The 134,054-nt window shown below is 46.1% G+C and overlaps 2 protein-coding genes across 16 annotated transcripts; one reads left to right on the forward strand and one right to left on the reverse strand.

Annotated features, from left to right (window-relative positions):
- The first annotated feature begins 1,486 nt into the window (after positions 1-1,486).
- Positions 1,487-101,326, forward strand: TNRC6C (trinucleotide repeat containing adaptor 6C). 14 transcript variants are annotated; one of them, XM_068209381.1, is made up of 24 exons: positions 1,491-2,719; positions 21,773-21,872; positions 22,725-22,746; positions 45,576-45,908; positions 64,091-66,676; positions 73,630-73,839; positions 75,024-75,190; positions 75,840-75,944; positions 76,388-76,468; positions 77,074-77,143; positions 77,339-77,484; positions 82,720-82,893; positions 84,093-84,239; positions 84,669-84,791; positions 86,115-86,198; positions 86,534-86,765; positions 88,645-88,812; positions 89,867-90,058; positions 90,505-90,648; positions 93,354-93,470; positions 95,716-95,910; positions 97,201-97,271; positions 97,985-98,124; positions 99,368-101,326. In XM_068209381.1, exons 2-24 carry the CDS (start codon positions 21,810-21,812, stop codon positions 99,726-99,728), a joined length of 5,931 nt encoding a protein of 1,976 aa, XP_068065482.1. In that variant the 5' UTR covers positions 1,491-2,719; positions 21,773-21,809; the 3' UTR covers positions 99,729-101,326. The 14 variants fall into 14 exon arrangements, with proteins under 14 accessions (XP_068065491.1, XP_068065493.1, XP_068065482.1 ...); XM_068209386.1 differs by having other exon boundaries at positions 82,744-82,893; XM_068209382.1 differs by having other exon boundaries at positions 73,633-73,839.
- Positions 101,327-113,767: 12,441 nt separating this feature from the next.
- LOC137485320 (GTP-binding protein Rhes-like) lies at positions 113,768-115,012 on the reverse strand. Of its 2 annotated transcripts, XM_068209792.1 has the most exons (2): positions 114,023-115,012; positions 113,768-113,989 (listed from the first exon to the last, which is right to left on the reverse strand). In XM_068209792.1, exons 1-2 carry the CDS (start codon positions 114,640-114,642, stop codon positions 113,863-113,865), a joined length of 747 nt encoding a protein of 248 aa, XP_068065893.1. In that variant the 5' UTR covers positions 114,643-115,012; the 3' UTR covers positions 113,768-113,862. The 2 variants fall into 2 exon arrangements, with proteins under 2 accessions (XP_068065893.1, XP_068065894.1); XM_068209793.1 differs by lacking the exon at positions 113,768-113,989 and having other exon boundaries at positions 114,013-115,009.
- Between the last annotated feature and the right edge of the window lie 19,042 nt (positions 115,013-134,054).

The following is a 134,054-nucleotide window of genomic DNA, read 5'->3' on the forward strand; positions in this document are numbered from 1 at the left end:
TTGTTGTGGGGGACAAGTCAGCCGCTGCCACTCTGAAATGTGACATTTCCATCTCCCTCCCCGACGTGCACGGCTCCCCGGGCTTGCTCAGCCACGGGCGCATTTAAAGCACCGGGATTATTTTTAGAGGCGCCTGGGTAGGACGGGGACCCCCTCCGATGGCCAAGAGCCCTCCATGGGTAGCCCGGGAGTGTAACCCAGGTGTGTCCCTGCAGGTGTGTGCTCACGGCTGGCAGAAAGAGGGGGTGCTCTCGGCAGCTCGGGGCGCAGCAGGAATGTGTTTAACCTCCCTTTCCAGTCCTGGACCAGTCCCCGCAGACCCCCCACCCACGGGGATGTGTGAGAGGGTTGAAGGCACCGACCCCCATTAGCACGGGTTGGGGGGAGCTCCCTGCACCCCTCTATACCCCTTTGGGGGGGTACAGCTCTCTTGCCACCGCCGTCCCCAGCAGCTGTGAGGAGGGGGTGGATGCACCTAACGCCGTTTGCCGGTGTGTGGGTGTGAGTGCACCGACACCCATTTGCACGGGGGTGGGGGTGAAGCCCCTCTGTACCTCTTGGTGGGGGGGCACAGCTCTCCCGTCCCCCGCACCCCTCCGCGAGGGTGTGCGGCGGAGGGCTGAACGCTGCGACGCCCATAGGCACGGCAGGGTGCGGGCGTGCATGTGCAGCCCTTTTGCAGCCCTGCCGGGGGGACACACGCAGCCCCTCGACACCCTTTTGGGGGGACACTTTTCTCTCGTCCTCTCTCCCCCCACCCACGGTGGGGGGGGGGGGGGGGGGCGGTGCGAGGAAGGGGTGAATTGCCGTTCGCCGCCGTTGGCACAGGAGGGCTGTGTGTGTGTGTGTGGGTGTGGGTGTGAAAGCACTGACACCCACTTGCCCGGGTGGGGGTGTCCCCCCCTGTACCCCTTTGATTTGGAGGGGGGGGGGGGGGCACAGCGCTCTGCCCCCTCCCCCCGCGGGGCGCGGGCTCGGCGCGCGGCGGTGGCGGGAGGGCGCGCGCCTCGGCGTGGGGGGGGGGCGGGGGGGTGGGAGGGAAGGGGGCGTGGCCCGCGGGGGCGCGCGCGCGGCCTCGCCGCTGTTTGGCCGCGGCCGCCGCGCGCTCATTTGCATATCGGCGGGGGCTTCCCTCCCCCTCCCCTCCCCTCCCCTCCCCGCCCGTCACGTGGCCGGGGGGCGGGGGCAGCGCGGCACTTCCTGTTCGCGGCCGGCGCGGGAGGGGGCGCGCGCGCGGAGCCGCCCCGCGGTCTCGCGCTGCCTGGCGGGGCTCTGTCAGTCAGCGACAAAATGGCCGCGGCGGCGGCAGCGGCGGCAGCGGCTCCTCGGCTCCCCAGGGCGGCAGCGGCGGCGCGGAGGAGCGGGGGACCGGCCCGGCAGCACTGAGCCCGGCACCGCCTGCCCTGCGAGCGGACGCGGCGAGAGCGAGCGGGAGAGACGGCGAGCGGCGCTGCGTCCCCCCCCCCATCCCCCTTCCCCCTCTGCACCCCGGCGGACCGAGCGACCGACCGACCCTGCCCGAGGCGCTGCTGCGGCTCCCCGGGGACGCGCCGCCGCCTCGGCTGCCCCGCTCCCCGCCGCCCACGCGGGTCCCTGCCGGATCCCTGCGGAGGACACGGAGAGAGCCGCGGGATCGCCCCGCTCCCGCCTGCCCGCGGATCCCGCTGCGAGCCAGGCACACACAGACTGTCGGGTTTCCCCGCTCCCTCCTCCCTCCGTGAAAGACTTTGCTGGATCCTCCTCCCCGGATCCCCTCCCCGCGCTCGCTCCTTCCTGCGGGAGCGGCCGCTGGAGCCTCCTCCCGCCCCGGATCGCCCGCGGGGTCCCTGCGGAGCCGCGGACCCTCCTCCCCTGGCAGAGACGCCGCTGGATCCTCCGCCCCCCCGGAGCTCCCGGCGGGATCCTCCTCCTGCCCGCAGCCCCATGTGAGACTCCGCGTCCCCCCCGTGCCTCCGCCGTGGTGGTTTAGGTTTTTTTCCACCCCCCTCCTCCTTTTATTTTGAAGGGGGGATCCATCTTAAAACTCTCTTCTGGATCCCAGTTTCTCTTTTTTGATTTGCACTTTTTGAAAAACCCCTCAGATGCTCCTCCATGTGGACTGAGAACCCATCAAGACACACACACCAGAACTCATCCCGATCAACTCCAAATCCTGGCTTTCCGTGGGTTTTGCTGCAACACATGAAAGCAAACTTGTATTTAAGACACACTCGTGCAGAAATTTAGCTGGGGACTTGAACGTGTATTTTGTCTTGGTTTCTTGGTCTTGGTTATTTTTTGTTGTTTTTTTAATTTTGCTTCACTGGAAATCAAAAGCTTGTTTTGGAATTGGACCTGCTTTTGCTGCACTTCTCCTCTGGGCTGGATAACACTGAAGCTCGTTGCTTTTCTACTTGGATAGTGTTTTCCTGTTGATCTGTTGGGTTTTTTTTTCATCTCCTGTGTGGCAGACTTTTTTTTTTTTTTCCCTGAGGGGGGTAAACAAACGACGACGACAACAACAAAAAACTTGATTTTTTTGGCCGTGTGAGATTTTTTTCGTATTCATATTCGTGAAATTACGGGTACATTTACAAAAAATTAAAAAAAAAAAGCATTAAAAATAAGAAAGGAACACGTCAGAAAGACCCCTACACGGTAGACAAAATACTCACTTGTTTCCTTACAGCAAGACTGAATCGAAAGCTGCCAAAGAGCCCCATAAAGAAAAGACTAAAAGGTAAGAATGGGGTAAGAGCAGCTCTTAATCCGGGCACGGTGGAAGTTAGCAGGGGAAGAGACCTGCGGAGCCGGTGCATTCCTCCTTTTTCACAACTCTAAACTAGATCATGATTATTTTTAAACTGCTTGTTAGTCAGCGAAGCAAGAAACACCCTCAAACATTTCAAAATCTTTTATTTTTATACGATTTTTAAAAAATGTGAACAACCTCCGGATTTTTTTTTTTTAAGGTAGAATTAATTCGGGATTTTTTTCTCTGTCCGGAATCGCTGTTTCGCCACGAACAGCGAGCAGAAAGTGCCGTTTGTGAGCGTTCAGACATGACACGAAGGCAGCTTCTGCTGCAAGGCATGACCGTGTGCTCTTGCTTTAAAACTTACACGTGTGAAAATTATCGCAGAGCGCCTTGGAAATGATCCCAGGGCTGGGAAATTGTGGGCATGGCCAGCAGTGCTGCCCTGTGGGCGAGCACATGAGCTCCAGCTTTGTCCTTCATGGCTGCTTTCTCTTAAAAGTTAAAAGATCTAGCTTTGGGTTATATTTTTGGGATTGTGAGGATCCGCAGTAATTTTCTCCTGAGTATTCACAGAGAGATCTTCGTCTCAACCTGGAATGTCCAGGGGGAGAGAGAATATTAAACAGAGTTTATTCCTTTAACTGCGACGCAGAAGGGGAGGAAAATGGGGAGGGTTCAGTTGTTAACCTGAGAAATCTTGAAACACTGGAAGTTTATTAATTGTTCGAGGCTTCTTTGTTTGTATCACAAGTTTGTGTCAAAGGTTAATCTTCTTAATATGTAATTAGTTGAAGGTTCAATTATGGGATTTATTGAACTCAATTGGGTTTCCCCCCCTCTTTTCCCATTGAAAATAATACTGCAGGTCTTTGTGACTAGTTTATTTTCTGCTACAACTCGAGTGTATCTGCGAGAAGAGATTTATTCAATTATTCTAACAGCCAGTTTAAATTTAGAAATAATCTTTGGGACGTCATACCCGTGTCTGTTGCATATTTTTCCCTCTCGTTTGCATATGTATGTATCTGGCGAATTATGCTAATTTATGTACAGAAATTTGCTGTGGACATTAGGCCGGTTAAGGTAATTAAAATTCCAATAAATCCCGCTGTTAGTGGGCTGGCCGGTGGTGCAGAGCTTTAAATCAGGTGGGTGTCGGTGGTGCTGGGGACCTGCGGACAATGCCAGAGCGGAGGAGCAGGAGAACATCTGCACTGCTGCTGGATGCGCTGGGAGAGCCCGGCATGGCTTCCGAATCTTCCCAATCCTGCCCTCCTTCCCGGCGCTGGGTGGGTGGTTTTTTTTGTTTTTTTTTTTTTTTGGACTCCCCGACGACTAAGTATTTAAATTGAGTTTCCTCTCGGATATTACATTTTAAAAAAAAAATAATAATTTCGAGGAGGTAGCGGGAAGGTACACACGGGTTCTCACTGCTTCCCCTGGTGTTTTCCAAGGAAATAGGAGGTGACTTGCAGTGGGTGCAACCTGTGCTTAGCATATCACGGAGTTTCCTTCCCGCAGCCGCGGTTCCTGGGGTTCAGGAATCCCTGGGATGTCTGGCTGCCTGCTCCTGTGTGTTATTTGTGAGCTCAAAATGGTGTGCTGAGCAGCAGCCCCCGGATGCGCTGGCGTCCCTGCTGTGGCTTCTGGAACTCTTTCCAGAACGTGAAAACATCAGTGTCAGCCCTGGATACCCCAGTGAGGAAGCTGCTCCAGCTCTGGAGGCTCGGGCTGCTCTGGGGAGCACTGTGGTGCTTTTTGGCTGGGATTGCAGAAGCCCGGCTGGTAGATAACCTAACCTGGCTGCTCCCGAGCCTGGGACTCACAGTCTATGAAAAATAATAAAAAAAAAAAGCTGTAGTAAATCAGATTAATTTGAACTTTTTTTAGGGAAAATGAGTGTTTAAGGGCAGCGGCAGTAGTGTAATAATGCCTTGTGTGGCTTTGTCCTTATCTTCAAAGGGGAACGGATCATTTCTGCCTGGCAGTGGTCTGCCTGGCTTCCTGAGATGAGGAAGGTTCATTACAGTCCAGCCCCCGGAGAACAGGTGCTGCCGTAGGGAAAACTGCCGCAGCCAGGGCTTGCTCCAGGGCGAGAGGGATGGCTATTAGTCAGGGCTGTATTTTAGGCACTACTTTGTACTTTTGTCCAAAGGTTTCGTTTGTAGCAATGAAAGAAACAAGACAGACAAACCTTTTTGTTGAGAGCTCATCTGGATTGCAGCAGGATGTACTTAACACACATTAATGTTCCTTTTCTATGTGTGGATTCCCATATTGACAGATTTAATTCTGGCATCCATCAGACTAAGAACTGTTGTGTTACACACGGGTGCTTTGTGTGTGCTGTACATCAGCTTTGCAGCACATGGATTATTTTGGAGCTGTCAGTGGTGCAGGGTGTCAGTCCCAGTGCCTGGGAATGTCTTTATGGGCAGCCCTGGGCTGTGCCATTTCCCCGCTGGCCACAGCAGAGTGGACTTTGCTCTGGGACGCTGCCCTTGGGCTAAAAACCATCTGGGGACTTGGGGGTTCACCCTCAGCCGTGGCATCTTGGCTTCCTCCAAAATCTGACTCTGACCCCCTGTGAGTGGATGGGTTTGCCCATTGCAAAGCCTGCTGCACCTTGCCGAGATCAATGAAAACCCCACCTCCACCTTAATTTCTGGTTTCTTCTCCAGGATTTGTCTTTTCTGATAAGATAACACACTCTGCTGTGATAAGTTGAGATCTTTCACTGATGTTTGAGGGAAGAAAGGTAATTCTGTACTCTTTTTGCTTGAAAGAGGTTTTTAAGACTTTGAAAATAATGAGATGGAATTTCCTTAAAATGAGAAAAACATAATTGGCCATAAGACTGCTTTTAATCTGAAGAGTCTTTTTTGAAGTTCTCAAATCTCCCATGTTCCATACCTTGCCAAGTATGGACTAACGATAAAACAAGATTAAGTGAAAGGTTTTGTCAAGCAGGGGGTTATAATTTCCTTGTGTAGTGGAGCAAACTGTTGCTGAGTGGCAGTCTTATAAGAGAGCATAGCTTTAAATTAATCTAGAAATAAAACCGCTTATTTTTCAGCTTTTCATTCACTTCATTCAGAAAGGCCAGGAATTTTATTGACAGAGTTACTGCCTGCTGTTCACTCAAAATGACCTAGACCTCTGCAGCCCCTCAGATGCTCCATGCCATGGAGACTCCTTTTCTCTTTCGTGTTACATTTATTAAAAGCCCAATGGCAGCGTTTACTTTCAGTTTTAGCTGTGAAGACTTAACCAAGAGCGGGGGATGTGGGAACGGGTAATATGTTAACTTAGCAGCTGGCCTCGCCGAGATAAACATGCGCTTTTCCAAATGCTGTCATCTGGCCCCTTTCCAAAACAAGCTGAAGGAGGAGGTCAGGGGTGGAGCCATCCCCTGCTTCAGTAAAAAGAGGCTTTCATTTGGGAAGAATTGCCAGATCCTATTGACTAAAAGAACTGCAGATTTAAAATAAAATGACCAAACCTTTCCTGAGTAAACCAAATGGTTTCTCTTGATGACTTAAATTTAAGTGTGCTTTGTTTGCTGCTTCTCTTAGAAGGTTCAGCAGTTTCAATGCAGAGTGCATATTTCTGCTTTTTTAAAAAAATCAGTGTGTTATATAAGCCTTTGAACATGACAACTGATAAAAAATGTATCATCTTTGTAACAGTAGAGACCTGCAACACAAAAGTGCTGTTGTTTTAATTGTTTAAAATTCAGATTACAAGATAATGGTAATACCATTAGAAGGTTTCCCCCTGGCCTAGAAGCTGCAGGTAGGAGTGTGTCGATCCCTCAGTATTAAAGATGAATGATAAGGAAACCTCTTAAATGCCTGTGACGCTGCAGTCTAGCCAATTTATGATCAGCTGATGCCTTCTAGTGATAATGGCTTGAGGTTTTCAGCTGTATTAAGAAGATATCAGCCAGGGCAAATAGTGTTTAGAAGAGAAGTATACTTTATGGAATGGGGAGATGATCTAGAAGTGACAGTAAATTGCATTACTAAATGATCTATGTGCTCTGTGCCTTCTCTTCCCTGGCAAATGCTGTTGGTAAAATGAAGGATGGTTATTCTTAATGTATGAAAGCAGAGGAATCAAAGTATTATTTGATCTCCCTTTAGGAATCTGTGCTAGTTAGGAAAATTGTCAACCGAAAGCATGGCTAAGTTGTACATCTTAAGTGCCAGAAGGAGATGTACTTAGGCTTATTTCATCATTACTTAATCATGGTTAACTTCACTGTGGATTCCCAAATACAGTTACAACTGTGTTTTCCAAAACTTCATATTTGTGCTCCTTCCTACCTTGTCACTAATACGTTTTAAAATCTCCCGCCCAAGATACAAATGTTTGGATTTGATCATAAACAAACTGCCTGCTCTGGCAGAGAACAGTCACTGTGCTCTTTGAGGTCATGCCAAAGATGCTGGAAAATGCATCTTTAGCATTTAGCCCTTCTCTAAAATATGCATCTGATTCTTTTGTCTATTTTCTTTTTTTTTTTTTTTTTGAAGAGAGTAGCATGTCTCTCTCTTTCTCCCAGTAAAAATGCTTCTGTCACTGAAGGCAGCTGTAAAATAACTGGCTGTTCTTGCATCCCAAGGTTCAGGGTACCAGGCGAATCCGAGTGAGTTTTGGTCTCTACCCCGGGTGTGAAGCAGCGCTGTAATTTTTCAGCACCGAGGTCTCGAACGTAGTTGTAATTCAAGTTCATAAAATATGAGAAGCCCTGACGGTGCTGAGGTCTGGTTTCTGGAGCTCTTCCCCGTGGGTTTGCAGCCAAGGATGGCTGAGAGCGAGAACAGTTATCTGTGCTGCAGCAGTGATGGTTTATGGCTGGGTGCCCAGATTGTCTGGCTTTGCACACAGCTTTATAGTTTGCCTTTGAGGGCTGTGGAGGAGGTGGAAGTCATTTGTAATAAACAGCTATCTGCAGCCTGCTTTTTCTGGGGTTTGAAATGTACAGCCATTTAAAAAATTGCAAACTAGATGTACATTTACTTAGATTTCAGTCTGGAACTTCTATGTTTTAGGAACTTGGTGATGAGAAATGATAACAATTGCTTATTGCTTTGTATTGAAAATACCTAATATTTATCCCTTGGATGTTTGGGCTGTTTTTTAAGCTCTGCATTGCTAGACAATGAGATTTTTCAGGTTTTTTATATGAGAGAAAAATTGACTTGTCAAATTGGTTGGTGTCCTTTGTGGTAATTAAGCCCCAGAGAAAAATATGTTTATATATCTCAAAATAGTTGTCATGCAGCTACCAGCTATAGGCTCATTTAGGAAAAATAACAGCCACCCCCCTTCCACCGCGAGGAAAACAACCACCCTGGGCTATGTTTAGTTACTGCCCATGGGTGTTTTCAGAGGGAGATCCATTCTTCCCTCTACTTCTCTTCTCCAGCTTCTTGTTCCTGGGGTCTGTGCATGTTTTCCCATGCTGATTTTCTGAAGGGATGGTGCCTTTGTTATGGTCTTGCCCAAGAGGAGTCTCTTAGAATGGCATTACCTGATTTTTCTTAGATGTGCTGTTTTCCTTCCTATTCCTTTCTTCCCTTCCTGTGTTCTGTATGCACAAAGTTTACAGTTTTGTCTCTCATCCTGCATTTCCAAAGCTTCCTGATGGGAAGTGGGAGAGCTGTTTGTTTTGGTGGAGGGATAGGGAGTGCTTATCCATGGCTTGAACACTTTCTGGGAGGGATCGATTGTTAGTCCAGGCTGACTTCTGCCAAGTCTATTTTAAGCTGAACCAGATATCTGTGTTGTGTCAGTCTGATTTCAGTCCTGCTCAAGCCTGCGATTCTCAGGTCTTTTAGTTCTTCAGAATTCCAAAGTGTTTTCATGGCTGTCATTCATTGGTGCTGACAATGGAGATCCTTGTTTTTAAACAGTAGCTGGTTATTGGTAAACAAAAGAGCATCAGCCCAGTGCTTTAACACAAACCATTCTGGAAAAAAGGAGCAGTTCAGGGAGAATGCCAAGGAAAAAAAAAAAATCGGCTGTACAGATGCATAAAGTGCTGACTGCCATTTTCCTGTGTTCCTACAAGGTCATTAATAGATCATACAAGGTGGTCTTGCTGGTGTTTGTAATGTTTTTGCTCCAACTCAGTGTATGTTCACAGTAGTCCTGAGGGTGATCCTGCACATGAAATATGAAGCAAAAATCTTTATTAGCACTGCAGGCATAACCTAATGGGGCGTGTGTGTAAATCAAGCAAGTCTCTTTTCACGAGTGTGTTACCAAAGGCAGGGCAGGATTCCTCACTCTCCCTCTGCTAACATCATTCTGTCCATCTGCAGGTCACAACTTTCCTCTTCCCCCAGTGTTTTTAGTTGCACTTACCAAGTGCACAGACTTACTTAACAGAGGAGAATTGCTTCCAGTGTTTGTGTTGTCTGAATTTTTACCACATTGTCAGCTTTGAAATGGGTGCTGCCTTGAAATTCTTTCTCTTACAAAAGATGCTCCATCTCTGCAAATGTAATCATCCTTATCTCCTTGTGCTGGAATGCTGTTAAGTGCCCAGTACTCATTCCTGTTTTGTGATGCAGAAAAAATTGCTTTTAGTTAAAAATAACCTGTTGGCGTAGTGTGCTGTTCACATATTCCTGCCTATGAAATTATTTGGTTTCTCTTTGCTGATGTAAACTATAATGAAGTGTATGTTTATCTTGAATCTCTCAAAAATAAATTAGTATGGGAGATGGAGCATCCTCTGATAAGGAGGGAGGAGAGCCTAGTGGTAGCAAACTAAATGCAATTTAATGTTTTCTAGTGTGATCATGATAAAATATATGTCTGATCCAGGTGTGGAGCTAAATTTGGTGTCTCAGTAATAGAACTGCTGCTGTTAAGGAGCAGAGTCTCTGTATAAATAGCACTGTTTTAGGTGAAAGATTTATTATCTGGGACTTGCTGGAGCTCGGTGAATATGTAATTTTTACTATTTCTATTCTTCTAATCAATCTCATAGAATTCAACTCCTTCACTTGAAAAAAGAATGGTCCGAGTAAGTCTCATTACACCAACAGTGCATCAGAGATGTCAGTCTTTATACTCTGCTACCACATTTACATGTAATAATTGAATGAAGCAATGGTTGGCTTAGTGGATGGATGTTTATATAATGGTTTGCCTAAAAAAAAGACCCTCACCTTTAATTTCTTCTTACATTTGTGAGAATGAAATGTACTTCACAAATTCCTAGGTGAAATACTGCAGTGATGACAAAACTCATTGCTTTTGAAGCCAACAACCCAGACTGATAGATACAATCTTTTTTATCTGGGTGATATTGCAACACAGATAGTCCAACTGCACTGAAATTGTGCTTCCATCCTGCCCCATCCCCAATTCCTCAGTCAGCATCCAGACAAGCAAGAGCTGCTCTTTCTGGAATTCTGTCTGCATCTACTGATCAGATAACTTGGAGACGTATTGGATATATTTCTGAGAATATTTGCTCCCCTGGGCATTTCATGCACTAAATGAAGGCATAAAATAGTTATTACTAAGATCATAATTGACCATAAATTGATTTCCAAAGTGGTATTTACTGCAACTAGTTTTCCTGTCCTGGAAGATCATTTATGGCTATTTCCTTTCCCCATCTCTCCCCCACCCTGTCTCCTCCCCCATGGAGCTGCTATTCATTTGCTAAGTTGAAAAATGGATGATGGCCCATTCTGATGCTGGGTCTGATATTCTAATTTATGCTTTTACTATGGAATGTGAAGAGAGAAACAGAGAAGTTTATTTCCATTAACTTCATCAAGTTTTAAGGAATGCCCTTTCAGCACTGCAGAGCTAATCTTTTAAACTCTGGTAGGTTTGTGGAAGGAAAGGTGGGTGGATTATGCTGTTTCCTTAATTTTGGATGATAGGATAAACCTTTAACTGAATCCAGTTTCCAGCCTGAAGATAGGTACAGAGTCATTGTTTTTTATTTTACTCAAATTATGCTGCCATCTTAATTTCCAAAACAGTCTTGCAGCTGAAGATGCAGTGGAACAAAAACTTAAAAGCGTCCAAATGTATTAAAAGCTTCAAAAAGTATTTTCTTTACGTTAAATGACATGATTATGGTGAACAGTGTGTTTTGATTTTTGTAGTGAAATATTAGGAGTGTATAAAGTGCACAAACCAAGTAGATTTTCTTCATTTGTGTTTAAACTTTCAGAAATTTGCAGTGCACAACTTTTAGTACAGTTTATTAGTCTATAGTGTGTTTTGTCTTCCTTGACTGGGATCAAATTTGGTGTTAACCTCCTGCCGAGAATTCCAGGACCCCTGACATTTTATTGTGACTCTTGATTAGCTCACCAGGGTTCCTGCTAAGAATTCTTCTTTCATTCATTTGATAAATTGAATTCCCTATTCACAGTGCCTTTAAATAGAATGGTATTTGGAGAACTTGAAGACAACAGCTTGAATGTTCAATGAGCTCACTCAGCAAATTTAAAAATGCAGAAGAAGGAATTTATGGGTTTGTGTATTCTGACATCTTCTAAAAGAATAAACATCTTACAAAAATTTAGATCTGTCATCATATTTGCTTTAAGTGTATTTCCCATTTGGTTTCTAAGACAAGGAGTTCTTTTGACATCTCTTTTCCCTTTTTCATCTTGTTTTGCCTTGTTGTGTCGGCAGCTGTGCATTCAGCTTACCTGTCCACGTGGGAGCAGGTATGGTGAGGTGACACAGCACAGAGGGACTTCAGTTCCCAAGGCAGTGTGGAGAGAAGAGAGCACCTCATCCTTCCCACCCTGGGCTCTACAGCATGAGGAACAGTGTCTTTATTTTTTCCTGATGGTAGATCTCGAGACAGCCCTGCCCTGTGAGGCTGCTGTCCTTTGACTCCCCCACCCAGGTCTCTCCATGAGCTCCCTGCAGTGGGGGCTGCGGCCGTGTCCTGCATCTCACACCACTTGTGCCTCCAAGGTGGCACCTGGAGAGCTCGGTGCTGGGGTAGCTGAGGCCCACCCCCTGTCTTCCTCGAGATTGGCTTCTACAGCTTCTGCCTCACATGAGGAAATTATTTTAGTATCACAGGAAAGCCCAAGTTGGAGGGGACATTAGGTCATCTCAGATGGGCAGATGAGTGTTCAGGTCGGGTGCCACACGTGTGTGTCAGGTCCCTGGTGCTCCTCACTGTCCTGCTGGTGTTATTCTTGGACATGCCTGCTACAGTCTCCCTGCCTGTGGCTAGGAATGAGGGCGGTGTGTGTGCATTTTTCCACTGTGCCTGTGGCACCTCTGCCTAAGGGGAGGTGTTGCTCACCTTCCTGGGCCTGTCTAATCACCCTGGAACCACTCATGAACGTGGACACCAACAATGGACCTGTGTGCCTGTGGCTGCTGTAAGCTGGGGGTCTTTTGCTGAAGATATTAGCACCACCTTATTCCCAGAATAAGCAAAAGGGCAGCACCATAAACTCTGTCTTCAGGGAAAATTCTGTTTCCTTTTTTTTTGGTGCTGTAGGTTGTGTTGTCCGGCCCCACTTGTGTGAGAGCACCAACCTGGTCTTCATCTCTGGCAGTAAATAAGTGCACTGTGCTTTCACTTGCTGCTGACAAAGTGATTGGGCTCAGAAATAATTGAGTACTGGCACCTAACTGTGATGGAAGGGGAAAGGAGGATTAGGTGTGTTGGAAATCCCTACAGGCAAAACGGTGCATCGTTGTAGTTACACAAACTTGCTTTCCAGTTTTTATCAACAGGGGATCATAAAGGCTTGGCTGTGCTAGCCAGAGGGCTCTGAAGGTTTGCTGCACAGTGCTGCCAGCTGTGGCCTGTCCCTCCTGACCCCGTTGTCCCTTCAGGATGACAGGTGACTGACTAGCTCCACCAGCCTCCGTCCCTGGGGTGGCAAAGCATCCTGTGGAGCTGCTGCTCCTGTTCCTATTTCCTGGCCTCCTACGTTGCAGTATCCCTGCGCAGCTGCCCCAGGAAGCAGTGCTCCTCTAAAGTGTTCTTGGAGTTCAGCTGAATAGAGCCAGCAGCTTGTCTGTGGGCTGCTTCTGCTCCTGGGTCAGCTAAAGGGAGACACTTGGCTAGTGAGGGGGACTGGCACAGGGCTCTCATCTTCTGAAGTCTTTACAGAAATCAAAATAGCCAGCAGTATCTGGAGAGGCAAACATGCTGTGCTCTTGCTGAGCTGCTGGATTCCAAAGCTGTTTTCCTTTGTGCATTATGTCCCAGGAAGATTGGGGACGAGCTGTGGAGCAGATGCCAGATCAACTGCTGGTAATTATCATCAGGCCTGGGAGGGAGGCAGTGCTGGGAATGTAAATCTGGTTATCTGCACCCTTCACAGTGTGTAGCATAATTTTTCCATCAGTCCATGTTTGATGGGGGAGGAGAGTTGTTTTTCATAGCATGTTTCTTGCTGTTTGTAGCCTGCTTTGAGTGATGAATTCATTGCAAGTTTTTTTTTTTTGGGGGGTGTGGGGCTTTTTTACTTTTGGTCCTTGCATAGCCTGAGTGGTGCCCATGGTGGAGCACCTGGGGTGTTGTCAGCAGATTGAGGGAGCAAATTCTGGTTTGGTTCATGCCTGAAATGCATAAATGACTGAGGTTTGGTGTACAGTTCTAGCCCATGCCCAGATTTACCTACTAACTCCTTAAGCTGCCCCATATTGGAGCTTGTATGTACACTAATAACCCTGCACTGTGGAGAGCAGCACCTCCACGGGAGAGGGGATGAACCTGTGTGGTGGCATCCCTGTGGGATTATCTACATGCATCTCTTCATTTGGATTGGCACTTCCATGATTGATCAGGTGATTGTCCCCACTTGCTGTGCTTTGATTGGCGTCATGTGTCTTGGAGTGCATTTATCAGATTCCTTTTAAATAAAATGTCACTGGATGATGAGTTCCAAGGGTGCAGTTAATGCTTTCCTGCTGCATGGGAGCAGACTGGGGCCAGGCTCCACCTGAAGCAGGGGTGGTGTGAGTAGGAAATCCTCTGCAGTGACAGTTTTGCTCTGCAGATCCACTCTGGTGTGCACTACTTAGTAATGAAGGGGTAACACACATCTGCAGTGTTCCTAGTTTTACTCCAGTGTTCTCATCAGTACCCATCCCTCTCAGCTAACACACCAGGAGAAACTGGAGTGGCTAACAAAACCAAAAGGAAGTCTCTAGATGAAAAATAAACAACTCCAAGCCCTGCAAACATTTACTGGGACTTGGCAGTGCTGAGATATGTGCTCTTCAGACTTCTGGTTTATCAGTCATAGTTCATCTGCATCTTTAGTTTATAAAACTTACTCTTCTCTGGAATTTCTCCCTTCTTCCAGTCACTGGTAATAACCAGTAGAAGCTAAAACAAGGCCAGGTTGGTGTGCTTTTGAAAAATATCTTGAATTGAATTATAGTAACTACCTCTTCTGCTTTATTTTTGTTCTAATCTAATCTGCTTGAGTGGTTATTTACCTTATGTGTACACAAAGGAGGGTCACAGTAAGTTAACACTGGGTGAGCTGGAAACTTCCAGTGGGAGCCCAGCTCCTGCAGCACACACCAGCTGGAATTCTCCTTTTCTCTCTTTGGGGTCCTGCCAGGATTTTATTGCTCTTCAGCCAATATTCCAAAGTGGCAGCTTTGAAACACCGTGTGCTACTGCTGGAAACGCAGCCTTGAGACAGAGCATGGAACACAGGAACTCTTTTTGATCCAGGAATTTCTATTTTATGCTTTGTAGGAGCAGGATTATCAATTTAATCTCTTGGACAGCCTAAAATCTGCCTCTAGTTTCACCAATTTTAATTAAATGTGTTGCTTTTCACACCATGTTTTCAGCTAATGCTGTGATGTTCTTGGTTGGTTTTGAATGGCAGCTAGACTGCTCCTGCAGAGACTCCAGATTTGGTGGAATTTCTAAGTGGCCTGCAAGAATCTGGCTGCTGCCCCTGTTCAGGAGATCAGTTTTGTCTTAGACATTTCAAGATAAGTTCTCTAGAAACTGGAGGTATCAAAGTCCCAGCTCACATCTGTTAGAATGGATGATATCTTGATGTTTCAGAGGAAGGAATGTCCTGTCAAGGCAAATCATCTATTAATGAGGCTTAATTGCAGGACAGGGACATAACTGGACAGTGAGAAACCCCAAAACATGGGATCAAGAAATCATAAATTGAGGTCAAACAAAAACTCTCATTGAATTTCATTTATGACTCCCCACAGGAACAAATTTTGTGCCCAGACTTGCAAATTACAGGGTGTAGTTTCAAGCTGTGTGCTCACAACTGAACATGGAACTCCTCCATAGACTTATCTTGTCCACAGTGGTGTGACTGGGGGCTTTTCCCCCACTAATTCCCTGGAAAGGAGATTGTAGGATTTCACTTTGTAAATGGGTAGAGGCCTCCACTTCTCTGTCTAATTGTTTTTGTATCTAGGACTTGGTGTGGCTTTATATCAACGTTGCTTCATAAAAAATAAATATTTTCTTTTTATGTTTTTCCTCTTTTCTTCTCCAAATGCATATTTATAAAGAGTTGGTATACATTTTAATGTTGGGAGTTTTTGAAATGTTTCAGTGTGGAAGATTTTTCTTTACCTAATCCAAATCTTCTTTGGTGCAATTTAAATTCAGTGCTACTTAACCACAGCTAAAGGAGACAGATTTTACTCCATGCTTCTCTACCTCTGTCTTTAACACCTTTTTGAATAACAGGGTTGCTATCTCTTCAGATTAAGTGAAGTTTTTTCCAGGAACCTGTGCTTTTTTGATTTCCTTGGTGCTGTTTTCTGGGCTCTCTCCAGCTGACCTGTGTCTCTCTTGCTGTAGATGGTCCCAAACTGGACACAGCACATCAGCCAAAGAACTTTTGACCATCTGTGACACTGTTTGCCTTTGGAGTGAAATCACTGGAGCACCTGCATTTTGTCTCCCCAAAATTGATGTTCTGCCACTTGTTCCCTATGCTGTATTTATATAGGATTTTTCCTGCCAAACATGGTACCCTGTGCTTTTTCTCACTGATTCTCTGCCTTTTTTCTGCATTTTGAGTTCATCAGGATGCTCTGAATATTGTCCCTCCTTATTTTTTTCCAGCCCCATGACTTGATATATTCTGGAAACTAAGTAAGTAACATTTTTCCAGCAGCCAGGTGGTTAATAAAAGTTTTACTGCTGGACATGTGGCACACTGCAACAGAAATTCATCGGGTGGGAGGGGTTTTGTGGATTTTTATTGTAATTTTGTTATATACCTTAAAATTATTAAATAATAGTTCTTAAAACTATTAAATAATAAGGCAATCATATTCTTACTAACAAAAATTTCCATGTGGATTGAAAAGTCAGTTATGTGCTTTGGTTGCTTTTCTTTCATCTTTTCCAAAAATACATGGGACTATGCTGTAGGGAAAAAAAATCAGGCTTTTTTTTCCTTCCACAAATCCATGTTAGCTCTTGCTGATGTTTTTCTCTCTTCCTTTGTAAGTTATATGCACAGTCTTTGCCATCTGCTGCTCTTCCAGAGTGCCATCCATCCACCTGCTCGTGCTTTAAGGTAACCTGCAATGACTTAGACACGGTAAAATGACAGCAGGCCCAGCCAGTGGGAGAACATCCCATTTCTCTCAGGAATTTATAAGCTGTTCTTGCCTTTGCTGGCCTGATTTCCTCTTTGGAATGGTAGCAAAATGTTTAGCACCATCTCCTTTTCTTCCCTGCCATTTCATGTGAGTTTTTCTGAGAAGCCAGATCATCTCAGATTTTGGGCAAAGGGACTTTTAAGCACATCTTGAGGGTCTTGCCTGGAGCTGTATTCAGCAGCTCTTTGGGAAGGAAGCCAGAATGGACCATTGCAGGGGTGGAGGTGGGGCAGGAGCAGCCTGGCTGTGGGTGCTTTGCTGCCCCTGGCACCAGCTTGGCCAGAGCCCCGTGAAATCCCGGGGAGAAATCCCTGGGAGAAAGAAGTGTCGTCATCTGCGGCGGTTGTTGGCCATCTGTTCCCTGCTGACCTCTTTAGGGAGGGCTGAAGCAGGAAGAAAAGTACTGTCACTTCAGCCCTCCCAGGGTCATCTGTCACTGCTCCCCCTTGCCACCAAGAATCAAAACTAATATTTCCTCTTGCATATTAAAGAAGCACTTAAAGGTTGATTTGTTGTTGCATTTTACACGCACAGTGCTCATATTTTTCTGGCTTTTCTCAGTTTGTCCCCGTGTGTTTGCACTGGTTTTTTTCTTATTTCCTTCTTATTTATTTGACCTAGTTTTGCATGCTGCTTTCTTTTTTGAGGTGATTGGAGAGCTTGTAATTAGGGACCAGCTTGACTCTTTTTGATTAATGACTGAGCCTGGATATCAAGGGAACAAAGCTGGCACTTTAACAGTCACACCAGCTCCTTCCCTTCACCCATATTTACTCTGGAAAGGTCACAGAGCTGGACCGTGTAAAGACAAAGCAGGAAACAAAATTAGCAATAGGCAAATACAGAATTTTAGTTTATCTGTTCCAGCACTTGTGAAATCAAGGATTGCAGATGCTCTGGTGACCTCTTCTTGCTTGGTGTAGGATTCCTGCTGTACCTGTGGGTATCTGCATGGTTGTTTAGATTCCTGGTGATTTCCCAGAAACAGCACCTGCCTCTTCATATGGGTCTGTATTTCAGGTGTCCTAAAGGAAACAAAGCCTGCCTTTCCAGAGTTTGATGCTCTAATTTTGATGTTCATTTTTGATCCCATTTCATCACCACCCTTCAAGCTCTTTTTTGCCTTCAAGATTTCAGCCACTTCTTTCTTACAATCAGATCTTGAAGAATTTCCTAAGTAGTCATTTTCTTCCTTTCTGTTTGAAACTGTATGATACCAGATTTGGAGAACTTGTCTTTGAGAGCTCATGTCTGTGCTGTCCAAACCCTCTGTTACCTGTTATCAGCTGTAACAATGCATGGATCTATTAAGTCCTTCCATAAAACCTGCACAGCCTGCATTTGAATGAGTACTTTCCAGTTCCTTACAATTCTAGTTATAAGATTTTCTTTTTTTCTGTTTTTTTTTCCCTCCCATCATCACTGTTAGGAAAAATGCCTGTGCAGGAATGCACGATGGCCTCTTGTATGGTGAGGGAAGTCAAAACCAGAGCAGTGCTTGAGCAGCTGTGTACAAGTTGTAGGATTTCTGTTAGTAAGAGCAACTTCCACAACTGTCAAGGGAGTTTATTCCAGCATAAAGTAGGATTTAAGGTGCAAGAGGTATCTTGGAATTAAAGTCTGGTTGTTAAACCAGACAAAGGAGTCTGTAGGCAAAGATTAGGAATGCTGTGCTGAAAAGGCAGTTTTCCTACATTATTAAATAAACCTTCAGTGTTTTCCTACATTATTAAATAAACCTTCAGTATCTTGCTTATACAACAAAATTAATGAGGTTGTTGAGGTTAGGAGCAGTGTGACATAGAATGACAAGAGAGACAGGTCTGTGTTTAGCCCTCAATTACTGCAGGAACTTCTGAACTCTAAAACACTGTATGGGCAATAATACAAATAGACTCTACCTGAAGGTTGTTGAAGAACACTATTCCCAAAAGGAATATTGCAAAATGCATCCAGAATGTCCCCTCAGTGCTGATCCACAATACCAGCTGTGGCTTAAGCTGTGGAAGCAATCCCACTAGAAAATTCAAGTTCCTACGTAGCTTAAAAAATAAATCAGCCTAGATTTGTTAATTTTTTAAAAGGGATTAATAAACCTTTCAGCAGCAGGCACTGACAGGCCAGAGCCACAGTGCTGGAGTTGTTGTGGCCATGACCTGCAGCTCCTCTTGCTTTCCTGTTCTGAGAGAGCTCTCAAGCACATGCACTTTAAAGATAACCTCGGGTTAGGCTTGGATTTCATAAGTGATTTGCAATCTGTGAAAACACCACTTCATTCTGTAGTAAAACTCCTTGCTCATAAAAATCCCTCCCCATTCAGATCCCAATGTAAGAACAAGGCAAACTCCTACAGGGATATTCTGAGACACTCCTGCTTTTGAACATGAGCTTTGTATTCATAAATGTTTTAGCCTGTTTCCTGCAATAAAGATTAAATTGTCGCTCAGGAAGTAAAGCTGCAACATGTGCCTTTGACAACGTAATCAAACTTTATATAGCCATGTTTTTATTGTTTTCCTTTTGTTTTGCTCTTAGATGACTAATTTCAGCCTAAAAGTAACAGCAAGAGTTGCCATCTGAGAGGCTGCTTGGAGCTTTATTTCTATTTTAAGCATATTTAAAGCACATGTATTCAGAAGTGTCATTATGTAAATCAGTTTTGAAAATGGAGCTCCATTAAAAATTACAGTATCATTTTCTGAGTTAATCCAAGGCTATTTTAATCTCAGAGATGAAAAAATAACCCCACAACCAAACCTCAGGTTTTTGCGAGTAGTGGCACTTCTACCTCTGATATTGTAATTGTTGTGCTAATATGTTTATAAAGTATGTTGTATTCATAGTGGAGTAAAATGTTTGCTCTTCTTGGATTTGGAAAATCCACTGACCTGAAATTTGGAATATTTGGAAATTCCACTGCGTTGCCTGGAAACAAAAATTGATAGTGGAGTCCAGTGTAAGGAACAATTTTGGCAGTGGTGAAAGTTGATTCCCAGGGCTGGACACTTTAAAGGCTTGGCTGGACCAAGAAAGGTTGGACCAGATGATTCTTAAGATCCCTTTCAATCTGGGATTTTAGGAAAAGAACTTGATCTTATATTACCCAACTTCCTAACAAGGAAGTTGGGTAATATATACTTTTATAGCTTAAAGAAAACTCTGCATGTTAGGCAAAGTGGTGGTGGTGGTTTGTTTTTGTGTGTGGTTTTTTGTTTTTAAATACTGCCCTGAATATTGAAGGGGATTTAAATGTAACTGTGGTGTTCTGGAATTGCTGTCATGGCGTGGGGTTTCTTAAGTACTAACAAGAGGAAACCAAAAAATTTCTCATTTTACGTGGACTTGTTTCATTCACCTGCTTTCAAAAACCAGAAAAAGCTGAACTTCCTCTGGCAATAGTCTGAGAGCTTGGGGGAGTTCACTGGAACAGGGCCTTTGTAGAGTCTGCTGTGACTTGGGTAGGGAGCACTGCAAATGAAGGGACTGGATGTTGTTTCTTTGTAGTTTCTGAGGTCCTGGGGACTTCTGTTCTCCACTGAGCTAACAGGGATAAAGGCAAACCTATCGCAGTTTCAACTCAGTTTCTTTTGGCAACCTAAGTCATCACTTTTTGCAAAGTCCTACAAGAAGCCTTTCAAAAGTACAATTCCAAGCACCTTTGTCTTAAGTGCGATTTAACATTTTTTTTAGTGCAATGCAAATCCCCACCTGCAGTTCCTAAGGGCAGGTGTTTCCCAAACCTCAGTTTACAGTACAGGGTTTAAAAGGTGGCCCTTTGGAACTGGCTTAAGCTGAGCAGGTGGTAAATTTTTGGCCGTGACAGAAGGTGAATCAGTATTTAAAAAACAGATACTTCATGCCATTTCAGCTGTCTGGACCTCCAGTGGAGCACCAAGAGCTCCCAGATGTGCCCAACCTCTGGCTGCTATTCCAGACCCTGTGTCTTGCCATATCTCTTACTTCTGTAAATAGTCTGAGTGCTGTAAAGTGCCTTAAAAAGGCACTAGCACCTAAGTTTAGAGCTGTGAATTGCATTCTGTAGTGTTTATAGTTTGGGGTGACACAAGGGAAGGGAATCTGCTTTTCATTTAGTCTGGAGTTCCACACAGGATCTGTGTAAGCATTAAAGCATCTGCAGTGGCCAGGATCAGTATTTTCAGGCAAGTGAAAAAGCCAAATCCCAGAGTGCCCTTCAGCACCAAAATATCAGAAGGCTACAATGTTCCCTTTTTTATAACAAAGGGAAACTATGTAGGAAAATGCAAACGTGTTAAGAGGCAAAATGTTTCATGGGGAATGTTTGAAGACACAATGTGCAAAATCTGAAGAGTGGATGGTTTCTCCTTTAGGTAAAGAGCAGTCTGACAGACTGTGACCAAAAATAAAGAGTTTTGTAACTAAAAAAACTCTTTTTTAAACAACAACAAAGATCCAAACAAAGAAAAGGGAGGGGGGCTGCAGGCTTTGACAAGTTAAATGTAAAGCAATAGTAAATTAGGCTAAAAGTGGTCTTGAGGAGTAATTGGAAGACATTGAATCTAATAATAGTGATGGTAATGGCTTCAGCCCATCAGAAACAGCCTTCTCAGAAGATCTGTAAGGCTGATAAATGATCAGGACCTGAAGAGCTGTCAAGGAAGATAAAGCAGTTATAGAGAAGTAAATGAATTATTTGCATTGGTATTTATTGAAAAGGATGTTAGGGAGGGCCATTGCTATAGCCATTTATTTCAGTGATGGACACAGGAAGCAGAGAAAAGAAGGTTTCAGATAGGTTTTCTTCTTGATTTGGAACGATTGAGGTTAATTTTTAATCAAGATGATACTGGAACAGTCTTGTTTTGCATTAATGCAAATTCTTCAGCTAGAATTTATAGGATGAGCACAAAATATGATTATTGGAATTCATCTGGGCCTTAGTTTACAACTCTTGAGAACAAAGTTGATGCGTATGGAAAATTAATGCAGCATGTGTTTGATCAAAAAGAGAAAAATAGTTGCAAAGTAATGTACTTGCTGATGATCTTCAAGGTATATTGTGAATCACAGCTGCTGAAAGCCAGCAGAACTTGCATTAATTACTTGGGTTTGTTCCTTTTTTTGCCAGTTTCAAACTTTCTTTCCCTAGAATATGCTAATATTAAGCAACACTTATGAGTGATTGTGGAAAGAGGTTCCAAATAAAATCTATCCTTTCTGAATTCTCACTGCCTGCTATTTTATTTGTTGTGAGTTTTTTGGAACAGCTCTTTTTTAGTGCTTTTATTACAGCATTAGAAGCAGCCTTTTTTAGACACCAGATGTAGAAAGTTAGCAATGCAAATATGGGTTATTCACCTTTCTAGAGAAACTTCATCTTACTGAAAAGCTCTTCCTAACCTTTGTTTTTATCAGGGAGAAAGAACAAGAAACACAAGAAGAGGAACATTTGATGGAAGAAAAGAAAAAGAAAAAGCAGGAAGAAAAGAAAAAGAAGGAAGGTGCTCAGAAAAAGGTTTGTTCGTGTTCCTGTTGTAACTGATCCCTTCCCTTTTAAATGTGAGTGTGGGTACTGATGCTGCAGCTTCACTGCTGGGAGTGAGCCTGGCACTGGACCATTGCCACTGGCTTGGGGAGAGGCTGTGCTCACAGAATCCTTGCCCAAGCAGCTGTGCCAGGGCTCTGGCACTGCCCGTGCCCACCATGCCCTGCTGGGAAGGGGCTGCTCCCACGCCTGGCTCCCATGGCCACTCCTCAGCCAGAAGTGCCTGGATCCGTCCCAGAAGCTGCTGGAGGCACTCTGGGATCCCAGGCTCATTTCCACTGCTGGGCATTCTCCTCCCTCATTTTCTGGATTGCACAGTTAGTTTTAATTTGAAATAAGAATTGGTCGCTGTCTTTTGTGGTATAAAAATCAGGCATCAGGAAAAAAAAGCATAGATTCCAAACAGATTAAAAAAATAAACAGGTCTTCTGAGAAAGCTGGTAGCGTGGGTGGATTCAAAGGGATGCTGGACAAAGTCATAGAAGTTATTTCTGCTGGGTGCTGAAGGGGTCACACACATAGTGGGGTCCAGAAAGCCTCTGCCCCTCAGGAGAGGGAAGGCTGGGTGGGTGGATGGGCTGCTGCCCTCTCTTGTCATTCTTTACACTTCCTCTTTGGCATCTGCTTCTGGCTTCAGGCAGACAGAGGTTGCCATTCCCACATTCCTCTCACGTGGAGTTAAACTAACATTATCTAGTCCTTAAATGAAACCAATGCCTGATCTGTGTTAGCAGCTTCTGCAAAAAGTTGGCCCTATAATTATTAGGGATAATTTGCAGTATTGACAAGTAGTTGATTTGTTTTGTTCTTCTCTTCTTTCAGGCTGCTGAACAAAAAACCAAAGGTAAATTCATGTTCATTCTTTGTGAAATGTTTGCTATGTTTATGAGCTTGTTTAAAAAATGTGCTTGTACTTTTTTTATTGTGTCTGTTTAATGAGGGGAGTATATCTTACTAGGATTGTTATGTTCCTAAAGTTTTGTTGGGATTCTCAGTATAAGCTTTGGCTTATCTTGCTGGGTATTCTGTGGCAGCCTTTTGACAAGAATATATGGATTAATTTTCTGTGAACCATAACACAGCATGTGTCATCTCTTTTGTCAAGACAGACGCAGTTTTCCATTTAGTTGTTAGTAGTTATTTATCTGTTTCAAAGACAAGTAATTGCCCCTTTCCCCTTGCACAATTCAACTCAATTCAATGTGTAAACTCAATTCATGGAGCTTAGGAGAAACTATTTCCCCCGCTGCCACCACTGCCTGTTTTTCTTTCTGTGTGGGTTTTCTGCCTGGGAAGTGAGTGGAGCTGCTTTGCAGCAGGGTCAGGAAGCAGCAGAGGTAAGGAATGCCTTCCCCTTCGAGGGCAGTGGGCTGCCAGCTTCCCTGGGAGAAAAATTAATGAAGCTGTAGCTTTCAGAAAGGTGAGGAAGAGAGGCAAGGTATTGTCTTTCTTCTGCAACTGATGGCTTACAGATCTTTTTGTATCTCACTTCTGAGCCAGCTCAAATGCATTGTCATTTATTGGTGGGTAATTAGGTGACAGACAGGCAAGTGGAGCTTCCCAGAGTCCCCAAGAATCAGAATTAGAGAAGAGCCAAGCCTAATATAAGGGCTGGACTAAACAACTTATGTTTCAAACACTTCTTATGATTTATACAGCAGAAATTAAATATTACTTCAGTAATATGCATTCAGGAAAATGAAGTAATAACTGCATGATGAAGATTCTGTAACAGTAATTTTTTGAAACTCTGTCCTTTTCTTTCTGAGTTTTTCCTGTGTAGAAAGGGAGAGGTCAGAAAGTTTTAGTTTGAATTCTGTAGCATCTGCACTGTGACATCTCATGTAGTTTCTAACACTGGATTTTACTTTCAGGAGAAGGGAGCAGAGGTATGTGAGTCCCACCAAAACTTATTTACATGAAACACTTTGGAATTAAGATACATAAGAACAATTTCTATCTAAATGGAATATTTCTGTTTTCACAGTATTGCTTGTTTTGTTCTCTGTATCTGCTCATTTCTGTGTGAAAAGGTTCCACTGTTCTATAATGGATTATAATGACTTTTTAATATCACAATTCAGCAGCAGATGTTTTTGCTGTCAGGGTAACCAAATTCATTTTCACGTGGTAATGCAGTGGCTCTTCATTTCTGTTACGAGTGAGACACAGAGCCTTCTGCTTTCCCTCTGTGGGATGTTACTATTTCTGTCTGTGTTGTGACAGCTTTGCTTTTAATTGCTTGAAACTGCCACGTTTAAGTTTCTAGTTAATAACTTCAGTTTTTCAGGTATGCTTGTGAGTTTGTTTCTTTAAAATTTAGGGACTGCATTTCCCCATCTGTTGAATTTTTTTTGTTAATTGTCAATATATTTAAGCATCTTCTATTGGATCAGGAAGAAGACAGCAGTGGATAAGGATAGTTATGTTAGAGATTAAGCACCTTTGGCATTTATTGTTTCGTCTGTCAGAAGCAGTGGTGCAGCTTTTTGTGGTTCAGCATCGTTGGAAGGGGGGACCTGTCCTGCAGAGAGCCCAAACCTCCTGTTCATGCTCAGGACAAGGGTCAGGGCTTGTTTACAGTCCTGTAAGTGACCCTTCTTTGAATTTCCTTTGTCTGGCAAATGCTCATTGCTTTTCAGGTTGCTCTGTAGAAATGTTTTGTTTCCACTTTATAGTGCAGTTCCTTACATTTATCTTTAGGAGGGATGCGCATGAGCTTATGAGAGGTAGCAGGAATTTCTTAAAATACAGAAAATATTAGTACAAAATTAATGAAAGGAAAAATCTGAACTTTTCCCCTACGATATTCAGAGTTGACTGTAAACTTTATTGCAGTGCTGCACCAAGTGCTTTATTTGGATACATTTTCAAGGATAAGTGACACATGCTACTAGAACTAAAAAGCAACAGGGATTATCATTGAATTTAGTCAATTTATTTCCTATCTGGGACACAGGAATTAAATTAGTTGTGATGACAAGATGGCACAGTAAAACTGAGTGAATGGACTGCAGCATGCCAGTGGGCAGGAAGTATTAGGCTGGACTGAAACTGGACATTCTGCAAAGTATAGATTTTGGTAGGTGAGATCTTTATAAATATGCCTTAGTGGAGCTCTTTGTGGTAACTTTAAAAAAAATTGCTTAATTTTATGTGTGTGCCACTGAGTTCTGCAAATGGGTTGCCATGGCAGTGAGAGGTGCTTGCGCTAGTTGGGTCCTAGTGGAGAAAAAGAAATCAAACAAGTGCAGGTGGGATCTGGAAGGGTTTTTCAGTTTGTTTCTCAGCTGAGTGGGGCAGGGTGTTTGTACACCCCTTTGCTTTCAGCAGTGTTTGTGGAGGAGAAGGCACTTTGCTGGAGTGGGTAGCAAGGGCCAGGTGGTGAGGCTTGAGAGGGAGGGAGGGGTTGCCTTCTGGGTTGGCTTCTTCTGTGCTAGAAACCTGTGACCAAGGTCTAATTCTTTTTGATTAACAGTTCGTTTTTCATGGGTTTGTCTGTCACAGAGGTGTGCAGTTGCTGTGCTGGCCAGTAATGAGCTGGTGTGTTCTGTAGGTGTAGCTCTGAGCTGCTCTGGGCTGCTGCGGGTTCAGTCGCTGGTGAGGCCTGGGACAGAGAAAGGAAGTGAGAGGAAGGAGGTTTCCTGTGGGGGTGTGTTTGTGGTGTGTTCTCAGTTCGGTCTTGCTCTGAGGCCTCAGCCCCAGCTGAATGTTTCCATTTGTGATGTGGAGCACAAACCCTTCCAAAGTAAACACGTATTTCCACCCTTAGGGGAAAGGTATGTGGCTGCAGCTGGAGTCCAGGGCTAGGAATGCTCGCTCACACAGCTCTTGCATCCACTGAAACAAATTATTTTCTCTTTTTTAACAATGATCCAACCCTTTAAATCTTCTCTACATAACAGCTCCTTCAGTTTCTATTTTTTCCCCTGCAATGTTGTTTGCCTGAGTATTTTTATGAGGCTGGATCTTTTATAAATACCCTGTTGGCAACAATTCTAGGGAATGTGAAAGGAAGAAAGATTGGAGAGCTGATAAAGACCTGAAATGTTTCTCAATTACTTGAAAACAAATGAAAGTAGTCTTCCTGTTCAGCTGGAGAGAAGCACTGCAGAATTAGATGAGGTGGGAAATGAGCAGGTTTTTATTGCACATTGAAGTTGTTGTTCTTTTATGGTAATTTTTTTTGAGAGCAGCACTATTGAGCACAGGCTATTAGTGTTTATTTTACATGTATAAACTCTTGCCAGTTTATTTGCACTTGATCAAGAAACTTTGTGTAAAAGGGCTTTTGTAATGAAAACATTCAGCTGTGATTGTGAGCTGTGTTCTGTATGGTAAAGGGTCACTAGTATGGGAATGGCTGTTATTTAATAACTACAGGGGCTTTAAGGGAGCTGTGCTTGTCATAAATACTATCAGGGTGGGTTTTGCTGCCTGCTTCTCTTCTGGCCATCCTCCAGCAGGTTTAGTCAGCACAGGTGATCAGTTCCTTTCCTGCTTCACTCCCACCCCTGCTGAATGTATTTGTCTAAAGCTGATATAAAATAGCTTAAGTGGTTTGTTACTCAAACATCCACCCTGATAATTGAAAGGCAAAGTATCCATCCAACCCTCCAGCATTATATGCAATAAAGGTAAGTGCTAAATCTGCCAACAGAAGTAAAAACAGTTAAGTCTATATACTGCAGTTAGTCTAACATAGAAAGTATTTTGGTAAATATTTTGATTAGAAATGTTAGCTGGAAAATATTTTTATCCCTTTACTGTAAAGCAGAGCTGGTCAATCTGTGCCTCTTGGACCTCCATGATCCTTGTAGGTCTGTCTGGCATGTTCCTGGCAAGGGACCAGGAAGGGAGAGGTGGGCTTTCCAAGGGGAAAATGGGAATTTCAGCTCAGTACTGGGGAATGGTGAAGCAGGATTGCAGAAACTGGAGTGGCTGCAATGATCCTGGGATTCAGCAGCCTGTCCAGCACTGCCTGTCCTCTGTCCCAGTGGTGCAGTGGCTCCTGAGCTGAGCATCATTCCCTTCCATCTGTGGTCTGGTGAGGAGCTGTCCCCTCCCCCAGGCTGTCTGGGCTGTGTGCCTTGGGACTCCTCAGTGTGTGATGATTTTAATATGCAGCTCGCAGAGTCAGGGAGGTTGTCTGCAGACTGGGAGATTATTCTGCCAACGTTTATGCTTTCATACATTTTATTTTGGGGGACTGAACAGAAAACATTTAACAGTGCGCTGGGTAAACCACTGTGGTGTCACAAATGTTGGCATACTTCCTTCAGGTTATCTGTTATCCCACAGGCAGAGCTGTATATTTTACCTGGAGGAACATGGTTTGCTCTTTTAGAAAAGGGAGTTAAAAGGAAAAAAAGAATGGATGAAAATATCTGAGATCCCATCCCCTGAGCTGGCATTTCTGTTGAGATGACAGAAGTTGCAGCATCCCTGTTTCCAAAGCTGGGTTATTTTCATTTCCAAATCAGCCATGCAGATTATTGCATATTTTTAAATTGATTCTTTACTTACCCTGCCCAATTGGACTGTTAGAATGTTCTTTGCCTGTGCTCATGTGTGTGTGTAACCTCCATTCTGCTCATACAGAAATAAAGTTTGTGTATATTGATAATGTGCTCCTTCTGGCTGTGGTAGATGTTACTGATGTTTAGTGGTAGTTCCATAGGGAAAAAAGGGAAAATTAAACTTTTTAGAGAATCTCATCAGGATTTTAAATAGAATTATGACAGCATGTGACACAATCAGTCTTTTTTAAAAAGAAGTCTTGAGTTTTTCTGGTTCGTGTCATATTATTGTAGGAACCAGCAGAGGCTTTTCCATAAGATTAGAAAATGTGCTGCAGCCTACAAATCAGGTATGATTTACAACAGATTTACAACCTCTGACTCATTTGAGTATTTATAGCTTGTGCTTGAATATCTGCCTCTGTCATCTTGTTAGTTAAGTGCTGTGTTTGTACTGAACTGCTGCACATTGTAGTGACAAAATGTGCCATAAATCATCATTGCAGAAGGAGGGGGAGCCCTGCAATAAGTTCTTCAATTAGATCTTAATATGCAGTCACTTGATAACTTAATGATAACCTGTGGCCATACGTTAGGGCTTTGTAACACAAAAATGTTTTCTTTTTGATAAACGTTATCATGGGGGTGTTCTGCTACTATAAGTATCTTTAAACAAACATTAATTTGTTCATAAAACCCACTGAGATATCACTTCTCTGATAGAGGAGTAATTACCATTTTACAGCCTGCACAGAATAGAGGATGGAGGTAATTTGTGAGTCCAGCACTGGGTGAAGAGGAGTAGAAAATGCAAAAAGATCGAAGGGGACAGGAGGAGCAATTTGCATAGTCAAGGAGACAAAGCAAGAAGGATGAGCTGGGAGAATTGCAGTTAAAATGCTAAAGAAAAAACTTTGGTTTCCTACCTGCTTTTCTTTCAACTGGAGTGACTGTGACAGGCAGTAGTTCGGTGGTATTTAATAAGCTTTTTGCTCTCACACATGCAAGAAATATAAATTATGAGTGTCTTCAGCATTGCCATTGTGAAGTGAAGGAGAAAATGGAAACAGTAAATGTATGAATAATCTTTGCTAAACTTTATTTGGGTTTGTAGCTATTTCTCTGTGTGTCTTGCTGGTTTGCAAGTCAAAGGTGCCCAAGGAGAGATTTGCATTGGGAATTTTTGCAGGAGAGAGGGTTTGTCAGGGCTGGGCAGCCTGAGCCCTGCAGCAAGCACTGGCACTTCTGAAGGTTTAAATCTTCTGTAGCTCCTGGGAAGCTAGAGATTCCCCAGCTTTCAAAGAAATGCTCTTTTCAGACAACAACACACCAAAGCAATTTGTACAGGTTTTTGGGAAAAAAACATTTATCTCTTAAAGAAAAACAAGCAAACATATAACTCTGGGGTTATTTGAAAATAAAAGAGGTAACCATGAAATATATTCTTCCTAATTTACACCAAGCTTGAGCTGGATTTTCAGGACAGCTGCCCCCTCAGAGGGGCTTTGATGTCCTTGCCTGGAGTTGCACCTCCAGTCCTGGTGATGCCTAGGGAGGCTACCTGGAACAGAGGCTGGACAGAGTTAAAGGAATGAAACAGGGATTTATTAAAAGGCCTTCAGAGGATACACCTGGGGCAGTGCAAGAGCTCAGCCATGGCTCTACCCAAGATGGATAGCGTGTCATGAGTTTTCACACTTTTATAAGTTTTGGTCCATTTCCATGTTGGGGTTAATTAATTGTCCAGTTGCAGCTTCAGGTAATGAAGTCCCATCCTCCCAGACTGCTCTTTTCCCTTTGCTGTTGTTTATACTTTTTGGGCCTGAAACAGCCCAAAAGCTCCAACGGAGCTCCTTCTCCAGCTGGAAAATGATTGTTTTGTCTGACTAAACTATGAGGAGGACTTGCTAACACTTTATGTGAAGTTCAGAGTCACACACTAAGGCAGTACAGAATCTGAAAAATGTGAGAGCTGAAACCTAAAGCATCACTGATCAGTGCTTGCCTTGTGAGTTTGCAGATTCCTCATCTGGGAATGGAAAAGCAGGTAAGGGCTCAAGTAGATCATCCTAGTGCTCCTCAGACAGTTTTTATTCTCCTTAGAGATTGTCTGTTGTAGTTTGCTGTTATGCAAATTTAGGCACGTGCTCATAATATAAATACAGGCAGAATATTGCTTTTTCTAGTTCCTCAGTTAGGAATTATATGGGCTTATAAGGTTGAAGATGGTAAGAGCCTGACCTGCAAGTAGTTAGTTCTAGAATTAGATAAAAATGGGAGTTCTCCAGCACTAGACACATTTTGTTAAAAGCACTTTCCAAATCCTCTAGGTTGTAAGGGTTGATAACCCTGCTTGAAGGCAGCAGGACAACCTTTGCATCATCAGATTTCTCTTCACATGGTCCTTTGTCAGATGCATTTCTAGCCTAGGACATGATCTCTCCAAGAATACCCTTTGAAGAGAGAGCAAGCATAGACTGGGTAACACCAGCTAGGCTTTTCTAGTCTAGACTAATTGTCAGGGTGGCCCTTGGTGGGAAGTGCTCTCAGGTAAATCCCAGTTTGCTTTCCCAGCAGCAAAACTGCCAATACAGTTGTGGACAACTGGGTATTTTAACAGATAAATTCTAACCCAGCTGCACAGTGATTATGGTGTTGGTTATGATCAAACTGCACGCTGGGTTATGGGTATTTGTCTGCCCACAGTGCGTGCTTTGCTCCCTGCTGCTGTTCCCCAGTGCAGTGTGTGGAGCATGTGGGCTGTGAAATAGTCAAACTGCTGCTCTTTTGGCATTGCAGCAGCTCAGGCATTGGCAAATGCTCTATTCTTCTGTCAGTCTGCCTGTAAAATAACTGTTTTCCAATTATAAATAGAATGTTGTCTGATATTTGCCCTCCATCAGAGCATATATGCCCCAGTATTTCCTTTGTAAGATGCCACTTTTGTATCTACTGATAGCAACAAGCACCCATCCCACATCTCCTCCCCACCCTGCAGAGTCTGAGATTTGTTTCCTTGGAAGTGATTTTATAGCAAAAATACAAGCACACTGTTCATCAGCCTGCTTCTTTCTCCCATTACTTTCTGAACTGTAGTCTGTTCTTCACTTTTATTCTTCTTTTAGAGAAACGTGTCCACGAAGTCAGGTTTTTTTCTGTCTTGAGGCCTGGCTCACACGTGTTTTCATGGAGAAGGCAGCTAACAGTTCCCCATGAAAAAATGACCTATCAGCTTTGATTTATCTGCAGCATGCCGACCACTTTCCATTATTAGATTATCATCTTGCTACCTGGTGGAGGCTTGTAAGGCATATAAATATAATGTTGATAAGATCTGCAAACTGTGAGCTGGAGGAGAGGTTCATCAGGAAATGCATTAGCTCTCTTTGGTAATGATTGTTTTGAGATACATGCTGGGTTTCTAAGGTTACCTGATCCCTTCCTTGGGAAGGATGAAGTCCACTTTGAACTGTAACGCTAGTAGGTGCTCCTGGAATAGTCACTGTACAAATGCTGCAGAGGGTTATCTTGGGAAAAGGAAGGGAATGAAAACTTGTTTTTGATTCTTTTACACTGTGTGTGAAGCGTTTGGCCTGAGGGACCTTTGTGTTCTCTTGCTGACTATCTGCTGTTGACATTCCTCTACTCTGAGAACCCTTGGCTTCCTGTGTTTTGCTAGATTATTTCAGTGTTTCTCCTGAGTTGTTAAAGGTGGTAGCCCATACTTTACAAATCCCACAGGACTGTTTAAAATGTCTGTTTAACCAGCTGACACTCTGGTAAGTGCTCCAAAGCTTCTGCTCAGGTGTGCATGGTGCACCTGATCCTTCAGGTTCTTCCTGAACTGGTTCAGGCACTGCAGTGTGCGTATGCATCCGGAGAGGAGGTGATTTTCCCTGCAGGCATCCTGCCCCTGTGGGGTGGCAGCAGTGGCTCATGCTCAGCTCTCTCGTGGGACCTGTCTTGAACAGCAGCACCGAATCCTGCCCTGGGCGTGGCAGCCACTGTTATTGTCACTTGCCCAATGGGAGCAGCTGAACTTGGTGTGACTCAGGCTCCTGGTGGCCTCTTCCCATGTTAACAGAGGTTGTTCTCTGTTTTAGCATAGTCTCCTGAAGACCTGTCCTCCTGTTACCAGGATACTCTTTAACATTTCTGGCATAATTTCTGATTTCGCTACTGTTCCTGTCTTTTTTTCATAAGCCAGACCTTTTCACCTTTAAGAGGCCAGACAGGCTCTCATGAACTTCTCTTTTGAAGCACATGAGTTACTAATTGAGAGAATTGATGATTCTTCAATTCTGTTAAAAATTCAAATGCCACCTTGAGGTCTTACTATCACAGCACTAGATGTATCCCTTTAGATGAGCAAAAAGGAATGGTCTTAACCCTCTCCCCTCTCTCACACAGGCCTAACAGATGTTCTTGAAAGATGTTTTGATTGTTCTTTGAAAGGCACCTTCATATTCAGTCTGTCTTTCTTATAACATAAGCCCCTCTTTGCTGGCTGCTTGGCCCAGGAGAGCTGATCATCCCCTCCACTGCAGAGGCCTTTTTGTGTCTCCTTTTTTTACTTAACAGCCCATCCAGTTTTCCCTGGTGCTACAGTTTTCAGGCTGTTTTTCAAACCATAATAATTTATGTTTTTCTTCTTTGAAAGTCCTTCCAGTTAGTGGAGAATTATTTTTTTAAAATGCAGTATCTGTATGTCGTGGTTTAACCCCAGGCAGGAGCTGGGGCTCACTCCCCCCTGGCAGGATGCGGAGAGAATTGGAGAAGTAAAAGTGAGAAAACTCGTGGGTTGAGATGAAAACAGTTTAATAAGTGAAGCAAAAGTCACGCACACAGGCAAAGCAGAAGAGGGAGTTGATTCCCCACTTCCCATGGCAGGCAGGTGTTCAGCCATCCCTGACAGCAGGGCTGCATCAGAGGGAGCGGTGCCTGGGGCAGACAAACACCACCACTCCAAGCACCCCCATCTTCCTCCTTCTCCCCCAGCTTTATGTGGTGCCCATGGCACCATCTGGTGTGGAATATTCCCTTGGCTCAGCTGGGGTCAGCTGTCCTGGCTGTGTCCCCTCCCAGCTCCTGGTGTCCCCCCAGCCTCCTGGCTGGCAGCGTGGGGTGAGGAGCAGAGCAGAGTGGCTCTCTGTGAGCACCACTCAGCAGTAATGAAAACACCCTAGGTTATCAGCACAGATCCAAACCACAGCCCCACACCAGCTACTGTAAGAAAATCAACTCTGTCCCAGCCAAAACCAGCACACTGTCATTGGAGAGTTATTAAGAAGCCCTTGAGTCAGTGTGTGGACAGTAACTTGCTGTTTACAAGTAAAACTGATTTTTCTGTGCCTTTCAGGCTCACCTCATTGCATAGCTCTGTCATCCAGGCTGTCCAGGGCAGTGCTAATTCTTCTCTTTAACTTTTCTGTCCCTAAACTCAGCTTGCTATGAAAAACTGCCAAGTTTCAGATACCTTATTCCATAAAGACCTCGATTTGATATTGTGCAGTTTCTTTTTCACTCCCCATTTCTCCTGTTTAATCACTACCCATTTTCCCCCTGCAGGTAGTTCCCTGGAGTGTACATTTAAATATATTCCTTGCTTTAATTTCCCCGAAGTTTCCGCTGCAGTTGTTTAGGCTTGACTGACAAACCATGAGAACCCTTCCTGCAGGTGCTGGGAGTGTCAGGCTGTCCTGTCCTGCACTGGCAGTTCTTTCCTGCTGTACATGGGAGCACCTAGCATTTCTTTTCTCAACAGGAGAAAGTCTTCAGAGTGGAACAGGGAGAAAATAATGTGTTCAGTGCCACGTTTCTGACATAGGCTGCATCATAATTCATGTCTTGCTACAGCTTCCATATCTTCCTGCCAGTTTCCAAGGGTAATAATTTGATTTTTTTTTCCTTTGTTGTATAGTTATCTCTAATCTTGTCCAGTGATCACTGTGGGAAATCAGATGAGAGTTTGTCTTCAGCCTCCTCAGTTGTTCAGCTATTCCTTCCCAGAAAAGATCTGTGGAAGACTTTGTGATTTGCTGCCTTATTACAGCTATTAAGACTTAAAAAAATATATATAATTCTAACTTAAAATCTGTGGATAATAACTTAGATGCATAGTAACATTGAAAAATTAAATCCATAATCCCATTTTACTGATACCTGGAATGTAGGTGGGATACCTGGAATGTAGGTGGCTGAAGCTCATCTCGTTCCACCCCACAGGGTTGTCACTGCCTTAACTCACATTTGCTGGAGATTCAGGGAATGTTTTAATCCTTATTTACCATATTTACCGTATTCTTTTAGTGGCAGTGCTGCCTGTCCTCAGGGCGGTGAGCTGAGCTGGTGGTTGGGCTGATGTCATTGTCACCCTGTGGGCAGTGGCAGCAGTGACAGCTCCGTGTGCTCCCTCTGCTGTCACCAGCTGCCTTCTCAGCACAAGCACAGCTTCTTCCTGAAACCTAAATAAAGGATAAACCTGAATCACGTGTTCATAATTCTGAGAAGTGATCGTTGTTAAATAGCCCCTGGTTTTGCCAAAGTGTCTTGGTGTGCTAGGAGTTAAAGTCAGGGTGGTGGGACAGCACACACACCATCAGCTGGCAATTTTAACTTTTTATTTACATGAGAAATTGGGAGAATTATAGATTTGTCTCCCAGCTGCCTGTCCTCCAAAGTGCAAGAATCTACTTTAAAAAACAGACTTAGTCATGCATTGTTAGATAGATCTGCAAAGCCATTAAAGAGCTGTTACTTTTGTACCCTGCCTAGGCAGACGTGGTGTTTTCCTCTTTCTTTGCAATTGGCTTTATTGCAAGACATTTTCATTTTTTTTCTGCAAAAAGCAGAAATTAACCCTTTGGAAACTGGACACACTCATTGGAAGTGTGGAGTTTACCCAAAGTGTGAGGGGGGAGGAAGAATCTTAGGATGTCACTTATTAAACCAAGCTGTATTTCTCCTTAAAGTGCTGGTGTTACTTCTTTTAGCTAAGTCTAAGCCCATTTCTATGAAAAAACCATGTGTAACGCATGTGGAGTAATTAGGTATTCCTTCCTAGTGAGGGGAAGACATGTGTCTAAAATAAACTGAGCAGAATTTTTGAATTAAAATGAAGTAATAATATCAAGTTATTATTAGTAATCTTTATTAAAACATCTTTAATTTCTTTTAACATTCATGTAATAGAATCTGATTTACTGGGAGTGGCATTTAATTAATTTAATTCAATTTAGAGAGTTAAGTCTATTACATATTAGTACAGAAAATTACCTCTGAACAGTCATTTCTCACTGGTGACATGCAATAAGTTAATTTAGCTCGGAGTTCGTTTGGGTGCATTGTGAGTTCTTGGTGAAGGTTGCTGTGGTGACACAGGGCTGTCACTGGGACAACAACCCTGCTGGAAACATGGGATGGATCCTCTGGGCTTCTCTGGCCTTGTTCTTCCTGCTCGGTGTGGGAAGAGCTTCCCTGGCACTGCTCCCTGAAGGGCTGTCCTGCAGGATGTGCTCAGTGAATGAACTCACTTGGAGTTTCCTTTGGTTCCACCTGATCTGCAGGGAAATGATTGCTGAGCCCCCATCAGTTGTTAGTCTGCTTTTCTTTAAGAAATTTGCCTGAGGAACCTGAAAAGGAGAAGGTGTGTAAACTGCTGGAAGTGCTTTCTTCACATTTCTGAATAATTTAAATCCTGTTTTTCATATGTGGCATTAATGCACGATGGCACTGGAGACATAAAAAAAATCTGTTCAGCTCTAACTGAATTAATGAAGAGTTTGCTTCAGATTTGGTGTTGAATCAGAAATGAAGAGTTTGTTTCTGACTCTCCAGGTTTGCCTGTCAGGTAGATGGGCTCAGAGTTCCAAACAAAAACCTTCCAGGAAAGAGGCCAGCATTGAGAAGCTCATTCAGAAAAACACTGTTGAATATGAAATGTCATGTTTAGGTTTAAAAGGAAGTTTTAAAAGAACTGAAATATAATTTTAAAGTTCAGTGTATTTTCTTCCTCTCCCCCCACTCCAGATCTGTATGCACACTTAAACACTCATTTGTTTGTTTCATCTCTAGAGCACAACTTTAATTTAATTTGGTTTAGCTCAATAGGGGATCACTCTTCATTTTGGGCTTCAAGTTTTTCTCATCTGCTCCTTTCTGAAGGCAAGAATGACATTTTCATGTCTTTCAAATACTAGGAACTACATCCAAGGAAGGATGTAGAACCCCAAACAGGTTTTTATGATAGAAAATGTGTGAAATTTTATTATTACAGTGCCCTAAAGTGATAATGATGTCCCTATGGGTTCTGCATGTTAAAAACCCACTTGCTCAAAGCAATGATTTTCAAAATAATTTTATGAAATATAAATGAATGCATCTTCAGTTATCCTAATAAGGGTACAAGATTCTAATATGTAAGGCCAAAATATTTCAGGTTTACCTTTCACTGAGTTGGCTCCATGCACAATTTCTCAGGGTGATGCTACCTGAAACTTGGAATAAATCCACACTGCTCAGGAGAGGGGGAAGCTGGTCCATGCTGGACATTCTGTTGGCTCTGCTTCAGTTTTTCCTGGTGATTGATTTAAAATGATAGCTCAGATAACTCTACACTATCTTTAGAGCTGTAGTATAAACATATTAAGTCTTCTTTTGAGATAGAATATGAACTGGAAGGGTTATGCCAGAATTACAGAGGCCTGTTTCTGGTTGCTCACAGAATTGTTGCTATTTTAGTGTCGCACATAAAATATTCATTTGGTACCATAAATGTCCATGACAGGAGGGCTGAAGCTTTGTGTTTGCACAGGCCTTTAGTCGGTGTGACATGTGTGCCCAGTCCCATGGTTCCAGCAGCACAGGCAGTGTCAGGAACATTTCACTTCCCATCTGAGCAGCAGCCCTGTCATCTGCAGGCAGTCACAGCTTGCTTCCCTGGGCATGTCTGGAAGGAATTAAATATCAGTGCAGCCTGCTCCCCCAAAACAGAAATTAAATACCTGGAGAAGCTGTATTTGTGGTTTCCAGGAGAAAAATGTGCCTGTGTGTAGTGACGTGATGTGTCTGGGCTGTTGGGCCCAGGCTGTGTTCACACTCTCCAGGCCTGGGGCTCCCTGGACACTGATTTGGGGCACAAAAAGTCACACAGGCTGCCTGCACACCTGGCAGCCCAGAGGTGTCCTGCACTCCTTGATCTCTCTATCCACATTGGGATATTGATCCATAAATACACACTGGCAATTTCCAGGCATTCCAGAAAACACCCAGGGAGTCCTTACCTTCTTTCCAGCTCAAAAGTCAGAATGGAAAAAGAGATTTTGTACCTGCTGTAGCATGAGTGTTTAGTATTCCCTGTTGTCCTGGGTGGGATGCCAGCTCTGACTGTGCCCTGGGACCCCCTGAAACTGCAGGAACACCCACCCTGCATGGACAGACCGTGGGTACAGCACACATTCCAAGGGTGACAGAATCTGTGCACTGTGTGCCAGTGCTGAGGGGTCTCTGTGGAGGCAGCCCCAGGCAGAAATGATGGGGATATGGGGTATCTTTACAGTACCCTGCCACATCTGTATGAAACTGGAATCCCCATTTACACTGGGATTCACTGTTCAAGCCCCAGCTGAAGACTGGGCTGTATGTGTAGATCATCACTGTTCAAGGTAAAGGGAATTTCAGGCTCTTGTATCCAGTAAATCAGTGGATACTGAGGCTATCTTTGTTTTTAATGTCTTAGGAATGTACTATTTACTGGGAATTTGCATATTTATCTGTTTGTGTGTGTGGTTTAAAAATTGGGATTCTGCTGTAAAGAATATTTACTCCTCAGTCTGTGCCTGGAAGTGCTCTGTGGAAAGGAGGAAGAACATGTTTGGTGTGATGGCTGTGCCATTGGTAAATTTGTTTTTAAAAAATTCTTTTGCATATGAAAACTCTGTAAAACATTGTCTAATGAGATTAAATGCACACAGTCAGTTTAAAATTGAAGGATTCACTTCCTGGGTCTGCCCAGACTTCTTATGTGGCTCTGTATGAAGTTATTTATTCTGTTATTATATGCTTGAATTTTCCCACTGGCACTTGCAGTGATGATAGTGTTGGTTTTGTGTGATTTAACTTTCAGCCATTTCCTGTCTTCTCTGACTCTTTTATTGTGTAGTTCCTGCTGGGGTACCTTGCCTGGAGCATCACTGAGGAGGGTTTGGAGTGAAGGGGGAGCACATGCCCGTGGCTGGCTCCTGACATCCTTTGCTGTGTTCCTGAATTGTTGGGATTGTGTTTGTGATGCTCTCATGTGCTGTTGGTGGGATAGAACTTACTGGTTTTCTCTAGTGGGTCTTTATAGTTGGTGAAGTTCAGATGTTCCTAAATACACTGGGAAGGAATACAAGATGTGAATTCTCAGTGAAGAGTTCTGAACACTCTATAGGAAAGTCTTACAAAACCTGAAAATATGCTGCCAGCATTTCTAAGCACTTGCTGAGAATCCCTCTCTTAATTCTGAGCTGCCCTCTCACTTAAATTTTACAATAGTATTTCCTGCACCAGTTAATTCATCTCAGCAATGACTCTTATGCCCCTCCTGTCCTTTTCAGACAGTTGTTAATGCTGTTGTTTCATGACATCATTAATATGAGTGATTAAAAACTTCTAATAGCTACATTATTTTCCTTTAGAATAGCCAAGTTCTCTTCCTAAGGCCATTGTATTGCCCTGCTCTGGGGGTGGGAGTTGGGTTTGCAGCAGTCTGAATTCCAAGTTGAATGTGTGATGATGTGCTAAAGGAAATACTCCTGTGCTGAGATGTCAGAGGCTTCAGGACAGAGAGCAGCTTCTAGTCAGGTGAATTAATTTATTAATTTCTCTTTTCAGGGGGTAGCATTTGGGCAGTCTGTGTGCAGAGGTGTCCATGACTAATGCTGGTATTGGAGTTCCCAGTGCCTGCCTGTTGGAGAACTCTTGCTTGAAAGGAAACAGATGAATTGTTAAGTCTTGAAAGTTACCATCTGTTATCAGTTCACGTCCTGCAGGAATGCTGCTCTGTGAATTTAACTGTTCCATTGCCCACAGCCCTGGTTCCTAGCTTGGGCTGCTGAGTTTGAGGTCTGATGTGTACAGGCCAATTTCTGCTCATCAATTAGCTGATGGCAAACCCCATGTGTGTGCACTCAGAGCTTTCAATAAACATGAGAGAGTTTGGCTTGCAGTGGGAGAGCATCATATTTACTTTGGATTATCAATCTATTGTTGATGACAACCTATCAACCTAATTAGCTGTACCATTTTTAATGGCACAGCTAATTAATTGTGAATTTAAAATTAAAATTATAATCAGTGCTAACATGGAGGAAAGCAGTGAGGAAAATATTAAAGCTGTTAAAAGTATAAGTATTCTTCACAAGATTGTTGCATGTGACACCAACCTGAATAATGTAGAATAGGATTGAAAAAACTTAAAAATACATGTTGAGTCACCCAAAACAGGTTTTGTATCTTTCTGTCAAAAGAAGTATTTGTCACCATCTCTGCTGACAGATCTCAAAGAAAAAATGTAGATGCTGTTCCAGAAAGGGAAACAAAATCCTGTGTCTGAGCTCTGAAGTACTCAAGAATCTATGTTTTTGTTAGGAGCTGCTCCAGCCCCTAAGAAAAGTTCAATTTGTGAATAGGGTTGGGCTGTGACCCTTTGCTGCACAGAAGTTCTGCCTCAGGGTGGGCTGTGCTGGGCTTACACAGAGGGTTCACTGTGGTGGTGAAGGGATAAAATGTCACTCGGGATTGATACAATTTCAAATTTACATTAATCAAGAACAAAATGGAGAGGATCTGCAAGTAGGGCTGGAGAAGAAAGGCCACATCTGAAACTTATTTAAAATCCAGCAGAAGCTGGGGAGAGTGCTGGGACTATCAGCCTGAGAGAAAAAGGATTTCTTTGTCATGCTGAGGGAAGTGGGAGAACTGAGTAAGATGGATTTGGAGCTCTGTTTTACATGTAGAGTGGTAGAAAATGTGCTCTAAAGGTTCTTGAGAGGTCATTTATTCCATCCTCTTGCCCTGAGACAAGATCACCAAACCCGTATCATGTCTGCAGATAATCCTTAATCATCCTTATTGTTGGAAATGTAAGTCTAAATCTCCCTGACTGCCATTTAAACCAGCAAGTCATGTCTTATTCGCTGTGGGGTGGAGTAAATTATTTAGTCCTCTTTCCTTGTATTTTCTGAAATTTGTGTACCCAGTGTCTTGTAGACTGACTACTCCCTTACCTCTGCCTGCAGTGGTAGTTCCCTTTTTGAGATTCCCATTTCCTTTGTGCCCTTTTCAGGTGGTCCAGCTCCATCTGGAAGAGAGATGCTCAGCTGTGGGAACAGGGAAGCTTTGTGATGCCAGGCTTGAGTAGATGGGTTGCTGGGTGTTTATCCCATTCCACCAACTGGTTTTTTACAATCCTCTTAATATCTTTTCCTCCTCTTTGGTTTATGATCTGCTAAAACATTGCTTCTTTTTCTGCAGAACTGCTGTGGGGCGAGATGTTTGCTATTCTGCATTTAATTCCTCCTGCTTATGACGTGATATTCCTTATTGAATTGTAGTTTTGTCACATTGTTTCTCCAGTTCCTCACTGCTGAGCTCTGATCCTGTCACACAGCGATCTGACCACCCCCATCTTCCTCCTCCCATCTTGGTGTCATTTGCAGATTTAATAAGGATATTCTCTAGTCCATCATCCAGCTGTTAACGAAATATTGAACAGCGTAGGCTCGGATCAGGTCCCTGTGGAATCTCTCCTGAAACATATTCTGTTTTGACAGCAAGCCATTGATTCTCCCAGAGAACATTTCAACCAATTTCACATTTTGCTCCCATTTCCCCACTTTGCTTATGACAATATCAAGTAAGAGTGTCATTTCAGCAGCCATTACATAGTTAAGATACACAGAGCTTTGGCTGGTGGGACATGGGTGGGAAATGTGAGCAAACAGAACTTGTTTGAATTGAGGTGAACGAGAGTCTGAGGGGAGGGAGGAACAAAGGAGTGTCTGGGGTCAGCTGGATTTGTGGATACATTACTTTAAAGTAGAGGTGGGGAATGAAGTCCTCCATGCTTCTCTATTTCATGCCTTTGCATAAAGCCAGCAGTTAAGAACGTAAGACCTTCTATTGTTGAGAAATTCCAATAACTGATCTAGAAGTTTTCCATGAACTTTGCAGCTTTCTGTTAATTCCTACTCTGACTTTCAGTTACCTGGCCAAAAAAAAAAGAAAAAAAAAAAAAGTTTAGTGTAGAAGGTCCAAGTTGGTAGAAGTGAGAAGTCTGTCAGGAGAAGTGGATTATAGATGAGATTTTTGAACTGGGGTGGTGAAAGACTAAGGAAGGAAATGTTGTAAAGGACAAGAGAAGAAAGTGGAGAGGAAATGTCTGGAAGAGGAAGCAAAAGAAGCTGCACCATGGTCAACTGTGAGAGGGGAAACAAAGTTAAACCAGGAAAAGACTTTATTTGTTCTGGGTATTAGATAGATGATATCATCAGGAATTGGCCCAAGGTCAAGGCATTTCTTTAAATAAATGGTAACGAATTTCTAAAGCCACAATAACTCGTGTATTTTTACTTGTATCACTCAATGTGGCTTTGATGTCAAACAGCAGCTTCTGGTTACATTATTAAAGCTATTATAAGTTTTGGGATTATCTTGGCATTAGAATGCAGTTTTTTTCTCCCCAGAAGTTTGTGATTTTGGGGAGAAGGGATGATCCAGGCAGAAAATTTGGCATTTGATGTGTAAGAACATGAGAAGTGGGTTTTATGCAATAGTTCTGAGCACCTTTGCTGTTGCCAGCAGATGTCACTGTGGATAGCAAATCCCAGCACTTAGGAGACAAAGGAGGTAATTTGCTAAATGAAAATTCAGCCTTTGAAAGTAGATTGGGGGGGAGGGGGGCAGGCAAGAATATTTTCCCTTCAGCAGACTTCTGTGAGCAAATAAAAATGGTTTTCTCACTAATGAGGACTTGTGGTTTTGCCCACTCCAATGCTGTGTTTGGTGGCTGTCTTCACCCGACTTGGGTAAGTTCCTGGTGCTCTGTGTGACCTCGGAGGGGGTGTCTGTGGGATTGTGCTCCTGCTCAGCTTTATTTGGAAAGCCTTTAGTGTTTGGAGGGAGCTTTAAGCAGCAGTGATGTGCTGCAGTGTGTGTGTGTGTGTGCAGGGAACTGGCCGTGGAGGAAGTGGCTTCATTAAGGTTGATTTGGAGGGGGGAGCAAGATGAGGAAAAAAATTGCCCAAATGATTGGCTGGGAGAATAGCTCTGAATTATGGGATCCATCTGTTTCCTGTAATGAATTCATAAACCCATCAAACAATGACCTGAACGAATTGCTGAAGGAAAAAAATAATACACTGGCATGATATGTTTAACGCAGTGAGGCATTGGCATTGTATAATCAAAAATTCTCCTCACATCCAGCACTTTGTAATGGAGCTGCTGTGTTTAATAGAAGCTGTAAATAAATCCTGTCACAGTAGCAGCCAAGAATGCATTTCTGGGCTTAACTGTTTCTCTTCTGGAATGTCTGGTCCTCGAAGGCTTTAGAAATGCAAGTTTTACAGAGCTGGAGTGGGGGATTCTGAAATACAGAGAAATGTTAATGAGGTGAATGAAAGGAAAAAGCTGCCATAAATCAGTATTATGTGGCTTAACCAGTTTCTTTCATTTATGCATGTTCTTTCCTTATGTCATAGAAATGTACTTAAAAGCTATTGTTGTAATTGAAATCTGTTAGACTGATCCTATTCATTATATTAATAAAATCCACCTACAATTGCTTGTAACACTTTTTTATGCAGTTGGGATTCCCGAGATTGTAATCATCAAAAAGCATATGGAGTAATTATTGGATTTGTTTGGGTAAAATTGGATTAAGAAGTTTAGATACCATTAAGTACTGATAATTATTACAAGCAAGCTCATTGTTTAGTGTGTGTACAGCTCGGAATGGAGAGTAAGCAGATACCCATCACAAACATCTTAAGAGCAAGCAATCTCAAGGCTTTCATTTTACGCCTTTAATTGTATTTTTGCAAGAGCCTTTCCACTTAAATGTTTTTGCTTTAGCTCTTTAATCACGTGCTGGTTATGAAAACCACTGGGTGTTAAATCCTTTCCCCCGCACGATTTAAACAACATTTTTTGCATGCAGGCAAATTTAGCCATAAAATGGCAAATTTAGTCACAAAATGGCTAAATTCTGTGTGTTTTAATCCCTGGCTTTCCAGCAGCTGCCCACATGCCATTAGCAGTGACAGTGGATTCCTTGCAGGTGAAAGGGCGGGCAGGCTGCTCCTGGGGCTGGCAGCTCAGCCCTTGGGGCCGATTAAAGCAGAGCTCCCAGTGGGACAGGCTCCTGCTGCTCTGCCCTCGTGCCCACAGTGGGGAAAGCCCTTTGTGGGTTCTGCAAGGGGCACCCAGGGTGGCAGGGTGCAGCCCTGCAGGCAGGGGAACCGCTCAAGGCTTTATGAAGATGCTGTTATTGCCAATGGCACACGGCAGTTCAGAATTAGGACAGCCGGGGCAGACACTTGGAACATTTGGTATTTCTCACAGTGCATATCAAGTGAAAATTGCTGGTTAAACATTGCTGAGGACGGCTTTCAGAACACAGTTGTATTGTCTTTGTAATATATATTCTCTAAGTATTCTTGCCGTGTTTGAAGTCTAAATTCCAGTCTGGTATGAAGCTGGAATTTAGGGCTCAATCCCATTCGTGTGATGTTGTTCACTCTTCTTGCTTTATTCCCTGTCATTGATGTAATTAAACAGTTCTTTTCCAGCTACCATGGTTTGTAGACATAGTGTTCTTGCAAGAGCTTCCATTTAAGTGCTTTTTAAAGAGATTTTGATGTACAAAATAAACATTACTTTGCTGTGTTGATTAGTGAAAAAACAGTAGCATGAATATGCAGAAACGTTTTAATTCTAAAGTACAGTGATGTTTTGCTTTTCTTTGTTCTTTTCTCTCATCTGTGATTCAGATATGTAGAGGGAACATTGCCTCTAACACTGGGAAAATGGGTTTCTCTGACCTCACCTTTGTGATGAAACACCTTTGTTAGTTTATATTAAAGTGAAAAGTGTGTCTATTCTGTGACTTAGTGATAGACTAGTGATTAGTGATTTTTAAAAAATCTATATATGCACACCATTGGAAGCATCAGATATGATTTATATATACACAATATTGAGAATATAATGCTTTTTAAAAAGCCTGCCTGTCTTGTTCTCTAAAATATGCTTCCAATTAATTAATATTCCTCATGAAAATCTTGGGGCCAGACAAATCCCAGCTCTGCTGGCATCGTGCCAGTGAGTGTTTTCCATTCTCTTGTCCTTTTCCTCCTCTTCCCCGGCATTCCCTCTCATCTGCTGGCACCAGGGGGTGTGTGCCTGGTCTGTCAGCCGAGCTGGAGAAGCTCCCTGGCTGCCATGGTGGGTTATTTTTGGTTGATCAGCCTGTGTCTGCAGTGCTCTGGGTGAACCTTGTGGTAAATGACTTTGCAGAAATCCTGAGTCCTTCAGATCTCGCTGTTTGTAAATGTTTGCATCTCTGTGGTGGTAGTGGCAGTAGAGGTAAATGCTTACATTGCTGTAACAGTAGTAGCAGAAGCAAAAGGAGCTAAAATAAACCCTTTACAATGAAGTCAGACTTACTTTCTATCAGGTGAATGATCTATTTGTATTGTGGAAATAGAACAGTTTTCACATGCATGTTGAATGTGCAGATTTGGTGTTTGAAAATAATTATTCTGTATTCCACAATACTTTATATCTACTTTTTAAATTTCAAAGTAAGGATAGACTGTTTTTCCAACGGTGATTGTGTATTTTGAAAAGCTAAGGAAGGTTTGTTCTCTGCTCTTCAGTTATTAGTAGTACTTCAAATTTTTTAATATATTTTGAGTTCCTTTTTTGTTCAAACAGAATTACAGGTGAAATTATTTAGGCTTCCAAAACAAATAGCTTGGAGAAGTGAAGTGCTGATGGTTCTGCCAGACTTTTTGGCATGTTTTTGCTTGGTCAAGTCCCAGCTTGTTTTGAACCCACCCTCTGCATTCCCTTGGTGCTGTTCACTGCTGCAGCTGTAGAAGTTGTTCTGTTTTCTAGGTGTCAGAGCCTGGAGAGAGGCAGAGTGTGGGTTTGTGGTGGCTGTGACAGAGTTCAAGCTACATTTGAACAGTTCTTGGGCACCAGGTGTGACTCCTGGGGAGGGTCCTGTGCAGGGCCAGCCCTTGGGGGATGATCCCTGTGTGTCCCTTCCCACTCAGCATATTCTGTGACTGGATGAGCTGGAATTTTGTACTTGTTGGATGTGGTTTGTGATGAGCTGGAGCAGTGCTTGGTTCTGTTCATCCCAGAAGCTCAAAGAGTTTCTCTGGGTGACTGAAGAGCTCTGGCAGTTGCTGCCAGGTGAGCTGAGCCAGGGCTGTCGACTTCCAGCACCGTGCCCACTCCCTCCTGCCTGTCCCTGGGACCTGGCACTGCGGGTCACTCGTGCCAGGTGTGCAGGCACATTCCAGGGTGGCCTGGCTGGGTCATTGCAGGCTGGGTTACTGTGGGAGGTATCAGATGTATGCCTGGAGTGCAGATGTTGGTGGCTGAGATGTCCTAAGTGTTGGACGCAAAGGTTTGGATAAAGACCTCAAGAAACCCAAAGTTTGTGTGAGTGCTGAATAAGCTGGTGGATCAGGTAGTTTAGCTTGTTTTTTTGGGAGCTTATTAGAAGACTGAAAGTGTTTGTTTTCATGGCTGTAGGCCATGGGATTTGATGTTAATTTTGGCAAGGTCGCCCCCAAAACTGCTGAACTAAAAAGGCAGTGGAGGCTCAAGGTGGGTGCAGTAGAAATGAGCATTCTCTTCTGTACTGAATTGTCAAAGCTTTCTTTTGTCCTCCCTCCTGTTTTAAACCATACAGATGATTTGTTTCAGTAGGGCATGAAAGCTTCCAGTACCACCACAGAAAGTAAACCTATGCAAAGAGCAACACACTCTGCCAACTTTTCAGTGGCTGCAAAACATCGGTTTACCAATTACAGCTCAAAAAAAAACCCGATAGCTTTTCAGATCCTAAACCAATGATGATTATTTTCTTTTGCCCTAGTGCCAGAACCTATTAAGACCAGTTTAAGCCAGCCCCAACCTGCCGGTACCGGTACCAGTACTTCCACCAGCACTCTCACCAACAGCAGCAATGGCAAGCGCGCGTCTGCCAACGGGCAGCAGCCTGCGGCGTCCCGATACCTGCCCCGAGAGGTGCCTCCGCGCTTCCGCCAGCAGGAACAGAAGCAGCTCCTAAAGCGGGGGCAGCCACTGCCCGCCGGGGCTCTGAGCGCCCCCGGCCCGGCGCCGGGCACGGCAGCAGCGGGAGCCAGCCCTCCTCCTCCTCCTCCGCAGGGAGCAGCAGGACAGCAGCATCCCGGCAAGGCGCAGCCAGGTAAGAGCGGGAGCGGGACGGGCGAGCAGCTGCTGCTGCGTCCGCGTGGAGCTGCCTCCTTCACTGCTAGGGTTGTTTTCAAGTGCCATTATAAATTCTGTTTCAGATGCCATCTTAAAACTCTAGTTTCAAATGCCATTTTCAAATGCCATTTTCAAATGCCATTTAAAAATTCCGGTTTCAAATGCCATTTTCAAATGCCATTTCAAATGCTGTTTTAAAATTCCATTTCAAATGCCATTTTAAAATTCCTGTTTCAAATGCCATTTTAAAATTCCTTTTTCAAATGTCAATTTAAAATTTCGTTTTCAAATGCCATTTAAAAATTCCTGTTTCAAATGCCATTTTAAAATTCCTTTTTGAAATGCCAATTTAAAATTTCGTTTTCAAATGCCATTTAAAAATTCCGGTTTCAAATGCCATTTTAAAATTCCCTTTCAAATGCCGTTTTAAAATTCCCTTTCAAATGCCGTTTTAAAATTCCCTTTCAAATGCCATTTTAAAATTCCAGTTTCAAATGCCATTTTAAAATTCCGTTTAAAATGCCATTTTAAATTTCGTTTTCAAATGCCATTTTAAAATTCCGGTTTCAAATGACATTTAAAAATTCCGGTTTCAAATGCCATTTTAAAATTCCACTTCAAATGCTGTTTTAAAATTCCATTTCAAATGCCATTTTAAAATTCCTGTTTCAAATGCCATTTTAAAATTCCTTTTTCAAATGCCAATTTAAAATTTTGTTTAAAATGCCATTTTAGAATTCCATTTCAAATGCCATTTAAAAATTCCGTTTCAAATGCCATTTTAAAATTCCGTTTCAAATGCCATTTTAAAATTTCATTTCAAATGCCATTTTAAAATTCCGTTTCAAATGCCATTTTAAAATTCCAGTTTCAAATGCCATTTTAAAATTCCATTTAAAATGCCATTTTAAAATTTCGTTTTCAAAGCCATTTTAAAATTCCATTTAAAATGCCATTTTAAAATTCCGTTTTCAAATGCCATTTTAAAATTTAATTTTTAAATGCAATTTTAGAATTCCATTTTCAAATTCCATTTTCAAATTCCATTTTCAAATTCCAATCCTCGCCTGTTACTCATACTCTTACTCATATTTGAGGATTACTCATAATCCTTGGCTATATACTCATTCTGGCACAATGTGCCCTTTCTGGCATCCATTTGTAAAAGATTTTATTGTTGCTGTGGGGTCTTTCTCCAGCTTGTTTTTTTGCTCCTTGTGTTTCTTTGGCAGCTGTAATGGATCTTCAGAAAGTGTAAATATTTAGTGGTGATTCTTAAAGAAGCATTGATAATTTGGGTAATTACAAGTTATATCTATCATTCTGATAATTTTAATGCTCCTTGAACAGTGGTTTGCAAGTTTGTAAATAAGGAATAGTAACTTCACTTATGTTCTGTTGTAACATTTTTATACCTTTGTTTGTTTATGCTCTCAATTATTATTTTCACCTTAGGAAAGGAATACTTTGGGAAAAGTAGTTGAGTGTCTTAGGCCTTTCTACCACTTCATTCTGTGCTTTGCAGGTCACAGAATGGTTTGAGTTGGAAGGGACATTAGGGAATATCCATTTCCAGCCCCCTGCCATGGGCAGGACACCTTCCACTGTCCCAGGCTGCTCCAAACCCCATCCAGCCTGGCCTTGGACACTTCCAGGGATCCAGGGGCAGCCACAGCTTCTCTGGGCACCTGTGCCAGGGCCTCCCCACCCTCATAGGGAAGAATTGAATCCAAAAATCTGCTTTTAATGCAGATTTAATGCTGCCCTGTGTCAATGAGAAGCCATTCCCTCCATCCCAAGTCCCTCTGCAGCTCTCCTGGAGCCCCTTCAGGCCCTGGCAGGGGCTCTGAGCTCTCCCTGGAGCCTTCTCCTCTCCAGGTGAGCACCCCCAGCTCTCCCAGCCTGGCCCCAGAGCAGAGGGGCTCCAGCCCTGGAGCATCTCCTGGCCTCCTCTGGACTCCCTCCTGCTGGCCTCTCTCCTGCTCTCCATCCTTCTGATGTTGGGAGCCCTAGAGCTGGACACAGTGCTGGAGGTGTGCTCTCAGACAGACACACAGGCCTTGCTTTGGCTGTTGGATTTAGGATGTTGAGGAATAAGTCTCTTTGCTAACTTCATTTTCCTGAAGCTGCCGATGGGAAATAAGCAGCTCTCTTCTTATTTGCCCTTCTGTGCTGGAGGTGGTGTGAGCTTTGCAGTGGAGATGGGCTCAGTGGTGCAAATCCCCTTTTCCATCTCTGCTTTGTGTGGATGTCAGGCAAAGTAGGGACTGTTCTGGCGTGCAGTTATCCATGGCTTTAAAAAGTGATCTGGACTAAATCATAAAGGAGGGGTTTGATATCTTGAATATTAGTCATTTCTGTGTGATCTCAAATGTTGCTCATTATCACTCATTAGCACTGTCAAACATCACAAAATTTGGATCTGAACTGTCTGCAGTTTTTCCCTTTGGGCATTAGCGAATCTTTCACTATTTTTGCTGCTGAGCAGAACTGCAACAGAGAAATTCTTTGGTGTTGTCCTTAGAAGTTTTAGTTAGATAAGAGAATAATCTGTCTCTGAAATTACAGCTTCTCTGGTTATCAAAATATATGTGAAAATATCACTCAGCTGCTCCCCAGAAACCTAACACTGAACAGACAAAATGAAACTATTTATTATTTATTAAAGTGGTTCTCTTTTAGGAAGGGAAGAGGTTCTGTTTCTGTATTCTCAAGTATTTGGCTTTAGTGAGATGGAAAGTAATAATTTCCCAGCAGTTCTTTAACTTTTCTGACAGCAATCTTCCTTGCAAATCCCAATCCATCAGGGATAGTTCTGACATTCTTGGCTTCTTCTGGATTGGGAAATGTTTGTTAACTGTCAGACTAATGTTCTGTGTCAAAGATATGTTTATTATTTTATTTTCAGACCTCTGGAAGCATAGAAATCCTAGCATATTCTGTGCTGGAAGGAGCCACAAGGATCACCCAGTGCAGCCCCTGTCCCTGCACAGACCCCCCAGCAACCCCACCTGGGCATCCCTGGCAGCCTCGGGGCCGTGCCCATTCCCTGGGGAGCCTGGGCAGTGCCAGCACCCTCTGGGGGAAGAACCTTTCCCTAAATCCAGCCCAAACCTCCCCTGGCCCAGCTCCAGCCGTTCCCTCAGGTCCTGGGGAGCAGAGACTGGAGCTGCCCCTCCCATCATCATTTATGTGAGACACACAGAGCAGCCAACTGCAGTGGCTCAGGCTGCCTGAGGGTCAGGAGCTTTCTTCCAGGCATCCTTGTAGATGTATATGAAGCATCTGTGTTTGAGTTTAATGAAACAAAGGCCACTGTAAATCATAACATAACTCATAAAAGAACTTTCCTTGTAAGAGTGTAGTACGAGCTGTCTGACTTTGATCTTGCCAGATGCATTTCTACCTTGAGGCTTTATTTTGTTCCCAATTCCTATTTTAACTTGCTATATATGTAGTATTGGCAACCCTCAGCAGATGTTTTACACTGTTGAATTCATTCAGGGTTTTTTTTTTTTTTTTTTTTGCTTCTTTTATGTTACCATTGGAAAAATTCAGAGGACAGTAAAGGTTAGTAGAAATGAGAGGAAAAGAAACAGTGCAGCAGCTTTTCAGCTTCATTTTATATTATTGCCCCAAACAAGTTAACCCAGATCAAACTCTTTGTGAAAGTGTTGCTTAGCACCATAATCATGGAATGGTTTGGGCTGAAGTAACCTTAAAGCTCATCTCATTCCACCCCCTGCCACGGGCTGGGACACCTTCCACCAGACCAGGTTGCTCCAAGCCCTGTCCAACCTGGCACCAGTGTCTCACCACCTTTAGAGTGGAGAATTTCTTCCTAATATTTCATCTAAACCTACCCTTCTTCAGCTTACAGCCATTCCCTGTGTCCTGTCCCTCCATCCCTTGTCCTAAGTCCCCCTCCCACTCTCCTGGAGCCCCTCAGGCTCTGGAAGGGGCTCTGAGCTCTCCCTGGAGCCTTCTCTTCTTCAGGTGAACATTCCCAGCTCTCCCAGCCTGGCTCCAGAGCAGAGGGGCTTCAGCCCTTGGAGCATTTCCGTGGCCTCCTCTGGCCTCACTACTCTCAGAGTAAATAATTCCTTCCTCACTTCAAATCTAAAGCTGCAATTTTAATTGCTCAGTAGCAGTTGGTCCATAGAGTCACAATTTTCCTGTTGCTCTTTACTCTGTAAAGTCAAAACAAAAGGTTTCAAAGGCACCACAGGATCTGCACACTGAACAGACCCCTTGGAACAGGATCTTAAACAAGCTAAATCTTGGCTACCTTTTTGCCTGCTGACACAAGGTGGTGTTTGGAGATTCCAGTGATGGCCTTTTCCACACAGAAAGAATTTGCTGAATTCTGGAGCTCATGTAGTTCTTTCCAGCAGGTGGAGCATCAGCTCATTTACTGACTGCAGGCACAGGAGGGAAAAAAATACATGCCCAGCTCAGCTTATAACGCCAGCAGCTCTGTGCCTGGCTGCCCTGGGAGGCCAAGGGAGGAGTTTCTCTCTCCTGAGAGACCTTTGTAGCCATGAATTGCACATATCCACAGTCTTACTCAGTCTCTCATACAGGCTTTTGTTTTCATCTCCTTGAGCATAAAGAGCAAAGAAGTAGGAAGAATACCCAGGGAAGGCCAAAGCCTTTTCATCTCAGCTGTTGGGATTTGAGTGACTGTTAGATTTAGGAAAAAATAGGGAATTCTATATCCTGTACATATGAGAATTTTCCCAGAAGTCTTACTCAAACTGGTATGCTCGTATGTTTTTGTGAATACGAAAATATAGAATTTTGAACAGAGAATTCTCACTAAGAAATACTTTATTGAAATGAAGTTTTTTTGCCATCCTCCTCTTAGCATCAGTAGGAACTGTTTTCCTTTAAATGTCTGTCTCGGCTCCCTGGGTATTTCACTTACTGAAGAGTCTTTGCAGGTAAAAGTTCTCTGGGGAAATGATGGGAAGGAACAAAAAAATCAAACTGGTCCAGAAGAGTTGGTGTAGGTACCTGAGCCACATGGGAAGAGGAATTTTGTCTGCCTGAGCAGCACCTGAAATGTGGGAGAGAGATCCCTGCCAGGAGCATTATTGGACATCCTCAGGGTGTAAAGGCAGTGATGCAGCTGTGCTCAGGGCTCCCTCCCTGTCCTGCCCTGCCCAGAGCCCCTCAGACCTGGGCTGGCTTCTTTAGGCTCATCACGAACCACAGCAACACATTTTCTTGCTGATCTGGTGTAATCAAAGGGTCAGGATTGCCCTACATGAGCACCTTGTATCCAGAAGATGCTTGATGTGAGTTCGTGTCTGTAGCATTTCTTCTTACAGCATCATATCCCTTCAGAGTTAACTTGTAATTATGCCTCCACGCTCCTTTCAAGCCTTATTTATAACTACCCAGGTACAAGGAATACTGTTAGAGAGTCACTGCCAGTCTCTCCACTCTAAAAATCACATTATTTTATCTCTTTATTCCCTTATCAGCAGCCCCTATTATCTACTGCCTCAGCCTATCCAAAATACTTATCAGAACTTTACTGCAATGTCATGAATTAAAAAGATGCTCTGCCAATATAAGGCAAGTGGGAATTAATGGCCACTAATATATCCTTTGTCAGGTTTATCACCTAGAAGTACCAGTGAAGTGGTTGGGAATAGAGACTTTGTTTCTCTCCTAAGGTAATCCCTAAAACATTAACCAGACAAACTGTTATGAAACAAAAACATTTCAAATTGCATTGAATATTTTAGAAATCTTACCCCTTGAAAACAGTCTTTTATTCATTGTTAACAATTATGGAACTGTTTTCTGGAGTACTTTGGAGTAGAATAGTTATTTGTCTGGAATGTCTGTCTTGAGCTACAGAGCTCGTTCTTGACCTGCCCCCTCTGTAATCCTTTCCAGGATTACACTGATGGAAAGCTGTAGCTCTAATTTATGAGCAGTATTCTGTTATCTAGTCTAGTCTGTTATTTTTAAAGGTGTGACTCTTTATCTGTTCCCTCCCCACTTTGTCATCTAACTCCACTAAACAGGTGAGTAGTTAATTTCCCTCATTAAGGTGTGAGGCATTTTCCTATTAATTGGATTATTGCAATGATCCTTTGCCACGTGATCTAAAAGAATTTGGATAGTTTCTGGAAGCTACCATGGGAGATTAAAAATAACAAGTACTAGAGATTTCTTAGTTTCTTTACAAATTATTAATTTTATATAGGAGTCTCTAGGCAACCAGTGTGTTTGATGATTACTAGAACAGAGATAAAAAGCAGTAATCAGTTCTCCTCCAAGATGCTTTTGACTTTCCTGAAATTCAGCAATGTGAAACCACCATTTGTCAACTCAAAAGCAACCTACCACATCCTGCAGGAGTCAGGGTGGAACTCGTGCCCATCTTTTTATTGGCAGTTAGAGTATTTTGCAGAACAGATCCATATTATCTGCTTCCAAAGTCCAGAAAGAAATGAGAGCAAGTAACTCCTGCAGTAAATCAGAATGAGTAAACACACCAGTGTTGTGGCAACTCGAGTTACACTCTTAATTTGTTCTATCTGTTGTTTGTTGTGAAGTGAAAATTTGACAGCAGTTAGGAACAGAGATTTATTTTCCGTGTGTGGGCTGATGCCAGATTTTGTGCTGAACTTTATTCTTCTTTTCTCTGGAGCTAGAAGGTTTATTTTGTGTTTGAAGATTTCTTTAGCTGCAGTTGAGAGATTCATGCTCATGGCATGGTGTGGTGTGCACCCTGAAGTGGGCAGCTGGAAGTTGCTGAGTGCTCTTCTGTGACAGGATAACTCTTCTTACAATCTCTTTGTATTAACTTTCATTTTGATAATTTTTTAGGAAGCAAGATTAAAAGATGCTGATTACTGTTAAAATCATGCCTGACAATACTCATTCCAAACATCCAATCTTTTAACTGCAGTTACTTCAGAATTCCCTCAGAATTTTATATGGTTGTTAAGTCAAATTTGGAGAAAAGTTTTAGAGAGAGATTATCGTGCCTTCAGTCAATATAGTTGGAAAACACTGATAAGCTTTGACATACAGTAGTTTCATCAGATCCAGCAAAGTAATAGAGACCTTTCTGCTAAAGCCATGCTTGAAGAATTCAGCTTGAGCAGTTCAGCTCATTGTGATTTATGATGGCTGTAGGTAAGGCATGCACGTGCCAAAACAGTTCTGAAATGTATTAATAAAGTTTAATTTCAAAAGTCTGAAATAACATTTAGCTTGATCTCCTGGAGGCATTGCAAACAGGCTGAGCTTTGACAAACAAAGCACATGTGAAAAGTGCTTTTATGGAAATGATTTGCTGAACTTCACCTCTTTGGGACCATATTCTGCAATTCCATTAGCAGTATATCCTTGCTGGCAAAACATTACTGTGTTTTTGCTTTTAGTTGGAAAGTTGCACAATTAAAACCAGAGACTTTTAAAATGGATTTATTCTGGATCTCCCAGAGCAGAGTTTTTAATATGTAATAGTTAAAACATTAAAAGCTTTAAAGTAGAAATTAGGTAATATTCATTCATTGTGTTTGCACACTTCCTATGTATATAATTTCACACATTACATTGAAAATACACTTAAAAAATTCTCCATAATAACCTGGATGCTGTGCTTCATGGTGTCATGGCTGTTGATCTCGAATGAAGAAAGCACCATGGAGATATTCCTTTGGAAACACAGGAATTGGCTCTTCATGCTGCTTCAGTGGAAGGTGACTGTGTATGACAAACACACAATTCCATCCTGCAAGAAACTCCTGACAGCTTCCATCCTTGCACTTCTCTGTTTGCCACAATTTGCAGAGTAGTCCACTGTACATCACTGTACAGACATCTCTGTACCGTGGCTGTAGAAAAGTTTTCCTACTACTGGGATCAAAACATGGGGAAAATTACCAGAATTTGCCAAATTCTAGTTATTTGAAAAATTTGAAAAAACACCAGAAATTAAAAAATTACCAGAATCGATAATTTGGCTTGTTTACATTTTTTTGCCACAACTCTCACTCAATTAGTGCTGTGAGGTGTAAGAAGTGATTGTGTTTCTGTCTTCTCCTGTTGTTTCTCAGGGCTTTGTTCAGCATTTGGTAGCACTTGATGTGTGATCTGTGGCCCTGGAAATCAGGCAGTGTTCCCAAAGGTCACTGCTGCCAGGTGTAAGTTTAGACAAAAGGAAGTTAAAACATCACACAAGGCCATAAATGTAGCAGATAACACAGAGAAGGGATCTCACCCATAGTTCTGTCTCCTGGGTGAGGAACATTTTCTGAACTGCAGTGACAGGAAAGTTGTGGAAAATGAGTCTCAGCTAGTTTAGAGTTTTGTCTCCCATCAAAAATTTCAAAAGCTCCTTATAATGCTTTGAATACAAGGAAGTAGCAATCTCTATGTAGCCCAAATGCAGGCATTAGGAATGAAAAATTATGGTAAAAACTCATCAGTAAACTAATCTTTGGAACGAATTTTTCTGTATTGTGGATGTTATCTGACATCAGGCAGCAGTGCATGAAAAATAAATCTGCTTCAAATCTCTTTGACAGTGATTAGAATTTTGCACATGGAGAAAGAAAAAATAGAAATCTGTGGAAGGATGAATAACTGAAGTGCTTTTGTAGTTTTGCTGTCCTCACTTTCAAAGAGTGGGGCTGTGCAAAAGCTTTGATGGCTCAAAAGTGGCTGCTTTTGCTTGAGGAGCTGCAGAACTGCATCTCACAGCTTCACTGTGGATGGCTATGCTGCAGGGACAGCCAGGGACAGGAGCTGCCCACGTGTCTGTGAGGAAGGAAAGGTCAGGAAACAGCCTGGCAAGGTGGTCAAATGTGCAGGTGGCAGTTTCTGACAAAGTATGTGAAGAGACCAAGTAGCAGGACCTGTCCTGATGGTGGAGAAATAAAAGGTACAACACAACTAAGGTCAAAGTGACCAGGGATAGGTAGGAATGGGCTACAGGAGAAAGTCCCAGATGCTAAGGTCATGTGAAAATTACAGGAAAGCTGAATTTTTACAGCTCAGGGATTATATACAATGCTATTAGAAAGAAATAAAGACATTAGTAGCAGTTTTGAGGAAAAGAAGCCTCAAGAACAAAAAGCTAACTCTTTCATAAGTGAGTCAGTAGTAAAAGCAAGGTCAGTGGGACAGAGGGAACCACTGATGGGTGGCATGAGGAATATTTTAAATACCTTTCCCCTTCATATGTAAACTTAGAACTAAAGCTACAGTGAGTTAGAGACTTCAGGAAATAAGAATTTCCAGTTGTCTGGAAATAATGGCATGGCATCATGTGCATCCTTCATCGTGTAGTAGACTAGGCAGAGGATGGATTGGAGCAATGTGGTCACTTTAAGAGTATGAAAACTACAAAAGAGAAGAAAGCCAACCAATGTTAAGAGGTGAGAAAGTTAGAATTAAGGAACTGTAAATCAGAGTAACTGTTAGAATGATCCTAGGGGAAAAAAGCCCCAAAGCAGCCATTTCTGTGCATGTTGAACTTTTCAGGAGAGAAATGCAGAGTCACAGGGGTTTGTGGAGAGCAGGTTATGCCAGAGGGGTTGGTTAAACCACAGCCTTCAATAAATTTTAGATCGAGACCAACTGGAGAAGAGTGCTAGGGAATAGAAAGGCAAAATTACAGTATGGAATAGGGGTGACACTGCTGTGTAATTGGGTAAGAAATAAAGAAATATGAAAGTTTCTTTATTTTGGCCAGAGCAGCTCTGTACTCAAATACACATGTGGATCTCACAATGCAAAAACAGGTCTGGTCACAGGGTAAACTTGATTAATGTGTTCAAAAAAGAACAGTCACTGAAGGATAGAGGCAGAATTGCTTCCAGAGGGACCTCTGAACATTCCAGCAGGAGGTACTGTGCTTCTGAAGGAACCACTTGGAAGAAGCAGAGGAATGCAACAGGAATGGGTAGAGATCTTGGAGAAAAGCTTTGCAAAGAAGGAAGGAATCTGAGCTCCTGAGTGAGAAGAAGAATTATAGATGGCAGAGATACCTAAATGACTGCTGCAGGGAAGGAAATGATGCCTTCTGTGTACCTGTGATGGATCAGATAAGAAATTATGGGCTAAAATTTCAACAAGGAAGATTGAGGGTGGACATTAGGAAAATCGTGCTGGTATGAAAGTGATCTTGAGAAGTGAGATAGAGCACTGGGGAATGTGCAGGCTCTGTTGCTGGGGGCCTTCCTTGCTGGGTTGAGATAAGGTCACCGTGTGTGTATCAGGAATAGTTCCTTAGACCAGGTGAGCGGGCTGCATCACCTCTCAAATCCCCATTTTTAGTCTTCACATATTAATAATTACAAATTTCAAATTTATGAGGCACATTGCCCATCAAAGCTGGTCCGAGATAGGAAGGGAACGGATGAGCTCTGCCAGCACAGTTAGTTGGAAGCAGCACTTCATTTTGCTCCCAAGCTTTTTAGTGGGCTCTGACTCATTTCTTGGGGTCCTTCTTTGCCTTTCTGTGTACCCTGACTGTCATAAACAGTCCCCTTCAGTAGGTGCCCTATGTAAGTACTTGCCTTCATAAATTTTAGTCGATTATAGGAAGTTTGTGTTATTTATAGGAAAAACACAAGGAGCCCGGTTTTGATGTATCATTTTAACTAATGGAAATTTCCATCATGTATGGTTAGTTTAAAAGGAATGTAATAGACCACAACAATTGTTCTACTTAAAACTGTTCTTGCAAAATTGGCTCTCAAGCCTAGTTCCTGGCTGCATTTGAAATCATTTTCTGAATAGAAACAAAACCAAACAGATTTGGTTTCCATTTATCTGTTGTTTCTGAAATGAGGTTGAACCCGACCGGTATTCAGAGACTGTTGCAGAGAAACAGAAAATAAATGTCTTCAGGAGGAAACCAACTATTTTCAGGAGTCCTTCAGTGGAGAAGTTCTTGAGCCAAGAATAGCAGCAGCGATTGTGCCTCGGTGGTGCAGTGGCAGCGACCCTGAGAGTGTGGCCAAAGCTTTAAAGAGCCATCGTGGTGAGATCCAGGACAGAGGGGCAACACCGCTCCGATGAGCCCCTGGCAGGAGCTGAAACAGCAAGGTTGAAACGTGCCCCATTTACCACGTCATTAATATGTATTTGGGGCAGGTGGGAGAGGAGATAATCATAAAGGAGTGTATTGGACATGCTGGGAAGTTTGTGTGAATTAGCCTTTGAGATTTGCATGTGGGCACTGATAAAAGCCCTCTACGTGCAATCTCGGCATTTATGATGATCTCTAGGCCCTGAAAATATAAAGCTGACCCCATTCTGCTCACTCTGCATGTTCCTGTGCCTTGGAGGGAGCCGAGGCTCCCGGCCCAGGGTGTTCCAAGATGGTCGGTCCCGCTGTGCAAGCGCAGCCAGCGCCCGCTCCTGCCGCATTGTTCGGGCAGCTCTTCCCTGCCTCTATAAACAACTGCGCTGCTGATTAATGCGCTCGCATTTGCCACTTTGAGCTGGTTTAGATAGAGGCAGGGAAGTCATTAAGGGCTTGGCAGCGGTCCAGGGTACATCTGGGACTTGGGACCTGCCGCTGGGGCAGGGAGGAGGACGGCGGGTGGGAGCTGGGGCAGGGGAGAGGACGCTTGGCACAGGAAAGAGCCGGGGCAGGGAGGAGAACGATGAGGCAGGAGATGGGGCTGGAGCAGGGAGGAGGGCGATGGGCAGGAGATGGGGCTGGGAGAGGGAGGAAGGCACTGGGCAGGAGGCAGGAGATGGGGCTGGGAGACAGAGGACACTGGGCAAGAGGCAGGAGATGGGGCTGGGAGACAGAGGAGGACACTGGGCAAGAGGCAGGAGATGGAGCTGGCAGAGGGAGAAAGGCGCTGGGCAGGAGGAAGGAGGAGGGCGCTGGGCAGGAGCTGGGGCAGCAGGAAGGAGGAGGACACTGGGCAGGAGGCAGGAGATGGAGCTGGCAGAGGGAGAAAGGTGCTGGGCAGGAGGAAGGAGGAGGACGCTGGGCAGGAGCTGGGGCAGCAGGAAGGAGGAGGACGCCGGGCAGGAGGCAGGAGCCGGGGCAGGCGTTCGGCAGCGCCCGCGTCTTCTCTTGGCTGACTTTCAAAAGCGGCAGAAAAGCGGCTACGGGCGCTAATTGTAGCTGGGTCCCGAAGTGAAAATGTTTTGTGACAGTTGAAAGAATTTAAAGAGGAAGGAAGATCGGTTTAGTGTCAGCTGCAATTAGATAATCAAAGCTTAAAAATCCTGCTCTGTTGATACCTTCACCTAGAGCCGGGGAGCGGAGCTCGGGGAAGGGGGAGGAGGGCTGTGCGTGGAAAGGGCATTTCCATAGCCAGTGCAGCCGAGGCCCGGCCGAGCTCGCAGGTTGTCTGGGCGCGCGCTCGCACAGAGAGATTTTCTTGGCAGCTCTACAGGATGAGGCTTACACTGTACACAGCCGACATATTGAAGCCGGGAGCCCTGGAGAACGTAGAGGCAGGAGTAGAAACAGCTCTGCACACAATGTAGCGTCTCCTAGGATGGTTGGGCGGCTCCTTTCTTCAGGTATTTTATTACCCATCAGCCCTTTTTAGAGCCAAAAAAAGAGAGAAAGTAACCCTAACCCTGAGAAAATAGCATCTGCTTCTGTTAAATCAATTTATTACATAACATTTCAGCGAGAGAGCAGCAGCACAGCGTCCTGAGCTTTTGGCTGCGTTTCAGGTTTGATAAAATGGCGTCTTTGCAGCGAGCTGCTTGTAAAGATATGTTGCACTGAGCAGAAAAATGCAATGATTTGGTGTTTTCTACTGCTGCTTTTGTGTCAGAGAGGTAGCATTTAGTGGAATCTCTACTAATAATGAAAAATCTTGTTTATTTTTGCTTGTTTTCTTAATGCATTTGAAAGCTTTCAGCATCAGAGGGAAGGAACTACGTTTGAATGTCGTAGTGCAGAAAATGAAAAGGGGATAACAGGCTTTCCCCCGTGTGGGCTTAGCTATGGTTTAGTTTTAAAATAAATAAAGCTGCTTTATTCAATGCTTCCATCTTTTTTCTGCATTTCCACATTATGTGTGCTGTGCAAGATTTCAGCTTCCTCAATCCATGAGACTTGTGAGTGAGCTTTTTAGAGGTTTCAGATAGATGCCAGTTTTCAAATCTCTGTGTCTAGAGACATAGCAGGTAACCTGAAATGTTAGCACTACAATGCCCAAATTTTCTGCTTTATTATATTTTGTGCTTCAGAACAGATCCTTATGTCATGTTTTCTTTATGAAATTAGGCTACATTTGATTTAGCACTTAAAATGTTCCTGGCAATTCCTATTTAATTCAGATTTGGAAAAACTCATTTATAGTATTTTAAAGATCTGCTCATATTGAATTGAAGACTGTATTTTGATGGGGGAAGAGAAAGTAATTTGCCCTTTTTTTCCCTCATATTCTGACTCAGGATCACTAACCTTTGTGTGCCAAGGAAAATCCCCAGTGGGACTGTCAGTGGCCCTTGGGATTTTTCTGTGTTCTGCATGTCAGAGCAGGGAGCACCGTCTGTCATCTGTCCTTTGGGCAGCACAGGACGAGCCAGGGGGTCTGGTTGTTGTTACGTGACGAACGTGGACTGAAAAATAAAACGAGTAATAAGAGAGGAGTCACTGTTAGATCTGATTTAAAATGGGGTGAGCACAATTTATTAATAATGTTCCATTAAAAGTTTATCCCAGGCTTTGCCATTTCGTACCCTGTCCGTATGTTGGTTCCAAAGTCAGCTGAATGTTGTGTTATAGCTGTGGAGACAGGGTTTTACTGCACAGCACTTGAACTAATGATTGCAATGGAAGCTATAAAGACGCAGTTACTTTTAACTCACCTGAACAAAAAAAAAAATCAATATGATTGTAAATGAGATTTTCAGAGGAGGAGGAAAGTTGGGGGTCAGTTGCTTGTGCAGGCAAAGTATTATGCTTTTCTAAGAAATGCATGCAACAGCTTCTCCCATTTCACTCTACTCATATTTTGCATTTGTAATCTATGTAAATATTAAACTGATTTTGCAACTAATTATTCATTACCCAACACAGCCAAAAATGTTTTCTGTTTTTAATAAGTACTGAATTGAAGCCGGTCAAGTTATGTTGGCTGCAGTACGTAATAACACCAGCAATCTCCTCCCACCCCATTAAGGATATTATGTAAAAAAACAGCAATCCAAAACAAAACAACCCCCTCGTGCTGTTGGTTATACTCCTCAGAGCTCTGCATTTTCCAGGGCATGTGTATGGTTGCAGTTGGACAGAAGTTCTGTGCTTGTTAAAAACAAATCTGAGCCATTATCCTCAAGTTACTATTTCCTTCCTGATGGCTAAGGAAATGTTGTTGATCAGAGGAATGATATTTTATTAAAGATGCATAATTAAGATATTGAAACACAAAGTATTAATTTAAAAATAGTTTTCACTTTGTGGTGTCTCAGCACTAGGATTTGCTAACATGGAATACCTGTGGTTCCTGTTCCTTGTGCCTTGTTTACAGTCTTTGCTCGGCTCACAGAGGAGGGATAGAAATTATTCTGGTGGCCTCAGCGCTTTTATTTCACATCTTTGCATATATAAAAAGGAACCGATTCGTAAGAATTTTTGAAATGGGTTTCCCATTTCAATCTTAACAACTTTGAAAAGAAAATATTGTGAATTTCAGTGAATAGTTAGTTTCCTAGAAAGTTGGAGGAAATCTGCATTTCAAAAAAAAACCCCAAACAAACAGAAAAGTTCTGTGGCTTTAATCATATAAAATATTTTGCATTCATTATTTTTCCCAAATGTTTAAGGTGGTTACAGATTAAGTAAGACCGTGCTACTCATTATTTATTTCATAGCAGCAAGCCCCTTTTAGTTAAAAGAAAATGGAAAAATGCATTTTTGTTACTGCTTTTAGAGACAAGAATATAAAACTTATTCTCTTCAAGATCTGTATTCAAACTCTTGGTTGGTCTGACAGCTAAGCCCCAGTTTTTGCAGGTTTCTGTTCATGCTGTGAATTTTTTTTTTCCCATTTCTTCATCTGTCCTTTTTCTTGCAAGCTTTGGGACAGCAGCCTTGGTGTTACAACCGATTGTTCCAGTGGGTGTTGTTGGACACTCTGAGGTTATTGCATAGTTTTTTCTCTGATCTTTGAACCATGACTTGTGGAAGGTGCCAGCGGGATCCCGCTCCCTGCAGAGCAGGGAAGGCGCAGCACGGAGAGCCGCTGCTGCGGAGGGGATCGCTGATTTCACATCCCCTCCACGGAATTACTGCAGCCCCACCGAAGTCACCACTTCCAGATTAGCCACTGGTTATTGTTGAGGGAATCATCTGAACCTCAGGAAGAATGACTGTGCTGATGAGACAGGAAAGGGAGCACTTGGATTTGCAAAGCCTTGGGAAGCCCAGGGGTTGGAGCTGCACATTCCTGGTGGGATCCTGCCAAGCTGTGCTTGGCCAAACCCAGGGACTTGGCCATTTTCTACTCTTAATATGGACATCTGTTGGGTTTTATAGTTCTTCTCCATCATAATTTTCTTTTCTTCTTGGCTTCTCCTACTGCTCCTGAGGACCTGGTCTCTTATTTAACAAATTGTTTTGCTCCCTACTCTCAGCAATCATTCTAAGTTATTTTTGAATCTTCAATCCCACCCCTTCCCTTTATTTTGTCTCCTAAGTGCTCTCAAATTTGAGCACTGCTTTAACCACCATCTTTGGGGGAGAGGAGAAGGGAACTGATTAAACAAGCAGCTCCCTTTCATCTCATCTTGTGAGCCATGGTGCTGTTTCTGTGAGTGTGGAGACGTCCTGGGCGCTCTCCTGATCCTCCTTCCCCAGCCTGCCCTGCTGGGCTCTGCTCGGGCAGCACCCACACACAGAGCTGAGTTTTCAGCTTTGAGGAGACCTTTCATTAGAACAATGTATTTCCAGCCACTTTCAAATCCTTCTGTCAAGGCTCAAACGCCCGAGTCGCACCACCCACAGGGTTGAAAAAATCTGGTGTAACTCCTCTTATCTGATTCCTTGGTTGCCTCAACTTCTTATCTTCTGGCCTGGCCTGCTGCTGCTTTTTTCCCTTTGTTCATTCCTGCTCTGCTAAGAATGTTCCTCGGCTCATTTCTCTGACCCTGCCGACCCTTTTTAAGTCCTTGAACAGCCCGCCTTCCTCTTCCATCTCTTATCTGGGATTCTGGTCTCTGTTTAACACCTGTGTAGCAAATCTAGATCAGGTAAATGTTCAACGTGCTTCCTCAGCTCCGTGCTGTAGCAGTGGCTGTACCCAGGAATAACAGGATGCTTTCTTCCTTTCCAGCCATTGCATGTAGAGGAGGGAATCCAGGTAAATCCAAGTGGTTCTGTTCCCATTCATTCAGATTTGTCATGTGCTTGTTAATTATGGAAGAAATTCTTCCCTGTGAGGGTGGTAAGGCACAGGGTGCCCAGAGAAGCTGTGGCTGCCCCTGGATCCCTGGAAGTGTCCAAGGCCAGGTTGGACAGGGCTTGGAGCAGCCTGGGACAGTGGAAGGTGTCCCTGCCCATGGCAGAGCGTGGAATGAGATGATTTTTAAGGTCTCTTCAAACCCAAGCAATTCGATTTTCTCTGATTGTTGAGATCTTTCTCTGATATAGGTGTTTTCCTGTTATCATGAGAAGATAGGTGATGAACTAAGAGTGTTTTTCCTTTCCTTTCTCTAAAATCCTTTTTCTACTTCAATTTAATTTTTTTTAAAAAAGCAATTGGGTTGGTTTAGCATGTTATTTCTTCATCTTGCACAATCTTCATAAGGCAACCAAATAATCACCTTAAAAAGCTACAGGTAAAATGTGTGAACAAGACTTTGTAAGAGAGAGAGAGCTTTTTCTAATCTTGGGAGTAATTTTGGCAGTATCAGAACACCTCTAATTAGAGGAGCTAATCACACCAACGTATCAGTGATTTAAGTTAATTCATAGTAGGCATTCGTTGTTAACAGCTTGTTTGGGAGATTTGTTGCATCCATCTCCCCCACAAAAATATTCATTTTATTCACAAATCACAATGAGTAGAAGCCATGTTTCAGCAGATTTAAAGCAAGTAAAAATAATTGACATCCAAAATTGGTTACTTTGATATGTGCAAGCAGTTCAGAGGAGCTCTTCTGCAGATTGTCTCCCATCCAGATCTCTTGGATCAGACTGAAATACTTGTTATCCAATTCCTATCAAAATAAACAAAGAGAAATAATCTCGTACAGAGCAATTGGGATCAAAAGGAAAAGCAAAACCTTGACCAAAGCTTGAGCTCTTAACATGAGACGTGTTGTGCTTTCCAGTTTATTGTCGTACCCTGGTGAGCAAGCAGGTGCTCAAGAGCTTTTGCTTAATTTTTTGGGTTAGTGTTTGTGTTTGAGGATGTGACAGTGCTGAAAAGGCACAGCATCACTTTTCATTGGGGACACAGGGAACTGTGTGTACAAATGCAAAATGATGTATAAACCACAAGTAAAGCCTGTGAGAGGTAAGTTTCCTGACAAAACTGTCAGTCTTTTCGAGATGCCCAAGTTCTCTGCTGAAATTAACATTGGTGGTGTTTATAATTCACACCTAACAGTAAAGGTTGCTGTCTGTATTTGTTTCTTTGTTTCCAGAAAGCGTTGCAAACCTAAATGCAGTATGAATTCAGTGTGTTGTGATGTGGGTGTGTATGTAATATCTCAGGGCAGGCTGACATTTTACATTTTTTTATTGGATGTTCTTTCATTGTGTTTCTCTGCAGAGAGAAAATTGAGTCAAAGTAAATGGTAAAAGTCTGCTACATACTCTTCTGTGTTTTTTCCAAATCTCCTTTTTAGACTTTTCACATAGATTAGTATATTTGCTCTTTTTATTTATTGCCTGCTTATTATTTTTACTGGTACACTGGGGGCTACAAAACACTTGCTCTGTTCTAAAATGAAATTGTTCAGTTATTTTAATTGAGAGTTTTGCCAGATTAAAAAAAAAAACAACCAAACAAGTTAATACGAGCATTGTGCTCCATTGTAGTGAGGAAAATTGCTGTATTATGTTAGAGAATGTACTCTAAATTTTAGCAGAGTGTAGTGTTGTAAGTAGTGATGTAAAACAGTGCTTTTGATGGAGGGCTTTTGCAGTGCTTGAACAGTGGACTCATTTTTAACCTTGGATCCTTTCAGATCTCAGCCACAGTGGATTGGGAGACCATTATGAGAATTCCCACTGGGGACAGCAGCCCGCTTTCAGGAGTGAAGGCAACTGCAGCTGGGATAAAGTGATAATAGACAGGACTGACAAGGAAGCGTGGCCTTCCATTACCGGAGCTGAGACTGAGTCTGCCTCAGAATGTACTACAGACACTGACTCTGCCTCCAACTGTGGCTCAGAGAACAGTAGCATGGCTACAGGGAGTGCCCAAGGCAACTTCACTGGACATACAAAGAAAACTAATGGCAATAATGGCGCCAACGGAGCACTCGTCCAAAGCACTTCTAACCAGAGTGCCCTTGGAGCTGGTGGAGCAAACGGCAACGGCGGCTCGGCCAGGGTGTGGGGGGTGGCTGCGGGCTCCAGCTCTGGCCTAGCTCACTGCTCTGCCAGTGGTGGGGATGGAAAGATGGACAACATGATGGGAGACGGTAGAAGTCAGAACTGCTGGGGTGCTTCCAACTCGAATGCTGGCATTAATCTTAACCTTAACCCTAATGCCAATCCAGCTGCCTGGCCTGTACTTGGACATGAAGGAACTGTGGGAGCAGGCAACCCTTCCAGTATTTGCAGTCCAGTCAGTGCCATAGGTCAGAACATGGGCAACCAGAATGGGAACCCAACAGGCACCTTAGGTGCTTGGGGAAACTTGCTGCCGCAAGAGAGCACAGAACCACAAACGTCCACTTCTCAGAATGTGTCTTTCAGCGTACAACCTCAGAACCTTAACACTGATGGACCAAATAACACTAACCCCATGAACTCTTCACCAAACCCTATCAATGCAATGCAGACAAACGGACTGCCGAACTGGGGGATGGCCGTGGGCATGGGGGCCATCATCCCGCCCCACCTGCAAGGCCTTCCTGGTGCTAACGGAACAGCGGTTTCTCAAGTCAGCGGGGGCAGTGGTGAAGGAATGGGCAGTTCAGTATGGGGCATGTCCCCAGGTAATCCTGCCGCAGGAAACAGCAATTCTGGGTTCAGTCAGGGGAATGGAGACACTGTGAACTCAGCATTAAGTGCTAAACAAAACGGATCCAGCAGTGCTGTGCAAAAGGAAGGAAACGGAGCGAACGCGTGGGACTCGGGGCCTCCCTCTGGCCCCGGGGTCCTGGCATGGGGCAGGGGTGGCGGCGGGGTTGGCAGTGTGCATTCTGGAGCCTGGGGCCACCCCAGCCGCAGCGCCAGCAACGGTGTCAACGGGGAGTGGGGCAAGCCCCCAAACCAGCATTCCAATAGCGACATCAATGGGAAAGGATCAACAGGGTGGGATAGCTCGAGTGTTACCAGTCCGAATCCTGCCATGCAGCAGGGCAATGAACAAATGAACTCTTGGGCCAAAGCTGCAGCATCTGGCACCACGGCTAGTGAAGGAAGCAACGACAGCGGTGGGAGTCAAAATGAAGGCAGTACTGGGAGGGAGGGGGCTGGAGAGGGCAGGAGGAGAGACAAAGGGATGATAGACCAAGGGCAAGTTCAGTTGCCAAGAAATGACCTTGACCCCAGGGTCCTGTCCAATACGGGGTGGGGACAGACCCCTGTGAAGCAAAACACTGCCTGGGAATTTGAAGAGTCCCCAAGGTCGGAACGGAAGAATGACAATGGAACTGAGGCCTGGGGTTGTGCAGCTACTCAATCTTCAAACTCAGGGGGGAAGAACGATGGGTCCATCATGAACAGTACAAATACCTCTTCAGTATCTGGGTGGGTCAACTCTCCACCGGCAGCTGTTCCAACAAATACAGGTTGGGGAGACAATAACAACAAAGCACCAAATGGCCCAGGGGGGTGGGGAGAGTCAGCAAGCTCTACTACTGTTAATAATGCTGCTGCTGCCAAAAGCGGCCACGCTTGGAGTGGGACCGCAAATCAGGAGGACAAATCACCTACCTGGGGTGAACCTCAGAAACCCAAATCTCAAAACTGGGGAGATGGACAGAAATCAAATCCAAGCTGGACTTCAGGAGGTGGAGACTGGACAGATTCATCATCTGTTCCTGGACACTTGGGTGATGGGAAGAAGAATGGATCTGGATGGGATTCTGATAATAGATCGGGGTCTGGCTGGAATGATTCCACAAAGTCTGGGACCAGTGGGTGGGGGAATGGCACAAACAGCAAGGCTAATACAGGTACAAGTTGGGGGGAATCTTTAAAGCCAGGCCCCCAACAAAATTGGGCTAATAAACCCCAGGACAACAATGTGAGTAACTGGGGAGGAGCTGCTTCTGTAAAACAGACGGGGTCAGGGTGGGTTGGTGGGCCAGTGCCAGCCAAACAAAAAGAGAACTGTGAGGCAACTGGCTGGGAGGAGCCGTCTCCACCGTCCATTCGCCGCAAGATGGAAATCGATGATGGTACCTCAGCTTGGGGCGACCCAAATTACAACAACAACAAGACTGTAAACATGTGGGATAGAAATAATCCTATAATTCAGAGCAGTACCACAACCAACACCACCACCACTAGCACCATTATCAACACCAACATGGTTGAACCTCAGCCATCGCACCAGTCAAGTGCCCAGCCGAACCGGTCCCCGCTGCTTGGCCCAGGTATGACAACAGTTTTGTGAAATACTTCATAAAACAGGTTTAAGAGATACATTATACCAGTATCAATTGCTGAATGCTGTCTGTCCTGTCGGTGTGTTGGGTAGAAAGCCTGTGTTTATGTCCAGAAGAGGTTTATTGCTTTACTCTGAAGCTGTCTTGTCTTGAGGACGGAATCCACGGAACCTGACACAAATTTCCATGATTGAAATGAATGTAAGAAAGGCTTGAAACAATATTTGGTCAATAGTGTGGTAGGTTCTTAGATTGTGGATCCATGTTCATTTTAACATCTATTCCACAGTTATTTAACACCTTTTAATTCAGCCATTTGAGAGGCTGAGGGCTTTTGGCAAACCTTTCTTCTGTTATTTGTCTGCTGTCCCCACTGCGCAGGCTCGGTGTGTTTAGACAGCCTGCATCTGTTTCTTTTCTGCAAAACATCTCTTGGCAACAGATGTTTGTAACAATTGAATGAATTTAGGCTGCTGCTGTTTCTCTGGCCAGTTTGTTGTCTTTTATGAAGAAGTGGCTCTCTTCTCGGGGGCCGGGCACAGGCAGCATCCTGGATTTTGTGTGGTTCTCAAAAAGCAGGACTGATTCAAGGTGTTAGTATTCAGGGTGGCTGAAGTTAGGTTATCCTAACTTCAGCTGTGTTTCAAAGACAAGGTTTTAGGCATTTAGGAATTTTTCTAATCAAAGGCAAGGTGCTGTTGTAGACAAGCAGCAAGGAATGAAAATGCATGAAAAATGCTCAAAAGAGAGGTATTTAAATAAAAGCTACACTAGCAGCCTACATCTATATCGTGACCACAGACCTCTCCAATATAAGTCTAATCATGCAGTGCTCTTTCAAATCCTCTGAGTTTTGTTTCCAAGTTTTTGTTTCATCGTGGTCATGGCTAAATACTGACTTTTTAACCACGTTTTTCTCCAAGTGGGATTTGTTCTCCCATTCCCATTTTTTCTCTTTGATGTTTCAGAATGATTCAAATTTGCTTTAATGTCTGTATAAAAATAGTCTTACGTTCCCCATTCTGGTCAAATATGTTAACAGTAGAGGATACCTATTTTAATAAAATAACATGCTCCAGAAGGAGAAATCTTTAAATGGCTTTGTACTTGGTCAGCCCAACATATGTGACTAGCTTATTTAATCCATATTTAAAACTTTACCCATGAAACAAGAATTCAGATTCCTGAATTGTAATGGAAGTATCATGAAAGTGGATTTTTGGTTGGGTTTGGGTGAGGTTTTGTTTTTCATTCAGGTGATTTTTGGGGGATTACATTGGTACTTGTGAAACTGTTCATACACAGCAATGCATTGTTAATGTTATTCAAATAATTAACACCTTATAGAGGAAAACTTAACGGTCCTGAGCCCTTCAGATTTTGAAAATGGAATTTAAAAGCTGGTGTTAATCTGCAGTGATTCCTTTGGAGCTTGGATAGCAGCAAAGGAAGGGTTTCTTTGAAGCAGTATGTTTACATATTCAGAAAGCTGCCTATGAACACGTAACCAACCTGCTCAAGCTGCCCCCTGACCAGGTTAAAGTGAGTGTTGGGCTGCTTGAAAAATGTGAGCTAGAAAGATTCTAAGATCTTTTAAGACAAGCAAATCTTTGATCTTCTCTCCCGTTTTTTAATTTTCCAAGATAACTAAAGCCAGCTCTCAGAATATACTTAAGTCAGTGTGCAAGGAAGTACAAAATGAGTAATGGCGAAGACAATTTAAAAAACAGTTCTGACATTAAAATTTAGATCAAGTTGTAGCAAGCATGAATTCAGCCTTATGTTTTGTATTTTTGCTCCATACACTTAGTACAGTACAAGTATAAAGGTCAAACATGGAAATATTTTGAAGGATTTTTGTCTAAATGGAAACGAGGAGCAGTCCCTTGTGTCTTGAGCTCTGCTGTGTTTACTTGTGGCTGTGCCAGAGAGGGACCATTGCTGTGCTTCTCTCACTCCCGGAGCAGCAGTGCAATTCCAAGGGATCCCAGTGACTTCCCTTCGCTCAGGCGTGCAGGAGGCCCCGTGTTCCCGGTGCAGGCAGCACGTGGCAGCTGCACAGCAGCATCCTCGTGCTCTGGGTGGAACTGTACACAGACCTGAGACATCTACAAATATCTCCCATCTGGGACGGCCAAAACATGGGAAGCAAGCAGTGAGTGTCTTGCCTCCCACGCAGACAGGGCCCTGCACTTTGGAGCTGTGCTGTTTAACTCTTTTTCCTGCTCCAATTCCCTCTCCACTTGGCTGTGCATTTCCATCCTCTGCAGAGAATCCTGTAACCAGGAGACTTCTGCAGTCCACAACCAAAAGTTCATCCAGCAGCAGTTCTTTTCCATGCAAAGCATGATTGTGTTATTAGAGCCTGTGCCACAGGGCTCATCTAAAACCCTGCAACTCTTGAACTCTGCAGTTACCATGGGCATTTTGTCACCTGTGTGGGTCATGACCTGCTCTGCCAGTCACTTTCAGGGAATAGAATGAATCAGGAATCATGGATTCCATTCCTGTGTAAGTAGGGAGGAGTGGTGCAGATGGAAGTTGTCACAGTCACATGTCCTGCAAGCAAAGAAGTGGATTTTAATTTTGCTGCACAGCCCTAGTTAGGGGTTCACAAAGGATTAACAGCTCCTTTTGGGTTTGAAGTGTATGCTTTATTAGTTTGGAAATAGAGGCCAAGTTACAGTCCTGTTATTCAAGTTGTCACCCATCCCCAGAAGTTCTCCAGATCCTTTGAAGGCAGAACTTAAAAGCCATTGATGGGAAGCAGATGTTGGTAAACACTTGATGAAAATGAAGAATGCTCTAAGGAGTTTCATTTTCCATTGGAAAAGAAGGGGGAAAAAAGAGTGAGGAAAGGGACAGATAATGTGATAGATACAGTCCTTGCTGGTTATAGGAGCTTGTTCTCAAGGCACTGGTGAATTACTTAGGAGCAGAAAGCTGGTGGGTTTGAGTTAGATTGGGGTTTAATCTAAATTACTTGTGCATAATTCTTCCTGGCGTTTCTAACTCATGCAGCTTTGATATGAGAGGAATAAGAAGTGAGAAAAGGTTTTGCAAACAGAAATGACTTAAAGAGATTTTTGGTTCCCAAACAGCATCAGATCCTCCCTCCAAGTGCTGAGGAGTGGGTTTGATGCTTTCCTGTTCTTGTTACATCAGGAGAGCCTGGCAGGGTTCCAGCATCCTCCAGCTGAGAAAAGAAATAACAGAAGATAACACAGGTTTCCCTGTGGGGATTGTAGGTCACAAATTAAAGTCTTTGTGCTTACTAGAGAACGAGGAGCTTAAGTTTAAAAAACCTGAACTGGGTCTAAGTTCTGAAGGCTCCAAACATCTCTGTTCCTTTTATAATCCTGTGTCACTAAGTGGCAGCTCACATGGCAGTGTTTTTCTTCCTTTGAACTTCCATCAGAATGGATTTGAAAGCAACTCAGCTTTGGGCTCCTTTAGGGTGTTCATGTGAAAACATAAAACCCTCTGGTGGGTGCTCAGCCCATGAATAGCCAGCTTTTGGGGGCAGCCAAGTGATGCCCTCAATTTTCACACAAGGGTGATGCCAGTGCTGAAACCCAGACTAGAGCTTTCTGAATGCTCAGTGATGAACTGGAATCTCTTTCAGAAAATGAGAATTTGAAAGATTAAGGCTTGTAGGTGGCTCTTAAATGTATATATAAAACCCAGAATAACTAGTGTGTAATTTGTAAACAAGCTCTTTCTGCCTAATATCTTCTTTTTTAAATCTATACAAGGTTCTAATTTTTGGTTTGCCTTTATTATGCTCATGTGCTCTGGTATTTATCACGGACCAACAACTTGAAGGAAAACAATTTCTGCCATCCAAATAGCTATAGGGTTATTTTGAGGGAAAACAACTGCATCCTGCCACAGCTTAGTTAACATTTCACTTTCCCTTGAGGATTTCCTGTTGGCTCTGGCCCAATGTTAATTATGTTTTTATTTCTATAGAAGAAAGCTCTGCCAATGTGTCCATGTTTATTACTCACTGTGATCTTTTCATATCTTGCAATTCTAACAATGTTTAAAAACTTCAGTACTAAAACCTCACTTTCTTGCCAAAGAAGCCTTTAAATGGAGCACGTTCTGTTGTGAAACAACATTTGTGCAGATCGGGGTGGGTTTTGAGGAGCTTTTTACCAGGAGAGCCTAAATGTGTATCATTTTCATCAGAAAGTTTTCTTCGAGCAGAACTTTTGAAAATGTTTGGCAGGTTCAGGTTTTGAGACTACTCAAAGGTCTTGGTTTGCCTTCCTAGCAGCCATGGGGAGTTTTGCATCGTTCATTCAAAAATGTACCTTTATTCACCTTTAAACTTTCTAAAACAGAATCATGTGGAGTCATAGGAATGCTACAGAGACAGTAGCATTGGGACAGCAGTACTTACACAGAGGGGAAACAGGTTTGCAATTGAGGAGTGCTCCAGAATTTACACACTGCAAAGTTTACTTTCCAGCAGCCTTCAGGTTTTATTTACTAATTTCCTGCACTTAATTTTATCTGTTAAGATAGTTTGGAAAACTTTTTGTTGATTTTTTTTTTGTTTGCTTTTATGTACTTGTACTATTTTCTATTAGTAAAGGCAGTTCCCCTATTATTTGTAATCCCATATTATTTCCTGCTCAGTGCATTTAAAAGCACTTAAAAATAATTTGGACATGACACATCTGTGGCCTTTAGTTGAAGCTGTTGAATTTCTAAGAGCAACAGAGGAAGCAGGTTTTTTTGAGGTTTTTATTCCATAACATAGCACACTTTGGCTTTTTAATACATGAATTGTGTTTTAAGGGTGATTTCATAAATTGAATTAGATTGGGTTTCCAGTAGAGGTTGCATGAAGTCAGGGACATGTTGATACTCTGCACTGTCCCTGTTTGCAGTCTGGTTGGTGCTGTGATGTTTTGTTTTCTGTTTCATTTGCCTGCAGTTAATCTTTTTCAGCTGCCAATGTGATTTAATACACGCAGTTGTCTGCCAGTTGCCTCCTGAGCAGTGAGGCAGAAACTCAAATAAAGCCTCCCTTAAATAAAGTTGGCTTGAATATACAAGCAGGAACCTTGAAATAAGCATTTCAGGTGCAACACCAAGGAAGCTGTCATGTTAAGTACAGGTTCATTTAGGTACATCTGTGGATCTGCCAGTTTATCTTCTTTACACACCTTAAAATAACCAGAAATGTAAGGTGCATTGATGGAGCCTAAACCGTGGTATTTTTGTTTCAAATGGAAATAACTTGAACAAAACAGTGACATTTTGGGTTGTTTGAGGAGCTTGCTTTAAATTCAGTGCCTCTTGCTGGTAGAGAAGGAGTTTTATGAAGCTGCAACACACCAGTGGAGTGTTTGACACTCGCTGTGCCATCTGCATTTGCATCAGTGTCTGAGGGAGCTGCAGTGGCTGTAAGGAATAGAGCCTCAAATAAATATATAATGCAGGAACACGGGAGCAATGCACAGCTCTGGGCCCTTCTATTTGATTGTTCTGTCTGCCAGGCAATGTTTGAGTTGTTACTGACAGTGGATGTTGCTGCAGTTTCAGGTGACAGGAATTCTGTGGAATTCAGTGAGTTCTGCAAGGGCTTGTTGCTCAGTGAACCACTGTTGTTTGGTTATTCCAGTGCATTTCAAGGTACTCTTAGACACTCCCTTGCCCTTGCCTACCTATTCTGAGTGTCACTTTATGGAGAAAATGTTGTTCCTGCTTTTTGAAATTTTTACAGATACCATTGTGGAGCAAAAAAAGGAAATAATAATGCTGTGGCAAAGTAGCATCTGGTCATTCACTTACAAAATACTCATCTTAATAACATTCATCTCCAATGAAAAGAGAACAAGTTCCTGATTTAGCAGCCTAATTACCAGTGGAAGTTTTAAGCAGAACAAATTCTGCAACATTTGTGAAGATTTCAGCTGTCATGTAATGGGATGTAATTTTTTTTACAGTTGTAGAAAAATAGGTTAGTGTCAGGTGTCTGTAAGAATTTTGTTTTCTTGCCTCTCTTTGTGCTTGTTTACAAAGTACCTTGAACTCCATCTGTAATCCAAGTCCTCTCTCCAGAAAATCTCTGGTACCAATGGCTGTAAATTCAGTTTACCCTTTTGCTGTGCTGGTCAGTGTTGCTCTGTAGCCTCAGGAGCCCTGTGGCTGTTGCTGCCACGTTCAGCTGCAGGGCTAAAATCCTGTCAGATGGATTTAAGAGCATTACATGCAAGCCCAGCCAGACTAAGGCTGTTTCTTTGGAGTAGCTTACGTCTTCCAGTGTGTTCATGTAATACTCTGTAGGAAAACAATGGCTTCCACCTGCCATTCCCCGTGGTTTGATTATGGATCCTAATTGCAGTCTTGATTAATTCCCCTTAAAATAATATTTATTATAATGTAGAGGGTCAGTGATGAGGGATAGGTAGGTAACCATGAGTTGTAATAAAAGTTTTAAGGAATACATTCAGCACAGATAATCTTCACTCAAAATGGGAATAATTAAACAGCATCTTACTGCCAGGGCTTGAAAAAAGAGATTTTATAGTTTGTAAACACTGAAAAGGAATTTAAATAGGTTAGGATCTTACAGTGAAGCAAGGCCCAACTCAGACTGCAGTCCTGGTCTCCGGAAGGCTGGCCTAGGGACAAGTTGCAGCTGCTCCTAGGGACAAGTGGTGCTCACTTGGCAGCCTGGTTGCTCCTGCTGTGGAGAAAAACCCTCCTTCTGCGTTGACAACTTGGCATCAGTACTGAATTAAGGAAAAACTCTTGAGATCAATTGTAAGGGATTTTTTTAAACACACTTAGCTACAATCACTGTATGTACTTACTGATTCACGCTCTTTCCAGAGAAACTCTTGAGTAAAATGTAAAGCTTTTTGGAATGATTTGATGAAGAAACCTTTCCTCTCATCACTGTTCTCCTTGCCTTGCTCCAGCAGGCTGGGGAGAGATGCCTGCTGTCCACACCAAGAGCGAAGCTTCCTGGGGAGAGCCCTCCTCCCCTTCTGCTGCAGTTGATAATGGCACTTCGGCGTGGGGGAAGCCCCCCAGCAGTGGCACCGGGTGGGGAGAGAATCCTGCCGAGCCAGCAGGGACCTATGGAAGAACAAACGCTCCAGCTGCTGCCCCAGCACTGTGCAAACCAGGTACACACAGGGCTGCCACTGTGCTGGCAGGGCAGGGGGTTTGCTTCTGCCTCTTCTGCTTTTCCGTGCGTTTCACTGACAGGCGGCCTTCGTGATTTCATTCTCAAAACTGTGTTAGCTGTCACAAGGCCGCGTTAATCCAAATACCCAGTTAATTCAAAAATAGGAATATAGTGCATCCATCTGGAAATTTAAAGGAGAGTAGTTTTGTGTGTTTGGAAAGCAGCATAGCAGAGGTGCAGGAAACTGTGAAAATGCAGAACGTGACTAGGACTAAAGCCCTTGGTGTCTAAAGGAAACCTGTATTGGGATGAGAAGCAGTGGAGAACAATCAAGATAGAATTGATTCTGGTAGGAAAAGCAACACCTGAGGACCAATAAACATAACCTCACGTTGGGTTAAACTGAGTGGGTGGGTGTTTTCTTCAGCCATTAAAACTGTTGCCAGGTTCAGGAACATTCTGAACTACTTCCTGCTTCGTGATTCCTAACTCGTGGTATTTAATAAATATCCTCCATCTCTGAATGTCCTGAGGGCCACTGTGATGGCTTTAGACTCTCCTCTTGGCTGTGGAGGTTGCCTAGAGATTCACTCCTGCAAAATACCACAGTGAGACATAGTTAGAAGTCCCAGAAAACATAAAAGGGGGAGTGAGAGCTCTTAAGATGAGTAATGCCAGCTTCAAACAGAGCTAACAGAGTAAAACAGACTGAGGTGACACAACCTCATCACTGAATATGAAGCGTTCCCTGCAGCCCACGAGCTCCTTTCAGATTCCATTCTTCAAGATGGGAATGAGTGTCTGAGCATTAATGACTTTGAAATTTGGTTTGTTCATGGAAGAATGTGGTAGGTAAAGCACTTAACAAATGTGCGCTCATACTTTGGTTCCTTGTTCCTAGGAGAGTGGATTGGCCATGACCACAGATCTTACTGGTTCTGGGAAAAGCAGGACTTGGACGTTGCTGGATGTTTTCTTCTCTGAGTATTTAGAGAACTTCCCTTTTCTTTACTAGCTTCAAAGAAGACATTCTTACCATTTTAATGCCAATTAAGCTGTTTGATGATCCTCTTTATCTCTTGAAAATACTCATGTTAGCACACTGGATATGGCACAAAAGGCTATTTCTGTAAAATTTGCAGGAAACTGAATAAGGTTTTTCTTCTCCCACTTTCCCTCCAGCTTCAAAATCTATGCAAGAAGGCTGGGGCAGTGGTGGGGATGAAGTGAATCTCAGTACTAGTCAGTGGGAAGATGAAGAAGGAGATATGTGGAATAATACTGCTTCACAAGAGAGCAGCTCCTCCTGTAATTCCTGGGGGAATGCCCCGAAGAAAGGACTTCAAAAGGTAAGACAAAAATAAAGACACTCTCCAGCAAGAGTGGAATTAGCATAACATTTGTAGAATAAGTTGGCACAAATTTGCTGGTGCATTACACCTGAAATTAAACCTCTGACACCTGAACACAAGCACAGCTTGCCACTACAGTGGTTCAAGTACAGCCTACCTTGTTTCCAGGGGAAAATGGGAGATCTTTGAATTTAGACATGTCAGAAGCTTCGGGAGTTTTGTTGTTGTTGCCTTTGTTTTCTCTAAATTTTATAAGCTTCCATGTATTCTAAAGAAATGATAATGTATTAACAGAAAGAGAAGAAGGAGTTAAGGGGGCTTCCAGCCACTTCCCATGGTGGTGGAAAAGCAAACAGTAGTTTGTGATGGAGTTGTTTAACACAAAAAGCTGTTTTCTGTTTATGAGGACGGTGTGTGTGTGTGTGTGTGTGAGAACAAAGCGAACTTGTGTTAATGCTGCACTCAACCGAGAACCTAGGCAATTGTGTGAGGAAATTTTCCATTGCACAGTCTTTATTTCAGGACAAGGCCAGGCTGTAACTTAAAGGAATTGGGAATGCATTTAGCCACTTTGTTTGTTAATCCATTAGCCAACAGTTAGGCCGGTGATTTGATCAAGTATGGTTGTTTCTTGTACTGTCCGCAGCCCAAAACAAATCCGCGCTTGTCCCTTGGTACTTTCTGGAGAACTGAAAGGAAGAGACTTCTTAAGGATTTTGTGATAGAAAAGCTGCACAGAGATCTTTTAAAGGTGTTTATCTAGACGCTCTTGTTTGTTTTTAAGAAAATACACTGAGTAACATTCTTAACTTCAAGGTTGCAAACTTGTTTTTGGGAATGTTTTTCAGGAAGTGTTGTACTATTTCAGCTTTATTTCGTTATAATTTTTCTGCCAAGGATTAAAATGAAATACGTAAATTCAAAGGTGGCTTTAATTCAGTGGCCAGCAAATCAAATACTAAATAGTACACTGAACACCTATTCAGCTGAGATAAATTTTTACACTTTTGGGGGAAGAGAATCGTAGTCGCGTTGCTCGGAGGGTTCTTCAATACTTTCTGAATTAATGTACTAATACATCTTTCAGTAGCATGTGCTATTAATAAAAACCACTTACCATTTCTTTTATGTGCATCTCACTACGATGAACGTGGCAACCAGCCCATTAATGGAATCTCCCATTTATTTACTAAGGGCATGAAGACATCTAGCAAGCAGGATGAGGCCTGGATCATGAACCGTCTGATAAAACAGCTCACAGACATGGGCTTCCCTGTGAGTAGTGCTCAGCCAGCACACTGTGCCTTAGCTTTTAGCTTGTACTTCCGACTCTGGCTGTTTCACACTGTAGCTACACCAAGATCTTCAGTCTCCAGGCCAGGAAGTAGCTCTGACCTGCATTTAAACACATACTGTGATTTCAGAAATCTGCTCTAAACCTACAGAATGCTCTGAGATGAACTGGGATAATATTTTGACATTCATAGTTTTATAACAACAGGTATTATTTTGAACTGCAGTAATAATCCCCTCCCATTCTTTTTTTTTTTTTTTCATTAAACAGGTGAAATGAGAGTATAGCTGGGTTGTTTCTTAGAGAAAGTCTTATCATTGTGATATTTGAGTTGTTAATGGAAAACAGGAAGATGTTTAAACTGAACAATGTGTTTCACCTTGTAGAGCCAGTACTTCCTTGACAAACTGAAACACCTGAATTGTGGGAATTCAGAAGGCAGAAAAAAACCACACAAAGACATTACTTAGGCTGCTGAGTAAACATTAAACCCAGTATTAAAGAGATGTGTCTGTTTTCTCAGGTTACTTTGAAATCACATGAATGTGATTACTTTTCCTCTTAACATAATTCCTGTTTTTGACAGAGAGAGCCAGCGGAAGAGGCCTTGAAGAGCAACAGTATGAACCTTGATCAGGCCATGAGTAAGTATCTGTGTAAGTAACTTTTTTGTCTTTAAAACAACACAGGAACCCTGCATGATTATAAGCATTTGATTATACTCAGACCGATTGGATAATATTTATTTTCTTGCCTTGCTTTTCTAAGCAAGATGAATTTCTCTGAACTGCTGTTGGCAACTTTACTCCCTCTGCCTCACCTTTTCCAATATATTTCCCTTGTCTTTGCAGGTGCTCTGCTGGAAAAGAAGGTGGAAATGGACAAGCGTGGAATGGGAGTGACTGACTATAATGGAATGGTCACCAAACCCCTTGGCTGCCGCCCACCACCAATCTCCAAAGAGTCTTCCATGGACCGCCCCACCTTCCTTGACAAGGTAAGTTCAGCAACAGGAGCATGGTGCACAAGTCAGAGCGTGCACAGTGTAGAAATGCTGATGATTTTCACTGTCTGCTTAGAAAGCGTAGAAAGAAATGTGATGGATATGGCTTTGTTCCTTTTCCTGTGTTTTTTCAGTCTTGTGGGGAATTCAGTCCTTGTGGAAAGGAGGAATGATTTGATTCTCACATAGAAATAAAGAATGATCATCCCCAGTTTTACACTTGAAAACTATAAGGAATCAGTAACGCAGTGGAACAAGAAATGGGAAAAAAAAAAGAGCAAAAAAATTAGGCACAGCAATCTGTGAGCGTGCAGTCAATGACCCTTGCCCAAATTCACAATCAGGCAGGACCAAGGCCAAAATCTTCACAGAATTAGGCTTTTAATTTCTCTTCTTTTAGTTTTGAGCTTCTAAGAAATTTCAATGAAAGTTCAATACGGAAATACAAAGGAGGAATTCAGGTATTTTTGTTAAGTCTCAGAGCAGACATGCACAGTCATAAATAGCTTCTCCAAAGAGCTTCCCTTTCTGTGATCACATATGACAAATTTTCCAGCACTATTTAAGGACTGAGGAAAAGGCTCCAGAAGTTTGTGATATCCAGGATTCAATGTGACTAAAGAAAGGAATATATGGAAAAGTGCAGCCAAAATTTCAGTAGGAAATGAGATTTACAGCCTTGACAGAAAATCATGCAGAAATGTACCAAATCACCTAAGAATCCCCCTGAAAATTATCGATAAGTACAGAAGAATCTCAGATGTCATTCTGTATTTCACAGGGTATTTAAAGGTTCATACAGGTGGGTGGTGGAGGATTCTGACCACAGAAATCAGTGCTTTTGACAAACTGTGCTGAAACCAATTAATTTTACATGAGCTGTGTACAGGTTGTGAGGCAGTAATGATATCCACTCATTTAAAGCTCATTCTTTGCCATGGCAGACTTTAAAGAATGTGTTAATTGAAGGCCACAAAAGATGCAGGCATGCCAGTTAGCCTTTCCTTTTCTTGGAAAACAATATCTTCAGCAGTAAAATTCTTGCCAGAGAGAGAGGTGCATTATGTGCAGCATGATGCATAATTCTGGAAACATATGTTAAACACAACTATTGAGAAGGGAGTACTAAAATCATTAATATTCATACAGTAAGTAAAATCTATCAGTCTAGGCATAATCTGTCACAGTGACTTGGCTCTAACAAAGGAAATAATCCCACACTGTATTTGTTAGCTATCACAGTGTTGAGCAACTTGCTAAGTGAATTAAATAAATATAGTTTCTACTCTAAGAACACAGAGTTTTTATTCCTCCAAAGAAATTCTTTCCAGATTTACAGCACATGCTAGTTAAGCAATTCTTCCAAAACCTTTTTGCCCTTTGAGGTACTGTTTCAGGGCATGAGTCTGGAGCTGTCTTGTTTCTGCTTAGGTCATCCTCAGTGAGGAACAAGCTCTCCACACAGCTGGACAGAGCACTCCAGCCAGCATTCCTTGTTTTACTTACTGCTTTATCAAGTCACCATCCTTTTGTCAGCTTTGCTGAGTCTTTAATAAGTTCTGCAAGGTTCCTCTTCATGAAGTTGTAGTTTGAGGTGGTGTGCTCATTGTTACCACACTCTCAGCTCACCTGCATTGAGACACCATCATTTTTCTCCAAGCAGCTAAAGCCAGCACCTAATATTTTTTTAACTTTTTATACATTTGAGGAGGGAAATTTTCCAACCCTGACATTTGCTTCTGGACCCACTGAACTCCCTGTTCTCTCTGCATCAGGAATGGTCTGTGCAATTCAACATCACCTTTGGGTGTTTGCTTTCTCTGCTTGCCGCAGGTGCTCTTTATTCCATGTCACTCTGAGTCAATCTTCTGCACTCGGTGCTTTGTTAATTTATTATTTCTCAGGGTGTTATCTTGACCTGTAGCACCATAAAAGGACAAAGGAGAATATCCAGTGGCCTTGAGGGAATAAAGATAACGTGATCTCAACCGCATTATGTCACACTTGGTGGCAGGCATGCTGTGCTTAGGTGTCAGATTTGCCTGAAGATGTTACCTGGTGCCTTCTGGAGCCATCAGATTTGTAAGAAAAACATGTCAGATTTTCCTGGAAACATCCTTAAAATACCAGAAATAAGCCTAGAGAAGGGATCTTTTATTCAAGTATAGAGTTTGGCTTGGGACTCTGAAATTCTCACCTTGCAAACGAAGTGTCCTTTCCCTCTACCCTCATAGTCAGTGATCAGCTCCTCTTCTCTACTACTGCAAAATCCAGGTCTACAAGCCTTGATGCCCCTTAGCTGCAGTCCTGTTCTTCCAAAAATCTTCTGACTAGACCTTTTCCTTGTTTCTGATTTGAACATAGTGTTTGTTGGGTTTTTTCAGCCTCATCCTTCACATTCTGAGCCCAGTAATCTCTGGGGACTGTGATTGGTTTTCATCTTTGGGACAACAAAAGGAGGATATTGTATTAGTATGGAGAAACTTTTTTTAGATGTCACAATTAGATAATGATCACTAGGATTTTAAAGTTATCTTTTAAATTCTTCTTTCCTCCACCTCTGCCACCTGTGATCCAATGACTGAAACTATTTTCATCACCCCTTGTATGATGAGCAGTTCATTTCCTCCTTCTTTTGCCTAATTCCTGTTTGATTTGAAGATAACTTTTTTTAGATGAGATATCACAACTTTAACTTCCTCTTTTAGGAAAGGATTTTTTTCAATCTTTCTTTTAAGAAGTCAGTGTGTATTTTCTGCCAGCCACTTCTGTAACTGACTTTGTCTTTATACAAAGAATCTGGCAGATTCATCAGCCTCTCATCTGCCTGTTGAGACATTTTGATTCATGAAGTGGCAGTTGTTGGGAGGTGACTGCCAAAGTGTCCAGGCATCCTCTGCTAAATTGTCCATATCTCATAGGACTAAAAACCTTTGAGTAATTCCACTTGCATTCTGTCACATTTGATATGTGAGACTATTGTGAGAGACTTCCCAAAATCCAAAAAAACACCAGTGTGCTGCTTAGAGTAAGATAACTGTAGTAGGAAACACTGCTACCAGTAGGATTTTATGGGTGTGTCAAGTCCCTTCAAAAAAGTTGAAAGCAGTGCTGGATTGAGCATTAATGTTATGATTCAATTTTTAATTGAGTAGCCTGAGGAAGAAGTGTAACATAAATTTGTAAGAAAATAACTGAAGAGGGAAGGTTAGGTAGAAAAGATTGTTCTTATTACATTAAAGATGCTGAGAAATAATGGGTCAGAAACCACTGTGAGCAGTAAAATTGTCCTTTAGTCTGGCTTGAAAATGGCTTAAAGGGTGCTTTAATTTGACCAACTAAAATACTTCATGTTAAATGAATTGATTTTAGTTCAGTTATAGAGCACAGATTTGTGCAGCACAATGCAACAAGTTCAAATTAAATAAAATAGGACCAGGTGAATATGAATGAAATGTTGTAAACTTACACAAAGCCATTTGATGCAATTCAGCCAAGGAGCACACTTGTGAAGGAGTCTGGAAATGAAATGCCTGAGTCTCCAGTGTGGCTTGTCCTTCACCATCCTTGGCACTGCCTATTTCCAAATTGAGAAAAAATAGTGTCAGTAAGGCAAGACTTGAATAAATTTGGGGGCTGGGAGGGTCTTTCATGGTCAGTAGGTCTGTTCACATAGGGAGCAATGGCATCTGAAGGGGAGAGCAAGCACCAAGCTTGAAATTATTTTCACTTTGAAGGGGGAAGGGTAGAATTGTAAACATGTGTCTGTGATCTAAAGAGAAATCCTTGAACCTGTTACTGTCATGCAAGCTGCAGTTGTTTGTGGAGTGTGACTGATGTCCAGTAGAATGTAAAATATCTCAAGCTGAAAGGCCTTGGGGATATCATTAGAAAATGTCAGTGTCCCCCTCAGGATAGTCAGATAGGATGTCAAGTGTCACTTTGCCTGATGGTAAAGAAACTTTTCCTTTGCATCAAAGGAAAGCTGTAGAAAATACATTTTTCAGGATTAACTTAAAACTTAAAATTCACTGAGCATGCTTGCTGCTTTAGGTCATCTGTTTAGGTTTGTGGCAAGCAGAATGGGCTTCTTTTTCAACAAAGGAGGTTCACCAGTATCTCACAGTCTTTTGGGGTATTGAATTTATTGGCTGAAATAACCTAGCTCCTCATCTCTTTAAAAAGCCTTTCCTTACAACAATCATACTGCCTGAAAAACACCAACCCAGCACATTGCAAATTAAAGCTTTTTCTCTCTGCCTGTTTTTTTGGAGCCCTCCTTGGTACACAGTGTTATTTGATCGTGCTTACCACAGGCTTCCCAGACATCAAAGCACAGTTTGAGATAGAACTCAGTGCCCCACTGAAACACGAGCAGAGATCTACCTGTTTGGCTGGGGCTTCTCTAATTTATTTTATTTTCTGCCTTGCTGTTTGCCCCCCATGGGGGCTGCCTCCTGTGCATCAGATCCACGCTCAGCTGTGGTTCCTCACAGCCCAGTTAGCAGAGAGGGCTCCTCCTGCCTTGCTAAAATCTGCCTCCTCCTGGGGATGTTCAGGAAGGCTGCCCAGCTGATATTGTCATTACTGGCTTTGATGGTTTGTGTTCATTGGCTGCCTTGCAGTGTAATGTTTCAGAGCGGGGTATTAATAACTCAGCACTATGTGAATATTAAAAGAGGCTTGTGTGTCTCAGTTAGGAAAGGGGATTAATGCAAAAATGCTTTTTTAAGAGCAGAGCTATGATGTGGAACCAAATCCAGACTGGTGTCAAATAAGCTGATGTGGCCTTTCCCAAGTTTTGGGTTTGTTAAAGTCCTGGTTTATGTCTGTGCTCTACTGCTGGAGTTTTCCAGACAGACAGAGGGGCTTCCCTGAAATGTGCTGGGCCTCTCCCCCTTCCACCTTTCAGTCTGGTGGAGAAGAAAGGAGAAAACCTAAGTGGGGAGAAGCCAGTGGCCACATGATAGCTCTGCAATCAGCTGCTAAAATCCTTCCTTTCCTCTGGAAAGATGGGGGAGGGTGATTGTGCATTTGGGGATTAAGTACAACAAAGTTACCAAAAACAGTACCTTAATCCTGTTTCTCTCTTTCTTCTCCCTTCACTCCATGCCTTCCATTCCCTGTTATTCATCCCTTTTTTTCTATATCTCTTTTTACTCATCCACACCCTTCTCTGTCTCCATGGGACTCTGTGTTGTGCGCTGTGGGCTCTGGCACCGCACGCAGCTCACCCTTTCTTTCTCCAATCAGGATGGCGGCCTAGTGGAAGAGCCCACTACTTCACCATTTTTGCCTTCACCAAGCCTGAAGCTCCCCCTTTCAAACAGTGCACTCCCTAATCAGACCCTGGGCGGGATTGCCTCAGGGCTGGGCATGCAAAACTTGAATTCTTCTAGACAGGTAAGGCTGTTGGGGGAGATCCCGAGGGGAATTTGGCTCTCTTGAGTGCCTGTCAGCCTCTTCCCCAGGAAAAGCTGGTTTAAACTGGAAGTGCAACAGCTTTGTTCATGTGAAATATCAGACAAGGAGCTACCTGCTGTGTAAACATTTCACCTTACAGGACATAAAAGAGCTGTGTAGTTGTAATTAGCCTGCTGATGACACACATCCATCCAGAAGAAACTGTAGTGTTGTGGATTTATATCCCTGAGCCCTGGTGTGGCTCTGCCTTCACTGATGAGAAATCTCTTTTTTTAAGGCATTGCTAATTGTCCCAGACTGTAAGGCAGTGAGATTGCTCTAATTCATCTTTCCTGGCTGGTATAATTATTCTGTGATGAGATGGAGGAGAGGTGATGGGGGCTGTTTTATTCCTGCCCCAAGTGTCAAGGCATCTCAGAGTCTTAACAGGTGGCAAGAAAGAAACTGGGCTTCCAGTACCTGGGTCAGGTAGAGCATCCCGTTAAGGGGGTGTTTTGGCCCCTGTGTAGAACAGGCTGAGAGGGAAAGAAAAGGAGAAGAGATGAACGGGGGTGATAACTGATAACCACCATGACAGTGAGAAGCCATTAACTACTGTGGATTGTGAGGAGGTTATTTTTGCCATCAAACTGAAATCCCAGCAATAACAACACAGAAAAACTTCATCATTCTGTTGTGGCTCTTTATTATGTATATTCTTTTAAAGTCAGTTTTCTTAAGGCAATACTTGTCCAGCACTTACAGCCCATTAAGCACATCTTTCCAAAGCAGTCTCCACTAATAGCATGTCCATTATCAGTAGCTTTGTAAAATGACTAAGTAAAAAAACTGCTTAGCCAGCTGGAGGATGGGGTTACTGTGAGTTTAATGCATCCATTGTGCTGTCCCTTGCTATACAAATACAAACATTTTTGGCAAGTACTTATGATTGTTCATCTTGTGACCCTCTAGGGTTCTGCATCCTTATAAAAGCCATCTTCAGCTGCCTTTTGTTCAGGCAACTGTACACATTTTTGGGGGTTTGGGGTGTTGGATGCACTTCTAAACTGTGTATATGCTGATCTCTTGATTCCTGCCTGTCGTAATCACTGAGAACAAAGCCTGCACAGACAGGTAACACACAGGGTATGTGCTGAGTGGTGTCACTAAGTGCCTGTGTCTCTCTTGTCCTGCTGCAGATACCGAGTGGCAATCTGGGTATGTTTGGCAATAGCGGAGCAGCACAAGCCAGGACCATGCAACAGCCGCAGCAACCGCCAGTGCAACCTCTTAATTCATCCCAGCCTAGTCTTCGTGCTCAAGTGCCTCAGTTTCTATCCCCTCAGGTCAGACAACACCTCACTCATTCATTTTCCCTTTCCCTGGAACTCTTCCCATGGGCTCTGTCATGCTCCTGAGGCTTTGCTGCCTGGCTGTGTCTGTGTTTTTTGTTTGTTTCCTAGGCAGGAAGATGTGGCATGGCTGAGGTGTTCTCACATGCATATCATATAATTACCTCTGAGAGCACGTTCTCGTGCTCCTTATTGCACAGTGGTGTTTCTGAGGCATTTGTTCTCATCTCTTTTTTTATAAATGAACACTTGAGTACAGTTGTTATGATTTTATTAGAGCCTCTTACTAATTTTTTTGATAGTTCATGGTATTACTTCTGGTGATAATAACATTTTCCAGCTGATGTGACTCTTATTAATGGCTCACACAGTTGCCACTGTTAAAAGTAAATGTACAGTGTTTAACACTCTTCTCTTCTTTAGGTTCAAGCACAGCTTTTGCAGTTTGCAGCAAAAAACATTGGTCTCAGCCCTGCACAGTTAACCTCGCCAATTAATAATCCTCAGCATATGACGATGTTGAACCAGCTCTATCAGCTGCAGCTGGTAAGTTAAAAGACATGGCAGATAAGCTCTAAATCAGAATTGAAGGCATGAAGATAAAATAGGAGAATGACTAAATTTTTAAATGACATGACAGATCTTCAAAACAATCAGCGGCTGATTTCTTTGGTAAAGTTTCTTTTTAAAGAAACGCGGTCTTTTTTTTTTTTTTTGCCTCGGGCTTTATAAATAATCATTTGTGGAATAATTATCCTTTACAGCTGATCAGTGGAACTAAAAATCAGCTGTCTTCATACTGGTATGAATAACACAGTGTGTTCTCTAACAGCACTGGCCTGTGTGTTACATGTCGGTAGAAAGATTAAACTGGACACATGTGTCACAACAGAAACAGAGACATCTTGGCAGTGCTGGTCACCTGAGTTACCTACAGAACTTCTTCACTTGCCTCACTGAAAATAAAGTGTAGGGTGAATTTCCTTTAAGTAATGGGGTGTATATTAAACACATGTGATAAGAACTGCTTTTTTCTGTGTACTTTTGCTGTGCTTGCAAATTTTACATTTATAATTTTAATGCATATGAAAATACTTAGTTGGGTTTTAAGAGTATTTTAAAAAGAAATACTGTGAACTCAGTATTGGCCAGGGTTAAACATAAAATTACAGATGACGGATTAGTTCAGTTGCTGATCTCAGTGTGCTAGTCAAACTCTTTTATTCAGTGTTTGATACTGTTACTCATTTCTGATTTTTTTCTCTAGTTTTGAGGAGCACAACATTATTCTCATAGTAATTTAACAGTACCCAGCTACTTGAAAAATACCTGTACAGAATTCCTTTGGATTTTAAATTCATCCAAATGTTGATGAATTCATCAAAGTGTTTCAGAGAAACTTACCTTGCAAAAGAATTTGCTGCTGAGCCAGCTACTTAAAAAAATGTGGATTTTTTTTCAGGAATAAAGCAGCACAAGTGATTTAACTAGAAAGTGTTGGCAGAGCTCAAAATGGCTAAACCAAAAATAACAATTGGTATTTATACTATTTGTATGATATCATAAACTTCTGTTTTAATTTTTGTATTATGTTAAAGTTATTTCAGAAAAAAAGTAGGTTCCTGGTCATCTTTAATGACCACTTTTTGCCGTGAGGACTTATTATTTGTTTCTTTTTAAAAAATGAACGTGGGACTTAAATAAATGCACTATAACATGGATTTGCAACAGGATTGTTACTGCTGCTTCGTGGAGTGTTTTCAGAACACTGCAGTGCTGGCTTCTTCTGTGTTGTGGTGCAGCAGAGCAGTTTAGGGAGCGTGTTGAGCTTGCTGTGAGTGCTGTGTCTGACTGTCCCTGTCCCCGCAGGCGTACCAACGTTTACAAATCCAGCAGCAGATGTTACAGGCTCAGCGTAACGTTTCCGGACCCATGAGACAACAGGAGCAGCAAGTAGGTGTCCCTGCCAGCTCAATCTCTGCTTTAGGGTTTGGTTTCAGTAGCTTGGAGAGGCTCAGTGGCATTACAGCAAAGCAGCTAAAGCATCCTTAAATCAGGAATGCAGTGCAAGGCTTGAGGTCTGGACAGGGAAGGTGCTGAGTAAAAAGAAAATAAAAAATAAAGCTGATCCACAGCCTTGCTGGAGGAAAGCTCTTCAGCCCTTTACACAGCCAGTTTGTGCTTGTAAGGAGATGCAGTGTGTTGTTTCACTGTGAGAAAGGCAGAGAAATGCAGTGTGGTTCTGTGGATTGACCACTGACAGGTGTGTGTTGGCTCTCTCCCTGCAGGTTGCACGTACAATCAATAACATGCAGCAGCAGATCCAGCAGCACCAGCGCCAGCTGGCCCAGGCCCTGCTTATGAAGCAGCAGCCTCCCCCTCCACATCTATCTTTGCACCCCTCTGCAGGCAAATCAGCCATGGATAGCTTTTCACCCCATCCCCAGGCTCCCGGCCTTCCTGACCTGCAGACCAAAGAGCAACAGTCTTCACCGAACACCTTTGCTCCTTACCCTCTTGGTGAGTGTCCTCCTGCAGCAGCTCCACGCAGCGAGTCCATCTCCTTAATTCACACCTCAAGGTTTTCCTCCACAGTGTAACAAATACATACATATATCTCCAATATCTATCTATCTATCTATCTATCTATCTATCTATCTATCTATCTATCTATCTATCCATCCATCCATCCATCCATCCATCCATCCATCCATCCATCCATCTATCTAGCTATCTATCCATCTATCCATCTAGCTATCTAGCTATCTAGCTACCTTATCTATATCTTATCTATATCTATATCTATATCTATACACACATATAGATATATAGATATGGATATCGAGAGGGAGAGAGAAATACATATAATTATAATTATTTTATATCTGTATATTTGTTTGTTTATGTATTAAATAGCGCTCAAATCACAGAACAAAATCGTGCCTATGTGGTAGCTGTACCTACTCACCTGTGTTCTGCCTACAAATATCTAAACAAATTTGCCTAATTAACCACTTTTTTTTGTTGCTGTTTATGAACTAAATATAAACAGTGTCGTGTTTAAAAATTCACAAATGTCCTATTGATATACAGGAATATCATCTGGTAAAAGTTGTGCAAAGTCATCTTTCTGCTGTAGTCAGCACTGGTGAGACATCATTTTTAGTCAATGTATTTCAAGAAATATGTGGATCACTTTGAAGGAATGCAGAAAGATTGTAGGGGTGATTAAACATTTCAAAAACACAACTGGTAAGGAAGAAGTGAAATCCTCTGCTCTAGTAGTATAAAGAGAAGATTTAAGAGACATGCAAGAATCTTCAAAAATGTAAAGGAGAGCTAGGAAGACTTTTTTTGCATTTTCTAATGCAAGAGGTAATAAACTTAAGTTTATTAAAAGATCTAGTTAGGGATTAAGGATCACTTGGCTTAAGTAGGGTAGAGTACTGAAATAAATTACCTAGGAAGTTCCTGAAATCTTCACCATCATTTTGTGGTAGGTGAGACATAGATCTGTCAAATATGATTGAAGTCAAAATAATTGATTGGGCCTGGATACAGACTGAACAGAGCAACCTTTCAGACCTGTTTGCTGTGGGATTGTTTGATGTATGCTACAGACTTCCTTTCTGACAAAAAGGAATTAATTTAATCCCTTTGTGACTCTCTTTATGCTGAATACAATAGTATTGCCAAGCTTTATCTGCCATGCAGCAGTTAAGAAGGTAATTCTGACTGCTGTGGTGAGCTGTTGTGGCTGGGAGCATTAGAATGCAAAAAAAAAATTGTGAATTAACGGCCTAAGTCTGAGAGGTTCTTATGATATCTCAGCTTTTTGTGATCTGCTAACATTCAGGATTATATATCAAGAAAGACCCAGATTCATGTCACAGAAGCATTTCAAAATCATTCCCTTCCTAACAGTCTGAGTGATTCTGTTCTGTTGTATACAAAATAGAAGCTCAGTTAGTGCAGAACCTGCTCTGATAAACAGCAGCTGTTTGTCTGACCTTTAATTATTTCCTTTTTTGGGGGGATTTTTAGCCAAACGAAGTGGCAGACATCGTTGGGGGTGCTGGGAAGACATTAGGAATATTTTGGCTTAGCCATGGAATGGTGCAAACTGGTTTAAACTCAACATTCCAGTGCAAGTAGAAACACTGACAGCTTTAAAATATTATCCCTACATCTTGTTTCCCCCCCCTTTTTAGCAAGGTTTTAACTTTTTCTGAAATCATGGGAGTTCTATTGGTATTCTTGAAAATGTGCATTGAAAATGCCACACCTGCATACAGATACCTGAAAATCAATGTTGAGTAATTCCTGTGGCTGGATTTCAAACCCAGCTTTTCAGCCCCTCAGTATCTGATGGATATCTAAGAATCTCTTTCCCCCCCAGCTGGACTGAACCCGAACATGAATGTAAATAACATGGACATTACTGGTGGTTTGTCAGTGAAGGACACTTCTCAGTCCCAGTCTCGCCTTCCTCAGTGGACACACCCCAACTCAATGGATAATCTGTCTAGTGCTGCTTCTTCTCTTGACCAGAACTCCAGCAAGCACGGTAATGTCCCCTGGCACGCCCTGCCTGCCTTGCTTTTGGTGATTCCAGCCACAGTGCAATTGGAATTATTTCTCTCGTGTTCCTTTTTTGTGTAAGTGCTCACAAATGGTTGGTACCGAGCACCTCTGAGCCCGTGAGATTTTATAGGTGATTCCTGCAATGAAGGGCTTGCAGCTGTCACTCCCTGCATGCAGTGTAGGAATGTTTTTTTCATGTGTTGGATTTTGTTGCTGAGAACATGGAGTTAAAGTAAAACAAGCCTTTAGTGTTGGCAAAACAAGTCCCACAATCTTCCCCTTATTCCAGACCTGCATGCCTTCAATCAAAAATAATTTACATTGGCTTTCTCCCACCATTTTCCAGTATCATCCACCTCTCCCTGTACAAAGGTATGATGGATTACATAGTTATTCAGCCTAGAGTTAGGGGCAAAACCTTCTTACTTTTCCAGAAGTGATTGCTAATCTGTTAGAACACCTTTATTCCTAACATGTCCACTATCCTGAGCCAGTTATTCCTTTATTTCCTGTATCAAATTTATTCTGGCGCTGTGTTAACTTTATTATAGCCTGGATTTTATTCTAAGCCGCATGAATTACTTCTTTTTCAGCAGTTTTTTATTCTGCAAGTAGCTGCGCTGCTGATGCCAAATTGTTGTTTGATAGTTTGTAGGAACATGAGAGCAGCCATTTCAAATCATCCATCCTGTCAGCACTGAATGCCTAGGGCAGGATGAGATGAGGGATATTCCTTGGTATGCTGTCTCAGCAAGTTCCTATTTACCAACAATGTGATGATTTGAATTGCTCAGTCTTTTTGGCAGGAATTTAATGCAGAATTCTTTAACTTGAGTGTCTAGATTGTACCAGCAATGTGTCTCTCAGATGTAATCCCTGCTAAGGCTTCAGATGCCATTAAGCTTGGCTTACTGTGTTTGCATTTTAGTTTTCTTTTTATCTTTGTAATACAGAAAGAAAAAAAAAAAAAAGCAATTAATAACAAAATACATCCTGCTGAAATTCCAACCCCACAATCCCCATTTCACTGCTTGCAGGTGCTATCCCTGGAGGTTTGAGTATTGGTCCTCCGGGGAAGTCCTCCCTCGATGACTCCTACGGCCGCTATGATCTGATCCAGAACAGCGAGTCTCCTGCCAGCCCACCCGTAGCTGTTCCTCACAGCTGGTCACGTGCCAAATCCGATAGTGATAAGATTTCCAACGGCTCCAGCATCAACTGGCCGCCAGGTAACTCAGTGCAAAGCCTTGGTGTTGGGCTGGTGTCCCTCAAAGCCTTGGTGTTGGGCTGGTGTCCCTCAAAGCCTTGGTGTTGAGCTGGTGTCCCTCAAAGCCTTGGTGTTGGGCTGGTGTCCCTCAAAGCCTTGGTGTTGAGCTGGTGTCCCTCAAAGCCTTGGTGTTGAGCTGGTGTCCCTCAAAGCCTTGGTGTTGGGCTGGTGTCCCTCAAAGCCTTGGTGTTGGGCTGGTGTCCCTCAAAGCCTTGGTGCTGGGCTGGTGTCCCTCAAAGCCTTGGTGTTGGGCTGGTGTCCCTCAAAGCTTTGGTGTTGGGCTGGTGTCCCTCAAAGCCTTGGTGTTGGGCTGGTGTCCCTCAAACGCGTTCTTGAGTCCTTCTGATGCGCGGGGGCTTAGGAGAATTACGACCTCACACACTTCCCTCTTTATTGTGCTGGAAACAGAGTTTCACCCAGGAGTGCCATGGAAAGGACTGCAGAATATTGATCCTGAAAATGACCCCGATGTTACTCCTGGCAGTGTTCCAACTGGGCCTACCATAAACACCACGATACAGGATGTGAATCGCTATCTGCTCAAGAGTGGAGGTAAACACACAAGCTGCTTCCACATCTTTCTTTTCCCTTCCAAAAAAGGGCTGACCTCCTTTGTTACAGATATATTTTTTTCATGTGCTCCTAATCTAATAATGTTTCTGCTCAGAACTGTCACTGAATATCCAGAAATAATTGTTTTAAAAGAAGAGATTAAGAAGTTTCTTGTTTTCCATGGGAATGTAAATACTTTTATATTGGAAAAGGCTGTGAGATGTAATTTAAACTTCTTTGGTTACTGGAAGTTTTTCTGACCTGTATCACAAGGTTTTGAACAAGATTTTGCTCTCCACACTGCCCACCCTCTTCCATACACTTCATGAAATTCTCAGAAGAATGAATACAAAAGTTCCACAGTTGTTGCTGAGACAGCAGGCTTCTGGCACACTAATTAATTATAGCTTTGTTAGAAGATCAATAAGCAAAGTAAATTAGAACTGGTTTATCTCCAAAACCATAACAGAAAAATTTGGGAATTGTCTAGTAAACTAGTATTTCCCAGTGCTATTTCCATTCCTATTGTCTTGGCAGTGCTTACTTCAGAATTAAAAGGGAAGTCTATAAAACAAGAAAGCATTGTGACTGTGCTACTTGTTAGCTACATGTGCTGGAAGTTGATCAAGGGAAAGGTGGCTTGGTTAATTGTGATCTGAGTGCCAAAATAGCCAAGTTATCTGCACTCTGCCAGAGCACTGCAGTTGGCACAGGAATAGCATTACCAGGCTGTCCAGAAGGACCTGTCAGGAGTAAAAATGTGGGGTTTGTTTTAACAGTTACATCTGTGATACCAGCACAGATTGTAAATCAGGGCTATCCTTGAAGGGGGGGTCCAGCTCTGGGGTTGTTACCTCAGGGAAGGGCTGTGAAACATGAGGGAGGGAAGGAATCCAGAGTTCTGATTGCCTGCAGTGATTTTAGTTCTCTCTTAGCAAGAAGTAGCCTTTCTTTCAGCTGAAACACAAGGTATTTGGGTAATGAGTAAGGTTGAATTAACTTGTAATGACTCCAGAGTGCTTCCAAGGGGACAGGCAGGTTTGAAGCTATAAAAAGAAAAGCTGTAAGATGTAATTCAGTGACACTTCAGATAGAGTGCACCCAAGAAATACTCCTCAGGCCAGAAGCCTAAACTCTCAGAGCTCTACCTGTAAAATCAGATGATATCCACTACAGGTCTTGCTGCTTTAGAGAAGGAACGTTAGCTCTCTTGGTGCATAATCTGCCTGTGGAATGAAGAAATATCTCCTCTCCTTAGAGAGGGGCAGCAGAGATGGTCTTAGCCTAAGTAAACAGGCCCTCAAGAGGTCAGACCTTCTGAAAAGCAGTGCCTGTGGGGGTCAGTGTGTGCTTCTTTTCCTCATTAGCTCTTTAGCTTGGTAATAATAGAATTTTAATAAAAACTATAGTTGCAGAATCTGTTTCTTTATGCTTGTATAACTGCAGCCTGAAGCACAGAGCTTGTGCTGACAGACAGAGCTGCTCCCCAGGTAGAGGGTCAGGCTGTGGAGTGTGCTGTCATTGCCCTGTGCACTTAAAAACGGGCAAAACTTAAGCTTTAGGGGTGATTTTTGCTTTGCCCTGTTCACTAATGGAGGGTCAGCTTCTATGAGCTGAGAGTTGTAGCCACGAGGAATCAGGACCATCTTCAGCTCTCTGGGCCTTTGATTCTGCTATAATTCCATAGTTCCTGCCTGGGGAATAGATTATTTGCAGACAGGGCCTGATAGGTAGTTCTGTTGCTCGAAACTGATGTCAGTATCAGTGTCCCTTGGAGCACAGGGAGTCTGGTAAGGTGAAGTTTGGTTGGTTGCTGTTCCAATTGAAAACAAAGCCTGTGTTTTTTATTGAGCTGTGAGGGATGAGCTCATCCTTTTACTTCCTCCCTTCTACCTCAACACAGTGCTCTTTGCTACAGAGCTCACCTGTTTTTATTAGTCAGTTAAAGATGTTTCAGTATCACAGCCCATCTCTGTGTGTCAGGAATGATAAGTCACCCAGGATACACACTTAATTGTAGCTACAGAGAGTATTTCCAGCTCTCCTGGTCTTTGCAATGAAGATTTTTGATTTTATGTTCAGTTTCTTTCATTTGCTGCCAGTAAGGAAATTGTACTTGTGTGCTTAGATAGCTGCTCAGATTGTAAATGATTTTCTGAGGTGGTTTTGTGCTATTTCATTTATGTTATCAGTTTGAGAAGAGATTGCTGAAATCTATCCTTGCTTCTACTGAAAGTCTGCAAAAATTTAAAGATACTTGTGGGCATTAGGATGTAGGGGAAGTGTTTACCTTGAGTAATTTAGGACAGATCACCCGTGGTAAGAGCTTAGTTTATCATACACATCTCTGCTCATCTACAGTTGCCATTGCCTAAGTCAGCTGGCAGAGAACCTTTATAAATGAAGCCTGTTCCTCTGAGACTAAACACTTTAACACTGACTTTGAGTCATATATCTTAAAGGAAATGCAGAATTTACCTTCTGCACTACAATTGTTCCTGTGCCAGCTTTCTTCTCTTTCCTTCTAAAGACTTCTGCCTCACTTTATCACTCTTCCAGCAACATTTCATTCCTAGACTTCAGAGACCAGGCTAATTAAGGAGAATGCCTTGCATGGTTTGTATTTGCACATAACAGATTTGCTTATGTCACACCAAACATCATTATGCCCATCTTTCTTAGTTGCTTCTCTGCTGGTTCTGCAGGGTCATCCCCAACATCATCTCAGAATGCCACGCTGCCTTCATCGAGTGCCTGGCCGCTTAGTGCCTCCGGCTACAGTAGCTCTTTCAGCAGCATTGCATCTGCACCTAGCATTGCAGGTACGGCCTTTCTGCTTCCACAGCTTCTGCATTCCCAGGAAAAGGCCCTAGGGAGTGCTCTCCCCGTGCTCACAGGAGTGCTGCCCCAGGCAGAAGTGTGCTTGGAGCCCTGTGCTAGGTGGCAGCTCTCCTGGCAGCTCTGCGGTGGGGAGTGGTGGATGGTGAGCCTGGGATTGTGCTGAGGAAAAATGGATTTATTCCACTGGCATCGAGATCTTTGGGGGAGGAACACTGTCCAGGGCCTCAGCAGAAACAGACCCTTCCAGGAAGAGCTGATGTGAAATCTGTGTTAAAGTACTCACTGTTAAAAGTGAAACACCTTCAGCTGAGAAAAAGCTTCAGTAGATCCTCCAAGGGGTACTTTTTGCATGGCTCTGGGGGATTGGGTTTGGTGCTCTTCAGTGTCTTTTAATAGTCAAGCCAAAGCCTGATGCTCCCCTATACGGGTGAGCTTGTGGGTGAGCTAAATAATTACCCCATTTTCTTTACTGAGCTCTAAATTCTGAAGCTTCTTTTTGCAAAACATGGAAACTTTGCTTGCAAACTAGTTGCCTAAATATGCAGTTTGTCCCATTATAAAATTGTGTTGAGCTGTATAGATGGATTAGATAATAAAATGCTGATCCACTGAAACTCCCTCACTTCTCTGAAGATGCAGCCTCTGAGTAAGGCTGCAGAATGCAAAACATAAAGGACTTGTTTGAGATGTTTTCCTCCAGTGAAAGGAAAAGAAAGGAGTGCCCTGCTTTTCTTTATCTGCCATGCATTTCTGCTTTATTTTCTGCCTTTTTTGTTGTTGTTTTTGCAGTGTCATCTAATGTTTGTGTTACCCCCATGAGAAGTAGTGACATAGCAGCACCTGGCCTGTGGTGCTGTGCCTGTATTGGGTGCCCCATCACCGGCTGGGCTGCTCTGAGCTCTCTAACTCAGACTTCCTCCTCTCTTCTCACCATTTTACACTCATTAATATTGTCACTGTCAAATTATTTTTGTTGCTACAGTTTGCCAGAAGATGGGAGAGTGGTTGCCCTTTCACTTAAATTGCTATGATTCAATATGAAATAATTGAGTTAAATGATTTAGATAAATGGAGGCCGTTTGGGGAATGCGTGTGTTATGTAACTGAGTCTGGGATTTTGCAACTGGTAAATTTGGCTTTGGGACTCATAAAATCACTCAGTGCCTGCCTGATGTCTTAAAGCACTGCTCCAGTATAAACTTAAATCTGCCAGTTCTAGTTTTAGAAAAACTCACAGGATCTTTGCATCTTGGACTTTATCAGACCAAATATTTTCTTACTCTGTGCAATCAGCATTAAAACATTAGGGCAGCACAGTCACAGCATCATTTGCTGGGGCAGAAGATGCAGGACTGTGTCCCTTTCAGTCCATTCCAGCCCTCCATGTGCTGCCAGTGTTGGTAACAGCAGGACTGTGCTGTGACTGGGAAATTGGGCTCTAATTGCACAGCACGTGTTGGTATCAAGAGGAAAGGCTAAAGGTGAACGAGGATTTGTTTTGTTATGCATTATTTAAATCAATTCAGTCTGCCCCTCTGAATGCTGTAATATGTCTGCTGTTCTTGGATTTGTGTTATTTTATAAAACTTAGAATTGGCTGGAACAGCAGTAAGAGTTTGAAAACTGATCAGGGAAAGAACAGGCAACAGCAGAATGTTATACAGACTGAGGGGTTGTGGTGTGGTCTGGTCTTCTGAAGACAGTTTTTCTCAAAGATACTTGGAAAAAAGAAGATAGGTTACTTCAAATATTCAGAAATAAAGTTTTTGTTGGTCTTTGATCTTTAGAATTTTAATAATGCATCAGAAGAACATATGGATATACTGAATTCTTTATATTAGGTAAAATGAGTTGTGCAAGAAAAAGCGTTCAAGTCCTGTTAATCCTTTGAGAGAGACAATCTTGAAGTGTTTCATTATAATTTTGGTGAAATCAGATTTCAAATACCTATGTCCATTTTCTGGACTTCTTTCCATGTATCATCTTTTACAAGAAAACAAACCAATAGATTTTCAAAAGGGAACTTGTATGTAGCAGGTAGTGTGATGTTCACTAAACACAAAAGTACTGAAAATTGTGAACAGTGGTTTAAGTAGGTTCAAAGAATATAGGATTGTAGCACTGGATGGTACAGAAAGTTGTTCTTTCCTCCTGAGAAGCTGGGAGGATGCAGCCCATGATGCCCTTTAGTGAAGAGCACCCAAATGCATTGTTTTTCTGTTGCAGGTAAACTGTCAGACATCAAGTCCACGTGGTCCTCTGGCCCGATCTCTCACACCCAAGCCTCTCTGTCCCACGAGCTCTGGAAGGTACCCAGAAACACTACAGCTCCGACCAGACCTCCTCCAGGCTTAACCAACACCAAGCCATCCTCCACGTGGGGTGCCAGTCCCCTGGGCTGGACCAGCTCTTACTCCTCTGGTACTCACAGCTCTCTCTTCTGCTTTCTTTTCAGCATTGTTTGCTTCCACTCTGCCTGTGAGGCTCCAGAAATCAGAGCTTTAACACAGCTGGAGTGGTTCTGTGCTGGGGATGCATCTCCTGTGTCTTTTGTTCACTTTGAAGAAGTTGTAAATGAAGCATCTTTCAGCTGGTCAGGATAGTGATTTTACATAGGAATTGCCCAATTTCTTTAACTCCCAACTAGGATTTTTTCCCCCAGTTCCTTAATTTCTAAAAATGTCTTTCAAACATGTGTCCTGTTCTGTGGTGTGATCTAAGTCTCCAAAAGGAGCCTGTGGAATTTAATATGGAACACATGGATGTGAAGCATTTAGGATGTGATGGCATTGCGGGGCCCTCAGGGAATGCCTGAATTTTTTCATGCAGGCCCCTTTTTTCATATGCCTTTGTTTGCTTTAATACAAATATGAGAAGCTATGAATCTGGCTAAATATATAAATATATATATATATAGAGAGAGATATCTCTATCAATATAAATATAGATATATATGCAGACATTACTCCTTTTTTACAAAGCTGTTTTTATAATCTGCTTACACTAAGTTGAGAATTAAATGTTCTTCCCTCTTCCTGCCATTTATTTTGAATGTTTCTTCACCAAACCCCCACCTGGAAGGGCAGATAAAGCTGCTCCCAGGATTCTCTCTGGAGCACTCACAGGATGCACTGTGATTCTCAAATGCCACTCATAAATATCAAGCTTGTGCAGCTTGTTACTGTAAGCCACCAGGCTGAGGTTGTTAGGGCAGGTTTTGTTGGTTATGTCCTTGTATGTTCAATCAGGACACTGCCAGTGCAGAAATACCTGTTTTGAATAAGTCATACACATTAATCTGTCATTGACAAGAGAGCAGAGTGCTGCAGTGCTATAAAAATCTTTATTAGCAGGCAGCAGTCTGAGCTTGGACATCAGAACTGCTTTTAAAATGTCTCTTCCAGATTAATTCTAATGCATCCTGAGGATCCAGTTTGTTGCAGTGCCGTACCTGCATCTGTTAGTCCCCTAACAGTTACTGTGGGAGCATGAAAAATGCCACAGATCTTTGAAATGTAACAAGAGCAGCTTTTCATTCAGCAACCTTTCCTTCCAAGGGAGGCAGTAAATCAAGATGTGAGGAAACTGCTGTAGGATTTGTTTTCAGCAGCACTGAGGCTTGTTAGTGTGTTGTGATTCCAGATAAATTTGCCTGTAAGGCGCTCTCCAGAGACTGTGATCGAATGTTTTGTTGTGGAATTTGTGTTGCAGGTTCTGCATGGAGTACTGACAGCTCAGGGAGAACAAGCAGCTGGCTGGTTCTTCGGAACCTCACCCCCCAGGTAACTGCAGTTGCACAAAACTGGGCAGGAAAAAACACTTGAATTTAAGAAATGACGAGAACAACATTTAGCAGCCTTGGCCATTTGATTCATTTGAAAGAAGAATAAGTATTCTGCATTTATTGCAAGTATCTCTCTTCTACAGGGAATTTGTTAAGTTTTCAAAGTGCTGTCAAATCAAGTATGAACTTTCAAGCCTGTAATTAGTCATTCAGTGGGCACCATTTCTGTGTGTGGAAGTTTGGAGGTGAATGATGCTGGAAAGCACAGACAGAGATGTAAAATCTGATTTTCCTACGGGTTTTTTGGGTTATTCTCATATGTCTGTCACATCCTCTACTTGTCCTCTATGGTGCCATTCCAAAGGAAGAGCATAAGCCACAAAGCCTTGGATGCACGCATCCAAATTAGTCTTGGGGAAAATTTAATTACATTTATGAAGTGTGTTTTCCCTTTGACATATTTCTATGGATGTCTAATGATAAATATAATTTGTATAACCTAAATGGAGAGAATTTGTGCTCTGGACTGCAGGGAATTCTTAAACAGACAGGATATCTCCCTCAATGAGGACAGCAATGAGTGCATAATTAAGTACTTCTTTTTTCCTTTCACTTGTACTCACTCTTTAGCTTTTGAGCAGTTGTTAATGAAGCATTTAAGGTAAGATGACAGTAGCACAGGTAACCTTTGCTGCCCTTGCCTCCTCCCAGATCGATGGTTCCACACTGCGGACACTGTGTTTGCAGCACGGCCCTCTCATCACATTCCACTTGAACCTGACCCAAGGGAATGCTGTGGTCCGATACAGTTCCAAGGAGGAAGCAGCCAAGGCCCAGAAGTCTCTGCACATGTACGTTCCTGCTCCCTCTTTCTTTTGTTACAAAGCCACTTCTAGCTCAGAAAATATTTTCTTATGCATAACTGATCACTAGTTACCTCAGTCTCGATTTTCAAGATTACCTAATGAGAGAGGGAAAAGTTGACTGCGGGTAGATACTGAATAAGAGGGCATTAGAAAACTTTACTCAGCATAAATAATATCCTCAATTAGGACATGTCACCTGTAAGGCCACAAAGAAGTTGTAGGACTTGATAAGGATCCCAAAGGAAGCTCAGGGAGAGCACAGGACAAGGTTTTAGCTTTAGAGAGAAACAGAGAGGGTAAAACAATGCTAAATAAGGAATATGTTCATGGTGGTCACTTTTTTTTTTAAAGAAGTTATGAGAGAAGTGTATGACAACAAAATCTGCTTTTTAGGAGTTTTAAAATCAGTGGGACTAATTGGCATAAGAGCATAAGTGGTAAAATCAATGCCATTGGGCGGGATGAAGAATGCAGAGAGTGATGTTTCAGGAGAATTACTTGGATATTTAGAGTTTAGAGCAATTCCCTTTATCAACAGGTTATAGCATGAGCATAATGAAAGTACTGAGGCAGTGGGGGCATCATGTGGCTGGAGAGCTTCTGTCCTTATTCCTGAAGAGAACTGAGGCTCCAGGACAACTGAGGCTTAGAGGAGGTGGTCTCCACATGTGTGGATTTGGGGGTGTGTGGATGTAGAAAGGTGGATAGACAACAGGACAGAGCAGACTTGTTTGAAGAGATGGGGATTGCTCAAAGTGAGTGGATGTGGTGGAAATGTTCACCTTGATTGCAGCTTGGGGGAAGGTGGATCCCTGTCACAGAATTGCTGGGGTTGGGAGGGATGCTAAAGCTCATCCAGTCCCACCCCTTCCATGGGCAGGGACACCTTCCACTGTCCCAGGCTGCCCCAAGCCCCATCCAGCCTGGCCTTGGACACTTCCAGGGATCCAGGGGCAGCCACAGCTGCTCTGGGAACCTGTGCCAGGGCCTCCCCACCCTCACAGGGAAGAATATTTTCCTCATACCCCATCTAACCTGCTCTGTGTCAGGCTGAAGCCATTCCCCTTTGTCCATGCCTCTCTCCACGGCCTCTGGAGGCTCCTTCAGGCACTGGAAGGCTGCAGTTAGGTCAGGCTGGCCAATCCCAATTCCCTCAGCCTTCCCTGACAGAACACCCACCAAAAGCACCCTTTACACCCCACACCTCACATCTCGCTCGTGCCCTCAGGTGTGTCCTGGGCAACACCACCATCCTGGCGGAGTTTGCTGGTGAGGAAGAGGTGAACCGTTTCCTGGCGCAGGGGCAGGCGCTGCCGCCCACCTCCAGCTGGCAGTCCAACACTGGATCCACCCCGAGCCGCCTGGGCTCCTCGGGCAGCTCCCACGGGCTGGTGCGCCCCGACGCCGGCCACTGGAACCCCCCGTGCCTGGGGGGCAAGGGCAGCAGCGACCTGCTGTGGGGCGGGGTGCCCCAGTACTCCAGCAGCCTTTGGGGACCCCCCAGCGCCGACGACGGCAGAGTCATCGGGAGCCCCACGCCCCTCAACACCCTCCTGCCGGGGGATCTGCTCAGCGGGGAGTCCATCTAGGAGACACAATGGAAGTAACAATCATCAGCACTAAAGGATAACAAAAAATAAAAATTAAAAAAAAAAAATTAAAAAAAATAAAAATGGTAACCCTTTCCAGTCCCGGGCTTGATGAAGAATCCAGCTTTAACCCATGAGACTGGCAGCCCTCCTTAGTACCTCTGTCCAATATTGAATCCGAAACTGCAGAAGTCCTTGTGAACTGTTCCTGAAACAGTATGGGCTCCTTTGGTCAGTGTCACATGCTAATGACAGGTTTTACTTTTTTCATAGCTTTTTGTTTTGTTTTGTTTTGTGTCGTCTTTTTATGTTTGTATTGTGATTTTTCAAAACCAAGTATAAAAGCTGCTTAGAATAGGTCTATCATGAAGGGCACTTTTCAGAATTTGGGCTGGAAAGGGTTATTTTATCAACTGGGGGGGTGGGAAGGGGAAATGAAAGCCTATTTAAATGAGCCTGTGACTATTATGCACATTACAGAGGCGGACCCAATAATCAGAAAGGGTGAAGTGTGATATTTTACCATTGGTACAGAAAAGTGACGATTCCGAGTGGCAACTCTGGACTGTACAGGTTGAGAGGGGGGGAGGGAGGGCAGGGTTGGGGTATCTCTGTGTCCACTACTCCCATGGATCTGCCTATGCACATTACCCTTGTTTCATTACTTTTTCATGTCATTTTTTTAATCCCAAAAAGTATAAAAAGTAAAAAAAAAAAAAAAAAAGAATAAAAAAAATCAACAAAGAAAGAAAAAAAATACTTAAAAAAAAAAAAAAGCAACAAACCATATCAACATGCAAATACTTGAATCCAGCAGGCCAATAACAAAATGTGAACACTTTCTAAGTTGAATTATTACACTTCCAGGTCAGCATCAGTACACAAAAAACAGGCTCTAAGAATTTTGTCTTTTAAAAGTTCAGACTCTATGTTTTTGTTGGGACAGATGTGAGTGTGTGTGTGTGTGCGTGCGTGTGCCCACGTGTGGTTTAACTCAACGTGTGAAGTTTTTTCCTTTGGTTCAGTATATGCTTTTTATTTGCTCATTGGTCAAATGTTTAATTGTTATTAGCTTCTAACTTTGCACTGAGTGTCCGCAGCCCTTCTTGTAGCTAATCCTGTAATGGTAAAAACACACAAAAAACAAAAAAAAAGAGAAAAAAGGAAAAAAAAAGGAAAGAAACTGATAGAAGGGGCTGGCGACAATTCACGTGTAAATGTTTACTCAAGGACTCTTATTGCATTTTAAAAATTACAGTGTGTATCTCTGGAGAATAATATGTATATCTACCTTTAGCGGCTTTTTATTGTGGACTAATGCAAGAAAATGATTACCGGAGTATTGCACCATTTTTCCATTCGGAATATAAAGTTTAAAAAAAAAAAATACTCTTGTTGAACTGTGGCCATAGATAATTGTAAAGAGTTGATAGTTCCCTTGCAAGCAGGAACAGAAACAAGCACTTGGACATAAGTTTTGACTGCTTTTGGAGGAGCCAGGAGTTTTGGCTCCCACCTGTTTACAGACCTTTTTTTCTCCTTCAAACTTTAAAATAAAAAAAAAAGAATTAAAAAAAAAAAAAAAAAAGAAAAAAAAACCAGAAAAAAACAAAACAAAAAAAAAGACTTCCATCGTAAAGAAAACTATTTTCAGAATGAAGATATGCTACTTCAGAGCTCTGGGATTGAACAGTGTTGTTGTATTATCCTTTTCTTTGGCCATTGCTGTGTACTATTTTTGTTGTTGTTTTCCTCCTCTTCGTCAAAGTGGCGAAAACTTTGTGATCACTATCTTGCACATGGTGGAAGATGTCTCAGGAAAGCCGGGTTTCCCGAGGAGCAACTCCACACCATTTCATGTATTTTTAAAACCCAACTCCTAGCACTGAAGATATTATTAAAAAACAAAATAAAATAAAAAAAAAAGACAGTAAGAAAGAAGAAAATACCTAATCTAATGTGTAGCAGTTACATATTTACCAAATAATGGACTCAAAAGAAATAGATGTTTGAAGAGTGCTTTATATATTAAAAAATCGCTTTATGTTTAAAAAAAGATCAATGTTTTTGATTGTTTTGAAAGGAAGAAAGACAATGGATTAACATACACTTCAAGTATGTTTTAAAAATTATATGAACATTGTGCTCCCTGCCTGCTTGGATCAGGAAACTTGTGCATTACATTTTTTTTTTTTTGAAAGATTAGCTTTTTAATGGTTTTATCAGATTTAAAGGGTCCTGCAAGATTGCAAATTAACAAAAGCTGGTTTTATAGAGGATCATGAACTATGCACAAACTGGGTTCAAGACTTGTTTTTTTTTTTTTTCCTCAAGTTTTAGTAGTGTATTTAGCTGAATAACCTTTCCTCAGAGTAATTGCATCTCATTGCCATTACACGCCTCCTACATATATATTTTATATATACATATATATACACACACACACTTATATAAAATATGTATGTGTGTATGTGCGTGTTTACATACAATTTTCCATGCTGAAGTTTAGCATTGAGTTGTAGAAAAACTCCTGATATTTTCAAATTGGGAATGAAAATTTCTGTTGGAGGGGTTGGGGTGGGGGGACGGGTGGGTTTTGTTTTTAGGGGCTTTTTTTTTTTTTTTTTTTTTTTTTTTTGCCTTTCCTTTTGAATTAAAGATGTCTGTAACTCTGAGATTAAAAAGAAAACCAACAATTGTGGCTTTTAATGTTTATTCTCCTCATAGAATGTGATTGTTAAAAGAACATGCACCGAAAGTTGCTTTCAAGAGTACGAAGATTCTTTGAAACTTAATAAATTGCAGTTTTTTCTTGGCTGTTGAAATAATGTGTATTTTTCTTTTATGCAGGGGATACTAAATATATATATATATATTGTTAAATCTGTGAAGCTGTTTCATGGAAGGAGTTTAATTTTGAATGAGAATGCCGTGTACAGGCAGGCAAACCCCTCTTGTTGTGGTCACCCCTCTGCTCTCTGCTGGTGACACTCATGAGCTTTTCCATCAACGCTTTGCACATCTCATCCAGGAGCAGCAGAACCCATTTTTGCCTTCAGATTCTGTTTTTTCTCATTTACCCATGTCTTCAGTGACGCAGTAGGTGAGTTTGTTACCCCCTCCAGCCAGGCTGGGGGCTCCCCCAGCTCCACCCCAGTTTCTGGTCTGGATGTTTCTGAAGTGCCAGATCACTGATCTTTTTGAGGTGAACAATAGCCCCTAAAAAGGGGAGAAACAGCAAAATGTTTTCATGTTTGGCCTTGCAGGGTTTGAGTTTAGGAAGATGTTCACCACTAGAAGGTTCTTTTACCCCAGAGATGCCGAGCTGAGGCACAGGAGGTGCAGGGCTGGGGGTTCATGGAGAGATGCCAGCCTTGCTCCATGCCCTGGCTTTCCCTGCCTCCCCCAAACCAGTCCCTGAGCCCTCGCTGGCACTGGGGCCACTGGTGCTGGGGGTGATGCTCAGCAGGGCTGGCCCCAGGTCTCAGGGATGTGAGGTTGTCCAGAGGAGCTCATTCCCCCCATGCATTTGGGGAGGAGAAGCTGGCATGGACAGCTGGGTTACTGAGAGTTGTTCCCAGCCCTGGAGCACCGCCCACACTGTTTCTGGGATTGTCCATGAGCCAGAATTCCATAGGAAAGACCCAGTGGGCAGTTGGGTCTGAGTTGTGCTGGCTGACAGAACACAGTTAAAATACTCGAGTCCAGCTTTGGGGGTAACTTCAGTTACGGAAACAGCAAAAACTCCCACTCTGGAGCCTGCTCTGCCAATTTGATTGATCTGGCCCCAAAACCACACAGCTGTTTTTTACTGGAAGCTGCTTCCCCTCCTATCCTCCTTTTTTTTTTTTTTTTTTTTTTTCCTCTCTTCCAGGTGTTTGTAATGAAACTTAAAAGAGAGTTGCTTTCTCTTTTCCTTCTCTGATTCTTTCTGGGGTTTGTGTTTTGTTGGGCATGTTGTCCTTGGCAAGGATGGCTTTCAGTTTTGGTGTCTCTGGGCTTTGTTGCCAAGACATTGAGGTCCCTTACGGAGTCAGATGTTTTATTCTTCCATGAGGTTGGCAGCAACAACTTTTTGTAAACCAGATGCACTCTTAAAATTCAGAAACCCCCTCCTGATACATTAAAGGAAACTTCAGCTTCTGGCCAAAATCAATCTTTCAGTGTTTGTGTAGCTCAATTTTTTTTCAGTGTCATTCTTCTGCTTCAGTGCTATCCAGTATTTCTTAAATTGTAAAGAAAGCTCCTGATGATCAGGATTCACCCTCTGGCTGCAGAATCTTTACCAGAAAACATTTCTACCACTCTGTGTTTTTCTGTATATTGCATCTGCTGTACCCTCCATGGCACCTTCACTGCATGGCTCCCTGTCTTTAGGCCAAGAGAATTTCTCTTTCCTAAGTGGTCTGAAACTGTCAGATTTCTTAGTTCTTTGTCTAGTTTGTGGGTGGCACTGGCAGAGCAGATGTTTTGCTATTCTCCAAGAAATATATTATTGTTCTTGCTAATTCAATATATGATTGTGTATGTGAAGGAGCTTTTTAATTAAAAACAACACAAAAAAATGTATATGGCTATCTGTATGTGTTAAGAATGACTGGAGTTGGAAGAGAATTGGAAAACATTTTAGGATTCGGGTTGTGGGCAGCTACAGCGCGGAGCTCCCCTGTGCCAGCGGATCCGAGGCGAGCCGAGCATCCCCGATGTCACACCTGAGCTGCTGCCGAGCCCCGTGCGGCTGTGCTGCTCTGAATGTCCGCTCCGGGGCCGGGCAGCTCTGCAGAGCGGAGCTCGAGGACCTCTCGGGGCCACCCGCTCGGTGTCACCCGCACGGTGTCACCCGCATGGTGTAACCCGCACGGTGCCACCCGCACGGTGTAACCCGCACGGAGTCACCCGCCCGGTGTCACCCGCCCGGGGTCACCCGCACGGGGCCACCCGCCCGGTGTCACCCGCACGGTGTCACCCGCACGGTGTCACCCGCACAGTGCCACCCGCTCGGTGTCACCCGCACGGTGCCACCCGCACGGTGTCACCCGCACGGTGCCACCCGCACGGTGTAACCCACACGGTGTCACCCGCACGGTGTCACCCGCCCGGGGCCACCCGCACGGTGCCACCCGCTCGGTGTCACCCGCTCGGTGTCACCCGCCCGGGGCCACCCGCACGGTGTCACCCGCACGGTGCCACCCGCACGGTGTCACCCGCATGGTGCCACCCGCCCGGTGCCACCCGCACGGTGTCACCCGCACGGGGCCACCCGCACGATGTCACCCGCACGGTGTCACCCGCATGGTGCCACCCGCATGGTGCCACCCGCTCGGTGTCACCCGCACGGTGCCACCCGCCCGGTGCCACCCGCACGGTGTCACCCGCACGGTGCCACCCGCTCGGTGTCACCCGCTCGGTGTCACCCGCCCGGGGCCACCCGCACGGTGTCACCCGCACGGTGCCACCCGCACGGTGTCACCCGCATGGTGCCACCCGCCCGGTGCCACCCGCACGGTGTCACCCGCACGGTGCCACCCGCCCGGTGCCACCCGCACGGTGTCACCCGCACGGTGCCACCCGCCCGGTGCCACCCGCACGGTGTCACCCGCATGGTGCCACCCGCATGGTGCCACCCGCTCGGTGTCACCCGCACGGTGCCACCCGCATGGTGCCACCCGCTCGGTGTCACCCGCACGGTGTCACCCGCACGGTGCCACCCGCTCGGTGTCACCCGCACGGTGTCACCCGCACGGTGTCACCGCGGCTCCCGCGGCACCGGCAGCTCCCCGCGGGCGCCGGGACTGTCACCCGCACGTCCTCGCGTGGCCTCCGTGAAACCTCAGCTGTGCTGTGCCCCGGCCCGAGCCCTCTGGCAGGAACGCCCTCCGTGTGGCCCGGAGCTCGGGGCAGAGCCAGCAGCACCCGCGGTTTGCTGAGGGAGGACGGACTCACGCCCGGTCTAGTGGGCTCCAGGAGTCCTCCTTGCCCGCGGTGGCACCGATCGCTCAGGTTTCTGTGCCGGCCCCGGCCCCAGCACGGACAGCCCGCACCGGCCCCGCTCTCCGGGAGGATGCTCCATCGAGAGGAGATGATTTGTGTCCTGTGTGTGCCCCCCGTGTTCGTTTTTTGCTGTCCCATGCTTTGGAAATGAGTCTTTTGTAAATGGAAACGTGGTCCGGGTGCAGTCATGATTTCAGGGTTATTAAAATGGCATAAAACACGATAAGCTGCTTTGCTTCCAATAAATGTGGTTGTTAGTAAAGGGGTGTGCCTTGACCTGCCTGTGGGGCTGCTGACTCCTGGGAGAGGTGTGTGTGTCCCACCTGTCTGTCCTGAGTCAATACTTCATGATTGTAAATGTTCATTTTGTTCAAGGGATGGTCTTGATAATATTCACAACTTGTGGCAGATTCCTCTGTAATTTTTCTGTTGTTCCACCTCCTGGATCCTTTGCCCACTTTTTAATTTATCTGAATTTATTCTTCCTTTAGACTGAAAACATATTCAGGCAGGCTGCAGACTTGTGTGACTGTTGGAAAAGAGCAGATCCTCTTTCCATTTTTGCAGTAGGCCACCTTGTTTTGGTTGCAATATTCAGGCTTTACAATTACGTTTTACTCACACAGGAATGTCCCACACGGCAGGAAAAGCCCACGTTTTTTCATTATTTTACCCATTTCAAGCAGGACCCACTTTTTCTGCCTTTTCCTGTCACTTGTCTCCCTCCCCTCTCTTCCCTACCTACAGGTGCCAGGGAACTTCTGATAAAGGCAGAGGAGGTGATTATTCCACAGGTAAAGAATGGCAGCTTCTGCCTGTGTGAAGTCTGGAAGTTGCCTAATTAGAACTTTAATCCCAGTGGGAGATTGAGCAGAAGCAGAAAATACCTGAAAGACAGAGGAGGGGACTGACATCAGCCCCCACAGCTCAGCAGCCCTCGGGTCTTTGCTGGGATGATCACAAATCCTGAAGGAAAAGATTGCAAATAGCTCTGATCACCCTGTGATGCCTTTATTGATGAGCACTTTCCAAAAAACTGCCAGGACTGGGTTTCCCAGCACTCTTCCCCAGCTGCCTGAGCCTGCAGCATCCAAGGGGGGATGCAGAGCCCAGGGACAGGGCTGGAGGGAATTGCACAGGGATCTGCCCGATTTATAGGGGAGTCTCATTTCTGAGAGAACTAAAAATGACTCAAATTAAAAATAAATAAATAAATAAAACCACAAAAAACACCCCACACACCAAAACAAAAGAATTTGTTTCCCTGTTGGCTGAGTGATGCATTTCTCTACAGCACCACAATGCAAACATGAGCAGGCAGTGAGGCGGTGCTGGAGCTGTGTCCAGCTCACTGTGTTGGACTCACATCCTTTATTTCTTGCTCCTCAGCTTGCTGTGCCTCTTGGTTTGTGAATGATGGGTGCCACACTAACCTGGCTGGGAGCACAGCTGGGAGTAGTTTCAATATCATTTCCCCAGGCTGCTTCAGCACCTTTCTTGGAAAAATCCCTTTTCTGGGGGCTCTTCTGAAACACAAGACACAAAGTTGGGCACTTGGGGCCAGCAGTGACTGCAGCCTAGGTCAAGTCTTTGGACACCCCTTGGTGCTGCTTCTGAGCACAGACATTCAGAGACTCAGACTGGATTTAATGTCTGCAGCACAAAACTATTTTTTTTGTTGTTATTTAGTGGGAGTTAAGTACAAAACACCAAACCCTCATAAGACGAAATTTAAGACATGATGTAGGTAATTTTTGCTTCTGTCCTTAACTGGGGCAGGAAAGAAGGAAAAGCAAAGTATTAAAAAAATAACGGGACCCAGTACAAAGGTGAGAGGTTGTGTCATCTAGTACAGACATCTCACAGCAGAGACAGTGATCCTTATGCCCTTGCGGCTCAAACACTGATTTTTGATCTGTTTCAGAGAATTCAGGTATTCTAGGACATTGTAACCCACTGTGGTCACCCTCTTTAGATGAGAAAGGAAAACTTTCTGAAGTGAGTCTAAAGGGAATTGGTTGAAGCCTCCTTTTCTACTTGGACCTTCAACAAAGTTAGGAGGCCAAATACCACATTTTTCAAATGGGGTTATTCCTAGAGTCCTTGTCAATACAAGACATCTAAAGTGCAGCATTGCCCTGGCATAGCAAGAGTTGATGCATTCCTAAAAGTGCTCTGCTGGTGTCATTGTCACCACGCAGGGATCAGCCGTGTGTCCTGCTGCTGTCCTGTGTGGGACCTGAGAGCAGAAATACCAAATCAGAGGATTTAGCAAGTCTTTTACTTTCTTCTTCTTCTTCTTTTACATATTTGTCATGGAAATCTCTGAAAGTTCATGGTCTGTAAAACAAGAAATGGTTACCAGCACCTTGGCATGTCCCGTGGGTTCCAAGGCTGCAGCATGAGGGACATCAGGGTTTCTACAGCCCAGACAACGCTGGGCTCTGCTGCCCTGGGATTAAGGCCAGAGCCAGAACGGGGATGATCAGCTCTGCAGTGAAAAGCTAGGCGGTGGAGTGGAGATTCCTGTGGTTTTGGTGGTGTTGCCCAGCCCCAGGAGCCACTCCGCCCTCCAAGGCTCAAGGGGGCACTGCCCTTCCACAGCTCGAGGCACAGCTTTGTGCCAGGGGAACAAACCCCACTTTTCTTCTCTTTTTCTGCAGCAGCGCTGTTCTATGAAGGCACAACCGTGAGCTACAGGATCAGAGCTCTCCTGAGGGCTGCCTGCATACTCTGAAGGATGCAGGGCATGAGCACAGGTGTTTGCAGAGCAGCTGGGGCTCCTCACTGGAGGGAGCCTCTTGATTTTGAAGAGCCTTTGTGTCAAGCAAAGCTCAGCATGCTGAGCTTTGAGCTGCCAATTAAAAGGCAAAGGACTGTAAATCCTCTTTGCAAACACTTCGAGCCCTGCAGTGGGTGGTTCCCTGAGCTCCTGCAATCTGCTCTGTCCGGGGAAGAAACCTGCAGTGGCCTGAGGCACGCTGGGCTGCTGGTCACAGGGGTCAGTGGTCCCAGGGGCTGGTGGTCACAGGGGCTGGTGGTCCGAGGATGCGATTGTTGCAGGGGTTGGTGGTCAGAGGGGCCGGTGGTCACAAGGATCAGTGGTCACATGGGTCAGTGTCCATAGGGGATTGATGATCTTGTGGTCACTGGTGGCAGGCGTCGTTGATGAGAGGGGTCAGTGGTCCCAGGGGTCGGTGGTCCAGGGGGATTGATGGTGGCAGGGGTCGGCAGTACCCAGGATCAGTGGTCACAGAGGTCAGGGGCCGCAGGCCTCAGTGGTCACTGTTGCCCAATGTCGCAGGGCTCAGTGGTCACAGGAGCCCACTGTCGCGAGGCTCGGTGGTCACACAGGGCTCGGGGGTCACACTTGCCCACTGTCGCAGGGCTCGGTGGTCACGCAGGGCTCAGTGGTCACACTTGCCCACTGTCGCAGGGCTCGGTGGTCACGCAGGGCTCGGTGGTCACAGGAGCCCACTGTCGCAGGGCTCGGTGGTCACGCAGGGCTCGGTGGTCACAGGAGCCCACTGTCGCAGGGCTCGGTGGTCACGCAGGGCTCGGTGGTCACACTTGCCCACTGTCGCAGGGCTCGGTGGTCACGCAGGGCTCGGTGGTCACAGGAGCCCACTGTCGCAGGGCTCGGTGGTCACGCAGGGCTCGGTGGTCACACTTGCCCACTGTCGCAGGGCTCGGTGGTCACGCAGGGCTCGGTGGTCACACTTGCCCACTGTCGCAGGGCTCGGTGGTCACGCAGGGCTCGGTGGTCACACTTGCCCACTGTCGCCAGGCCCGCCGGGGTCACCGAGTCCCGCCGCTGTCCCCGGCTGCAGTTCCGGGTGTGCCCACAGGGCGGTGCCAGGGAGCCGCTCCAGCCCCGGCCCGGTGGTCGGGGCGGCTCTGTGCCAAATTCTCCTCCCGGACACAATTCCGGGTGGATTCTGCGTCCCGGGCTGGTGTCGGGGGAGTTCCGTGTGCTGGAGGCTGCTCTGCCGCAGGGGTGCAGAGCAGGGGGTGCTGGGGCCGCGCTGCACGGGGCTGGTTCCACGGCAAGCAGAGAGTGAGCTGAGGAGAGTGGGGCAAGCCCGGACCGTGAGCTGTGCTCGGATCCAGTCGTGGAATCACCAGGGCTGGAAAAGACCTCCAAGGCCATGAAGTCCAACGGTCAACCCAGCCCTGCCAAGCCCACCTCTAACCCATGTCCCCAGGTGCCACATCCACCCACCCTTTAAATCCCCCCAGCCATGGTGGCTCCACCACTGCCCCGGGCAGCTGTGCCAGGGCTGCACAAACCTTTTGGAGAAGAAATTTTCCCCAATATCCCGTCTAAACCTCCCCTGGAGAAACCTGAGGCTGTTCCCTCTCATCCTGTCACTTGTTCCCTGGGAGAAGAGGCCGATTCCCCCGGCTCCAGCCTCTTGGGAGGCATTTCTCAGGCTGGAGCCGGGAGGTGCTGCATGTCCGGGCTGCAGCCTGAGGATGCTCCCGCTGCCCCCTCCAGCGCAGGGAACTCGGCGACCTTCCAGGCCTTTTCCAACCTAAACAACTCCACGATTCCCCGAATCCCAGCCCCTAATGGCGCTCATGTGATGAGGTTTGCTCTCTCCAGAGCACTCAGCGTTTCCCCGGCGCTGCGCCTCGCTCGGCCAAATCTCCTGAAGACAAACACCCTTAATCACCCCTTCAACGAGTAAGTGCCGCTTTGGGCTTTAAAATGTTTTGCTCTGCCCTCGGGTGTCCTCGGCGTGGGTGTTGGTGCCGAGGCCGCCCATCAATCAGGGGCTGAGCAAAGTGCAGCAGCCAGCGCCAGGGAGGCAGAGCCCGCGGCTCCCATCCCCTTCGATGGGATGTGCGACACGACGTCGAGAGGAATGAGGGGTTTGTCTCCACGAACACGCTGGTAGATAAAACCAGCACTGAGAGATAAAAGAAACAGTGGGAAGGATTCCACTGAGTGACGAGTGGAAAAAAAAAAAAAAAAAAAAGATATTTGGCTTTACAAGCGAAGTGTAGGTTCGCTGATAAATGGGATTGGATATTGAAAGATGAAAGAAACAATGGGGGAAACCCATAAATTCCATAAGAATTAAAAATTTAAAGGGAGGGTTACACATTACAGGGAAATCTTTGGTATCAGGTGTTCTGGGAAGTCAAATTGGATGCTGAAAAATGAAAGAAACAATGGAAAAAACCCTAAATTCCATAAAAATTAACAATTAAAAGGGAGGGTTATACATTAGAGGAAAATCTTTGGTATCAGGCATTTCAGGAAGTCTGTGCCTCTCAAGTACCTCAGGCAATGGGGAAAGAGAGAAGGGAAATGTGGCCGGGAAATTGGGATAAAAAGGAGGCTGCGTCCTCCAAAAATTGGAGAGACCCCAGGGGAATGCCCCATGGCCTCTCCCTTTATTGGAATAAAGTAAAAGGACTCCTCTGTCTCCTTTTTGGACATAAACCTCTGATGTTTGTGGATTAATTTTCCTGACAATGTGGAACAGAACAGGAGGGAACACACGCAGCTCTTCCCCCGGGGTGATGCGGGTGAGCGTGGGGACAGGGAGGTCAGTCTGGAGTGGTCCAGCTGGGGGAAGGAGAGCTGGAAGATGTTCCAGATCTTTCTGTTGTTTTGAGAACGGGAAGAGCAGCCATCGGTTCTGTGAGTTCACTGCGATGGTTTTTTTGTAGAGAAAACAGCACCAGAGCCCTGAGCACCAGCCGGGAGCAGGAGCGAGGGGCTGTACGAGGCTGGCAGGCATTGGGTGAGGGGCAATGGGTGCTGGAGAGCTCCTGCAATGGCTCCGCTCTTTGCTGCGTGCGAAGCTCCTGCACCTCGTGCATGTCCCTCTGCAGCTCCAGCATCTCCTGCATGTCCCTCTGCAGCTCCTGCACCTTCATCAGCAGCTCCACCACCTCCTCCTGCAGCTCCGACACCTCCTTCACCTCCCTGTGCATCTCCTGCACCTCCCTGTGCATCTCCTGCACTTCCCTGTGCATCTCCTGCACCTCCCTGTGCATCTCCTGCACTTCCCTGTGCATCTCCTGCACCTCCCTGTGCATCTCCTGCACCTCCAGCGTCTCTGTTGCTGCATCAGTTGCAGCTGCAGCATCTCGGTCAGGATCCCATCTGCAGAGCAGTGGCTGCTGTGCCCCGCAGGTCTTGGGCTGGGGCTGGCTGGGAGTTGGGGTCCTGGAGCCCCCGGGGGTTCCTGCTCTGCCCAGGGGAGGCAGAGATGGGGCACAGGGGAGAAGCTCGGGGGGCTCTGCCTGTCTGAGCCTGGGGAGGCCGCTGGGACCCCCAGGAGCAGTTTCCAGGCCATACCACGGACTTCACAGGAGGGGCTGGCAGCCAGCCTTGCCCATCCCAGCTTCCTCCTTTCACAATGCAGAGAGATTTTCCTTCTGTTTTTAGCACAATGCTGTGAACCGAAGGGCCTGGTGCTCCTGATCCTGCATCACCCAAACCAAAACCCGCCCTGGGAGGCGTGGGACTGCTGCAGGGCTGGCTGGTCAGTGAGAGAGGGCTCTCACTGCGTGGCTGTGGCAGCCCTGGCCGGGGCTGAGTGTGGGCAGGGCTGGCAGGGACAGCGCTGGCAGGTGTCTCCAGGTGGGCACATCCCTGTGCCTGCATCCGTCACGCCCAGCCCCGCTGTGGGCGGGGGGCTCCACGCCGGGTCAGCTGCCCAAGGTGAGCTGCTCCTGTTCATTCCCTGCAGGCAGGAGCCCCGTTTCCCCAGGAAAGGCTCCATCCTGAGCAGCTCTGCGTGTCCTCGTGGTGCTGGGCAAGGGACAGCCACACACCTGGGCAGAGTCATGGTGGCAGCACGAGGTACACGGCTCTGAGACAGAGGTGAGGGCAACCTGAGCCACCACAGAAGGTGCTGGTGGCACCTGCCTGTCCCCCCTGCTGCCTGTCCCCCCACACCTGTCCCCTGCAGTGGCTTTCCCCAGCCTCGTCCCACACCAGACCCCAGGAGGAGGGTTTTGCCTGCCTGGAGGTCGCTGTCGTGGCTCCAGTGCCCACGGGAGAGGTGGCAGCAGGGTGTCCCAGCAAGTGATGCTCACGGGGAGGCTGGGCTCTCCCTGCTGGCACCTGCTCTTCTGGGAAGGGGCTGGAATCCCCAGGTGCCTCCCCAGCTGATCAGGGGTCCACCATCCTGTAGGGCTGGGCTTCTGAAAGCTGCAGACCCCGAAGTGCCCATCCCCCTTGGGTCTGGATCTGGGGGGTGACTCTTTAATCCATCAAGCTTTGATATCTCTATTTCTGGTGTGTGTGTGTGTGTGTGTGGCTGCTGAGGTTAAGTGCTCATTACAGCCAGGCTGGGCTGTGTGAGGGGAGGGTAAATCAGTTCTGGGCACACTCAGAACAGCAAACACAGCTCTTCTGTGCCTCCCCCTGCACCTTTTATTATCTCCTTTTAACATGTTTGTGTTTTTATTTCAGTGGATGAGCTGTCTTTTAATGGCTGGGTGTTATTTTCTGTACTCAGAGGTCAGAAGGTGTTTTATTGTTGGTCTCTGCTGCTTGGTAAAGACTTCAGTGTCGGTAAATTATTAGAAAAATTATAACCCTGAATGTCCTGGCACTGCCAGGGGAGGCTCCTCCAGTGCCAGGACACTCCACATGAGGCTGGAGCACAGAGGAGGGAAGACAAAATGCAGTGATAAGAACATAAAGCACTGATAGCAGGCACTGCAGCACCTGAAATGCAGGAGAAAGAAACCGAGACATTTTCCAGCTCCACTTTGCAACAATTTATTGGGAATGCTTAAAAAAAAAACCCAAACAGAAAGAGAACAGAGAAAACCAAACTGACGCACACAGCACCCTATCACGTGCTCTACACCAGGTACAGACTCAGGACTGCTTGGACACTGGATGTGCTGTGGGTGCCAGAGCCATGCCAGGAGGTTGGAGGTGCTTGGGACAAGGTGACACCGGACCGGAGTGTCCTGGGACAGCGGCACGGGCAGGGCTGGTGCCCACATCTGCCAGGGCCCTGGCGTTTGTCCCCCCTGCCCGTGCCTGCCAGCTCCCCTCAGCGCCCTGGCTGACCCACGGCTGCTCCCCAGGTGAGCCTCCTGCTTTTTTGGGAATTCCCCACGCCCATCCAGCAACCAGCATCCCTTCCAGCATCCCACCTTCTTGTCAACCCTCCGCTCCTGTGGGCTGGGTGGGGAAGAGGAGGGAAGGGGTGGGAGGCAGCAGGGGAGGTTTTGGCCGAGGCAGTGCCTCTCCCACCCAGCCCACCTGAGTTTCCAGCCGGTGCCGGTGCCTTCCCAGGGGCCCCGGGCGGCCGGCTCAGCACACGGAGCAGCTGTTGGTCTTGTTCATGGGCGGCCTGAGCGCCTGCTCCTTGGGCAGCGTCTCCCTCCTCTTGCAGAGCGCGGGGCTGAGCCTGCTGGGCAGGTTGGCCTGCTGCAGCAGCTCCCTGAACACCTCCAGGACGTTCTCGTTGTCCTTGGCCGACGTCTCCACGAAGCGGCTGTTCCAGTCCAGCTCCACCAGCGACAGCGCGTCCTCCACCGGCACCTGCCGCTCGCCGCCGCTCTCCGCCTTGTTGCCGACCACCACGATGGGAGGGAACTTGTCCTCCTTCACCTCCAGGATCTCCTCCCGCAGGCTCTTGACGCTCTCGAAGGACTCGGCATCATCCACGGCGTAGACCAGGGCGAAGGCGTCGCTGTTCTGGATCGAGAGCTTCCTCATGGCCGGGAAGGAGTAGCTGCCGCTGGTGTCCAGGATCTCCACCTTGACCGTGGCCCCGCACACCTCGTACTCCTTGCTGTGCAGCTCCTCCACCGTGCGCCGGTGCTTGGGCTCGAAGGTGTCCATCAGGAAGCGGCGGATGAGCGAGGTCTTGCCCACGCCGGCAGCTCCCAGGAAAACCAACCGGACGTGGTTCTTCTCCTTCACCACCGGGGACATGGCTGGCACGGAGGGGACAGGATGCTCCGCAGCTGGTGCTCAGCCCGCAGGTGTCCCTGGGTGACTGCAGCCCCGGTGTGTCCGTCTGTCCGTCCTCCCTGCACTGACTCAGCACAGCCAGGGAACGTTGGTGACACCGCTCCGCAAACTTCTCCCGCCTGCTTTGCCGCGGACTCTACAATCCCCAAGTCCAGCTCATTTTTTTTATCCTGGTTCCTCTCTGCCATGTGGCACCAAGCTGTCCAATCTCTGTGGGTTGTGGGTGCTGGAGGAGGGAGGGCAGGGAGGGAGGAGAGAGGGGTGCTCCGGGCCAATCCGCAGAGTTCAGTCCTGGAAAGCCACCCCAGCCCTGGAGTGCAGCAGCAGCGCTGCATTGCTGCCGGCACCGCGGCCGTCCGGCACCGCCAGCTCCCCGCAGAGCCACGGGGGCTGCTTGGCGTGGGCTCGCTGGCAGGGGGACGCTCAGTGGCCATCCCCAGCCGTGGCGTGGCTCGTGGCCAGGGGCTGGACAGTGGCACCCGCGGCGTTTCCTGCGCCTGCCCGGGGCTGGGCGCTCGTTTGCAGACGGGGCTGCTGCGAACGTGCCCAAGTCTCCAGTGAAGCGATGAAATATTTGGCTGGAGGGGGAAAATAAGCTCTCCCGTCTGTCACAACCTCCTCATTCAGCTGTCAGTTAGCAGTGATTTTTGTGAAATATTTAACCACAGGGGGAAATAAAACCTCCGTGAAGACGATGCACGGCGCTCTCCGGGAGCAGATGCCGGGAGCCACCGGGAGCAACGGCCCTGAGCCAGGAGTGGGGTTGCTCTGGAGGTGCGGGCTGCCCCATCCAGGTGTGTTTGCTCAGCACTCACCTTCCATCCCATGCTGGAGCTGTCTCAGAAGCTGATTCATGCAAAGTGCAAACACAAAGGGAACTTGCACAGAAGTTCAAATAAGTTTCCAACCTAAATTTGTGGATCTGTGGGTTTTTGGAGCTTTAACATGGGTTTTCTTTCCATAGCCAACTACCATTTCTAGAATTTAGTTCTGGATGAATTTGTTCTGTTGATTCCAAAACCCTTTTCACTGGAATTATTCCTGCCTTTTAATTCTCCAGTTATTGTACATTTTAGCCATGTTAGGAGCTTTCCCAGCTAATCTTATTATCAGGAGAGCCAAGAGATTATATCAGGAAGAGCAGAGTCCTGTCCTGTATCAGCCTGCCCTGGGAGAAGGGAAAGGTTGGGTCCCCAGCAGGACTGACAATGGGATTGGTGTCCAGTGCCCCACAGCATCCCCTGGTGATGCACCTTCCCTCACCAACATGAAGCTCTTTCTGGGGACACTTCCTGAGCCATGAGGAGATCCCAAATGTCAAGGACTGATCTGTGGGAGCTGGAAGGAGCTGGGGACGCAGAAGATTTGATGGCAGGCTGAAAACCAGGAGAAGGGGTGGATGAGCAGAGGGTGCATGAAGGAAGCAGTGATGGGGGTGTGGTGCCAGTGGAAATGAGGGACTGAAGGCAGCAGGGCAGGACAAGTAATCTCAAGGCAGCCCTTGGAAGCTGTTTAAAGCCAAACCCCTTTTTTTTTTTTTTTTAATAGGAAATAATTTGTTTAATTCCTCTTTGTGTTTGGTTTTCAAGAGAGATGAAAAGGGTTTCCCACAGTCCCTCCCAGCTGCTACAGCAAAACTCTGCAGGCTCTCAGGATGTGCTGGGGGGCTGTGGTGCCCTTGCTGCTGCTCGTTTTTCCAGCATTTCATTTCAAAGGACCTCAAAGCATGGATCTGTTCAATCTCACAACATCCAGCATCTCTCTCACAAATGCAGACATGATACCCAGGGTGAAGGAGGAACCCATGGCAGGAGGGAATGGGAGCCCCAGGCTCCAAGCACCCCATCCTGGCTCTAAACCATCCCCTTTATTGCTGGCACCCAGGGAAGAATGCCAGGCAGCAATGCCATCCATGGAGGGCTTCCAAAGCTGGGCTTGGGAAGGGGACCCTGGTGCTGTGGGAGCCAGGACTGGGTCACAACACGACGGCTGTCCTTGGTCTGGGTCATTCCTGCAGAGGTGGAAGTGTCCTGGCAGGTGTGGGCAGGGTGAAGGGCCAGCCCGGGCTCTGAGACAAAGAGCTGTGGGCACAGAGTCACACACAGTCACACACAGTCACACAGAGCCAGGCTCTGCAGCCCCCATGATCTTTCACATCACTTGTCTCCCCTCGGTTCTCACATCTGTGCTGCTATGGTTACCGAGAGCCTGAGAGGTTTTAAATCTCCCTCAGAGCAATCGAGGATTTCAGGGTAATCTTGTTAGGAGATGAGCAATGAATATTTCCAAAGGCCTTTTGCATGGATAGCTCGTTCCCTATGAGCTTATGGCCCCTGACAGCAGGGAAAGCAAAGCACGGGGGACTGAGCAGGGAAGGATGAACACAGTGACTTGTTTTCCACTGCAGCCCTTTGTGCTCACAGTAATGTCCCTAAAATCTGAATTTTTTCAAGGCTGGCCAGCTTAGGTCAGGTATTTCCCCCCCAAAAAATATCATTCCAGTCTGTGTTTTCCCCCAGGGAAAGACTTATAAGGCATTTATGGGCACTTGGAGATGGGGACAGTGATGGATGAGCCCACAGAAAAGCCCTGTGTCCTGCCCAGTGGGGCTGAGATGGCTCTGGGAGAGTGCCCAGGATCCATCTGTGGCATTTTGTAATCCAGGTGGAGTTTGGATCCTGCAGCCAGGGCACATACTGCACCCACAGGAACTGGAGCATGCCAGGAGCAAAGCCTCTGCCAGTGCTGAGCCAGAGCGTGCCCTGGGCTGTCCCCACGGGAGAAGGGACCGTGACAACCCAGGGACAGAGGGAATGAGGGAGGCAGAATCTGCCTGCAAGGGAGCAGGGGGGGGAAGGAGCCCTGAGCAGGGCAGGCAGCGGGAGGAAGGGTGAAGGGATGACAGCAGTGTTGGGCAGGAGCTGGGATGGAGCAGGGGTCAGACGTGGGGTGGGTTTGGGGCGGGTGGAGCCACATCCCCAATGTTCACAGGCAGGTCTGGAGCAAGGGGTGCCTGGAATGTTTGTGGTCATCCTTACCCCAAAAAAGCCAACCTTCTGCAGGGCTGACAGCCATGGAGCAGGGGGGTGCCCCGTGGGAGGAGAGGGATTGTCCCAGGGTCCCATTTAGTGCCAGGGCTCAGGCAGAGCCATCAGCCAAGCCGGGGGTGCTGGATGGTCCCTGCCTGAGCGAAGGCCCCGTGGGCTGGGCAGCCTTGGGCAGTCAGGAGAGGACAGTTTGGGTCAGAACGCTGGGAAATGGAGTGTGGGCTGCTGCTTCTCGCCCTGTGCTGCTGGGAGAGAGCTGGTGCAGGGGCCAGGGAGCACGGACACAGAGGAAGGGGCTGAACCCCTGCTCCTGGGAAAAGCCAACAGCACTCAGTCCAGGAGAAACCCTGGATCTGCTCCCCTCACAGGGCTGTTTGCCAGCAGGAATGTGGAACAGCGTGGTGCCTCTTCTGTCCCTGAACCAGCCCACAGAGCTCCACAGAGCTGGAGAGGTGTGAGTGAAGCTCTCCCAAAAAACATCCTGATGTCCTGACAAGGTTTGCGACATCTTTTACAAACATTCATTTTGTCTCGCTTTTCAGCTCATGTCTGGTGCCTGAAAGTGATTGAGTGAGGGGAAAGCCAGCAGAGCACAGCACCCCTTCCCACTGGCCAAGTGCTCCCCAGCTCTGCTGCTGCTCCCAGACGGGAGAAAGACAATTGGCACCCTCAGGAACAGCCCGTGCTGTGCCTGGATGTGCTTTGGGGAGCTCCCCCTCGCTGCTCGGCTGTCCTGGCTCAGAGGGAACAGCAGCTCTGATGTTCTCAGTGCTGGAGCTGCTGGTGCTGGGCACTGCTCCAGGCCTGGACACGGTGCCCCAGATCAGCACTGCTGGTCACACACGGGGTGACAGAGCCCTGGGCCTGGCCCATTGCTCGCAGGCAGTGAAGCATCACTGTGAGTGTGCTGGTGAGCAGTCTGCAGCACCGTGGGGCGTTCCCAGGAGCCTGAGCCAGCTTCTGGAGCTTCTGCAGGGCTGAGTCCTGCAATGAGTCCTGCTGCCGTGCCTCAGCAGCCGTTGCACCCCACAGCAGTACACAGGCAGTGGGCACAGCCTGGGTGGATGCTCCCACCCCACCCCACCCACCCCACCCACTCATGCCCCTGCCTCTGCTTCTCCCCTTGGAGAATTCACAGAATCCCTGGGTTGGAAGGGACCTTCAAGATCACTGAGTCCAACCCAACCCCAACACCTCAACTCAACCCTGGCACCCAGTGCCACATCCAGTCTGTTTTAAACACATCCCTGGGCAGGCCATCCCAGAACTTTATCACCTTTCTGGGAAAAACTTCTTCCTAATATCCAGCCTGTATTTCCCTTGGTGCAGCTTGAGGCTGTGTCCTCTGGTTCTGTCAGTTCCTGGAGACAGAGCCCAGCCCCACCTGAGCACAGCCACCTTTCAGGAGCTGTAGAGAGTGGTAAGGTCACCCCTGAGTCTCCTTTTCTCCAGGCTGAGCACCCCCAGCTCCCTCAGCTGTTCCTCACTGGGCTCGTGTTCCCAGCCCCTCACCTGCCATGAATTCACGGTGGATGTGAGGCTGGCTGGGTTTCCAGCTGGGTTTCCCAGCTGAGGTGCTGGGGAGGAAGCGGCAGCAATGGGAACCCCAGCTGCATTGCTGCTGTGCCCCAGCTGCTGCCCCTCACCGCAGGCCCTGGCCAAGCAGCAGCCTCGTGGGGTGGATCGTGGCTTCTCCCACCTGGAATGAGCCCTGGGTGGGAGCCAGGTGAAACCAGGACAGGAGGAGAAGCTGCTGCCTGGCGTGGCAGAGCAAAGGGCCAGCCTGGGCTGTGTGAGGCACAAGAGGAGACAGGGTCGGCGAGGCAGGTCCTCCCCCGGCGTGGGGACAAGCTGCACCCGAGAGGGTTAAACCTGCCTCTGCGGAATTAAAGCCGAATGGCCTTTGGTTCAGCGACAGGTGAGAGGAGAAATCCGAGCCCCATGGCTGCCACCCCCCTCGGAGGGGCCCGCAGCCCTCCCGGTCGCAGGGATGGATCAGCCAAACGTGCCGCTGCTGTCTGGAGCAGCACGGACCCTGTTCCTGCTCCGCTGGGGCCACCAAGGGCCACCTGCCCCCCGAGGGGGGACAGCCCCGCTCGGGGGGCACCGGGGGTGCCGGCCCTAGAGAGGGTCACGCAAACTCCTGCCTGGTGAGCCCAGAGCCAGCTGGGCTCGGAGGAGCTGGCTGTGAGAGGTGAGGGCTGAGGTTTGCCCACAGCCCGGGCTGGGTGTCAGTGGGGACGGAGGAGAGGGGCGCTGGGTTTGGGGTCCTCCCTGAAGGGAGGTGTGGGAGGAGATCCCTGCTGGCATCACTCATCGCTTAGGGGAACTGAATCCTCACGGCACATCCTGCTGGTGTGCTCATGGCGATCAGTGTCACCTGTGCCGCCACCAGCACGGGAGCTCCGCCCCGGGGTCACAGCTGTGGCACCCACTTTTACGCATAGGGGCACTGGGAGCTGACCCTGGCATGGGTGCTCTGCCCCTCATCCCTCCTCCAGATGACCTCTTCCGTGGCATCTGGGGTTTGGAACCCTTCCCTGACCCCAGCCCCGTTTCCTGTCACAGCCCCGGGGGAGGGCAGGGAACCACGGACAGCCTGTACTGAACCACCTCGGGTAACAAAACCCGGTCTCCCCGTAAACAAATATCCCGCCAGGGACTAAAGGGATTTAGTGTAGCTGTTCTCAGGCTCAGAGGAGTTTCTATAACATCTCTTATCTCGCTGTGGCTGGATTATTGGCTGGAGAAAAGAGCTCACTTCGGGCCACCAGCACGGCTTTTCCTTGGGTGACATGGGGTGACAGAGAGAGCCCTCAAGCCATCAGGAGATGAAACGTGTGATGCCGAGGTCTCCTGCAGCCCTGAGGTGCCAAGGGGGAGCAGAGCCCCAGAGCACCCCACTCTGCAGCAGGCTGCACTGGTCCCAGCGCCTGCCTCTTCCTGGCTCTGCCCACTGCAGCGGCATCGAGGAGGGAAGCGCAGACCTGACAGGTGCCTTAACCTCTCTAGGCACAAGATAAGGTTAAATATTAGTGCTGATCTGCTTGGAGGGCCAGTAAAGCCAGTAAAGACTGATGGGATGTTACCAGGTACACGGACAGTTTTAGCTGTTTTCCTGTGCGCTGCTCCAAGCCAGACTGAGCCTCCTCCACTTGGGATTGAACCCTGAGCCTCCTCCATGTGGGATTGAGCCTCCTTCATGTGGGATTGAGCCCTGAGCCTCCTTCACTTGGGATTGAACCCTGAGCCTCGTCCATGTGGGATTGAGCCTCCTCCATGTGGGATTGAGCCCTGAGCCTCGTCCATGTGGGATTGAGCCTCGTCCATGTGGGATTGAGCCTCCTCCATGGGGGATTTAAACCTGAGCCTCCTCCTCGTGGGGCTGCAGCCTGCAGGCTGTGCTGCACTCCTCCATTCATCCTTGGCCACTGAGATTAAATCAGTGCAGGCAGGGACAGGAGGCTCTGGGCTGTCTGGCTGATGCCTCTGTAGGCATGAAAACCCCAAATCGAGACCTTGCTGTCCTGGCTTCAGGACAGGAGTGGGGAGAGGGGAGGGAGGAGAGCCAGGAGCAGACAGGGGCACAGGGATGCTGATGGATCAGTGGGGCTGAATGTGAGAGGCGTGAAAAGAAATGTACAAAGTGTAACAGCTTTCACCAGGGCAGGGTTGCAGGATACACTTGGCTGTGCATCTCTGGATGACTGACACAAGTCCTAAAGGCAAGGGATTTCCAGGAGAAAAAAAAAAGGCAAATTAGGTAAGAACATCCCTGACATACACCATGGGGTCCAAGAAACTGAAATATGAAGGCAGGAGAGGAGCTATTCCAAGGCTCAGAGAAAGCCTGGCACCCTCGAGGGATGGCTGGAGGGGTTTGGGGGGCCAGGAGTGGGTATGTGGCTTCTCATGGCAGTGTCAGATGGAGATGGGACCTTCAGCAGATCCACAGCATTAACACAAGGTGCAGGGGGGTCTGGTGCTGGCAGGAGATGCCCAACACCCCAGATTTGGGAGACAGGAGCACAGAAGTGGTTCTTCACTCATCCAAGGTGCTCTGCAGCCTGGACTGAGCCAGGATCCCTCTCTGCCAGGCTGTCACCGAGGCTGTCAGGGACACTGCTCCCATCCCCAGAGCTCAGCCCAGCTCCCAGCAGCCGGGCTGTGCCCCTGCCCAGGGCAGTGCTGGCAGCCAAGCCTCCCCTGCCCGTGTCCTGCTGGGAGCACTGCTCCATGCCATGCAAAGCCAGGCAGACACAATGCTCTCACCCTGAAAACAAACTGCTGCTTTTTTTTTTTTTTTTCCCTTTCCAGAGTGTATGAAAATGTCATTTTGTAAACATCCCCCAGTGCTCTGCCTGCCCAGGGCCGCCTGTCACTGCCCGTGGGGCCCTTCCCCACTCACTGCACGGCCTTGACTCCCTGGGCTTTCATGCACAGCTCCCAACTCTTTCCCCAGTGACTTCTTGTCCTTAAATAACCAAATAAACTTCACATGATGGGGCAGAAGTGACCTCAGTCTGTCCTGGATCTGAGCTGATTATTGCCGTAGACACATTCATGGTCAAACTGCTCCTTCCTTCTCAGGGCAGGAGCAAAGGACGGTTCTAGCCAAAAGCAAGGTTAAAATAAAATGAGGCTTGCATTCTTTTTACAGCAAGTTTGATGCTCCCTGTGAATGTGCCAGGCCCCACAGTGTGGGGGACAGGGTGGCAGGTCCTTGACTGCTCCTTCAGCTGTGGAGTCTCAGCATTTTGGTCTGGCTGCCCCCAAAACCTCTCATCTTTTGGGTTTAGAGGAGGAAACCTCTGCCCACCCCCAGTCCCCACCAGCCCCTCAGTGGAGCCACTGTCACCCTAAGAGCTCCTGACAGCCCCGCTCGGGCAGCGCCCTGGCGGCTCCGCAGCCTCTGCCGGGGGCTCCGGCGCAGCCGCCGCCTGTCAGGACATCTCATGTTTGTGACATATTTCTTGTCGGGGAGGATCAGCAGCAGCCAGGCCTGGCCGTGCCCAGGGGCACCACCCTGCTGAGCCCCTGCATGCCCGGCTCCAAGCTGGCTCCCGACTTCTGGCATGCGCACAGCTCTGGAGCTTTTGGTTTCCCTAGGTTTTTGCTTGGGAGGAATCAAAGTGGTGCTGGTGAGCCATAAATGGCACCTTGCCCAGCCTGCCTGGGGTTGGGGCTCTCCCTGCCCTGAAGGATGAGCTGTGCCATGTCTCAGGTTTGCAGGACACTGCAGTCACCTGTAAACCTGCTCCAGTCCCCTCCCGTGACTGGGAACTGAGCAAGGGCGTCCCTCTGTGAGCAGAGACACTGGGGACTGTCCCCAGCAGGACAGGCTGCCAGCTGAGCCAGGAGTGACCACAGAATCACAGAACCATGGAATCACAGAGCCATGGGGTTACAGAATGGGTTGGGTGGGTAGGCACCTTACAGATCATCTCGTTCCAACCTCCTGCCATGGCTACCCACTAGATCAGGTTGAGCAGGTGATGTTCTGGGACTAAAAGATGAAGAACCCAGAGTAAAATTGCAGGAGGGGGTTGGAGAGCAGGGGACATTGCCAGCCTGGGGACATTGCAGGAAACGGGGGCCCAGTGTCCCCTCCCTGCAGGGCTGGAGGGAATGGCTGCGAGCTGCATCAGAGCTGTTCCCAGGTGCCTGAGCACAGCTCTGTGCCTCTTCCCTGGCTCTGAAGATGGGAATGATGTGCAGTTCCATCAGCCTTCTGCAGCAGTGGTGTGAAACAGAGAGAACTGGCTGGGGTGAGTTACCCTGTGCAGCTGCTTTGTGCTCAAATTCGGGTCTCACTTCTGTCAAGGCCAGCGTGGCCCCAGTTGGCACCACGAGGGGAGGGGATGCTGCTCTAACACCAGGACCTGGATACCTCTTCCCATGTCCCAGGTGGGGCCACGGGTCAGCCAGGCCCTCCCGATGTCCCTGCCTGTGTTTTCCTCGTGCAGTGACCCGTGTGGGGGCTCCTGTGCTCCCCTCCTGTCCCTTCCTGCAGGGCTGGGAACAATTGGCTGTATTTACCCAGTGCTGATGGATGTGGCTCCTGGTGCTGGCACTGGCCAAGTTCCTTCTGCTCTCACAGCAGGAATGTGGGAAGGGAAAATCAACAATCAATCCACAGCTCCAGTTCCTCAGCTCCATCCCTCTGGCCGAGTGCTGCAGGCTGGGCAGGGAGCTGCTAAAAACCTCTGCAGGAGCAAGGGCAAACATCTGCATGGGCACAGAGCTCAGATTTGTTTTCACAAGGTAAACTGAGGCCAGGAGGGCAAAGCATTGCTGTGTCCCCCCCTCCAGGAGCAGCTTCTCTGCAGGTAAGAATAAAAGTGCAAAGCTGCAAAATGCCAGCTGTTCTCTGGGCTGCAGTGGAGACATGTCCCCAGGAGCTGGACCCCACTGCCCCTCAGTGTTCCTCAGTGTCCCCTCAATGTTCCTCACTGCCCCCCAACGTCCCTCAGTGATGTCTGATCCCTCAGACCTGCTGGGGGCAGGAGGGGTGACCTGCTGGACCGGCTCTGTACTGGTCCCCTGGTCCACACTGAGCACTGGCACCTCTGGGAAATCTGCTCCAGCTTGGAAAGGATCAGAGGCAAATTCCAGGAGCAACCTCTGAGTAACCTGCTCTGTGGAAAGTGTTCCTGCCCTTGGCAGAGGGCTGGATCTAGATGAACTTTGAGATCCCTTCCCACCCAAACCAGCCTGTGATTCCAGAAAGAGGGGCTGTGCTGGGGGCTCTGGGGGCAGGCTCACACTGGGGAAGCACTTTCTTAGCATGGACAGGGAGAAAGAACCCCATGAGCACAATAAATACAGATACAAGAGATAGAACCCCCCAGGATTTCATTTCCCAGAGCTGACTCTGCCATTCCAGCCTGCCCATTGCACGGAGAGGAGAAGCCCAGTCCCTTCCAGTACCATCCTGTTTCCCAGGGCGATGTGCTGTGAGTCACTGGAGCCCGGCAGCGGGGCAGGGAGCACCCCGGGATGTGGAGAGGGCAGGGAGCACCCCGGGATGTGGAGGTGAGAAGGGAGAACCCCGGGATGTGGAGGTGAGAAGGAGCACCCTGGGATGTGGAGGTGAGAAGGAGCACCCCAGGATGTGGAGGTGAGAAGGAGCATCCCAGGATGTGAAGGTGAGAAGGGAGAACCCTGGGATGTGGAGGTGAGAAGGGAGCACCCCGGGATGTGGAGGTGAGAAGGGAGCACCCTGGGATGTGGAGAGGGCCGGGAGCACCCCGGGATGTGGAGATGAGAAGGAGCACCCCGGGATGTAGAGGTGAGAAGGAGCACCCCGGGATGTGGAGGTGAGAAGGAAGAACCCCGGGATGTGGAGATGAGAAGGAGCACCCCGGGATGTGGAGGTGAGAAGGGAGAACCCCGGGATGTGGAGGTGAGAAGGGAGCACCCCGGGATGTGGAGATGAGAAGGAGCACCCCGGGATGTGGAGGTGAGAAGGGAGAACCCCGGGATGTGGAGGTGAGAAGGAGCACCCCGGGATGTGGAGGTGAGAAGGGAGCACCCCGGGATGTGGAGATGAGAAGGGAGAACCCCGGGATGTGGAGATGAGAAGGAAGAACCCTGGGATGTGGAGATGAGAAGGAGCACCCCGGGATGTGGAGGTGAGAAGGAGCACCCCGGGATGTGGAGATGAGAAGGAGCACCCCGGGATGTGGGGATGAGAAGGAAGAACCCCGGGATGTGGAGGTGAGAAGGGAGAACCCTGGGATGTGGAGATAAGAAGGAGCACCCCGGGATGTGGAGATGAGAAGGAGCACCCCGGGATGTGGAGGTGAGAAGGGAGAACCCCGGGATGTGGAGGTGAGAAGGGAGCACCCTGGGATGTGGAGATGAGAAGGAGCACCCCGGGATGTGGAGGTGAGAAGGGAGCACCCTGGTATGTGGAGGTGAGAAGGAGCACCCTGGGATGTGGAGATGAGAAGGAGCACCCCGGGATGTGGAGGTGAGAAGGAGCATCCCAGGATGTGAAGGTGAGAAGGGAGAACCCTGGGATGTGGAGGTGAGAAGGGAGCACCCCGGGATGTGGAGGTGAGAAGGAGCACCCTGGGATGTGGAGATGAGAAGGAGCACCCCGGGATGTGGAGGTGAGAAGGAGCACCCCGGGATGTAGAGGTGAGAAGGAGCACCCCGGGATGTGGAGGTGAGAAGGGAGAACCCCGGGATGTGGAGGTGAGAAGGGAGAACCCCGGGGTGTGAAGGGGGGCAGGGAGCATCCCGGGAGGGTGGCAGGGCAGGATCCCGCCGCACTTGCCGGGTGTGACACCGGGCTGTGACAGTCCCAACCTTGCTTTTGGATGTGGGAACACGTCCCAGTGACCGAGGCTCCGTCAGGCAAGCTCCCAGCCGGTCCCCCCCACCACGGCCACCTCCAGGGGCAGCCCCAGCCCCTGCGGAGTCACCGGGAGCGGCTCAGCCCAGCCCAGCTCCCGCTTGTTTCACAAAGAGCCATCCAGACCGAGCGTTCCTTCAAGGATGCTGCTGTTTGTCACTCTGTCACACCCGCGCGGCGCTGGGGCAGCGCCGTGAAGCAGAAATGACACGTTCTGGCAGCTGACATCTCCAGGAAGGGTTTAGCATGAAGACAAACCGAGCCTACGGTGAGCTCATGCTCCCGGGCTGCCAGCCCCAGTGCCCAGGCCGCTGTGATGCCCAAAGAGCAGCAGACAAAGGCGAGGCTCTGTCCCGGATCCGTGTGACAGCGCCAGCGGTGCGGGGTGACCTGACACAGCCAGATGTGTTTGGCAATCCTCTGGCTCATGAACTGGACTTGCTGCCGCCGTGGCACGCTCCAGATGGCACAGAATGTGTGCCCCGGTGCCAGGGAGGAGGGCACGGTGCGGGCTGAGCCTCAGACAAGGGCTGGGGTAAAGGGGGGGCTGTGCTCCCCTGGGAGTGAGGGGTTTGCACACACTTGGGGGTGTTTGTGCAGAACAGAACCCTGATGGCAAAGCCATGGGGCCAGCACCAAGCAAAGGGCAAGGAGACCTCTCCAGCTCCAACCTCCTGCTGAGTCCTGGGCAGCAGCTCCAGCCACTGCTTGCCAAGATCCTGCCTCATTCCAGGTGGGCAAAGCTGCTGCTTGGATCTGGAGAGGTCTCTTTGTCCCAGTGAAGGGATTTTCCATTCCTCTGACTTCTCAGCTCTTTTCAGCTCCTCTCAGCAGCATCCAGGGCCCAGGGGGAGAACAGGCCCCCTCCTCTCTGAGGCACAGCACAGCATCAAGTATCTTCAGAGAGAATTGCTCAGGCAGCTGCACCCCTCGGATGCCGATGATTCTGGGGGGCTCCAGGAGCTGCAGCTCTGTTGGGGTGAGCAGGGCAGAGTTACTGAGTGGACTGGAGGGCCCAGTGACCTTGCCCTGGGTGATGTCCCTGGCAGTGCTGGACAGTGCTGGCCCTCCTCGAGGGCAGCTCACATGATCCTTCCCTGCTTCCTTTCTTTCTAAGTTCTTGTGAAGGATGAATAAACACCCGGGGGTGTGGCTGCCCAAGGCTGGCTCAGGCCAGCAGTGTCACCGTGCCACTGTGTCCTGGCTGCTCTTAGGGAAGGCTGCAGGCAAGGCTGCAGAGGGGCTGCTGGAATGGGTGATGGAGAAATGGGCCCCTCCCTTGCTCAGGAAATAGGGGTTTTTAGGGGAAACCGTGTGGAGGCAGCCTCCATCTGCAGCTGGCTCCTCTGTGGGGTCAGAGCTGCCCTGGGCGCCTTCATCCCCAGAGTGACTCATGTCCAGCAAGACAAATCCTCAGGCTGCTTTGCTTGGGTCTGCTCTGGGTGTCGATGGGAGCTGGGGTCCTGCAGGGCCCCCCAACCCCAGATGTGCCAGCTCTGGAGGGGACTGAGCCCGGGGTGGGCACGTGGCATTGGGCTGATGCCAGTGGCCAAGTGTGGCCACAGCCTGGCCTGGGCACCTTGTCCTGGCAGGTCCCTGGGCAGCCTCAGCCCTGGCCCACCCTTTGGAGCCAGGCAGGGGCTGCACACACCGTGGGGTGTGGTGAGCCTGGCAGTGCTCTGCTGGCACAAACTGTGACAGGAGGAGGTCTCTGGGAGCATCCGACAGTGCCTGGGGAGGGATTTCAGGGAATCCCTGGAGCAAGCACAGCTCCTTCAGGGCTGCATTCTCAGCAGCCCCTTCCTGCACACAGACGGGGGCTCTGCAGGTCCCGTGGGATGTGGCTGGAGCAGCTGGAGCTGTGTGGCCTCTCCAGGCTGGAGGGAATGGCAGAAGCTCCAAGGAGGGATGCACTGCTCCACCCATCACTCCCCAGGGCTGGAAAAGCCCCTGGGAGCTGGCAGTGCCAGTGCCAGCCATGGGGACAGGAGCAGGTCCTGCCCTCCCTGCTCTGCCACACACATTTTGGACCTGAGGGTCCTCCCCGCCCTTTGCTGCTGTGTCAGCACCTCCAAGAAGAGGCAGCATGTTACAACAATAAATATTATAATAAATAACTAGGCAAAAGCAAAAATGCTTGAGATAAATTTTGTTTTGCCAAACAAAGGCTTCAAAAAAGAGCTTCAGGGCTCTTTTTTGGGAGAACTTGCATTTTCAGTTTCCATCTTTTTCACTGGCCTGCTCCTCTTCTCATCTCCCTGTCCCTGGTGAAATCCTGCTCATAATTAAAATTCAATGTTTGGATACCACCCACAGCTTGTGGGCCAATCCATACTGGAGCCAAGAAATAAGAAGGATTTTTTTCACTTCTACAGCATTTCTCCCAGCAGATCCTCAAGTGTTTTCTCCAGTGGTGATTAAGTTTCTCAGGACTCTTGGGCACCCCGTGGGTCTGGAGTGGCAGCTGCTCCATGAACAATGTGCTGTCCTTGCTGGGGGTGATGCCTCAGGTTTGGCTTTTCTATTTTTCACATTCTGAGCTGCTTTAGTTTGTGGGTCTGGGCTTCATATGAGGGGATGGTGAGCTCTCTGCACAGAGCAGGGAGACAAAACAATTCCTTCTCCAGCTGGGCACCAAGGACAAATGATCCAAATCTCAGGCCCAAGAGCACAAACAACGTGGGCTTGAGAGAGAAAAACAAGCAGGATGGGACTGCATGGGCTAAAGCTGGAATGGGACAATGAACTCCAATGTGCCAATGGAGCAGAGCTGATCACAGGGAGAGCCCCCGGGAGCGCTCGTGCATTTTGGGACCATTTGGGTTCATCTTGGGTGCAGCCCTGGCTGGGCTCTGGTGCTGCCCAAGGTGGATCCATGGAGGAGATCCTTTGAATAAATCCCTGCTTTGTTCTTTAGCTCTGTCCAGCCTCTGCTCTAGGGCAGCCTGCACAAGGCATCAGGGAGTGTGGTGGGGGTGTCACACGGGGGTCCCCTGCCCTGTTTGTGGCTCCCAGTATTGACCAGTGCTCCAGCCCCAGCTCCACGCCAAGCCTGTGGCACAAGGGACAGTGTAGCAGGGACAGTGTACCCTGGCAGCAGGGACAGTGGGGACATGGTGCCACCTCCTTCGGCAGCACGGACAGCGTCCCTCCCTTGCAGCAGGGACGTGTCCCCGGGGGCAGCAGGGACAGTGTCCCCCCAGCAGTGGGGACAGTGGGGACAGTGGGGACAGTGGGGACAGTGTCCCCTCCTTTTAGCTGGAAGTGCCCCCGGTGGCAGCAGGGACAGTGGGGACAGTGGGGACAGTGGGGACAGTGTCCCTTCCTTGTAGCTGGAAGTGCCCCCGGTGGCAGCAGGGACAGTGGGGACAGTGGGGACAGTGGGGACAGTGGGGACAGTGGTGACAGTGGTGACAGTGGGGACAGTGGGGACAGTGTCCCCCGGCAGTGCGGGTGCCCGCGGCCGTGCGCGGGCTGCTGGCACCATCTAGTGGGGTTGGTGTGGGGACAGACCCGTGTCCCTGCGCTGTCCCTGGGGCACCAGCACGGTCCCGGATTCCCCCTCGGGGGTCCCCAGCCCTTTACCCTCCACCCTACACGCCGGGCTTGGGTGGGTGGGTTTGTGCCCGCTATCCCCCGTGGGTGCCCCACGGTACCAGGGGTGACAGACGGTGGATTTGGGGGCACAGGGCAGAGCTGGGACCTCCCTGGATGGGCTCAGCAATGCCCTGGTCTCACCCTGCTCACCCCAGGGCTGGGAGCCCCCATGGGGGTCTGAGGGGTCGGCGGGGGACACTGGGCTGTGGGGTGACATCTGGCTGAGGCACTGACCCCACACAGTGGATCCAGACCCTGACCCTGGGCTGGGCTATGGATCTTCTCTGGGGGGGTCACCCTGCACTCGCTCTTCAACACCCAGCTGGATGCTTCCTGCACAAAATGCCTTTAGGAGAAGTGGGAGTGTGCAAACCAGGGGCTCGAGGCATAGCTGGGGGCTGGCGCTGCCCTGAACCTTTTTTGTTGCAGACTGTGTGACATTAACTCCTTTTTCCCTTTTTTCTTTCCCTTTTTCTTCCCCTTCTCCTCTTTCTCCCCTTCCTCTCCTTCATTTCCCCTTTTCTTTGCAAACAGCTCAAAGCACAGTCCCCAGGTATGGGGCAGTGCTGGGGTCACAGCAAATCCCAAGCCCTACCTGAGGGATTTTGGGATCCAGGACTCCGCTCAGGCTCCCCCATCCCAGGAGAAGTGCTTTGCTAAGATCACCCCACAGCACGAGGGAAGGTTCCATCAGCACCAAGGAAAGCTTGAGATTTATTTCCTTGTGGGTTTGTTGGGACAGGGGGAGGGCTGGGGAGGCCCAGCTCTGTCTCTCTTATCCCCTGGATCCCCTCCTGTGCACAGGGGAAAGGGCCCCAAATGCGGGATCCCTTCCCTGCTCCCCTTGGCCTGTGGCTGCCAGGGGACCACAGAGGACCAAAGCTGATGGCACAAAGTGGGAGGAGTTCAGTAGTGCTCATAGGGAAGGGAATAAAACAAGTCGCAAAATCTGTGCTTTTATTTCTCAGCATCCAATCCCTTAAACCAGCATAAATTGGTGAAATAGAATAAGTGCCTTCCCGCCCTTCCAAGAAGACCCAGGAGATGGCAAATATTTTTGTTTTAAGAGCCTGAATAATAGAGCTGGCTGCTGCTGACTTTGAAAAGCCAGCCAAAACCTAACGCTTCCAGCGAGGGCTTGTCCCTCCCGGCAGCATGAAGCAGCCCTGGCCCTGGGAAGAGCTGCTGGGATGCTGTGCTGGGCTCACACCTTCCCCCGGAGCTGCAGGATGCAGGATGGGGCCGGCAGAGCACGGAGGGGAGGGCTCCGTGTGACCCTGCTCTGTGCATCCTGCCCTGCCCGGGCCTTCCCAGGCTCACAGAATGCTTCTTCCCATCACCATTTTAACCTGCCCGGGACACCGAGCACGGAACCAGCTCACCCTGCGAGGGGATGGAAGAGCAGACAGCCTGGGGGCTCCTGCAGAGCCTGGGTGCTGCTGTTTGGGCAGGGCCAGCAAGCCGGGCCAGCCCCGGGAACGGCAGTTCAGGATCCTTCCCTGGCAATCTGCAGGCTCGATGGCAAGCCAAGGCTGCAAATGGAGACACCTAATGAACAGGGAGCCCTCAGCTTTGTGGGGAGGCAGGGGATGCTGGTGGGGGAAAAAAAAAGGTGAAATTTCTTTTAGTTTTGCTTTGTCTCATAAAAATCCATATTAAAAAAAAAAAAAATAAAAGCCCAAACCACACAATTCAGACTGACACCTCTCCCAGAGGAGCTATTTGATGCAGCCCTGGTCTGCACCATTCTCACCTGCCCAGCTCAAGCAGGGGCTGAGGCTCAGGTTTGTTTAGTTGCCATTTCAGAGAGGGGCACTGGCCACAAAGGCAGCTCCCCCACGTCTCCAGGCACAGCCCAGCTGACCAGCAAAGCCAGCTCCTTGCACAGCATCTTCTCAAGGACTGCTGCACTCAGCGAGCTCGCGAGCAGCAGAGAGCTGCTCCATTGCTATGTGCTGGCACAGAAATATTGACCACATGCTAAAGCTTGAGGTAGGTCAGGCAGCCATCTGGTCTTGCTGACAGAGCTCCATGACCATGGTTAAAGATTCTCATTTAGAGAAACTTCACAGCTTGGATCAAATCTGAAAGACCAACCATAAACATGCTGTAGCCTCTGCTCCAGCTCCAGGAATTAGAAAACCCACAGTTTGACGTTTATTGGCTCCTGTTTCTAAAATAGCTGAAGCTTATTCTACTTCTACTAATTAAAAACCATCATTTCCTGAGTGTGACTGTCTGGGCCTCCTGCCTGAGGTGTCAGTGGTGGGGGCAGCACTGGCAGACCTGAATCCAGCACGTAAAATAACCCAGCAGCTTTGCAGCAGATGAATGAAATAAAGAGACTGCCCCCTCCTTTTTTTTTTTTTTTCCAAACAGTTAACATTTATTGATAACAATAAAAAAATCTTTTAAAGACTATCTGTATTTTATTACCAAGAATGAGGTATTATGTATACAAAACATTTACAGAATTTGATATGCAGTTCATGAGGAGGGACAGGGAAGTGAAGGACACTGATAACAGGAAAGGTGCCAGCAGAAGAGTCACTGGCTGAGAGAAGGAAGAGCAGTATCACACAAAGAAAGACCAGGGTATGGGAAATTTAGTTAGACTGCAGTGATCAAGTCATATTGCCACAGCACTTTGTTGTTTTTCTGGAATTTTATCTCCCTGCTTGTTTGTGCTGTAATGTGCTTTGAGCTCTAAATGATGTGTTAAGATCAAAAGCAGGAAAAACCCAAAGTGCCACTTTTGAGCCAGCTCAAGTGAAAAACAAAAATATAGATCTTCAGACTTGAAAAGGGACTGCAATTCAAAAAGTTCTACAAAGCCAGACACCTGGGCAGATGTGGAGTGTTGAATGGAGCAGATTCTTTACAGTTGTCAGCAAAATCGCCATCTGAGAGAGAGAGAGAGAGAGGGAAAGGGACCATCCTCAGCCCTTACAGCCTGGTGAATGGGAAGAGTGATGATGATGATGATGAAGAGGATGAGTGTCAGCAGGTGAACCTCACTGTGCTCCAGCTGCACTCCCTGTGCTGGGAAGCCTGGTTCCTGGGGTCAGCTCCTGGGAGCAGCCCTGGAGCCACAGCCCGTGCAGGCTGCTGTGCAGACACTGGGTGGGAGCTGTGACACCAAAGCAGTGACCTGTGTCACTCTGGCAGCCTAAGTAACAGCCTAACCTCCATCTTCAGCTTCTGAGTCCTAAAAGAGCTCCAGAGCAGATGCATTTGGTTCAGTTTAAAGAGGTTGGTCTCTGAACACCTCTGTTACTAAAATACCTGTCAGCTCTGGCACGTGCCACAGCCAGAATGGGGCTGCAGCAGAGCTGCTGTCAGGGGTCTGTCACCTGCCTCTCCAGAGCTCTGCAGGCATAAAAAAGCTTCACACTGAGTTCAGAACCAGCATTCCTCAGGCAGGGGATCCAGAATCTCAAGTGAGTTCTGATTTCCAAGTGCAACACCTCCCAAAGCTCCTCTGCCGCTTACCCAAGCCAGAGCCTATCCCACTTCCTAGCAGGGACTGCAGCCAGCACAGAAGCTCCTTGTGCCTGCATGGACATTTTAGCTCTACCAAGGGTAAGGAAAGATCAAGAAGGGTCTAACTGTGCAAATCCTGCTGCATTTCAGACCAAAATCTTCTCTGCTGCACTGCCAGGTGTGGTCTGTGTTTGTCTGACAGTTCAGTCTTTGGAGCCTTTTGCTATGCATAGAGAGAGAGCTCGAGAGGAAAGAACACCTGAACAGAGTTCAGCAAGGGTCCAACTTGGGCCTGGCCAGCAGGGACAGAATCCCAAATGGCAGATCACCTCTGGCAGTGGCAGTAGTGAAAATGGTGGAGAAAATCCTTTTCTAGGAAAAGTATCTTTTCCTGTATCACCCAGAGAGAAGATCCCTGTGCTCCCTGCCCACAGGAAGGCTGACCAGAACTGAGGTGCTCTAGTTCTGCCAGGCACAGGGAAGGACAGGAGGGAGAAGTGCTCAGGAAGGATGGAAGCCACACCTCCATCAGACTGCTTTAAGCAGAAAGCTGAAGCGCTGCATAAATTCTGGACAAGAAGAGAATCTCAGTAAAATCCATTTGCTGGGAATGCACTAAGGAAGCAGAGTGAAGCTCCAGCACAGAGCTGGGAACAGAAGCTCAGAGCAGCTCTGGATGAGCCCAGTGTGACACAGTGAGGGAGAGCCTGCTCTCCACCTCTCTCTCCACAGTGCTCCATGCACAAATCCAAGGAGAGAACAATTTGCTTTAACCCAGCAAGACCCAGAGCTCAAATTCCCCAGAAATGTGCTCATACAAAAGGTATATTCAGTGTTACAGCCTGGCCACAGCTCTGTGGGCATGCTTTGAAAAAAAATGGACT

The sequence above is a fragment of the Anomalospiza imberbis genome, chromosome 19, assembly GCF_031753505.1.
Source record: "Anomalospiza imberbis isolate Cuckoo-Finch-1a 21T00152 chromosome 19, ASM3175350v1, whole genome shotgun sequence".
NCBI lineage: Eukaryota > Metazoa > Chordata > Aves > Passeriformes > Viduidae > Anomalospiza > Anomalospiza imberbis.

What these genes read in the sequence shown, in the direction of transcription:
- LOC137485320 (XM_068209792.1), bottom strand. Translation starts at nt 114,642, where the DNA reads ATGTCCCCGGTGGTGAAGGAGAAGAACCACGTCCGGTTGGTTTTCCTG. An exon ending in AAGACCAACAGCTGCTCCGT is followed by an intron (nt 113,990 to 114,022) that starts GTGCTGAGCCGG and finishes GCCCCTGGGAAG; the next exon opens with GCACCGGCACCGGCTGGAAA.
- TNRC6C (XM_068209381.1), top strand. Translation starts at nt 21,810, where the DNA reads ATGGAAGAAAAGAAAAAGAAAAAGCAGGAAGAAAAGAAAAAGAAGGAA. An exon ending in GGCCATGAGTAAGTATCTGT is followed by an intron (nt 77,144 to 77,338) that starts GTAAGTAACTTT and finishes TTGTCTTTGCAG; the next exon opens with GTGCTCTGCTGGAAAAGAAG. An exon ending in GCCCAGAAGTCTCTGCACAT is followed by an intron (nt 98,125 to 99,367) that starts GTACGTTCCTGC and finishes TCGTGCCCTCAG; the next exon opens with GTGTGTCCTGGGCAACACCA.